The following is a 144,179-nucleotide window of genomic DNA, read 5'->3' as shown; positions in this document are numbered from 1 at the left end:
ATCAAAGTGTCAAAGTTACACTGTATCACTATAGTAAATCAAAGTTTTCAAAGTGATCACTATAGTGTCATAGTGATCACTATAGTAAATCAAGGTTTTCAAAGTGATCACTATAGTGTCATAGTGATCACTATAGTAAATCAAAGTTATCACTATAGTAATTCAAAGTTTTCACCATAGTAAATCAAAGTTTTCATAGTGATCACTATAGTAAATCAAAGTTTTCAAAGTTATCACTTTAGTGAATCAAAGTGTCAAAGTTATCACTATAGTAAATCAAAGTTTTCATAGTGTCAAAGTTATCACCATAGTTAACTATAGTAACCTATAGTTAACTATAGTATTTTTTCGTTAGGGTTAGTCTGAACCTTATCTTTATCTGATTTTAATTATAAATAATTCTACATTACAAGACCTGTCATCATAGCCCTTGTGTTAAATTACATTTCTGTTATACTAATAATTTTCTTAAAAATTATTTGACGTTATTCAACAACCTACCAATATGCAAGTAATTTGTCTTTATTTTTTTTTAGACAGGAGCAAAGAAAAACGATATAGAGTGGAACGCTTGTTTGAAGATAATCCTTACACACGTTAAAGACCTTTCGTATTTCTAAAACTACATTTGAAGCTATATTGGAAAATATTCATCATATTCCAGAACTACTACTAAGAGAACCAGCCGCTGGACGACCTCAAATTTTACATGAAAAAGATTTACTGATAATGCTGTGGTATATAGGATCACAAGAAACTATTCGGTCTATTGCAGATCGATTCAATGTTTCCGAGTCGACATTCCATTCCCACAACAGAAGGATGTTAGATGTTTTCCCAAAATACTTTCTTCAAAAATTTGTGATTTGGCCAAATGATGTGCAGACTGTAATTAATGAATTTGAGCTAAAAAAACAAAAACAAAAACAAAAAACAAACAAACAAACTTCCCTGGTGTGATTGGAGCAATCGACTCTTCACATATACGTAATAATTGGCGACTAATTTAGTCGCCTTGGCGCATAAAATTTTTGATTTGCGCCTAAAATTTCTCTAGTCGCCAAATTGGCGATCATTTTATATTGCCTTGACGATCGTCAAATTCCAGAATATAAACATTTCTAATATTTTTTTATCTAAAGAGGTGAAAAGAAGTTTAAAAGTTGGCACCTGTGTCTTGTGTTTTCTTTGTCACCTTGTTTATCAGCTTTTAAAGTTGGCGCCTGAGAAAAATTTGCATGGCGACTAAAAATTTGCATTGGCGACTAAATTTTTTTGATTAGGAGCCAGCTGACGCCTAAATTTTAGAGGCCTGACCGTATAAAACTCCCTAGTGGACACTCAAATGATTAATTTAATAGGAAAAAAAATCACTCGGTCATTCTTCTAGCAGTGTGCTTAGGAGATAAACGATTCACAGACCTTTACTGTGGAAGGCCTGGACAAATGCACGATGCTCGCGTTTTTCAAATTCTCCATTGAGGCAAAGATGCCCGAGTCTTTGTGGTCAGTGCCATTTGTAAGGTGATGGGGCATACGTGTGCAAGCGGTGGCTGATTACTCCATACAGAAATAGAGGAAACCTTGCTAGGGATCAATCAAATTTTATCAAGTACCAGAGTAATCATTGAAAATTCATTCGGCATATTGAAAGGCAGATTTCGGCGACTCCAATTTATAGAAATGAATGACATTTCTTATGTTGTCAAGACTGTCATAACAGCTTGCATCCTACATAACATTTGTATCCTGAACCAAGATAAACTTGATGAGCATTTTGACAATGACCCTCAGCAGGTTTCATTAATTAATCCATTATGTGAAAATGATGCAGAAGGTCAATTACAGAGACAATTACTAACATGGCAATTGGCTAATACTCAAAATCTGCATTTTCTTAAATGTGCTTTATAAAATACCATGTCAAAGAATTCAGTTTGACAATGAAAATTTGGGTATAGAAACCGAAGTTGTCATCTTCTTTTAAAATAAACAATGCATATCTAATTCTTACGGAAGCCGGTAGGTGCCAGGTAGAAAAATCTTCTATCTGGCGGCCGCCACACAAATAACTGTCGGCCGCCAGAAACTTATCTGGCGGCCGCCAAATAATTTTCTGATAAAAAATATAATATATCTATCTATCTATCTATTTATCTATATTAGATATAGATCTATATATATATATATATATATATATATATATATATATATATATATATATATATAAAAAATAAAAAAAATATTTTATCTGGCGGCCGCCAAATATTCATCTTGGGGCCGCCAGAAATTATAAAAAAAAAATTATACCTGGCACCAACCGTTTTCCGTAAATTCATGTTAAAAAAATTGTTTTATTATATGAAAAATATATAATAAATGAAAACAATTATCTTCTTGATGCTTATAATCATATATAAATATTAAAACGAAACTAGGAATCGAAATGATTTATCCCATTCTGTCCTCTGGAAGCTGAGTGATAGGTACTTCCTGTTTAGTTCACCCTTTCGACTCTCAGAGATCACGTGATAGTTTAGGGTATATGTAAGTAGCGATCAAAGGTCTTGGTCAGTTCCAGACTAAAATCGAAACTAGACAGTTGTTTCCAGTTAAGGTGAGAAACATAAACTTGCTTAACAGGTCTTATGTGCCTGAATAAGGCTTTCGAGATTGTTGTTTTTTTTCTGCAAGTTGGTAAACATTTTTGTTTGCTTAGCTTGGAAGTGCACCGCTCCAGGAGAGAATTGGACAATGTAAATATTGTTGATTAAAATCCTTGATTGAGAAGTTCTAATAATTATTCGATTTATTCCTTTAATTGCTCAGGCAGAGCAACCGCATCCCCGAACCCAGAAACGTTACATAAATTTGGTGGCAGCTGTGGGATTCGGTGAGGAATATTTTCTATAATCAATTTGTAAATCATATCTGAAATCATTATGGACGAGATGATAGACGAGGAAATTTCATTCCTGGGGAAGAGCTGCGAAGCAACTGCGCAAAGAAATAGAGGGGTACTCAACCCCTCTAGATAAACGTGCGCGATTCGGGGATTGCGACTATGGTTGGTTCAAGTGAAGACCAGGGTCATTCACAATCATCTACAACCGATGATACAGTAATACTACAGAGGAATGAGCGGTGCGGACGCGCCACTGATCGAGGAAAATACAAACACCGACCATGTTACAATGAGGTATGCGAAAGTGCAAAAGAAAATTGGCCGAAATGAAGCTGAACTTCCGGATGCGCTGTATAATTACTCTTTAGGTGATGAAGAACATAGCGTAATGGCATATGCACAACAGAATGCGCGCGCGCCGTCGATAGCGAATGCGCCGATGATAGCGATTGCATCGATTAGTTCAAATTCTTCGCTAACGAGTGGCGCCTACTACAAGACATGGGAATGTTCATAGTAAAGCGCAAGCACAAAGTCTGGAAACCGGAGTCAGAAACCCAAGGAATGTCAATCGGCAGACGGATGATACGGGGCAAAGCAGTAAAAGTGCAAGGTGTAATATCAGACCTGCAACTTTTAATGGTAGTCATTCTTGGCTGGACTACAAGTCCCATTTCGACGCATGCGCTACCATTAACAACTGGTCAGAGAAAGAAAAAGGTTTTTACCTAGCTGTATCGCTAAGAGGAACCGCACAGGGCGTAGTTGGAAATGTTTCAAAAGAAACAGGGCAACAGTATGATTTGTTGGTTAAGGCCCTTGAAGAACGCTTTGCGTCGCCAAATCAGACTGAACGCTACCGTGCACAGTTAAAAGGAAAGAAAACAAAGAGCGTCCGAGACACTTTCTAAACTGGGACAGGCTATCCGCAGATTGACTTGTCTAGCTTATCCTACAACGCCATCGAAAGTTAGAGAAACACTGGGGAAGGATGCATTTATTGATGTTTTAGTTAACTCAGATATGCGCTTAGCACCAAACAGAGTAGACCTGGAATAGAACGTGACAAAGTAAAACCCACACAACCATTAGAACTAATAAATCTGATGACTAGAATGCAAACCCAGTTGGATAGATTGGAAAAACAGGTCCAAGATCAAAACTGGAGGCAAAGAAGACAAAGATCACAGCTGACAGGCAGGAAAAGTAGTGAAGTGATTTGTTATTATTGTAAGGAAAAAGGGCATATTCGTCGGAATTGTCCTAAACTAAGGAATAAAGGGTCAAATAAAAACCCCAATACTCCATCAAAGAAATCAACTAGTGGGAATGCGAGGCGAATTCGTTGTAAGCGCCGGAGAAATCAACGTGCGATGCAAGGACACGTAGGTGGAAGCACTATGAGTAATGAGGCCGGTTTTTCATTGAGGCAGAGGTTAATGGTACACATACAAATCTGTTAATCGATACAGGGGCTTCCTTAACATTAGTCTGAAGAAGGGTGCATGATATGATAGTACAAGAAAGCGACCTGAATTAGAGGAGAGGTCTTAGTCAGTTCCAGACTTAAAGGTCTTACGCAAGGAAATAGCCAATCAAAATGAACTTAGTCAATTGTAGTTCTATATATACAGAGACAAATTCTTTTTCTTTTTTCATTTTCGGCAACTTTTTTAGGTCTATAGTTTTAATTTTGGACTCATGTATTAGGAATATCATATCTTTAGCAGAATTGTGCCACTGAATTAAAGGGAACTCTTTTTTTAGATGCGCATGATGCAACTTCCTGGATGGTGTGTAGGCTGTTTGTCAACATGTGAAACCCACGTGTATTTCAGGGTAGGTATGTTTACACTCAATTTTCTTTCTTAAAAGCCGCATAAGGCGTATTTTTTCTGATCTCAAATTTTTGTCTCAGCATTTATCTATATTTTCTCTTTCATGAATTATCTGCTGAGAGTCTAATTAATTAATTTAATTAAAGCTACATAGTAACATATAATGAAATTATTTCCTTGTGTGAGACCTAAAGTCGACACCAGACAGTTGTTTCCAGTTAAGGTGAGAAACGTAAACTTGCTTAACAGGTCTTATGTGCCTGAATAAGGCTTTCGAGACTGTTGTTTTTTCTGCAAATTGGTAAATATTTTTGTTTGCTTAGCTTGGAAGCGCACGCGCTCCAGGACAGAATTGGACATTGTAAATATTGTTGATTAAAATCCTTGATTGAGAAGTCTAATAATAATTCGATTTATTCCTTTAATTGCTCAGGCAGAGCAACCGAATCCTCGAACCCAGAAACGTTACATTATATTTAAAAAAAACAGTGAGATCAATATAATGGAAAAACAAATCACATATAGGCGTAATTAGCATTTAAAAAATAAAGAACATCACTTGAAACTCACATACATATAAATCAGAAGTGTCTATGACTTATAACCACATAAAGTAGCTCAACATCTCTTTCATAGAAGAAATAAAATGGTTTCCAAATAAGATTTTTGAAAAAAAAAATTGCGAAACCCTCAGAATTAAAAAAAAAAATTCCTGACTAGACTATTCACTGAATTTACAGCGACTGAAAAAACACTAAAGGGCATGTAAAATCACACTTCCATCTTATTTTAATTTAAGCTACAAATAATGAACATGTCAAGGCCATCATTGAGTACTTGCTCTGAAGCAAAAATTACTACCAATAAGGAGTCATCAATATCTCAAAATAAATCAATGAGCTGAATAATTTTCCCCAATCATTTAGGGCAACAAAGATTAAAACACTCTGTCATGTACAAGATATCGCCTGGGAACAAACTCAAGTATTTCATGTCCAAAACTGCACCTTAAAGCATGTTCATTCAGAACATTTGCCCATTTTTCATAATCTCCAGAAGGGTCACACTAATAGCCTTAATACACTTAAGATTTTTCATCAAAACTAGAAAAGTTTCTAGCCTGATTTCTACAGAGTTACGAATTTGTAGGTACTTCAGTGTCCCCCTATCTCCTTATATAATGACAGCAGACCATCCTCACTCAAGTTTGGTAATCTACAAATAAGGAGTTTCTCCATACATTTGCACTTTGATAAATTTTTAACTTTGTTTTCATTGCGTGTTTTCATTGCAAACGTTTTCATTTTTGGAAACCCTGACATCCAAATATTTCAAATTTTTTAAACTACCCAAAACTTCACAATCTTGCAGAAGTGTTGCATCAATGGAAAGATAAACACAATTTTCAAAAAGTTTCAAAAATTGTACAGTGAATATCTCTTTCATTCCCTCACAGAAAAAATTCAGGTAAGTTATTTAATTCCATACAAAGCCACTCTTAAAAAGACAATTCATGGATCTGCAAACTTTCGATACAGAATGGTACAATTTTGGAACTGGAATGTATATCAATATTTTGCATGTTATTTCTGGAGGCAAATGACATAAATACGCATATCCTGTAAAAGAAAATAGTAAACACATAAAATTCTTGCACCCAACACAGCAGTTCTATTACAGAAAATTTTCAAGTCTTCGAATGGAAAGTCACTTACTGGTAAATATCACTTAAAAATACAGCAAGTTTAGAAAATCAATATGAAATACCATTCGAAAACAGTATGAAGGAAAAGGACCATATAAAGTATAAACAAGTCAAAACATTACATAAGAATTCATTGGCCTACATGTCAATGCATAACAGAGATTTGAAGACATTTAATCTTTCATGCTCTTTAGAACTGAAAAGAAACGACTAAATATTTCCATTTATGCATTATCTCAATTTTTTTCATGATTTTTTTCATTTTTTATTTTCAACATTATCTAACAAAAAATGGATTACTTGAGAAGAATTAGATCTAAAAGTTTTTCTTTTTGGGCTGGGGATCAGTGATACCTGGCTCACTAGAGCCTGAATTTGTGCAGGGCTCATCTTGAGTGAAACTTCCACTATCCGAGCTCGAGTATAAAGATGCAACCGCAAACTTGGGATTGATGTCATGTCTGTCACTAAAGATATCCTGAAATTCTTGTTCGTAAGGAAAATCTTTTCTTTCATTCCAAGACTTAGCCTGATCAGCTTGAAGGCACTAAGTTGTGTTTTCCATCTTTCTTCAACTTGGGCAACAGAAAATCAGTTTTAAAACATTTGTTCACTTCTGCTGTAATTTCTAACCACGATGCTTTTTCTTGTGTGTAGGCGATAAAAACTTTGTTCATTAACGTTACATATATATAATAGGAATCATAATAAACATGTAATTTTTAAAAATGTGTTCACTTTAATTGTAAAAAATATTAAAAAATAAAACCTGATGAAGTAAAGTGCCCAAACAACTCTGGCGATACTTGTTAAGACACAAGTTTTCCGTTGCCCAAAGTAACGTTAATATTGGTGAATCTATAATTAAAAAAAAAAACATCAAATCAACTGAGCATGTATTAAACATAGCAATTAAAAAGAAATATCTTTTTAAACGACATATGCATTCGCTGTCCTTTTAACTCATGCCATAATTTGAAACCCTGTAACTGCTCCCTTACTTTATGAATTAATTATCTTTTTGACAATACAAATACATATTTCATACATATTGTTGATTTTAAAAAATCAAATATAAAAACTTTAAAAAGAATCTTTCAATAATTTTACTAACCCGCCATCTTCCGCCATTTTGTTTTCCAGTTTCTTCTGCCCGCTGGGTGGAAGAGGCAGAAGATCTACCAGAAGTAATTTTTGACATAACGAACACGTCTTAAAGCGGAAGACTCTTCTTCGGTATCTAGAAGAGCAAATCAAATTAAACCGGCCTGTTTAGTAAAGCTTTCGCGCTTTCATTTTCAATCTTCAGAAGCTTTACAATATGTACAACATAGCAACATGACGTAATAATAAGCGGAACACAAATTCTAGCGTCTATAATGACGTCATAGTTAAACAATGCGGGACTTCTCTCGTCACATGAATCTAAAGAGAGTCCTTCTTTTCCGCCTTGGAAATGTTCATAATGAATCTGTGAAATTACAGACAAGTAAGGTAAGTATGAATTTATTTTCTCATTGTAAAGGATCTCTTGTCAACCCATAGAAATACTCTGTTTCACGACCTGATCTTGTAATAAAAGTATTATGCACACGAATGTATTTAATTCTTTTAAAACTTAATACATAGAGTACATAAGGATTTAATTTTTTTTTTACATAGAAATCTGCCATTCATTCTCACATCCATTCATTAGGGCCCCGCTCTGCGGGCGCCCTATAGTGATCAGTCTGTCCTTCCGTCCGTCCGAGATCTCTTGTCCGGAGCATATCTTCTCTTTCCTTGGCCTAATCTGGCTCATACTTCACCCACAGAGTGTCTTTGAGTAAAGGGTGTGCAGTGACCTTGAACCATGTTTCTAGGTCCAAGGTTAAGGTCATAGCAGAATTATGAGAAAAATCCTTTTCCGGAGCATATCTTCGAATTCTCTCCTCTTGGTCCAGTGTGGCTCATAATTCACTCACAGAGTCCCACTGGTCAATGAATGTGCAGTGACCTTGAACGAAGTTTCTAGGTCAAGGTCAAAAGTAGCCTCTCTGTTTGAAATCTTTGTTCGGTGCATAATTTCTTTCCCTTAAGTCCAGTCAGCCTCAAACTGAACCAATTGACTTAGAGTACGGAACATTTATGATTTTCCTTCCATATTTTTCATGGAGGATATGCAACATTCGTGATTTTTGTGACTTTTTTTTTTGATAGAGGGTATGGAGCACTCGTGATTTTCGTGCCATTTTTTATTATAACAAGGATGACATAGAAGCCCTTTAGACTCAAACAACACATCCCTTAATAGTACACAAATGTTCCTCTTCAAAATAAACCCTTTTCAGCTACCTTACATTTTCATGTTCGTTGCTGAAAGCGGCGCCCCTTTGAGATGACCACCATCTCAATGATATCTAGTCATTCATGTTGTTGAAATATATATTAAATATTGTTTTACTTAAAGAGTTTAGCATCAATATAATAATCTTTATATCTTCTTTATTGACGTAGATATTTTGCAGAATCTGAGAGGTTTTTTGAGTTGATCAGTTACGACCGAAATCTATCCAGGCAAATATGAAATATATATATATATATATATATATATATATATATATATATATATATATATATATATATATATATATCAAGATTAAATTATTACGCTTCTTCATTCTATGTAGGAAAAATAGGTTTATTTAATTAATCTATTTCTTTATTAAGCATTCATAACTGGAAGAACCAACTAATAAGAACGGCAGAGTACAAGCCGGTCAATTTGGAGGAAAATGTGAATGGCTTTATTGATGATTTATGAAAAATTATGCGGAAAAATCAATACTTTTAACATCTGACGTGACTCTTCATCCTTACCAAGGGTAGATAACAAAGTATGTCTCAAGAAGGAAAATCAACAAATTTAGATTAATAACATCTCTAGATTATGATTAATTTTATTAATCGTGGGTTAAATTCATATTGACTTCTGAAATCTTTTCAAAGCAGTCACCATGCATGACAATCTTTTACCAAAGTATGGTTTCATTTTATTGTGATGTACAATCTTGATGTTTGATTTTCATTTGTCTGCACTCGGTATAATAAATCATTAACCTTCTGTAGCACCAAAGAAGGACCAAAGTATCTCGGCTGCAGTTTGTGACTGTCCAGGTCAGTATTCGGACTTTCTAATAAGATAGAAACTAGGTCACCAACTTTATATTGATTCAGGTTAGGTCCTCTGTCATATCTATCCTTTTGCACTCTTAAAGAGTTTTTTTTAAAGTTTTTCCTAACAATCTGGTTTGATTGACTCTCTCTGAGGTTATACAAATAATCTGCACATGAAGGAAAATTTTCTATCTCTTTAGAAGAACTACATATGATATCGAGAGGAAGCTTGACTTCTCTTCCCAACATGACCATGTTTGGAGTAAATTTGGTCGATTCTTTTGTGTATGTTTGTATGCAAGTGCATAGACAATCATACCAGTGAAATAATCTAGTTTTTGCAGTGGTCTTCCTTTGGCCCAGATGTCCAGAGATGATGGAATTATGCATCTGATGTATAACCTGGTCTCGTAAGGTATGAGGTAATATTAACTGTAAGTACTGTAAATCTCCATTGTTAGAGACAAATTTCTTGTACAAAATACCATCTTTCAGTTCGGTGGAGTCCCAAATATTGCAATAGTATCTACAAGAAGGATTGGCATTTTTAGTAAAATTATCATCTAGTCTTTGGCCCTTTTCTTTAAAGTCTTATATCAGTTTCAAGTCTGGGTCATCTTTTTGTAATTTTGCCATATTAACTGGAAGACAAAACATCTTGCCAAGATGTGACTTAGTTTGATTACGAGTGATTACTCGAATAGCACTCGTAGTTTTGTTTCTTGTATCTGGCCATCTATAACGTTCTTGGGTTTCTTCATTTCATTTTATACACTTTTTACAGGTACCACACTTCAACATTGAATTGGCTTCTTCCACACACTGGCAATTACATGGGTCAGGACATCTTGAAAGTGCATCTGCATTGCCATGTTTATGGCCAGGTCTGTATTCAATGGAAAATTCATACGAAGAAATTATTTCAATCCATCTGGCAATTCTACCTTCGGGTTCTTTGATTTTAAATAACCAGACCAAAGCTTGGTGATCAGTTCGGATTTTAAATCTTCTTCATAAGAGATACAATTTACAACGCATTCAAATAAAAACAAAACATTTGAAAATAATAATAACCGTTTTTTTAAAGCTTTTTTAAAACTATTATTAATTTAAAATTATGGTGTTGTGATTTTAGGTGAATCTAGACTACAGACGCTTCTTAGATCCCCACGTGGTAATCCCTTGATGCTTGGGTCATTGGACAGAGATGTTCAAAACTGGGTCCAAAAAGTCCGACTGAATGGGGGAGTTATCAACCTAAGAATAGTATGGCAGCTTCGGAAGCGATTGTTACTCAATTTGATAGGAAAAAGCTCGCTCGGTACGGAGGACACATCGAAATTACGAAACATTACGCCAGACCATTATTGCGCAGAATGGGCTTTGTAAAACAAAAGGGCACAAAAGCCGTTAAAAACTTGCCTAATGATTTTGATGAAATTAAAACCGAATTTGTAAACAGAGTTGAAAAAGTTAAGACTGATCATTCAGTCCCCGATTCTCTTATTAGTCCCCTACCGGTGAAACCGGAGGGGACTATAGGTTTCCTCTGAGTCTGTCCGTCCGTCTGTCCGTCCGTCTGTCTGTCTGTCTGTCCGTCTGTCTGTCTGTCCCTCTGTCTGTCTGTCAGTCTGTCCCACTTGGTTTTCCGCACTTTTTTCCTAAACGCTTGCAGATATTGAGCTGATTTTTGGTATGTGAGTGTATCTTGATGAGTTACAGAACAAGTTTGCATTTCGTTCCGCTTCATTGATTTTTGACGGAATTACGGCCTTTTCAATTTTTAAGGGTTTTCCGCAATTTTCTTCTAAACGCTTGTAGATATTGAGCTGATTTTTGGTATGTGGCTTTACCTTGATTCATTATAGATCAAGTTTGCATTTCGTCCCGCTTCATTAATTTTTGACGGAATTATGGCATTTTCAATTCTTAACGGGAACGGAACCAGATTACACTTGCCGGTAGGGGACTAGTATTGCTAATGCAATACTCTCAGAATGCTTGTTTTAAACTGGGATCAGACGGGATGCCAACTTGTGCCGGGTGGGGACTGGACTATGGAGACCATAGAAGGGAACCTCTTTTTGAAAAAATTGACATTTGTTTGGTTGATTCTATTTAAGACTTCTCGAACACTTGTCAAGTGCTTTTGAAATTTGACTCAAATACTATGATGTCGTCTAAGTAGATCAGACATGTTTGCTATTGTAAACCATTGAAGATCATCTGTAGGGTACGTTGAAATGTTTATCACTTCCCTTCATTCTCATAGGCATAGTTAAAAGCTCCCATAATCCATATTTTGTTATAAAAGCAGCTTTTGGTATATCTGACTCCTTGACAGGAACTTGGTGGTAACCAGAAGTTAAGTCAAATGTTGAAAATATCGTCACGCCAGAAACAGCACCTAGACAGTCTTGTATTCTGGGCAGAAGAAAGGCATCATTTACTGTCATCTCGTTCACCTTTCTGGCAGCATTTACTGTCACCTCGTTCACCTTTCTGTAGTCCACACACGGGCGATTTTTACCATTTTTTCTTTAAAACAAGGTTTAAAGGAGAAGCCCAGGGATAATTAGACATTCGAATAATTCCGTTTTTCCATATCTGTAATTGTCTTAAGCTCAGCTTTAGCATAAGCAATGGGAACTCTTGGTGGAAGTTTTACTGGTCTGGCATTACCTGCATCAATCACATGCTCATTAATATGAGTCAACCCTAGGTCTAAGTCATTCTTATTAAAAGTATCTTGAAAATGAAATGGTAATTTGAACAGATCTCTCTGTGACTTTTTATCAAGTTCATTAGACTTCAGGGAGTCTTCATATAATTGTTCTAGATGTTCAGGTGATTGTTATTAAATTGTTCCTCTTCTTTTGCAGGAGTATATCTGACAGTGTGTCCTGTTTCTATGTTATCTGCACTTCCTCCAGGATCTTCAAGCACATTTTCATATAGAAACTCTTCAGCATTTCCAAGTATCGCGTCTTGCCAAATCTGTTTTTCTTTTCAAGTTGGATTCAAAAGTCTGACAGGTACTGTAGTACTTTTCTCTACGTCAATCAAAGAACATGCCATTAACAATTCATACTTTTCTGAAAATTTCTCATTTGGTTCTGCTATAAACTCTGTAGGCTCTGTATCATCGTCCTTCCTCTCGACAAAAGCCTGAATAATCTTCTCACTGTAAGGGGGAATAACATAATTATCAGCATTATATATGCATTGCTGTAAATGAAGCGTCATTTTGTGAAACTGTCTTTGGTTGCTTTTCTTTATTTTCAAATCTCTCATTATTTCCTGTTTTTGTATTGTTTTCAATCACTGCTCGGATTGGACGTTTTTCAGCCTCTATGGAATTTCTTTTGTGAAGATCGCCGAAATTGATCACTTGGAATACAGCATCATCTATGTTATCTGGCTCCTTTATGTATTCAACTTGAAACTAGACTTTTTCATCATTGAGACCGTCAAAGAATTTACCTAGTAAATCCGCTCTGCGAATAGTCTCATCTCTGTTAGGATATTCTTTGGCATAGAGTGTCTAAGTCTACGATGTAAACTTCTACATGTTCATTTGGTTTCTGTTTACGATTACTGAACTTGGCTTCCAGTGAGTTCTTAGTTTTTTTTATGACTCGGTAACGGTTATCTAACTCCTTTATGAGTTTCTTATAGCTGGATCTGGTTCTTTTAGTGAGTTGCTCAAAAACATATTCTCCTGCACCACCTTGCATTCTAGGTAATGGTTCATATAGGCGTTCATTGTTTGTCCAATTTCCCCTGTCTGCTATCTTTTCAAATCTGCCCTTCCATACAACCCATTTCTCTTTGTCTTTACCAGTAAAAGGAGGTAACTTACGAGAAAATTTTATAGGGCGTCGCTTTTGAGTTACAGAAGATGAATGACTCATGGTATTTGTAGGATCTGACCTAGAAACTGGAGGACAGGAATATGGGCGTCCATTATTAGGATGAACTGACTCATGCAAATTATCTGCAGATGAATCATCTTGTCAAATCATGAATTGGTAGTGAGAATTGGCGAGGGTTATCTCCCATGTCTAGGATGAACATTGGTTCATTACACCTATCTGATGTTATATGTTTTTGTTCATTTGTAATAAATAATTGAGACACAATTTCTGTGTTTATAGGATTCATTTGTAATGAATTGGGCATTATACATTAGATGTAGAATTTGTGCATGATGTATGCATAGTGTCTTCTACAGTATTTTTACCGTGTTGAACACTTTCATGTCCCAAATGACTATCATTTCCAGTTTTTAAACTGTTTTCAGAATTTATTTTGTCTACACGATGCCTATCACTTTTCTGTCTCACACTCGCACCGTCTGACATATCATCTGTTTCTACAACAACCAGACCCTTTCTGTTTTTCTTTCCCATGTTAATTATTGAGCACTGCCTACAAAAACAAAAATATTATACATCACCTTTATTTTTACCAAAAACTAGCAAAAATACAAAAAAGGTTCGTATCACTGGATACCTATAAAAATGAAAGGTATCCCGCCGTGGATGCCAGAAATGTAACGCTAGCGGTTCTGCTAGAAATTGTTTTCATGGAAAAAAATAATTCAACTCCTTTTATGAATGTACCATTCGCAAAGAAGACATAAGATTATAAACATTGAACAATTAAATTTATTAAGTGTATTATCAACAAACAATTTATTTAAACGACGACTTTCACAACACATTCATACCAAGCTAATTATAATAAATAAGTTTAATTTAAATTAAATGAATTTAAAAAAAAATCATACAAAACAGACTGAAAAACCACTCAAAAAATCTTAATATCTATTCCCAGTTATTTAATATCTATGACAACAAGTCGTAGTTATTTAGAACTTTGACTTGTTAAACTTAGCACCAGGCTTTTAACAGGTTAGCTTGTTAAACTCCTAAAATACTTTATTAATGAAGGACACAAGCCGTTGTTATCTACAACTTTGACTTGTTAAACCTAACAAGCATCACGTAAACACTAAGGGCAAAGAAAGATAACTCTAATAATCTTAAGTAAGTTTGTCGTGAAGCAACATTTAAAAATTCCCAAGTACTTTAATAAAATTTCTATTAAAATAATTGAAGAAAAATTTACGTATCTAGAAAAATTAAATTACTGTATGAAATAAAATAAATAATTGACTTTCGTTGAATTAATCAACTTTAGTCATCATAAAAGAGAAAGATAGCAAATGTATAACTTTAGTTACGTAGCACTAAAATAAAAATGGAATAAAATGGAGTAAAATTGCAAAAATAAAATAATCCTAGGTAAAATAATTAATGAAGAGGACTACTCAGTCATAGACTGTTGAGTCCTTAAAACAACCAATAGCGGACAATAGTATTTGACTATTTAATGTCCTACACGGTTAAATCCTCGGTTTAAATTAAACGTCACGGTCTATCACGTGAACAAGTGTCACCAAATATTCTATACAAGTAGAGCTTTTTCAAAAAGCTTACCGTCTTTAGCAACAACCTTAAACAGTAAACTGACCTAAACCTATCAGGCAGTATAATTCTTGAAAATTTCTTGGCTTTGTATTTCTTCATAAGTTTTTTCTGTAAAGTTTTGAATAGAACTATTTTGTGAGGGATTATTTATTTTAATGATAATTGGGAAATGATCACTCCCGCGTAAATCGTCGTGTACTGACCAACTAAGATCCAAATTGGCAAAAGTTAAAAAGGATCTACTAAAATTATATCTTTTGAGGAATACGAACCATTGTCCGGATGGAGGTAATTACTAGAGCCGTCATTAATAAGATTACAAAGATTATGATGTGACAATGGATTTATTGTTAATTGCTATTGAAGTACCGCAAGATGCTCTCTCAGTCTGAGCATAATAGTTATACATACTAAGTTTTTAAAAATTTTTTAATCTTTTTATTTTAAATGAAATATGTGGAAATAACGAACAGTATTCGAGCTCAAAAGTCCATTAAACATTACATAATAAGAGCAGAGCAAACACGGACTTCTAAGACATCAGAGGTGGGATCAGGTGTCATGGAGGAGTGAGCATCCCCTGCCGACCGGTCACACCGGCCTTGTGCTCCTTGTCATAATCGGGAAATAACGGAAAAAATACGTCGACAATTCAGTGTGTAAATGATAGCCTAACAATTAGTATGAAAAACGTCAGTCAGCATTTGACTTAATGATAGATTGTATTTGCTGACAAGGACATTGTATCGACCATAGAACTTACGAAATGATGACTTTAAACGAGACTGCTGATATTCTTGTTTCATCAACTTGTTTGTCAATAACTTACCTCGTTTTAGAAATTGTTCATACGTAGAGCATGCTCTGGCGTATCGAATCAACTGAGAGATATAAACCCCGTATGCAGGTGATAAGGGTATATCGCTGCATAAGTAAGAGAAGTTGTCGATTGAAAAGTTAGTCATCACGTTTATCATAAAGCTTTGTTGTTAGATTACCATTAGCGTCTTATTCTAATAAAATATCCAAATATGAAACAGATGTGTCAGACTTTGTGGTATCTTTTATCTCAAGCTCACTGGGATATATCGTGTCGACATAAGAATGAAAATAGCCATTGTTAATTGACAGTACGTCGTCGATATATCTAAATGTCGAGTTGAAGGCCACAGAAAGTGTTTTCCTCTTTCACGTAAAAGATTTTTAACAAATTCTGCTTCATATGAATACAAAAATAGGTCTGCTAATAACGGGGCACAATTGATACCCATGGGAATTCCAATAGATTGTTGGAAGACCTGGTCTCCTAACACCACATAGATATTGTCAATCAAAAACTCGAGCATCTTTTTAATGTCAACTTCAGAGTTCTTGTGTGTACAATCAGATTGTTTTTTAACAAAATGATTTTGCAAATGACCAATGAAAAGGTAAGTAAATTTACGAGTTCCATTCTTATTGAAAAAGCAGCTGTCAACGATTTCAGAAAGTCTGGACTTTAATTTATCGTGCGGAATCGTTGTATATAAAGTTGAAAAGTCTAAGTTTTTTATGTTGTTGATTTTGGTAAAAGTTTGTGATTTCAAATGTTCCATAAGTTCCTTGGAATGTTTTAGTATCCACATCTGATTTACACCACTTGTCGAATTGTTGTACAGTACATATTGTTGCACGGTACTCTTGTAGTTTCTCCTTCACAACTGTTAATATCTTAGTGAGGAGTAAAAAAAAGAGGCTTGGTAGAACATTTACTGGAACCCGCTGTGTATCTTTGTTTGTAGCGATTTTTATGAAGTTTCGGAATCCAATAGAGATATGGTAATTCAATTCATTTTGGTTGTTGGGAATATTAAAAATATTCAAAACTGACATATGATTTTGAAGAATTTCCTCCTTAGAAAGGGAGCTATAAGTATAAGTTGGATTACCACTTGTAGAATTAAATCATAGTTCCTCTAAAATACAATTTATATAATGAGCCTTACAAACAAAGACAATGTTGTTACCTGCTTTGTCAGCAGGGACAATGTGTCTCTTGTGTTAAATGTGTTTCTTGTAAACATATGGCTACCGGGCAGTGGTATTGAATAAGTAAAGACAAATTGTCAAAATTGATTTTAAAACCTCGACAATTCCATTGTGTTAACGTAGGATGATTCATTTTTATGTATTAAGAGAAATGGAGGATATCCTCCTTTTATTTTTCCTTCGATATACTTCGACTTGCGCGGAAGAGTGACAGGGTGACGGGTGTAATGTCCATCTCCTCGAAGACTTCAAACTTATTTGTGAAGGGAGACGGCATCTCGTGCCCCTTTGGGTAGCCTATCACTCGACTGTTTTCGGGTGTTTTTTGAGGGGGATCTGTTTTGTCTTCCATTTGATGGATCCGTAGCTACAGTTTTGATGCAGCCGCAGCTGCAGGGCCTGCAGAAGCAGGTATTGAAGTAGATTTACTTTTGTCATTAGCTGACAAAGTTACTTTACATGAGGTCTGCTGTTACAAACGGCATAAGAATGTTTTCCTAGTGTAATTTTTACATTAAAAAGAAAAAAACAAGTCGGTCCTCTGAAACATGACAACACTAGTTCCCGAAGCTTTCGTAGAAATTCAGTGTCCGCTGTTCCGGAATCGAACCGTTCCTGTAAGCGGTAATTTGGCATAACCCTCACTGAAGTGGAGTGAGTTTTTCGTCTACTGATCATGCTATCATGGCAATTTCTCGACAAAACTCATTTGAAACAAGCATTCTGAGAGTATTGCATTAGCAATACTAGTCCCCTACCGGCAAGTGTAATCTGGTTCCCATTAAAAATTGAAAATGCCATAATTCCGTCAAAAATCAATGAAGCGGAACGAAATGCAAACTTGATCTATAACTCATCAAGGTAAAGTCAAATACCAAAAATCAGCTCAATATCTGCAAGCTTTTAGAAAACAAATGCGGAAAACCTTAAAAAATTGAAAAGGTCTAATTTCCGTAAAAAATAATTGAAGCGGAAAAAAATGCAAACTTGATCGTAACTCATCAAGATACACTCATATTCCAAAATATCTGCAAGCGTTTAGAAAAAAAATGCGGAAAACCAAGTGGGACAGACTGACAGGCAGAGGGACAGACAGACGGACGGACAGACTAAGAGGAAACCAATAGTCCCCTCCGGTTTCACCGGTAGGGGTCTAAAAACAAGAATAACATTGACAATTATTATTCTTCCTTTAAAAAAGTTGAAATCGCTAAAAATATATAATTGTTGTGATATATATATAAACTAATGCTGACATATGTTTTACGATTATTTCACATTTTATTAATGTATATCTATAATTCTACTAATTGTCAAAATGAACATTTTAAAGTTCAGCTTATGAAAATGTACAATTTTTTTAATCGTCTTCAATTCTTGGTTATCTACTTTTAACGATGAAAGATACTGGAGTGACGGGTGTTCGAAATGTTTTATCCTTATAGATAATTTTACTGGTTTCCTGGGGTAATGTCAGGCGGAAATTACGCAACAGCTAAAAAAGAAAATAAAAAGCATGTTTTACTGAGATAGAAATCTCGGAAATTTGTCCAAAATCAAAGGAATATATTTTTGTAATCACATACATTCTCTACTGGACTGGATACATTCTCCGGATGCTTTGAGGAATAGTCAGTTGCGTACATGTATGCACAAGAATGCAAGTCAGTTCACCCCCAAAGATAACGCCCTTGGGAACAATTCGTATTACTCGAATAAAAATCATAGGCAAAACTTTCTTGAAATGTGTACATTGTATTCATTAATTTATTAGCGTATCCAAGACAAGACCTGAATCTACTCTTATATATTCTTATCTGTAAATTAAAAAATCTTCTATATTTATGTATATGGATAGTCAAAATAATATTTACAGTTAAAAACAGTTTCTTTTGTACAACTGTACAAGCATTTTAAAAAGAAGAAAGAAATCAGATGACATTACAGCTTGAATTAGAGACTTAATTACATGTAATTCAACGATCAGGCTTTTAAAAGATAGGACAATCTCCTGGGCATCACTTTTGTGCATCAAGGCTCGTAGGAAGCAATTTCAGTTGGAGGGGGAGGGTTACCTTGAAGGAATCTCTTTACAAGGAATAAAATAGGGATTTATACTGGCAAATAATTATTGAGGGGACACAACTTTAAATTAACCTTTCCTATATTTAAGTTTATACTGGCAAAATTATAGGGAAGGTGAGGTTGCACCCCAGGCCCTACAAGCCTGGCATCATATGCAACCTTCAACAGAGATGTCTTCCCTGTCAAGGTGAATAATACTACCGGTATATTGTACTTAAAACTAGACATTATTTCAAAGTCTGCGCTTGAGCAAAACATTTCACATGTGATGCATGGATGACCCTATTTAAAGGTGAAGGCTATATACAATAAACAATGGATGGTTTTATCAAATATTGATATCATTATTACAGTTTTAATAATTAGACTAAAACGTTAAATTATCGTGCAAAAATTTCACGTTTCAAAATAAAAGACATCTTTTTTTATAACACATACATGTACTTGCATTACCTAAAAGATTTCTGTTAGAAACACAAGATTTTGGTCCACGTATTGCAGACCTTTTTAAGTACAGCAGCTTGTTTCCAAACCATTTTTTCTCCGATTTAATACGTGCAACTTGAAACAAGTCATTTACAATTTTATTTTACTCATTGGGTTGTCATTTTCCAGGAGACTACCGAAATTTACTTCGAACATATGCTCCGTCATAACATTACTGATGGCAAACAAAGGGAAATCAAGAATAACAATGGATTAATTCACTTCGGAAGTGCAGTCCACTTTAGAAACCCGTAGACTTTGAATTAACTTCACACAAGGGGTCGTTTCGAAGAAGAAGGTTTGGGATGTTCTATTGATCAAACCTAGTTAATAGGCCAAGGTATTTATGTATTTCAAAATTATAATTTTAAAGTTGATGAAGTTGGTTTCGTTGGACAGACTATTCTGTTATGAATTTTTTTCTCTCATATTTAACAATCCTCTTTTAATTACAAATAGGTATATTTTAAACGTTTTTTTTCTGCTTAGCTTAGGATACACAGCTTATTTAGCGTAAAGAGATAATTACCTTTGCAGTGCAGATATAAATCTCTGTCTCGGCAAAAGTTTGTCCAATACACTTCCGTGGTCCGTAACCAAATGGAATATGTGCAAATGAATGTGTTGGAGAATATTTGTCACTAACGCGTAACCATCTTTCGGGAATGAATGCTTCAGGCTTTTCAAAGTATTTACTATCCTGACAAGTGATTCCAGAGCAAAACACTATGTTAGTCTGAAAGAAAAGGGAATATGGTGTAAAATTTTATACTGCGTAAACATGGTAAATGAAAATAAGTAATTGTAATAGAGTCGCGGAGTAAGGAGTTGATCCTTACGTCGCGGGTTCGAATCCCACTGCGGGACGTGGAGACCGGTCCTTCGGATGAGACCGTATAAACCGAGGTCCCGTGTTGCAGTAGGTGCTGGCACGAAAAAGATCTCTCACTGCTCAATGGCCCTAAGTGCCAAGAATAGGTCAAAATTGGCAGCTCTCCATCGGCAAATGGTGGCGTATCCATATGAGTGAAAAATTCTCGAGAGGGACGTTAAACAACAAACAAATAAGAATACGACAAATTATGTCTATAAGTTGAATAGAATTTATACCCTTAACATCCTGTCAAACAAATGTCGATATGCTGCTTTATTAGATTAAAAAAGAAGTGAAAGTCAGGGAAAAGAAGGAAAAACGTACAAATGCAGGTATTCGGAAGCCTTTTATTGTAATGTCCTTATCCAAGCTTCTTGCAGTACCAACCGGAACAGGAAATACCAGTCTATAATGAGGTATTGTTATTTTTTAAACTTGAAATTGAACGTGAAATTGAATTAAATTATTAACAAAATTAATACTATTGTATAAGGAAATCGTTAATCGCCCCTAATTTTGCGAAAGCCCGGGACACTTAATCACAAGAACTTTGGCTTCAGCTTTGAAATTTAACCGATGCATTATCTGTAACAAGACTTTTCCGAATGCATGTACCGTCATTTGTGACAAGACTTTACATACAGTAATGTACTTTGTTTTTTGACCATGAAATTCGACCTACTTTTCAAAACTTTTGGACGTTTCTTTCCTTCTGAAGAAACAGGGCTTTCAAATAACCAGACCTTTCCGAATGAACTTCGATTTTTGACTTCATGACCTAGACCTCGAAGTTTGAATTCACAAAACTTAGATACGTATTTTAAAAATATGAAACTTTTTTTCAGTATGATAGACAGACAAGGCATTTTCAGTATGCCAATGTCATTGATCATTACACCGACAACAAATAAGATCCCGAAAGCGGGGGGCTACAATTCTCTAAATTTGCTTGTTGTGTTAATGGAATTCATTATACTACATGGGTTCTAAAACAGAAATAGAGTTCATTGTGTAGAAATTATTTAATATATAATGTTAATGACGAAAATTAAGCAAGAAGGATCGATATTTGAATAAATAGAAATAGAAATGTTGCAGAAATAACCGTGGTAAAAGACCACAACTTCCATCAATGCAGAAAAATACAAACGGATCAACCCAATCTTCAATTTTTATCCCTGAACATTCATTAATATTGTTATGTGTCAGTGACGTGTCCTTTATTCATTTCAAAGTGAGTAATTTCAAAAATGATCCCAATATTATATATCTCGAACTCAGAACTCGATCTAAACGAGTAACTATATTTGGTTGAAATTTATGATGTATAATTTAAACCATACATATCTGGGATACTACGCATCTTTGAAGTATGTTTACCGAAACGACTCTTTAAGACATGCTTTAAGGTAATTTAGGTGGCGAAAAACCGTTTCATCGATAGGACCGGATTTTGAGACATATGTCTCCAACTCTTCAAACAGTTTGTCTTGTTTCTCTGGGTTCTTCGCCAGATTGTAAAGCAACGTTGTCATGTTTGCTGCAGTCTGAAAATATATTTTGAGGAAAATTTTTGTCAGTCTAGCTGTAGTCGGCAAATTTGATGTAATATATTAATAAGATTACTAGATGTATTTTTTATTGTTGAAATTCCAAACAGCTAGCTATAGAGTTGGTCAAATTTTTGCAGTTGGTTATAATCACATAAAAGTTACTATTTAACATTTAAACGACTGCTTGCCGAATCAATACCACCAATAAAAACATCCATCAACGTTTTGGTGATATCTGCAGTCGTCATGTGTGGGTCAGATAGCATGTCGCCAAGAAGACTTGGATCAATTACTTCTGCATTATGAGACTGAATACGCTCTTTGTGTTTTGCAATATATTTCTGCGTCTGTCTAATCAGAAAAAGAATTAAATTCATAATGAAACCAGAATATCCATAAAAAATTTAGTGTCTGAAGTAGTGTAATCTCAGAATTAAATTCTTAATATCAGTACTTACTTTGTATTATAATCTCGTTTTACCTTCTAAGATAGTTTGCCGATTTTGCATACTTCCGATAAAATGGCGTTTGGAAAAGTTTGTACCATGGCATTATGTAAAACTGGTTCCCAAAACAGTCCAGAAATGTTTCTACATGCTGCATCGTTTCTGTTTTGATCGTTTGATCTGGAGATGAAATACATCCAAGACGTACCCCAAAACACATTTTACCAGCTCCTATAATAATTGCAAATCGGCTGAAAATTATACTTTAACAGAATCCAATAAAGAAAGTGTGTAATTAAAGCGACTCAAAATCCAAGACCTGCTTTCGTTGTTTTTTGAGGTTTTTATATTATTTGACGGATTTTTTTTTTATTTATTGAATTATTAGGTATTCCAAGTCACTTAGTTGACCTATTCCATTTTCGTCTGTAGTCAATCGTACATCGGTTATTAACATATGAACATTTTCAGCTTCCCTGAAATTACGACCAATTTCAGCCGATTACAGTGTTAAAAGGGAGTAAAAAATGTGATATTTATGATCTCTGTCTAGACATAATCGATATAAGAAAAAGGCATTTAAAAAAGTAAATTTTTAAAAGTAAAAGTTTACTTAGAATTTTAGTCATCTAGGGACAAGCTTCACAAATATGGTAGTTGACAAAGATTCCTTAGTTAATTATTAAATTCATGTCACAAGGGTCAAGAGATTCAGTTCAAGGTCACAAGGGTCAAGAGATTCAGTTCAAGGTGGCACTGAGTTAGTCATATCAAGAGAAAAACGTTGAAATCATGCAGAAAAAAAGTTGAATGTCAAGTCCAAAATTCTGTCGAATAAGTTTACCTTCTGTTGAGAATTCCATTAAATGCTGTATTACATCATCAATGCGATCTTTGCGACGGAATTTATTGACAAAATCATCGGCGATTGCACTAATAGCTGGCAGGTATTTATTGACCGACTTCCGTCGCAAAATAGCTCTTTGTGCTGTTTTCCTCAGAGCAAACCACTCTTCGTCATTTCTAAGAAACAGAATATTTTTTCAAAAACTATTAGTTCACTAAAAAACAAAAAAAAGAAGAAACAAAGAACAGAACATATACACACACTGACAAACTAGAAGAAAGTAAAACGAGAGTATCATTATGAAATAATTTACAGTAATAATCAGATTCTTGATGAAAATAGCAATACTATTTATCGAAATTAAAAAAATAAAGTATGAAGATATGAAAAATTATCACTTGTGTTCTATGCTTTATTCGATCAGAATTTAAGCAAACATTTTTGTATTTTAAGATTTGATAATAAATTAAGGGCACAGGAGTACTAACTGAGGTTAAGAACATGTAATGATTGGGATGAACATTTTATTTCTTACAATGCTGTTAGTCCAGGTTTTGTTCGAGTTCTTTTCGTGTACACCTTGGTTAATGGCAATATTCCACGATATGGGTACTGTCTATCATTTCGGAACACCTTTTCAACGTCCCGAGGATCAGCAAGAAAAACATACCAATCATTTCCTAGCTTCTGTTTACAAATTGGTCCATATGTTTTTGTCCAGCTTAAAACTCTTTGCTGCATGTTGTCTTTGGCGTAATTTGCTGAAAGAATACAGACATTTGAGATGTGCGACACCAGTCCTCTATACCAGTAAATAATATATACTATCGACAAAGAGAAAAAAAAATAAAAAAAATCTCTCGTGACTACACGTGAATGTCGATCTTTATGTCTTGCAGTTTAAATGAAGAAGGTGGGTTGGGGTTGGAAAACATTTGAAATAAATTCTTTGAACTGTATGGTGTAGACTAACTGATGAAGTAATGAAAATTAAAAGAGTGGGTTTTTTTTCTCTTGTATTAAAACAAATTTCACTTTACATAACACAAGTTGCGTATACTTAAAATACGTAATTCTAAATCATAATATAATTGGATAAAAAGGGTAGTAACTGTTCCTTCGCCAAGCCTTGGCACTCTGAAGTGAAAGTTGCAGGTCTTTTGGATGAGACCTCAAATACCGAGGCTCCGTATCACGATAGGCGTTGGCACGACAAAGACCACTCACTTCACAATGACCCTGAATTCCTAGTAAAGGTCTAAATATGAAGATTTTCTATGGTATATGGTGACGTCTCTATATGAGCGAAAATGCTCGAATGGAACGTCAATCATTCTAGATTTAAAAATTGTAAAACATAAGATTCATATGTCATGTTCTAAATTTTGAATTTACCGGGTGGGAGTAAATACAAAATTTAGAACATGGATATGATTTTTTATCCAACGAGGTGTGTGTTTTTTATCCCCGAGCCTTGGCGAGGGGATAAAAACACACAACGAGTTGGATAAAAGTCATATCCATGTTCTAAATTTTGTATTTACTCCCACCCGGTAAATTCAAAATTTAGAACATGACACATATGTAGCTATGATACGTAAACTTTGTAGCTGAATTGACCTGACAAGAAAACTTAACCTGTATGAATTCCGTGATATGATCCCGTTTAATAAATATGCGATTCTTCATATAAAGACGCGGGGAAAAAATAGAACTACTTGTCCCTATCTCCGTTTTCGAGCAATACACAATAAAGTCATTTATTCACTGTAAGACTTACTAAATGGTCTCATTTGCAAAATCAGTCCCAAATATGGCAGTTGGTATATACCAGATGGACCTGGGATTTCTTCGAATGGTCTTGAATTGGTTTCTGATAGTAACTCTTCATTTTGAAAACCCTGGATTTCAGCAACGGTTGAGGTGGATTGATTTTTTAAGTAAGTAGTCGTGGTAGTAATAAATGGGTGGTGCTCAGTCAGTCGGAGCATGCATCTGTACAAATTGAAATTTATAACTTAAAGGTACATGTTGTAGTAAATTCTGCAGAGAAAAAAAGGCTTGTTTGGGCACATGTTGTCGCCGGTCCCAATATGTTCTGAAGTCAATATGTGCACATATTGTCGCGAATGACATTATGTACATGGCGACAAAATGTACCGTCACAGGGAATAGTGCGGGGGGGGGGGGGGGGTTAATATGGGAGAAGCACTTTAAACTTGGTTTCATTTTACATGTCTACAAATGCCCGTGGAATTTACTTTAAACTGTGCTACATTTCTTAAAGATGTTTTACCTCATTAAGACATTCCAGTGATACAGGAACAAACAGTAGTAAGTAAATTAACATTATCATTGGTAATCAAACTTTAAGCGTATAATAACCTGCCAATCTGAGAAACAAACATTTGTAATTCTGAAATCGTCAGAAACACAATTTTTAAAAACAAAATGAGCAACAGGGACAATGTAAAAATATAATCCTCTTCTCTTTTGTTTGTTTGTTTGTTTGTTTGTTTTACAGAAAGAGGGAGCTAAGAATCAGTCCGAGAGTAAGGAACTAGTACGAAGACCATTCATTTACCAGTACTACTACTGTGTATATAAAGAATGTATATAAGGAGTGTTTTTATAGATCAGGAAAACGATAGAATGCTGCATATTAAACAACACATTGGATATAATACATTGAAAAGGACATCGATATAACTTACCTGCCTCTCAACTTCATTATTCCTTCAATACAAATATTTAATTTTCATTTGCGAATGCAATGGTATCTTGACCCGTAGGCTATTTATTGACATCCAGACTTATCTCACATCGGGCCTTTATAAATAATCAAGGCCTGTGTACACGATGTAGAATTGTTGATTAATTTATTTTCTTCTATACAATTGGAAAAAAGGAGAGATTTCAAATGAAACATTTGCGCAAGTATGGAATGTGCATGAAGCAAGACTTGTAAGACAGTAAAATATGGACTCTATTTCAAAGATTTTAATAAGTATACCTATTCATATCAAAAATAGATAAATAAATAACCAGTTTGTCAATTAAATAAGAAATTTTGCATTTTTTTCTACGATTATTATCGATATATATTTATATAATCAAGTTATCAGCATTTTCATATTAATCAAATTCATTTTGTTTTCTAAAAGATTTATGTCTATGAAAATGCTTCTGACATGCATAGACAAATAATTTTTATGATTCATTAAAAGTAAATAAGAGCAAAATTGAGACACACCAATTTCGAAACACTCCATACTTAATTGCTCAAATTGCAGGCAGTAGAAACGATTTTAAAAATGTGAAAAAAAAAGCTGAAACTTACTTGGAAGCATTCTAGGGTAGTGTAGATTCTAAATTGTTCAAATCATGACTCCCAGGGATAGGGTTGGGCCACAATGGGGAATCAAAGTTTTACACTGAAATATAAAGGGAAAATCTTTAAAAATCTTCTTCTCAAGAACCACTGAGCCAGAAAAGCTGAAACTTATATGAAAGCATTCTTGGGTAGTGAAGATTTTAAATTATTCAAATCATGACCCCCAGGGGTAAGGTTGGGCCACAATGGGGAATCAAAGTTTTACATTGAAATATATTGGAAAAATCTTTAAAAATCTTCTTCTCAAGAACCACTGGGCCAGAAAAGCTGAAACTTACGTGGAAACATTCTGGGGTAGTGTAAATTCTAAATTATTCAAATCATGACCCCCGGGCATAGGGTGGGACCACAATACGTATTACAAGGAGAAAAACTGGTAAACAACAGCAGGGCCAAAGTTACTCGGGTGAGCGTTGTGGCCCATGGGCCTCTTGTTTTACAGTTCAAATCCAATTACGAGTACAAATAAAGTTTCGTACAAAGTAAGACTACACCAAAGAACATAAATCGCTATATTGGTTTTTTATTTCAATGAACGGTATTGCCATGGTGACTATAAACAGAAATACATGTGTCTGTGAAATTCTTTCGAATCTTCTCTTCGGTCTGATTTCATTGAAACATATGGTACACAAGTACACTACACCAAAACATATTTTGGGGATATTTTTCGTGGACAATAAAAAAGACATGGTTTGTATAAATTCAACTGTGTTTTTCTCCGAAATTCACATGAATATATTAAACATTTATAGCATTAAGTTTAGGTCCCGTAAATATACTAAATGAATTAAATTTTAAGATAAATGAATTTAATGATATATTCATATCACATATCTATATATATGTTTCTTTGAACTACTCTTAAATCCGAATTTCAAAACATGGTCCTTTCCTATTAAAGGCATTTGAAAAGTTCTGATAACTGCTAGAAAAATGCTAATCGCTCAAAGAAAGTTCATATTTTGATATTGAAAGGTCAGGAAAATGTCTTCAATGAAATTACGTATGCTAATGTATGTCCTGTAATTTCAAAGAATCCATTTCCAGATCGGGGAGACACTACTAAGATTCTATATTGTGCTTAGAGTTATACAACAGGATTTTAGAGGTGAAATATTGGAGCTAAACATCGAAAAGCAGGATTGGTTTAATATTCTGGAAATGGATCCTCAGATAAGTTATATATATGGGAGAGGTCTTGTTTCCAAAATAGTTTCCTCTAATTTTAGACCGGTCGACCTTGGAAATTTATCATCGACTGATAAAAGTACAGGGATTCTCATTTTTACCTATCATCATTTAGATTTTAGTTACACTGATAACTTTATTTAAAATACCATAGAATAAGGAGTTTAGCTTTACTGATCAGAAATCAGAAGAGCTTATGCGATAGTAAGGTGTCCGTCTGTAAACAAGTTTTCAAAATGCTACGCCTCCCACAGTTTTGGTCTGATTTCAAACTCCTGACACACAAGTAGATTATGCTTATATTAAGATACATAATCTTGTATATCGGGTTTTGATTTCGATGAATGGTGTGTTGCTATGGTTACTAAAAAAAGAAATTCCTGTGAAATACTTTCAAAAAGCTACTCCTGCTACAGTTTTGGTCTGATTTCAATATATTTTGTCACACAAGTAGATCACACTAAGATATATAATTCTATATATCGGTTTTTGATTTCAAAGACCGACCGCGATGATGTCATGGTTACTGAAAATAGAATTTTCTATGAAATATTTTCAAAATGCTACTCCTCCTATAGTTTTGTATTGATTTCGTATTAATTGGAACATAAGTAGACTACACTAAGATACAAAATTTGTTTATTGTTTTTAAGATTTTGATGAAGGTGGTGCCATGGTTATTAAAAACAGAAAATTCCGTGAAATACTTTCAAAATGGTACTCCACCTAGAGTTTTGATCTGATTTCAATATAACTTGGCACACCAGTAGACTACACTAAGATACATAATTCTGTTTGTTGGTTTTTGATTTCCTTGAATGATACGTGGTGCCATGGTTATTAAAATAGAAATTTCAAAACCCTACTACTCCAACAATTTTGGTCTGATTCTAATATAACTTGGCACACAACTAGACTACACTGAGATACATAATATTATTGTCTATACTGTTTTTATTTATTTTGAACAATGTCGCCATGGTTACTAAAAATAAAAAAAAAATCTGTAACATTCTTTCAAAAGGCTTCTCCTCCTACAGTTTTAGTCTGATTGCAATAATCTTACCTCAAAAAAGACTAAACCAAAGATCATTATTTTATTTGTTGCTGTTGCAAAGTTTTAACTCCAAGTGCTACTTTTCTCTTCTTTTGTTATAAGACCGTGTCTGGTGTCCGTCTATCCATTTGTAGACTTTTAACATTTTCGACACGAAGTATCCTTGCAATTTGGAGAGTCAGATTGTTAAAATGAAGGACCACGTCCTCTTGCAAAAAGGGGAAGAGGTGTTAATTAAGAAATAGTAAAAGTTTTGTGGGGTCATTTAAAAATCTTCATAAGAACCAGTGTGTTAGAAAAAATTAAACATGTGCTGAAATAGTGTATATTCAATTGTCCCCTGGGGTAGGATGGGTCCACAAAAGCAAAATAATGCGAATCATGTCGCGTTGAGCAATTTTTGGTTTGCCAGAGATTTCTTTTCAGGGCCCTTCTGTGAAAAGGCACTCAGTAATCCCTTGAACTCCTTTGAAACTGCTTTGGGCACATCATGTTATTAAATAGGTACGTGTTACTGGATACTCCATGGAAGTTTTCTAGAAAGTTCTATTTTTTTTTTAAATATGTTAAAAATGTATTAATTTGAACTCTACAAAAAGGGGGTAAGAAATTGTGATTCACATTGTTAGCCTAGCAGGATCCTCATACCACTGACCTCTCTTGATCTTCGAATGATTATATTATGCACAAAAATATCAGATCTTTTTGTCTCAATACCAGACATTTATATATAAAAATTATTTTAAAGTCTACCTGACCATAAAACTTACAATAGAAGTATTTTTTAATATACATCTTTTATAATTTTTTATTCAAAATACCTATCTTTTTATCTAAATTATTTACGGCAATTAATTATCATATGTGAGTAATAAAGGGTAATGAGTTCTCTAATTCACTTGCTCACAATAACCAGACACTTCGTGTTTAATATATGATCAACTGAGCCCTGTCCTATCTCCATAATGGTTTTCCTCTAACCCTGGGGCCAAGAATTTTACAATTTGTAGGAAAAGATGTTTAATTAAAAATCATCTTTTAAAATTTTGTTAGAAAAATTAAGGAAATTCATTTAAAATCACAGTAAAATTTATCATGATATTTATGAAAAAAATTGTGATATACTGGAATACAAATTTTTGGTGATACCCATCCCTACCCCCATCATAAGCTTTGTTTTTTCAAAATTATCTCCCCTTGAAAATACGATTACATCCTCATTTGAATTCTATTTATAAGATAATGTGTCATATCAAATTGGTTGAAATTAGCCAGTAGGTTCTTAATATAGATGTAGAAAAAAAGTTTACAGATCCAAACATTTTACAACAGATGTGACTCAGACTGAATGCTGAACACTTCCTGATCAGATAAGTTTACAACTGTATATGAAACTTTACTTGGATCAAATGAGCTTTGTACAATGTAATGTAATGTGAGATGAAAAAGACATAAGCACTCTGACAAGGAAGTAAGTTGTTTTAACATTCTAATTTATTCATATCAACACTCAAAATAAGTATGTTTACATTGGTTCCTCTTTATCTGAAACAGATGTAAACAAGATAGAAGAGCTAACAATGACAATAAAACAAAACTTGATAGAGATATATGCAAAATGTAGACATTCTCAAGGAAAATCATAAAGAGTGATAAATTTAAATTACCAATTTCAAGTCTGCTTGGAAAAAATTAAAATAACATAAGTCTTGCATCCAGATAAAAAAAAATCTTTACTTCAAACAAGTTTTCCTTATTTCAAAGAAATGCATAAAGCATATTTTTTAAAAATATTTTTTTAAAATATCATTTTGAAGGTTCTCATATGAAAAGGAATTTATATATAAAGTTATACATTAACTTATAATGAACTCATAATTGAACTGACTTAATTTTTTTCCACTTTGGATGCAATGGCACTGCAATATTTTTAAAAGGTACCGGGTATTTATTTTCTGAGTCATTTCCATTCTTATTTCAGCAAGAACTGCTTTTTTTAGCAACAATAATCCTTTTTTTTATATAGATTCACATTTCAGCTATGGGTAACATGTTAACTCTGGCAAACTCTGTAACTGGTCAAACTGGAAAAAGGTTTAACAGTCCCCCCCCCCCCCCTTTTATGCAGACACAGAAAAGTTTTTAAGCAAAACATGACCTGACATTGCACAAATGCAATGCACCATGTAGTAAAACAAAACATACTATATAAGTTTCTTATTCATCACTCAAAAAAAAATTTGAAGCAAAACTGAAGTTAAAGTTGAACTCAACTCGTAAATAAGCATATGCCATATTAGATTTCCTATCTCCTATATCAGCACTGGGGAATATAAACCCTTTGCATTCATTACATCTGACTGCTTTAAGTTGGTCGCTGCGGTGTGTAGTAAGTGTATATCTCACATTGTCCTATTTGTGTAGCTTTTTTTTCATTGAAGGTGCATTTGTGTCTACTTCACGTTGCACTGCATTGACCTGTGCAGATGATATCTATTGTTGCACCCAAGTATATCACAATGATGATGATGGAGACGTTTGCTCAGGTAGAATCTGTGAAGCAAAATATATTGAACCCTGAACAAAGCTGAGGCTTATACATGTATAGTGGTTGGAAAACAACAGTCTTGAGAAAACTAATATGGTGGACAAGATAACTCTCCTGCTTTTAAGAGTCGTGTTCAGTTTTAAAAAAAATATCTGGAGTAAATCTGTGTAAAATGCTTTAAATGTAAACAAAATAGTAATATATATATTTCTGCAGCTGATATCAAAGCAAAGCAATACATCTAAAATGTACCGGACAACAACTTTTAAATTCTAGTATATTATTAATTTGGAATCAAATAAGTCCATTATTAATCATAATTCTAGAATCTTATGAAAATAAACAAACAACATATGAAACACGCTCTCACATCAACACATCAAAATAAGGTACACATATTTTCAAAGTATATAAATTGCAGCAGCTTTAATCATAATTTATATTTTTACTTCAGATCTGTTATTAATGAATACTATCCTCCGAATATTTAGTGGTACATGTACTTACAATTTCATTGTGGGTAAAAAAAGCAACAAAGGTTTCACTAAAGAACTTAATTTTATGATTGCAGTATCATACCTAAATTACTTGGAAGATATAGAAACTTGTGAAAATCATACACAAAGTTGATAAAAGAGAATTCGAAACAAGCAGTTCTCATGCTACATAGTATATTTTTTAAAAATTGCATATGAATATATTTATATCTTAACTGGCAACAGATGCATATTCATATACATGCATTTATAGCATTTTTCAGTTTTACTTGATGTAAAGGCTCAAAACATTTTTTTTAGTTTTACATTTTTAGTAGAAACATTATAGTTACTCCATGTTTAGCTTTTATAATAATATGATTAGCAAGCAACTTGGATTACTTTTGCAATAAAAAGGCAATTTATTACATGAATGTATCAAAGTTAACACATGATAATAATTAATAAAATTTTTGTTAGCAAAAACATGTACATGTATATACATGAGTGATTGCTGACCTCACAATAGTTTAGTTTAGGAATAAAGTTACAAAATGTTAGGCATTTTAAGTTTTGGCTATTAAATTTAAATTTATAATAAACACAAACGAAGCTGTCCTTGACATGCAAGACCAGATACTCAAAATTTCCTTTAACTCTAATCTTTGCCACTGTGTTTTCAAATTTAGGTCTGCCAAAATATGTCTGAAATATTGCTGGATCCGTCTTAAACAAAAACAATCAGTCAATCATATTTATGCATTGGTTTGTCGTGTTATCAAAAATATTTATTTTTACCATTTATACAACGCTGAAAGATATAGGAAGGTAGCCTTGCACACAAAATCTGAACTGTTACCTTTTTAAAAATAAGATAATACTAAAAGACCACATACATGTTTACATATCACCTGCTTTCAATTTCTCACACTGCAATTCAAGCATAAAATCTTTTGAAAAAAAAAAACTTCCATAGGAATAACAATTTCATTCCAAAATTTTGGAATGAATAAATTTATTTACAAATACTGAAACCTGTAAAATTAGTAATTAATGGTTTCACAGGCATGTATGCAATTTTTAACTCTGTTTATAACTGATATGCATTTCTTCCCAACTTTTTCACTTCATGAAATGCCTACAATTGAAAGCTGTTAGATACATATCTATTATATAAAACAACATGTAAAATGCCAGTCAATAACCTCACAGTAACAAGAAATGCGTAAAAATTATGCATCATATATTATTATAAATCGTATTACAATGTTATTGATTGTAATAAATAACTGATACAGACTTTTTGCAATATCTAATCAATTTTAACTCTAAAATCAGAAAGAAAACAAAATTTTTATCACCAAATTTCAAAAATTTTTCAAAATTTACATACATGTATTATGATCAATCAATCTTAAATTAACATCATACATGTATATAAGTGAATAGTTCTAACTGCATTAACTTGCAACAACCTTACCAATGCATGTATTTCTTGCACACTTAAAACCTGAAAAATTACAGTTTACAAAACAATTGATTAAAAATGTAAAAATTGATTTTATTAGAATGAGACTCTTTAATACATATTAATAGTGCATATCTATATAAAAAAAAAAAGACAACCATGTTATAAAATATAGGTGCATGTAATATTTTAATAACATTTTACTTATAATTTGATAGATCAAGCGCTAACTAAGGTTTGAAAATTTGATATGCATCAAACAGATTCAGAATTAGTGAAATCCCCCCAGGGATTTTCGGATCCAGTAGAATCCAATGAGCCTGCAGAATTATGTCTGCCTCTATCCACACTTCCCTGGTTTTGACCATTTTCTGGAATAAATAAAGCACATGTGGAATTGGATGGAGGGTTTTCTAGGGGAGTAAGAGCACTGCTTATGTCCCTTGGTTTATTTTTATCCTCCTCTTGAGGAGGTTCGACACTATCACAGGAAGCTATGGTGGTGTTATCTAGACTACTGATGTCAGGACCAGTAGTGGGACTGTTTATTGGAATACTTGATGAACTTTGACCTTCTTCTACCTCCTTTCCAGGAGAGCTCCTTCTATGGAATTGAGCTGATATCCCAGTGTCCTCTGAAAAATGAACTCTGACTGAGTCAGCAGTGGGTGATCCCAGTTCACTTTCTGAATCTGAAGAACTGTCACTAGTAATGAGAGCAGTTCTGGAGGAATGCCTTCCGATGTTAGAATGTGTACTGTTCACTGTTTGTTCTCCAGCTACAGTACTCACTGTGTCAGATATATTAGCACCACTTTCACCTATGTTCTCTTCATTTATGTTTTGTGTAGGATTAGTACTTGTTTCTGTGTTGAGATTAGGAGGATTACCTCTGCGTCCATTTCTCCTCCTCTGACGCCTTGACCTTCGATCAGATGACCTTGACCCTTGTTCTGACTGATTAATCCTTTCCATGTACTCTCTTCTAGCCTCCTCATAAGGTCATGAGGTCAACATGGCCTCATGGTATGGTGGAGGAGCCCTTCTCCTCATGAATTCTGCATACACTCGAGACAGAGGAGTTTCATGTCGAGGACCATGAAGTTGCTGCTGTCTTAAATTATACAACTTACAAGTGCAACCTAGTGCAACCACCAAAAGCAACCCACAGATAAGAGATCCAGAGACAGCTGCAATGATGATTAAATTGGTCGTCTCTGAAATCAAACAGTATATGTGTATTTATAGCTTTCCATTGATGTTTAAAATTGAACTATCAATGAGCCTTATATACCAAAGTAATATGACTGGAAAATGACTTAAGTATCTATAGAATCGTATCTTTTGTATTTACAGATGAATTTCTACTTACTGCCACAGTTGATTTCATCACTTTGATCTCCACAATCATCTGTTTTATCACAGATCCAAGCCTCATAAATACAGTTCTTGTTCTGACACAAGAATGTTCCATTATGTGAACCACACTGTTGTGGAGCTGTAGGTATGAGTAATTTAATTAAAAAACTATTGGGTTAATCTGGACATGATTAAATATAAATGCTATGGGTTTTATTAATTACTCTGTTAATTTACATATTTTACATAAAATGAACATCTGATAATAATAAGTAAATATCGCTACTATTTCAAAGTAAAAATAACTTTTCAAGTTTGATAAATACAGAAGTAGAAATTGGTGTCTCTGTATGAAGAATCCCATCAGACAACAGGACATACATGTAAACCTCTGATGCATGTAGTTATGTGCATAAATTGAACAGGTCTAAAAAAATAAAATTCTAAAATATCTACTTACAGCAATTCTTTTCATCCATTTTGTTGGTACAGAATCCCACTCCGTTACAGCGATGACTTTTTGGGTAACACTGAGAACTGCCGGAACCACAGCTATACAGCACATTACAGTTTCCTGTTTAGGGAGAGTTTCAAAATTGTATATATCATATTATACTTTTTAATGTGCAATACATGGCAACATAAACATTTCAGAAACAGTGCATCAAAGTATTAGTTTAAAAATAACAACCCTAACTCTGTTATTAACATTCCCAACTCAGTGAAAATAAGTAAATATATATTGCAGAATCCTAGTGATTCTTAACATAATGCCCTAGCCATAAGTTAATTACTAGGAGGGGTGGAAGAAGGGGTCTGAAAGGGATTCCCCTTAGCCATTTTTAAAAAATAAATGTACATCATTTTGATTCAGTCTTGTTCTGGAAGTCATTTTTACAAATATTTAAAAATAAAACAACCAATATCTACCAGCATTACTTTGAACAAATAAATAATGAATTTAATTTTTTTTTCAAAAAGTGGTATTTTTTCTTTTTTCTTTTAAAGGGAGAGCAATGCATCTTCCCTTCTGATGACCTTGTAAGTTTTACACAATACCATAAGACTTTAAAGCAAATTCAAAATGACTTGTAGTGGCTAAGTTTAATCATCTCCCCTTATAAGGGCACAAAGTCCATTATTTTAACAAGTCTATACTAAGTTACTTTGTGGTAAGTTTGGTTGGAAGGAACTGATCCAGTGATTCTGAATGAACAGACAGGTGAATGTCAAAAAAAAAATGATCAAAGGAGATCACCTTAGCCTTCAGCTCAGATGAGTAGCCCCCCCCCCCCCCTTACATTAGATTACATATAGCCAGATGGGCATACAGTAACTAAATTCTATTAGGCGATAAAATGATTGCATGAAAATTGTTAAATAACTAAAAATTATGCCTCACCACAATGAAGTTCATCTCCACCCTTCTCCTTGCAATCCCAAATGCCATTGCACTTCTCATTTGCATCAAAGCAGTCATCTTCACCATTGCTACATCGAATTTGATTTTTAAGGCAAAATCCTATTTAGAAAAGACAAAAATACATATTTGTTGTACAAAGGAAAAAAAAAATATTTGTGTTTATGGAACAAAAACATATTACTTCAACACACATATACTTTATTGAATTTTCAAATATATATGGAAGTAATGTATCTTTTCTCACCCTTTTTTTGATAAGAAAAATTAAAGCCTTTCTCAGAAAAGCTGTTATCTGAATGGAAAACAATAGTCATCCAGTTTGAGGTAGATTCTAATTTGGAAGGCGGAACTACATCCCCATAAAATGTGCCCAAAACTTGATCATTTGCTTCGTCCTTTCCATCATACACTGTGACGTAATCTGTATTGTCGTTAGGTTGAACAGCAAAATCAAGAAGCCTCAACTGAATCCGATCTGTGGGATTCTGCATGTGAATCGTCCATTTACAGTCCATGTGAGGAGGGTAGTCTCTAGGGTACAGGGGTGATGTGATATATCCAACCTCACTGTGAATGTGTTTATTACAGTTTATACCTGCAAAACAAGTAAAAATTGTTATCTTTCTATAATTATTTGATTAAATAATTGATTTTGAACGTCCCCCTGCATATAGCACTGTACTACATGTACATGTATTAACAATTAAGAGATAAGAATTATAAAATCACAACACCAACTGAGCACTTACATTTCTTTTTATTATACAGTTAGTATAAACAATGCTCTAAGGGAAACTTACTACAGTTCTTTTCATCTAGCCCTCCATAGCAATCTGGAGCACCATCACACTTCTTAGCTTTTGGTAGGCAAATTAAACCTTCACTCAAATTTGAATAACATGGAAAAAATTCTTCTCCACAATCAATTGAGGGGGGTGCTGTAGGCATTGCAGTGGCTGAAAATTAAAAAAAAAGAAAGAAACATTACCTCACAGCTGTTTTCATAAAATGCATTTCATTTTTCAACTTGAAATATTTTTATAAAAACTTTTCTTTTGGGCTTACACCTTCTGGGAGGAGAAAAATTCATATGTATAATACAATTATATAATTTTTTTTCAATTGTTCACTTTGGGACTTGCACATTAAAGAAACCACAACATTCATATTTATTTAAGCAGACAGAAGTTTATCTTCTCTTTCTTATCAGGAATACAATCCCCCCTCCAAGTTCTAGAATACAATCCCCATTCCAATTTAAGGAACACATCCTGCTTCCCAGCTTACCTGAGTGACATAATTCATCATATTCATCACTTCTGTCACCACATTCATCCAGGCCATTACACACCCAGTTATCTAGTATACATTTTCCATTCTTACAATGGAACTGATCTTGCTTACAGAATTTTGCTTGAGGGAGACCTGTAAAACAAAAGAACTTTTAAATAGCATATGCATAACACTTTCAATAAAATAGTAAATATCCATCAACTGGAAGTACAATATGAACAAGATATAAGATAGTTTATATAAGATAAGATATATGATTGTTTCAGAAAGTTGGTTGAGGAAAATTTTAACTATTGTAATTTTTTCCCCAGTTGTTTTAAATTCTATAGTATTCATCTAAGAAATGGCATTAAAAAAAAATTACATGTATTATTTTAAAACTTCTTCAAGAATTTCAATACAGGTTGGTCACATGATCAAATACATGTACCATAAAGCCCAACAGAATGGTTTATCCCTGTCCAACAGAAATTTAAAAGCGATACCTTTTTTTATACTTTAATGTGTTTACATTTGAAACTGTATCATAATAATATTTGTGTGGTTATAATCTCTAACCCATGAAATGAAGTTTTTCAAAAACCAATGGTATAACTTGAATCTGTTGAATGCACATTCGACTTCATGACGTCACTGAGAAATTACATTAACCATTTGTGACATATTACAATAAATTTGTGATGAACCTGTATTTATGAAGAGATTGATACACATGGATCAAATAGTGTGATGTAAGAGAAAACATTTGCAAATGCAAACATAGGTCTAAGACTTATATACAGGTATATGTTACATACCTCTTATATAGTTTATTTGAAATCCTTTTCCAGACATTATACTATCACTGTTAAACTTTAACCAAACATGAGACATGTTTGAAATGTACACTAATTTTCTGTTTTTTCCACAGTACTGTTGTAGTGGATCTGGTCCGATGGTTAAGGAGTCTCTGTTACATGTTGAATCGTCTCCCACCTCTATGTCTAAGTATATGCTGTAACAATTAAAAATCGAGAATGAATTTAGAATGGCTCAAACCTTTATATTCCTCTCTTGTAATAAATAATATTACTGTAATTTAAGTGATCATACTAGATACTGAAAAGATACATAAATCAACACACTCAAAAGAGCTAAGTTCACTTTATGCTTAAAATGGCCCTGTCCTTATATCAATTAATTGACTATCACCCTTTGTCCCACATCATATATCAAAATAAAGTAGAGACTTTGTTCTTTCATTTCCTATAACAAAATTTCCTTTTGAGGATCCAGGTATTGGATAACAGGCTTTGAGAAAATGCAATGTTCTTGAATTTTGCAGAAAACATGTGTATTTGACTATCTTCAGCAAAGAATTAAAATATGAGCACAGCCCACGATCCAAAAATTAAAACATGTTTTATGATCTTCAGAAACAGATCTTTCTTTATGTAATTGCATATTTTGGATCAGAGATTGTGCTCTATATGAAATATCGAAAAAATACTTCAATTTTGGGCCATTTTTAAAGGAATTTACAGGATATGGGGAAAATGACACATTTTATGACGTCATAATGCAATGACTAGAGAGAAAATTACGTCATGTTCAATAGATACATGGTCACCAAGGGTCCAAGTGATAAATACTGCATTTTCAACCAAAACTGAGCAGTTTTGATTTTTCAGAAATTCTCAGGGCCAAAAAAGGCCCTAAGTGGCTCTTGCTCTTTAGCACTATCTTCCTCAAAATTTATTAGCGTAATAAAAATTAGCCTATTCAGAACCAGCTTCTATATGCATTATTTAATATTTATATTAATCATATGTTAGTGTGTGTACTTAAATTAGAGGACAAGAAGCAGATGAGAGGTGCTCAAATATGAAAGAAGTATGTTTACAGTATGCAAAATCTTCATTTAAAAACTTTGTTCTTCAAAAGTCTACATATGCAATATGTTTACGTTTTCAGAACATTTTGAATATATATTTTATAATCATGCATAGCAATTAACCAGTATTTTAGAGACTCGGCCAGTAAATTCTTCCTCAAGAGTTGTATATAAGCTTATAATCATACAGTAAATCATGTAATTTTTATTCTCTAGAACTTTATTTTTTGTGTAATTTTGCAAGACAGTCTGCTTGCAAAAATTCATTCTCACGTATATTTTCATGAGTATTAAGTTAGATTAATGTGTAAAACGGTATCCAGAATTCATGAAAATTTTGTCTTCCTAATAAATACCAAACACCTGTCTTGCAAAAATAGCGTCACACAAATTTGGTGACCTACATTATTTCTAAGATGGTTTCCTTGTGCTACTCTGTTCTGTAATTTTTGGAGCTGATGCTTTTTTTCCGTAAAACTGAAAGTTGCACAAATCTGAATATAGAGCCATGCTGTCAGTATATACACTTATAAGTTTTTTCCATGCAGAGTGTCTTTGTCTTTGAGTCTCTGGAGGCTGAATCAACAACTTAATCCACTCAACTGCTCAATCTGACTATATAAACCTACCTTAAGGTAATTATCTCCCCTTTCCTAGCAGTGATGTACCATTGTGCACACCAGTTAGGAGGATAGCCAACAGGAAAATTTTGGGATGTAATTCTTTCTGTTTCTTCTTTGTATTCATCATGAAAACATTCTGTCAATGTATATATTGATCACAAATTAATCTTTTTAATAAATGAACAAAAATGAAAAAAATGTCACTGTGTGTCTCAAAATAATACCCCTTTGCAATACTCCTCTCCTTTTTTTTTGAAGATTATAAATATATGGTCATATTTGTTTTACAACTTCTATATCATGTATTATTCATTATCTATTGGTAATTTTTTCCTGTCTGAGAAGTATAAACAGGACACATTTTATTGAGAAAACTCATACTGTCCACATAAACTGTGCAGTATTTAACTCTGTCTTATTCTGTATTGTAGTTTGATTTTGCTAATCGTTGATAAAAGAAAATATGGTAGCACTTACTTCAACATGTTTAATGAATATATTTATTTATTTTATAGAGGTAATTTAAATATAATGGGGGTTCAAGTACTAAGTGATTAAGCATTTTTTTTTTAATCCTTAAACTTATTGTATTGACAAAGCAAAAATGTGATGAATAAGCATGTCGTTTGATAAATTAATGCATTCTTGTATTTCATACAATGGGTATCAAAAATGGGGCATACCTTTTAAAAACATTTTTAATGTTCAAATTATACATATATGTATGTCTATAAGGACAGACTTGTTATGTATACAAATGTCAATATACATTTTTAAATAAAAGAAATGTGCACTTCTCAAATACAAAGGAATATTCTTCCTTATTACACACAATAAACATTTAAAGGACATTTGTGATTACTCAAATTTGTTTCTTCCTTTTTTAAATCATTTGCATTCTGAGATTAAATTGTATACATCATTGAACATGAACATGTACCTCCTTGAAATGATAAGCCACTTAGCCATCCCATGAAAGCATTTGATACAAAATCAAAAATTGCATTTGCAATTGAATTCTACATACATGATAAAAGTACAGTCATATAGGTTGAATGAGAAACCCATATGCAACAATAGGCATATCAATAAAACGAATTTGAACCCATCTAAATACTTCGTGATTGTGAGTTCTAAGATCCGACAGAAAAATTTTTGAAGTGATGTAGAGTAATGTTACCGTTACTACTGCATGTTTGTGTATTAGTAGCATGGACATGATGGACAAGAAACATTTGAATGTACATAATTTTCAGAGGTTGTTTGTTTAACAAAATCATAAAACTTAATATCTTCTTTGATAAGCAATAAATAGATATTTCAGCGTTCTACTCTGTAACTCACCCTCTGCTTGGGATGATGTCAGGATGGAAAAAGACAACACACAAAATCCTGAAATGACAAAATACTTTTGTTACCTATTTCACAAAAATAAGCAGCAAACATTAAAAAAAGCCCATTTGACTTGGTTCTTTCAAATAGGGGTCATTTTATAAAGCTACAATTAGTTTTTACATCATCTAGTATTTTAGAAATTTCAACATTTGAATTTAATGATATTTTGTTTGTTCTTTGGAGAAAAAGAACAACTGAAATAGTTTAGTCAGCTTAAAGTTGAGCATCATCCATGTAAATCAAGAAACACCTCAATAAATACATGTATAAAAAATGTGTCCCTAAATCACAGATAAAGATAAATCTTCTTCAAAATATCAAATATCTATACCATATAATAATAATATAAATACAGGCTTTTAAATTTATCAGAGTTTTATCCTTTTAAAAATTTCAGTGGAAATATGAAACTACTTTCCCTTCCTTTCTTTCATTACCTATAAAATAAGTGGATCAAATTCTGCATATAAACACAAATATCAGATAATCATCTTTCTTTCTGAACTTTTATCTAATCTCACCAGCTGCTCACACAAGGACACATAGAAAATGTAGAAACTGTGCATGAAAATTCAAAACCATACTTAATAACTAACAATTATGAGTGAACTACTTAAACACAATCTGAGCAAGTACTGCCAAGAAAGTTGAAAGGGAAAGAATTCAACATTTTTTTTCCCAAATTCTAACACCCAAAACTCTTTTAGTGTCTGTATCTCTATAATGTGATGATAACAACTATAACAAGTGGCTAGCACATGTCTCACATGGGACATTCAATTTGTATAAAGTTTAAATTTATCATATTAGATGGATGTTAGTGTATAATGATGGGCTAGAGCCCTACATAGCCAACTGAACAGCTGACCTCAGCAGTCCCCCTCCATGACAGGGGACATCCATAACAAATTGACAGATTTGAGACAAACAATGAATAAATAGAGACAATATGATGTGTGTGTCAGTAAGATGGGTTCGACCACCAGTGGACAAATTAATAGCTCAGTTGGTAGAGCACTTGGAGATTCAGGGGGCCCTGATAGAATCTCAGTCTGGTCCATCTCAGTTTTCTCCTCCCCCATTACATTGGTGCCATGCCATGCTCTGGAAGTGACAGATGAAAGACCTGCCAGGGAAGAGCCTGGGATGGTGTCTTTGGGGGCAAAGACCTTTAAGGAGAGACGAATGTGGTGGTTAAACAGGTTCAATTGCCTGTGGCCAAATACTAGTATCTCAGTTGGTAGAGCACTTGACTGGAGATTAAGAGGACCTGGGTTCAAATTCTGGTCAGTTCCATTGCAGTTTTCTCCTCTCCCATTACATGTGCATATCTTTAACTTCATTACAATGAAAGATAAATTATTCATAGAAAGTGGGTAAAAGCAGGGACCTATATACTAACGGGATAGGCAACTCCTTCAGCGCCATGTTTATTTACCCAAAACAGCACATACAACACTGCAAGTTTCTCAAACTACTTTTTTCCCCCGTAAAAAGCTTGTTTTCTGATTAATGTAATCTGTTCTTTTTGTGTATCGGAATGGATATTTAATAAATTTTAAAGCACATATTATAAAATAATTGAGATATTAAGTAAACAACCACCAAAATCGGCGATTTCTCAGAAATACAGCCGATCAGGGGCACGCACTGATTTTTAAATAAACGTAATTACTTCTAAGATAAGGAGTAAAAACGGTGCTTATAACAAATCTTGAATAATTTTTTGATAGATAAATTAAGATTTTATTCTGAAATATTTGATAGCAAAAGAGATATATTTAATTAAAATTGACTTACGAAATCACGCAACTTATGAGGTATCGCGAGACTTGCCTATCCCGTATATAGGTCCCTGGTAAAAGTACATAAATTATTGTATTATTAGTCGGTAAGTTACATTGATGGAAGACACCACTTCTTAACACATGGCATTAAAAAAAATAATTCTGAATCATTTAATATTAATGGGTGATAATGGCAATACCTAGAATGTTGAAATACCAAAACAATCATCCACTGGATCTTTTGAAAATTTAGGAAAAATTCTGAGGTTAAGCTTAATAAGATGCGGACCTTTTGAAAATTTAGGAAAAATTCTGAGGTTAAGCTTATTAAGATATGTAATGTTCGGTCGTGTATTTTTTATATTTCATATGTCATAAGCTGCAAGTGTAATCAGCTGATCAATCACTCATATACTAATATCATACATTCTGACCTCAAACAACAAAGAAAAAAAAACAACTTAACACATTTCCTTACAAAAACAATTTACAAAATAAATGAAAATTACCAAACAGCTTTGACAATTCCATCCTGTACACCTCACATCCGTGTTTCTTCGGTGCACATTATATTTTTATATGGTAATTACTCTTAATAACCTTGTCCTTTAATGTCATTTTCCAGACAACCTTGTTGTGAATCTTTGTTGAAATACTAGTAGTTATATCCATTTAAACAAACAAACAAATATCTACATTGTTTTTGATTTGATTTCATACTAAATTGACATTATCGTCAACAAACAGTTCTCTCTCCCCTTCTCTCTTGTCAGCCATACTACTTCCGTGTATAATATTCTTCCGGTTTATTGTGACGTTAACAGAGGGACCATATCAAAATTGGTTCTCGATAGACATGTAAGGTGGGGGGGGGGGGTAAAAAATACACGGTGCCGATTCAATATCGTTTTTAACTAGATACCAATTTTAATTCCCATTTCATTGGACATCTAATTATTTCAAACATTCATATAATATTGAGTTTGGTATTAAGTTACTCTAAACATTCCAAAAATGATTTCTGAAGTAATTGCCAGTTATAAAACATATCAATATGTATAAGAAATGGATCACTTTTTGAATAGTTGTTATTAGAATTGACAAAAATGTTACAAATCCCAATTAATAAATGTTTTAAAAAATGAAAAGGTGCTGCGCTTCCATGTGCATATATGATAAGTCCCCCACCCCTACGTACCCCACCCCGTAGGTTCTCTAGATTGTCTTTTCCCCCTTCATAGCCAGGCTTCGAAAGTATGTATATATTTGAAATATATAAAATTTCATTACAAAAGTATATGTCAACAATATTAATGTCATATTCTGTTCCTCTGACTTAACTGCAAATAAAAATTGCCATGATTGTGGGAAAATTGAAACAGAAAAAAAGAAAGAAACACGTGTATGTATAGATACCTATCATAGAGAGTCGTGGTAACATGGGTGTAATATTGTTGCCATCCCTTTTCTCGAAATAGGATCTCAACAATTTTATACCTACCCACCCGCTTTTTTCCTATTAGCGAATATTTGCAAGTATCAAATCATTTTTTATCTTAATATTCCCGAAAAAAAAAAAAAAAAACATAGTGATGGGTTTAAAAATTTATTACTCGGTATAAATACAACAAAGGGGGCAAACATTCCACAGCTGTGTAGTGTCTTTGTAACATACATGTATGCATCATTTTTAGCACAGTATATTTACAATTTGAAACACGCGCAATTTGCAAGTCAGATAATATAAGTAAATATATATAAATGTGTCTAAATCAAATTTTTCAGTATGTTGTCGATTCAGATTGAGTATGTTATCAATATTTAGGGTAAATGTAGCAAGTTAAAATATTAAATTTAACAATAATTGACTTTCAAATGAAATTCTAAAATCCAGATTAACATGTTTTGTTCTCCTAGTTTCGGTTCATGAATTTTTGAATTTAAGTTCGAAAAACCTGACATGCTGGCAGATATGAAGATACTACATGTATCAAAAGGAATTACAAGCAAAGATATTCCATGTAAATTGTGTTTCAGAGGTGGTTGTTTTAACTTTTATAAAGCATATTTATAAAGATCATAAAATGCTCATTTTTTCCTACTGTTTAGTTTAAGAAAAAATATTTAAATAATTTATTATTTATTAGACAATTAAGTTTAAATGCTTTATGTATAATTTTCTTAATTAAAGACAAAAGCATTCTAATATATTATAAAAATGCACACAATATCAGTATACCTTGCTGGTCAATATTTGACAGAAACCTAATAACATTATGAAAAGAATATTAGACATTTATCCCAGAAATCTCCAATACCAGAGTATCGATGTTATTCGATCATTTGCCGTCTGTCTTTTATTATACCGCTTTTATAATATGTATGCAAAAATATCGCGACCATTTCAATTTCAAACAAATGTGTATTGTTCTATTTTTTAAATAGTATGAAATCATTGAGATGAAAAGGTGAGATGACCTAGCTAATTTGGAAATATAACTTGCGGTTTAACATCTGACTGAGGTAATACGTTAATGGGCACGTCCGAAAGGGAACTGACCTGGATTCAACATATACAAGTTCTTTGTATTTTAATTTTGCACTTGTCAAATATGTGACCATGTTGACTTATGCATATATGTATCTTGCCTGTCTTTCGGTATCGTTATTTGGGTCACCATCGATCCATTTGCTTGTTATGTTTTATCGGTCGTCGACCTATATTAACTTTTCTCGTTTTCTGCCTTAATCCTCAAAGAGAGTTCAGGGGCGGGTCTAGAGGAGAGGCTGTGGAGGTGGGTCGGGGGTCCGAGACCCCTTGGATCTTCCAGAGTTATTTAATTTCTATATTAAATTAACTAAAATGGCCTTGGACCCCCCCCCCCCCCCCAAGCAAACACGGAACCCTCTTAAGACGGTACATATGTAATTAACGAAAATAATGCTTTGTTTTGTTTTTTTAAATAAGAAAACTGACATAGGAAAGTATCATATCCTAACATCCCCACCTCCACCCTCCATCCACACACACATACACGTACACGAATTGACTAGGTTTTCCAGGATTGGGCGAATTGTTTACTTTTTTGTGCTTAAGTCAACAAATTTTCGAGTCTGTAGAGTGGACCCCCCCCCCTCCCTCTCCCGGGAAAAAATCCAAGAGTTAGCTATCATAATAACATGGCAATGTCTGCATATCTTTGTAACAATACATATTTTCATGATTGAAATATTCAAAGAAAAACAACAAATTAAACTGCTGTGGATAAGTTTTGAATTCGCAAAAGAAACGATGCCATATCATTTATTGGTGAACTTTATTTTTATTTTTAGGTCGTCATATGTCGACTTGCAGTGGTGGATTTTAGGTAGCAAATCACACCCCCTACCTGTGTAAATGAATTCCCTTTCTTCTTACATAATAAGAAAACGTTATTTCCACAACAAGAGAAAAATAAAAGTAGTTCATTTTGATCCAATTTCAGCTCAAATGTAGCTTTATTTCATCCAGACCATTCTGTATATGATTTAAACTTTTATTTCTTACAAAAATTAATTGACTTTGCCCCCCCCCCTCCTTCCCCAGGCCCTTTAAGAGAAACAATTAAGTATCCTGATATATAACAATAAATTAATGCCGTATGTCGATTGTCCGAATTTTTACTAATTATACATGTAGCATAAGAACCCCCCCACCCCCACCACCACCACCAACCCGCGGAAACACAATGAGCATGCTAAATTCATGGGAAAAAATGTGTTTGATAAATATATATGTCCCAAGACACTTTTTTCTGCCATTGATCTTGAACTTCCTTAAATGACCTTGAAACAATATCCTAACACTACCTCAGCTCAGAAGAAATCCTTTTGTCAAGATCAGCTTCCAAAGTTTCTCCATTTACAAGACATGCATGCTAGGACAGGAATAATTAAATACATTTTTCTAAAAGTTACCTTGAACAAAATGACCTTGGATTGTGGCACACCTTGTGGTTATAGCCTATAACTTATAGGTGATCTTTGTGTAACGTATCAATTTCCGGTATTTTATATACCGGGCAGGAATTATACATTATTCTGAAAGTAACCTTTATTTTGAACAAATGACTTCGGGAAAAGTTCACGACACACCCTCAGATCATAGGTACATTTGTGTCTTTGTGTAGCATGAAGCATTTTTCTGTTCGCGACCTTGAACCTTCCCAAATGACCTTGGGACAAGATCAGAACACAACTTCGATCAGGACACAAATAATTATTGTGTTAAAGGCAGAGACTTTAAGCACCGCCTTAAAAAAAATCCTGGTCTGTGCACCCCTGTCAATCAAGTGGGTAAGGTACATCATTGGGTGCTAGAACTTGATAAACATTTACTTACTAGTCTTTGTGTATACCCTGTACACCTTGGTTGGCACTCGTGGTGACCTTCAAATTAACTTTTGATCCTTTGATATTTAGACGTGGTATAAACAATAGAGAAACTGTATTACTATGGAATTTTTAGCTTGATAATATATATATATATATATATATATATATATATATATATATATATATATATATATATATATATATATATATATATACACCTTTAGTATTTGAAATAATTATGATATTCTTTATGATAATACCTATCAAAATTAAGTATTTTTTTTTCGAAGACATTTTATAATACATGTATTTCTGCATTAGACAGTTATAGTCTAAAATATTTCTGACAGTGACCTAAGTCACCTTAAACTTGCTTAAATGACCTTTGGAGAAGATCATGACTCACTAGTAATCTTTGTGACAAGTACTGTATGAGCTTTCAATAGTTCTCAATTGCAAGACATGGCCAGGAAAGGTATTTTTATATACATTTTTTTAAGTTACCTTGAGCTTCACCAAATAATCTAGGGCTAAGATCATCACAGACAATCAGGTCATAAATAATTTTTGTGTAAAAAATGAACTTAATTGTAATATTTCTTCATTAGTCAATTATGGACGGGATACAAATTCAACCTTTTTTCCCAATTGCCTTGAACTTGCCCTAAAACCTGGGTTAGTTCAAGACAATCTCAAATCATAAGTAATCAGTGATTATTTATGAGCGTACAATGTTTCTCAGTTTCATGTACAAAGTTATGGCCCGGAAACGATTGCAGAGTCGTTTTTTTTTTCTCTTCCAAATATTAATATAAAGAGAGAGAGAGAGAGGTTAATTAAAAATTCATTTTCTCGCTTCTGGTTTCGATGTTTTCTAAGTTGTTATACACTGTTATAAAAATAATAATTATGTTTGTGTTTCATTGCAGACGGTGCTGCATTGCAATATTCGTGGAGTGTTTTTTTTTTGTTTGTTAACTTTTTTTTGCTATTCTCCATTGGGGACGTCAGGTTTGAATACCGCATGTACCACAAAATATATTTTTAAACATCCGTAAAGGAGACTGCATTTCATTTGAATTTTAAACTAAACAAGTGGTGACATAGGTAGTCGATTTAATTTTAAAATTCAAACTCCGTGGGACAGGTAGTAATCAACACGTGCTGTTTCATACTCGTGTACTCGACTCTCTCCTAGAAACTAATTCAAATAATACATAAAACAAATTAGATTGAAAGACATTTCCTCAATCAGCTTTAACATATTCAGTTTGATAACACGTTTATTGACACAGCAATCCATTAAAATATATAGAAATTCATTTACCAATGACGGTGTGTTCCAGTTTTGCAGTTAACCTACAATTGTACATGTACATAGGCGTCTTTGCTTTTTAAACTAATTTTAGTCCCGACTACATCTGTAAACCTTTGCTAGCTACTAGGTTAGCAATAAGAAATGTGTTTGTAAAACACTGATGCCCCAGTATGGCAGCTCATGGCAAAGGTTAAAGTTTCTAAAATGCAAGTCTAACTCCAAGGTAAAGGTCAAGAGTTAAAAAATGTTGGTACCTAAAGAAATGTCTTGTCACAAGAAATACACACGTGAAATATGAAAGCCCTAACACCAACGTTAACATTTCAAAAGTTATGGTCAAGGTTAAAGTTTTTCAAAAGTAGGTCAAACTCCAAGGTCAAAGGGTCAAAATTGTTGGTACCCAAAGGAAGGTTTTGTCACAAAGAATACACCTGTGAAATATGAGCGCCCTAGCATACTTAGCCTTTTAAGAGTTAAAGTTTTCAACAGTAGGTCAAACTATAAGGTCAAAGCCAAATGGTCAAAATAGATGGTACCCAAGGGAAGGTTTTGTCATAAGAAATATAATTTAGTACACCTGTGACATATACAAGCTCTAGCACCAACCGTTGAAAAGTTACATATTAGGCAAGATTAAAACTTGGTAGAATTTTGCAAAAGTGGGTCAAACTGCAAGGCCAAACTCAAGATGTCAGATATGTTGATACTCAAAGAAAGATCTTGTCACAAGGAATTCACATATGAAATGTTAAAGCCATATCTCCAATTGCAATCAATGAAAAATTAAGGGCAAGGTTAATGATTTTGTGGACAAACAGACAAACCCACAGCTTGAAGGGGGGACAAAACAAAAACAATATGCCCGGATTCTTCGATTACGGCGGCATAAAAACAAACAAATAAAATTTAAACAAGATGTGTTTGTGAGACACTGATGTCTCCTTACACTAGTAGCATGCAGCTCAAGGCCCAGGATAAAGCTTTCAAATGTGGGTGAAACTCCAAGGTGAAAAGTTCAAATTAAAATGTTGATACTCAAAGAAGGTCTGGTCACAAGGAATACACATATGAAATATAACAGCCTTAGTGCCAACCATTCAGAAAATATGGCAGTGTTAAAGTTTTTGTTGGAAAAAAGGCTAGGTCATATTCCAAGGTCAATGTCATGAGGTCAAAAAGTAACAACTACTCTTAATTTTTAAGCAGTATACCCAACACATATATATTGGAATATGATTAATGTTGCCTTGAACATATGTGCAGAGAGATTTTGAAATTTTCACTTTCAGCCTGGGGGCCAAATGGGGATAAAAACAGCTTTGTTTGTTTACATAAAGAACCTGGTTCCTGAACTCTTACATTAATTTTTCATAGAAGCCCATTCATACAGTTTATTTTGAAATATGACTGAGAGTCCTGTAGATATGCAACAAGGTTTCGAAAGTTCGAGTTTCATCCTGGGGGGATTTGGGATAAAAAATGATGTTCTTCTACAAAAACCTGTTTCTCTGAACTCCTCTTACACTTTTTGCAGTACTTAGCCAACTCATTTGTTGAAATTTGATTGGGAGTGTCCTGTAAAATGCAGTAAGGTTTCAGAATTTTCATTTTCACCCTAGGGGCCAAGTGGAAGTCAAGAAACCTGGTTCCTTGAACTCCTCTCACATTTTTTCGCAGTATAGCCCATTCATATTTTGGAAATGATTGAGAGTGTCCTGTAGATACGTATGTACATTCACCCTGAGGGCAATTGTCAATTGGGGGTAAAAAGTGTCAATTTTCTACAAAACCTAGTTACTTGAACTCTTCTTACATTTTTCACAGCAGTCCATTCATATTTTGAAATATATAATTGGGAATGTCCTGTAGATGTGCAATAACGTTTCAGAATTTAGATACAAGTGAACTTGAAATAAAAGATACCACAAGCAAAGTCTGTCTCATCTGTTTCATATCGGGATATTTTACTAGAAAAAGATGTTAATGGTAACTTAACAACCAAGCTTTATGATAAACGTGATGACTTCATCGTTTCAATCGTCAACTTCCCTAGCTTAATAATTTATGTATAGCAATATAATACCCTTATCATCTGCAAATGGGGTTTATATCTCTCAGTTGATTCTGATACACAAGAGCATGCTCTACGTACGAACAATTTCTAAAATAAGGTAAGCTACTGACAAACAAGTCGCTGAAACAGGAATATCAACAGTCTCGATTAAAGTCAACATTTTGCAAGTTCTATGGGCGATACAATGACCTTGTCAGCAAATACAATGTATCATTAAGTCAAATGCTTACTGACGTTTTTTCATACAAATTGTTAGGCCATTATATGGACACTTAGTTGTCTGCGGGTTTTTTTCCCCGATCATGACAAGGAGCACACGGCGGGTGTGACCAGTCGACAGGGGATGCTACTTTCTCCATGGCATCTGATCCCATATACCTCTGATGTTTAGAGGTCCGTGTTTGGTCTGCTCCCGATTTGTATTGTTTAAATTGAATGGACTTTTGAACTTGAATATTGTTCTTTGTCTCCATATTTCATTTTTACCTTAGCTAGGGGATGATAAGGGGCTAGGTTCAATCGAAAAGACGTTTTTTTCTCTCTACAAAACCAGTAGCCAAATCATTTTTCGGATGATGATTGGTGGTGTCCTGTAGATGTGCAATTACAAAGGTTCAGAATATTTGATTTTTCACAGGGGGAAGGGGCGAATGGGGGACAAAAATGATTTTATTATTTAAAAAGAGTTCCCCGAACTCGTCTTATACATTCTTCACAGTAGCCCAGACATATTTTGGAACAGGTCTAGGAGTGTCCAGTAGCTGTGCATTTAGGTTTAGTTTTATGTGGAAAAGATTTTGGTGGTTAATTATATGAATTATTGTATTTTGTGTATTGTATCCAGTTTGTTTTATTTAATATAGATATTCAATGAAAAGCAGTATTGGAGGAATGAATTCACTAATTTATTATTACATGCATTAATTTCCTTGTCATATTGTGCAAGATAGAAAAAAAAGGAAAATTATGCTTAAATATACAGGGTCAAATCATTATAAGTACTGGCAAAGACGTTGCATTAATTATAAGACAAACAAATTTAAAGTGATTTTAAATATATTACATGCCATTTTCCTTGTATAATTTAAACAGTGCATTATTTATTCATTTTACATTTAATATTTCCCCAAATTATAGTAATAAAAAATGATTACATAAAGTGATTAAAAAACGATTATCTCGAAAGAATAAGCAATTCAGAATGGCAGTATCTGTCATGGCTTTATTCTTGTTTAACATTATAAGGTAATTACATAATAAAACAATGGTATCAAAACAATGGACAATAATCAAGTATTATAGCAAGTGTCAATGAGTAAGCGCCGATCCTCAATCTGGCATTTGGCGCATACAGTTTGCAGAAATGGGGAGCCATATGGTGCTGACAACCCTGGAGGGTAAACAGAAGTTGCCAGCGATGGCTTGTTGCAAAATTCTGCAGTGCGCAGGCATGGATTGCAGGCTGGAAGGGTCACTAAAGCCATGACGATGGTCGATGTGGCACTGGAATCATAAAATGATAACAGCAGAAACACAGAAAAAGAAATACTACTATATGTATGTACATGTATAAAACTTATCCGACTAATGTGATGCATATGTATCTAAATGTGTTAAATGATAGGTGGGGATCTATGTAATGTTGATGTAGCCTAATATAACAACTAAGATGGTGGGGGTGGGTGGGTGTTCAAAATTGATGAAGCGGAAAGGATGTGCGCGCAAGCGCATTTAATGACCTGGGGATATTTGGGAAATTTGGTTGAAGCCAGGAGAGTTATCGCGCTTAGGCTATTCTTCTTCGATAACTGGCACTTACTGCACATAGCAGTAAATGCAATTATCTCGAAAGAATAAGCAATTCAGAATGGCAGTATCTGTCATGGCTTTATTCTTGTTTAACATTATAAGGTAATTACATAATAAAACAATGGTATCAAAACAATGGACAATAATCAAGTATTATAGCAAGTGTCAATGAGTAAGCGCCGATCCTCAATCTGGCATTTGGCGCATACAGTTTGCAGAAATGGGGAGCCATATGGTGCTGACAACCCTGGAGGGTAAACAGAAGTTGCCAGCGATGGCTTGTTGCAAAATTCTGCCAAGTGGATTGCTGTACGCGAATTTCGAGACAGCAATCCATCCGCCAACAAGTGGCGGAAAATTTGGCAAACAAGACATCATGTCTAATGCAACACAATAATTAGCAAAACAATTCAATGCAATATACAGGGTAACAACAATGTGTAATTTGGCAAAACAATTCAATACAACATACCAATATATCATCAAGCATGAACTGAGGGGGAAAATGGGGAGGGGGGTTGTTGGGGAAAATGAGGAATGCAATGCACATGTGTCTACTATCAGAAATTGGGGGGGGGGGGGGGGGATGGTATAATGGGGCCATTTGCAAGCCATGAACAGATACTGCGTTAAGGGAGGATAGGGAAAACTTTTTGACTTGAAGTGAGAAACTTGGACAATGCCGTTTGAATTGTAGTTGTGAAAATAGAATTCCCAAGATCTGATAGATGTACGCAATCGAGGAATAATTTGGGCTGATCTATTTTAATATCAGGATGACGTATGAGCGCCCCATTTAACTTCTGAACAACAAAGCAGCCAATAGAATTATTTATTCTTTTTCTAGATTTCTCTGCAGCTTCGCTGGAAATCATGTAACGCCAGTATTTGCGAGGGAGTATATTTGACCATACTAGAAGTGTGTTTGGTAATTTTTTGTGAAGGGAGGCTAATAATGCCTTCATGGCTAGTTGTAGTTTTTTAAGGGGCTGAAGGCCAATACTGTTACCGCCACAGTGAACTATTAGCATTTGAGGCATGATATCATTATGACGATTTATCAATCTGGCAATGTGTTGATCAAGTTGCTCCCATTTTAGTCCCCCAGATCCAGACCAGGTAACATCTATCTTTAAGTGCTCCAGAGACAAGTTTTGGCCAATTGTTGAACGTATGCAGTAATCTTCGGCTCGTCTGATAATGGAAGATCCAACGATCCATACCTTGCAGCAAGTCCCTGCAAACTTAGCTTACAGTTAGTAAGACTATTTACAGGACTACAGTATTCGGGCGAACATAGGACTTGAAAGCATTGGATTTCCATCTACCCATTGTTTTAATTTCTTGCTCTGGAGTACCTTGCATATACAATGAGGTTGCCGCCCCTATGCGAAATGAATGTGATTTGAATGTTGATGTGTCAAGCTTGAGGAATGATAGAGCTTTCTTTAGTACTTGATTGAATTGATAGTATGTCATGGGCGAGCCATCCATGTGACATAAAAACTGCGATGTTTGAGTTTGTGATGGTCTATGGGTCATGTAAGCTTGTATGTTGTGAAATAGGACCTGATTTTGCTTTGTGCTGTTAATTTGCATTGTTGTGCCCTTGCCATGCTGATCTGTTTTGGTTTTCCCTAATGTGATCAGTATGGATGATTGTGATATGGATACGTTTTGTATTGACAATGGGGAACTGGGGGGGTTTGCCTTAGTGGAAGTTATCTCCCCGACTCTAAGTAAAGCGAAGAATGCAAGGCCATAAGCAGAGGAGAAGAGTAATTTCTCGTAATAATTTCGGCATACGTGTTGCAAAGAATCTATTATCTTAACTAATAGGGGAAATGTTATCGGGCTTCTTGAATCTTTTCTATGTTTGAGTTGTTTAAAGCCATGGAGCATTTTCTTGACTATGAAAAATTGACATGGGTCTGGGAAGTTACCTAGTTTTATGGTGAAGCTTAAGCCTGCTAGGTACGTTTTGGCTGTAGTGTATGTTGTCCCCTTTGATGATAGGTAAGCGATATAGTTTATTAATTGGTCTACGGGAGGGGGCCACAATTCCTTCAAGTTAAAAAGTTTTCTAAATTGTGAAAAAATGTCGAGACCTTTCTGGTATATTTCTTGAGTGTTATGGGAGACTGATGCTCTGAGTAGCTGTTCTACTTCCTGCTCAAATGGTTCCAGAATTCCGGAGGAACTTGGCAGGGATAGTAGTCTGTGTGGGGGGCCAGCTTCCTGAACTTTAGCCACTGAAAACGAGATATGGCATCAGCAATAGAATTGGAATGACCTGGTATGTGTTCGCAGCGCACTTGGATATTGTATTTTAATATTTTGTAAAGAAAGGGTCTGAGAAGGGACATAACTCTTGGTGACTTTGATGTTTTTTGGTTGATTATCTCTACAACTGCCATGTTATCGATATGCAAAATTATTTTTCTGCCTTGGAGTTTGTGGCCTCATATGTAAATTGCAAGAGCGACTGGGACTAACTCCAGATAGGTTAGATCTCTATAATCCTGATGTGACCATTCTGAGGGCCATTGAAGGTAGGACCATTGTGAACCAAATATGACCCCACATCCGAGTGAGCCGGAGCTGTCAGAGGATATGTGGATAGTGTCCTTATCTGACCAACGCATATCTGGGAATACAGTAGTGCCATTGAAGTCAGACAAAAACTCGAGCCATATAGCTACATCTTCACGAAGTGCCCTTGATATAGTGATATAATGATATTTTTTGTGTCCCTGTGATAGGCTATCATAGAATCGTCTACAAAAGGCTCTCCCGGCGGGTATTGCCTTGGAAATAAATGCCAGGGATCCGACTAATGATTGCATTTCTTTTAGTGTAATTTTGCGACGCGAGGCAACATTCTGAAGTTAGGCTTTAAGGGCGTCAAGTTTATCTTTAGGAGCAAAGATGGTTTGGTTGCTGGTATTGATCCCTAACCCTAGAAACGTTAAACATGTTGTAGGACCTTCGGTTTTTTCCTCTGACAAAGGAACGCCGAGAGTTTCGCAAATTATGTCAAACGTTTGCATGAGGTTTTTGCACACAAGGGTGTTTGCGGGGCCTGCAAAAAGGAAATCATCAAGGAAGTGGACTAATGTGTCAATTTTGGCTCGATCTTGTACGATCCAATGGAGGGCTGTTGCAAATTTTTCAAATGTGGCACAAGCTATAGAACATCCAAATGGGAGGCATTTATCGAAATAATAATTTTTAAAATGAAAGCCAAGCAGGGAAAAGTCTTCTGGGCGAATAGGAAGGAGTCTGAATGCACTAGAAATGTCTTTTTTGCCTAGTAGGGCACCCTGGCCCAGTTCTTTTATCATTCTTACTGTCGAGTCAAATGATGTATAATGAACAGTGCATAGATCTGGGTCAATAAAATCATTAACGCTATTTCCCCCAGGTGCAGATAAGTTACAAATCATACGCCAACCCCCCTGCTTTTTGGGAACAATACCTATTGGGCTGCACTTGACATTTGACATGGGAATATTTTTGAAGGGCCCAGCTATTCTGCCTAATTTTACCTCTTGATCGATTTTTTCTTGAAGCTGATGTGGATTTGTCTGCGCAGATTTCATGTTTTTAGATTTTTGAAATTCCCGAATACCCGAATAGTGAATGTTGAAACCAGCTTGAAAACCATTGATCAATTCATGAGCTATGTGTTGTAATGGGTAACTTTTAAGCATTGATTTTAAGATGTTAACGTTGACTGGTGTTGGAGCCAAGTCCCAGAGACCTTGGGTGGTTTGGAGGGAGCCCTCTACCCTGAAATCTGCTTGGGGGCTGGCGGGTTTGTTCTGCTTGGGACAGTCGAGAGCTCTCTGTGCGAAATGGCTGATTGTTGTGCCAGCGGCAGTTTATGAGTGGGTGACTATTGGAGCATTTTATGCATGCATGTTGATAAGTGCAGTATGGTTTGCCGCATGTACCTTTGTAATTGAAGTCAAAGCATTTGGGTGATTTAGATGTATGATTAGGTGCTTGCTGGAATAGGGTGGTTTGGCCATGGGTCACATACAAAAGCCACAATTCTGCATCGACAGACCCCCAGTCCAGTGTGTGGTTTCTAGATCGCTTTAACCTGAACTGTACGTCGTAATTGAGCCAGTTTAAGTTTGTTGATCGCTGCGCAGCAGTGCGTATGATGTTAATGTATTTAAGTATTGACTGAATGTGTTCTGGGAACTTAGTTAGGTATATGCTGGTAAATATTAGGAATGCGTTTGTCCATGTTTCTATTGATGTTATTTTGATTTCCTTATGTTTGGGTTTCAAGACTAGTTCACCATTAACAAATGCCAGCTGTTGCTGGGGCTCGTCATTTGGTTTGAGGGGGAGCAATTTGTGCAGGTGAATGAATGCATTATCAAAGATATTTTGCCTCAAGCTATCCGAGACATGCACGCCCAAAGCGTCTGAAACGCTGTTTAAAGCATTTGGTGTATTTGTATAAAAATTGATATTAGTACATGATGCTGATGTACCTGCAGAGAATACTGAGGGGTCAGATGCTGCCATTATTGATGTAGCTGGTGCTGTCATCTCCGGAGTTTGGGCTGATAGAGCTGGTGCTGTCAAAGCTGACGTTTGGGCCGATGGAGCTGGTGCTGTCAACACTGGAGTTTGGGTTGATGGAGCTGGTGCTGTCAACGCTGGAGTGTGGTTTTCCTGGATGTCATGCTGAGTTGACACAACTGGTACTGTGGGTGCGGGTGTGACCTGGATCCGTCTCGTCGTAGTATTAGATATTTTCGCCTTTTTGGCGGCAGCTTGGGCGCGTCCGGGTCTAGCGTATGGTGATTTGGAGACTCTTTTTGTACGGAGCATTTTTCTGCAAAACAAACGACTGTGTAATCTCGTGTTTACCATTGTACGTTTTTTTTTTTTAATTATTATTATTATTATTTTAAATTAGTTGCTTGAGTCTGTGACTGATTATGTGCCAATATTATCGTAAACTGAGCAGGAAAAAACAAAATAAGTTTAAACCGATTTCTTTGTTATAGTTGAAATGGCGCCATTAATAGATGGTGATCTTGAATTGAGCCAGCTAAATCCGCTGGCATCTGAAGATGCTGAGGCGAAGGAAACGCCCAATTCGCTTCCAATGCCTCACCGGGTGTTTAATACATACCGATGTCCTGAGGAGCGATACTTATACAATACAATAATCCTCTTGATTGAGATAGGGCTGGAAGCTGATTTCTTAGCGATGTTCTCTGTTCAAAATTGATGAAGCGGAAAGGATGTGCGCGCAAGCGCATTTAATGACCTGGGGATATTTGGGAAATTTGGTTGAAGCCAGGAGAGTTATCGCGCTTAGGCTATTCTTCTTCGATAACTGGCACTTACTGCACATAGCAGTAAATGCAATTAACTTTTAAAAATTCTGTTATTTTGTTCTATGTACAATTGTATACATTTTTGTGTGTTTTTTCCCCTTCAACGTCCCCACTATAATATTTTGTCATGTTAGTATATCCCCGTCCTTGACATCACGTTCGCCATTACGTAAGTAAACACGTGATCAACAGAAACACGTTTGGTGTCAACACGATTTTGTGTTTGGAGAATTTCCCTTTGAAATGGTAAATATTGCGCATTAAAAGATTATATGAAAGAAAACACTTTGCTGACATGCTGATCATTCAATGAATAAATTTGAAAATATTTTCTCTTCTTTTTTGCTTCAGTTGAAGATTAATATACCCGAGGCACTGCCAAATTTATCACCGGTTTAGTTTCGTATATCTCACTTCCGGCGGCCATAATATCAAAAATAGAAAGCGGTGGTGATCTTTATTTAATTTACCACGCTACAAAGATGGGTTCCAATCCCGTTCCAGCTTTTTTGACAAAGCTTTGGACACTTGTTGAAAACCCTACATGTGATGACCTTATTTGTTGGGACGAAGTAAGTTTTACCTAGTTTTGTTAACGCAGAAAGTTAAAGTTCAGTGCTGAAGTAGGTACTGAAATTGTCTTGAAGTTGAAGTCTTGTATTTAGTTTAAATAATTTCAGATGTTGTCATTGTCAGTCTTGATGAAATTCTTTTGACATTTAGTAACAGACAAGTTAGATAATGTAATAAGTGAATGAACCCAGGGTACTGGAAAAATGACATGAAGTATTTATCAAGACTGACATACAGCCATTACAGGATTCTGATATGTTATATTTATTTAACTCAATTTTTACTGAAGATAGATTAGAGAGGACTGTCAAATGACAAAAGACTAAGTGCAGAAAGACAAGGTACCTGTCAGGCCCTCATCAATATATATTCTAAATTCATGATATTGATATTAGAACAGTCTATGCGAAAGACATCGGACCGTTGGACCTGACTGATGTGCAGTGCCTCTGGTCTGATGCGTCTTTTTTTACACCGGACAAGAATGTCCAATGTGTCAGTGTCCAGTTTTGAGCATTGTTATTTTGATGCAGTATCATTTAAATGTTTGTTACAAGTAAAAATATATCGCAGAAATCAAAATATGTAAATGAATGTCAGATTAAAACCGCATGGTCCATCTACAGTATTATGCAGGAGTGATCCCTTGTTAAAGAAAAGCTGTTAAGCTAGTCTACTACTCTGTATTTTCACATGTTTCACCTTTTTTACATTAGTTTTTTTTGGTCTGACAAAATTTGGTTTGGTCCTGTGTGTTCATTGATTATACACAGGACCAAATGTCCTGTGTGGTCCAAAAAACTTTCGCATAGACTGTTAGAATAATTCATAGTATGCTTATCCGCTCTGTTCCCTATTACACATAAAGTAAACACACAAGGGAAGAACTGGAAGTCGCATACAATTTGTAAACGAAGTAGAAAAAAAAAAACTTACTTGAGAAAAGTTACTCAAATCCTAATATGCACTAGTGCAAATGATGTCCTAGAACTTATCCAGGCTAAAATATTCCAAATACCTGTATATCCAATGTAAATAGTTTTTATCCGTTATAAAATCCCAGCTTTCTTCAAAGTTTTGAACTCTTAGGCCCAGAAAAGATAACTTTGTGCATCCATGACAACTATTGTTTTTCGGAAACTTTCGGGACTCTTTGTATCAAGAGTGGTAATCTAATTCGGTAGTGAAATGTCTGAAAAAATATTTGTCTTATGGTAAGCATGAAGATAATATGATTTTAGAGTCATTTAATTATCAAAATTTATTGCACTCTTTTGATTTTAAAATTTGAACAATCAGTCCACATTTTCTCACCATTTGTTACTGACTTCAAGTTTATCTATGTTTTCTTATTTGTGTTTTCATTTGGAACGCTATATATTTACTAATCACAGTTTTTGCATAAATTACATGACAAATGCACCGGACAAAATCTATCATTAAACCCTGTATTTAGGACAAGGTCATTTTTATAAATTAGTTAAGGATAGACCTTTCTAGTCCTATATAGCTATGATGTAGCAAAGCAAGCAATTCAGGTCTGGCACAATTTAACAAGATATAAATGATATTGCACTGAGAGTCCCAGATTAATTTTACAAACCTCTAGATGTTCTACATCTTCGCTAGCCAAGGGTTTCTGATACGCTACGCTCCCCATAAACCCTAAGGGCTTGGCATACGGTGCTTACAAAAGATGAGATTGTTTTCGTCATGTGATCACGCTTCTTGCCAGGTACGCACAGATTGCGTCATCGACAGAAATAAAAAGCCTATTCAAAAATATAATGTTTTTGAAGAATAATTAACAAGAAGGTATTGAGTTATGTTAATTTGTTAAACATGTTCAAATGCAAATCTGCATCTTCAGTATAGATTCTTAATCACGTATTTTGTATGTAGCTTACACCATATAGCTATTCATAGAATGGCATGTTATCTTACGGATCATTGTTTACTTGCGTTTTTCATTCCTGATATTAAAGAGTCAAGATATATCCCGAACGCAAATATCGTCATTTACAAAAAAAACAATTGCTGATTGGTCAAATGATGTCGATCAACTCCAATCACAGCTTGAGAAAAAAAATCCCAACTTTTTTTAACACCATATGCCAAGGGCTTATGAGGAGAGTAGCGTATCAGAAACCTTTGGCTAGCGAAGATGGATGTTCTAGTGTCTTTTATCCAAGAATTAGTCCTACAAACATGATAAAGGAAACTAAATAGTTGTGTTAGAATAAGAAATCAAAACTACATGTTTATATCCAGATTGTAGATGTTTTGTAACCTATAATATTTTGTAGTCAAAACCAATGCTGGTGAAGATTTGGAAATTTAGTAGATTTTTTTTTGTTTTGTTCTGAATTCAATCATTTTGGATTCTATAATTGGTAGCAAAATAGGCAAAATGATTAAATTTTTATTTTAGTTTACCTTCAGCTAATATCAACATGATCAAGCGCTGCATTGACTGTATGGATGAGAAATTTTTGTAAGGATTGCTTTGAAGTAAACAAAACTACCAATTTCCAGATTATCTGAACATTTGTAGATTTGATTCTGATATTTTGGATTTAATTCAGAGTAAAAATAAAGTGAAAGCCTTTCTGTTTGAATGGTTAGATACTTTATGCTCTGTTAATAGAATATCATAAGTTCACCAGTTCAACGTTGTTCATCAGTGGGGCTGTATTGAACCAAAAAAATTTGATGATATGACACAATATGATATTTTATAAAGCAATATCTGATATATTGGAGTCATATATATAATGTATTTAATGATTGAAATTCCCAAGTTTTACACTGAAGTCAAAGACAGACTGTCTGCGTGACCAGACAAGTACATAAGTGGAAGTTTATGTTTAATACAGTACACCTTTGAGTATCAGTACATGTTCATATTGATACAGCCCTATTCCTCAGGAGGAGACTTGTACATATATGCATGTATCTATAGGCAACATACTATGCAACCTCCTGTCTGTTCTGTTTAATAATGAAAAAAAAAATTATATATTTTTTTTTAAAAATTAACATTGTTCAACATGCATGTTCAAGTAAAATAAGTTGAATTTGATACAGGTTGTGAAAATAATGTATTTATTCATGTATGTAATATTGAACTAAAATTTTTTGAGATTTTAAGTATTTCTGACAAGCTGTTCTCATGATATTTTGAATTCATGCTGCATCAATCAAGGCCCATTCCTGGTTCTTCATGTGAAGGGGGTGGGGGTAGGGTGGGGTCATTTCCATTCAGAAAGAATTCTATATGAAAACTTCAGGAATTTAGGAAGTTCTCCCTTTCAGCTGACTTATCATTTACGTTGTCAATTTAATAAAAGTGTAAATTCCTATTGGTAATATGCACATTGCTGTGTGTTTTGAGTTTTATAAAATGATAAATACGTCCAGAGTTTAAACCATCTAGAAATTTCTAATACATTTGTATACACAATTCGATCAAGTTCCAGGCTGAACCTTAGCTGGCAATTATAAGCAGATATCTTTATCAGAATGAAGATTATTCAATAAATATGCAATTACACAGAGAGCTATTTATAGCTCATGGGAGTAATGTTAACTGAGACTTTATTGTATTATTCAAGGTTATTAACTGATGTGTATGTCATCAAGACATATTATTTAGTTCTTTATTTCCATGATTATAATCTGTGATCTTTGCAATATCTGCCTATTACTTGTGAGAATAGAATCAGTTGACATTGAGAATGCCACAAACAGCTGTAATGTCTTTTCTAATCAATTTGTCAGGCAGCGGAATAAAAACCCTACCTGCTAACATAAACAAAAACACAGACTGAATGCATCAGCGATTTTTTCTCATGAATATGTATATATCAAAGTTATGAATGTATGCCATGAAAACATGTCTAATCAATGCACATTTCTGTATCATATTGCTTGATTTCATGAAATAATTTTGGAAGTAAATAAAGGGATCAATTAAATGAATTCCTTTACTTGTCCTTGGTTTAGGAATTCAGGAAGAAAGTGCATGATCGACTGTTTTTTTTTCAGTGTTAATTAAATGTCGTCCTGCTCTATAAGGTTGTGACTTATTTGTACTTGGAATAGGGAACGCTAAGTAAACAGTCGGAAGTGGTGGATCCAACATGTCTAAGGGGTTGACATGCTTTATAAGGAGGAATAGTACATATGTATCACCATCACTTGCTTTGTTGACCAAGACATCTTCATTTGTTGAAAAACACAAATCTTTATTTGCTTTAGTACCCTATGATAAAATGTTTGATTGTACACTCAATAATCACAGATCAAGGGTATTTATAGTTGTCAGAGTGTCTGATTGTCTTTGGGTACGCTGAAGGAGATTGGTAAAAGAGAGTGACATGGCCTCATTTTAGTCAGATCAGGTCATGCAAATGGTCAAGGACAGGTGTACAAAAGTTACATTACAGAAGTTTCACTGCATATTAGTACTGATACTGTGTTTCTCAAATTTATAAATCTGTTATTAATTGATTCTGATTAATAGAATTTAATCAGAGCACAATTTATTCTTACTCATTGCTCATCTAAGTATTTCATGTTTGTAATTTTGATTGTACATGCACCTGTTCTACATACTTCTTATCTTGCAGTCTGGAAAAAGCTTCCATGTGTTTGACCAGGGAAGATTTGCTAAGGAGATTTTGCCTCTTTACTTCAAGCACAGCAACATTGCCAGTTTTATTCGGCAATTGAATATGTGTAAGTATATCTCAACCCCCCCCCCCCCCCCCCCCCCCCCCCAAACCACCACCATCAACACACACACACACAGTAAAAAAAATACTCGTAAAAAGAAATGGTGAAGAAAAAATTTATAAAGCAAATTATATCAAATGATAGTTCACATCTAAAATAGTTTAGTTTGATAATGAATGTTTCTTTGCAATGGAGGCAGATAAATTATAATACATGTTCCTTACTTTTTTGGAGGCAATCAATGATAATAAGGTTGGACAACTAACTCATAAAATATTGATCATGTTGATAGCTAGGAAACCTCTGGAGGTTATATTTTTCCAACTGTGCACACACACACAATAAGAACTTAATTTTTGAGGTAAATTAAATAATCAGTCATACTGTCTCTTTGCAATATCTTCACCAAACTTAATAATCCTTTTGAAAGAAATGGAAATCAAAACTGAATCATATATTTCTTTTACTAGCACTCTCCACTCAGTATCCTGCAGACAGAGATAGATATCATTGAGTAATTATCACCTTTATAGTTAACGTACATCTTTATTGAAAAACAACTATTGCCATATTAATTTTGGCTTAGATTGAAAAATATCATGAGTTTGGAATGTGAATTAAAACTTAAAATCAAAACATTCTGTATAAATGGCATAACTCATATTCCTGATTGATGAAATTTAGAGATAACGAATAGTAATCAAGCTCAAAGTCCATCGAAACAGTACAAATCGAGAGCAGAGCAAACACAGACCTCTAAAACATCAGAGGTGGGATCAGGTGCCATGGAGGAGTAAGCATCGACCGGTCACACCGATTGATTTCTTTGACAAAATTTGCGTCCAAACTTTGAAGACTGGTTGTAATGCTCTTAACATTGTTTATTATTGTCGCCCGCGTGGCGCAGTGGTTAGAGCGTCTGCTCTAGAGTCACGAAGTAAAGAGTTGATTCTTACGTCGCGGGTTGGACGTGGAGATCGGTCCTTCAGATGAGACTGTATAAACCGAGGTCCCGTGTCGCAGTAGGTGCTGGCACGAAAAAGATCCCTCACTGCTCAATGGCCCTGAGTGCCGAGTATAGGACAAAAATTTGCAGCTCTCCACCAGCAAGTGGTGGCGTCTCCATATGAGTGAAAAATTCTCGAGATGGACGTTAAACAACATACAAACAAACAAACATATTAACATTGTTTATTTTATTCAACAGCAATTAGAAGTTTTCAATTTACTTAGTCAATCTATAAGTTCAGCATTAAATGGTTTAAATTTATGTATAATTTAGTTTTTTTCATCTGAAGACCTGTGAATTTTGTTTATCAAATTTTAATTGCAATTTTATACTTTGTCTTTTCTGGAGTTTTTGATATAATGTAGATAAATTTAAACTTAATTTATAGTCATGATTAATTTTGCAACAGATTATAAAGCAATTTTTATATTTCAAAAATATTAAAATTCATAGCTGTATTGTAGTGTGTTGTCTGATGCATAGCTTAAAAATCAAAACATTTTTTGCGTAAGGCCAAACAAAAAAATATGTGTGGTTCCGGTTACACTTCCAAAAAAATTAGGGTAGGTAGGTAGGGATTTTTTTTTTCTTTTTTTCTTTTTTTTTTTAAACAAAATGATTTTCTTAACTTTTTCTAAATAATACCTTTCACTGCTTTGAAAATGGCATTTAGATGTGGTGTGATAATATACTAGTCAATATTGGTAGGGGAACACCTACATGCTAGCTTGCTTTGGATTTAACACTATTAAACACTTGCACTATGTTTTGCAAGGAGGCCGTCATTGCTGAAACTAAAACTTAAACTGGAGCCATTGATGGAAATCGGGGGGAAATTCCGGAAAAAATATGAAAATTGCCAAAAAAAAGTTTAGGGTCGGGGGTATAAAATAGGGAAGGTCGGGTAACCGGAACCACACATATTTTTTTATTTGGCCTAATGTATATACACGAACCATCAACATGCAAGTAATCTATACATTTTAATTTGGTTGTTTTAATTCTTGATTTTGCATGCTTACAGAAAAGTGCAAATAATTTTTCAAAACATAAGCTTTAATGTAGTATGGTGAACTGCATGGCTTTTTGACTGAAGTATTTCTCAAATATGGATAAAATTGGTCAGTAAACATTTTTGAGATTTGCACCATCTGCCATAAAATTTTTGATTTAATGAATAGATTTTGATCCCAAATCTGCCAAAAGATTTTTTGTCTCTGCATCAATATCTGAAGCAATTTCTCCACAGCACATAAAGAATGCTGATTTTTTAAAACTGGTAATGACCTTGATATTTTTTTGACTGAATCAAAATTTTCATAGGATGGGTGAATTAGAAAAACCTCAGCTTTTATGCAAGTCCATTCAGAAATACAGCATGTGGTTCAATTGTATATTGATATATTTGTATCAATCAGTGCTGTGATGAACATCTTTTTGCAGTTTAATTATGTTAAGTACAGATTGTTAATGATTTAATTGATATAAAATCATAGAAAATCCTAGTTTGAAAGAAAAAGACCATACGGCACATGTACCGTAGTGTATTTTTCTGATTATGTATGAAAATGTGACACTATGGTACATGTGTAAGTATTGTAATATTAGGTGAACTTAAAAGAATATTCTTCTCTGTTTGTAGTTATTCCATTTCATATCAATTTTTTTTCCTCCAACACTGTTAAAGTTCATTTGAACTAAATGAACAATGTTGTAATGCTATATGCAGCTCCCATATTGACCACTAGCTGGCCTGGAGGCTTTGATTGCAAACAGTATTTATACATCCTTTCCCCTGTTTAGCTCACCTCAACGAAGTTGGGGAGCTTAGGTAATACTGTCGGTGTCGCTGTCAGCATCGTATGTTAAAGTTTTTGGTGCAGTTTTCTATGCAAGTACTTCTGTGCCGTATATTAATCAGAGATGCATGGAGGATGCTTCTAGTATATTTCATTGTACCAGTCAAGGTTTCAGATGCTGCAATTTCAGCTGAAGAATGACCAGGTTAATGTTTTTGGAGCAGGTTAAAGTTCTTAGAGCAGGTTAAAGTTTTTGGAGCAGGTCTCATTTTCAAATAACTATAAGCCCTATATTGACCAAACTTGCATGGCTGATACATTTAAGGATGATTTGCTTCTGATGCTGGATCTGACCTACATTTTCTGGATGAGTGACGAGGTTAAAGTTTTTAGAGCTGGTCTCATTTCCAAGTAACTTTAAGCCCTATATTGACCAAACCTGCATGGATGATACATCTAAATATGCACACTACCAAGCTTGCTTCGAATGTTGTACAGTATCTGACTGACATTTTCCAGATGAGTTACTAGGTTAAAGTAAACTATAATGGCTATCTGAACCAAACTTGCATGGATGATGCATCACAGCATGAACACTTGCAAACTTGCTTCAGATGCTGGATATGACTTACATTTTCTGGATGAGTGACTAGTTTAAAGTTTTAGGTAAGACCATTCCCAAGTAACTGCAAGCCCTATCAGACCAAAATTGCATAAATGTTACATCTAGGGATGCATACTAGATATTTAGTTTGGGACTTTGCCTTGCTTAAAGACAACAGTCGTTGAGGTGAGCTCTGTAATCTCTGATTACCTATGTTTTTACTTACAGATGGCTTCAGAAAAGTGACCAACATAGAGCAAGGCCTGAAATCAGAGAAGGACGACTTAGAATTTCATCATCCCTATTTTCAAAGAGGCCAGGAGCACTTGTTAGAACACATCAAGAGAAAAATCACACATGTAATATATTGTTAATGTTTTTTCTTATATATTTTATTGAAATTTTTTCTAGTGCATCCATGGTTAGAATCCATTTCCAGATGTTTCGTAGAGAATTTTATTTTGAAAGCTTGGAATCAGCTTGATGAAAATGTGAGCTTCATTATTGAGTGAAATATACCAAATGCTATGCAGATTCCTCAATTTCTGATTAATGCAATAATTAAGGGAAATGATGTCCTTTTTCCACACTTACTGTAAAATCACTTATTTTCATAGGGTCAAATTTTCATTGATTGACGAAAAAAATATTGGTTCAAGGGAATCTGTTTTCATAGGGAAATAGAAAATGGTTATATTGTATGAAAATCCAACATTTCATGGGGGACATGGATTCTGGGATATCTTCGTACCATGAACAAGGGAAATTAAACTCCTATAAAAATTGGCTATTTCTCAGTAATTTATAATTAATGGCATCAAAATAAGATAAGCTTAATGACTGTGCAAGTTTACCTGATGTGAAATATAGACATTTATTTCACATCACTCAACATGTTCAGTGCTTGTTCCATTGACGGGAGCCTGATGTAGCTGGCTTTAGAGTCAGAGAAATTAATCATGTATTGTCAGATAGACTGATTGTGTGGGGAACCTCAACATGTTGTAGGGACAGATTAATCACATGATAAAATAACACAGGATAATGATGGATGGTAGACTGCAGAGGCTTCTACTTGTTGTGGGAATTTCATCAGTCATGGATGAATAAACCACATTAAAAGATAATACAGTTTTTTTGTTTTTGTTTTTTTTTTTGATTAGTGTACAGATCTATTACCTCTGTATACTGTTAAATCATAGACTTGTAAATGATGGCGTATTGAGATATGTCTTTATGTGTTAAATTAATGGTGTTCCAGTCATCAATTATCATGATTATAATAAAAAATCAGTCCATTGCTTGCTTTATCCAAGCGCTCGATTACAAAATTTTTATTCCGATTAATCGCTTTATTTTTTTTTGGTTTTACTAGCGTAATAGTTTTTAAGCTGAATATTCCAGCCGTGACTTTTCTGTTAACTTATTTGTGTATCGTAATGGCTCAAATGAACAGACAGTTGTATCCATACCTGGGTAGAAGAAAAAAAAAGATATACACTCAAAAAACACTCAGATGATATAGCCATTTATTCTTTTTCAGCAAAAAAACTGTGAAACAAATACATATGCAGAAAGTAGTCATTTACCCATTCTTACCATTTAGTTTTAACTAAATTGATAGACTTTGTAAATGTTCGATTATAATTGATAATTAGTTAGTTACAGTAACCCGATCATCAATTATGAAATTCTTACCGATTCTCATCACTGTGTGTAATTGTATCACAGATAGATGTTTGAAGTCCATGATCACTGAAAAGGGGAGGGGTATTTAGTTCTCTTTGTGTGTCTGCCACTCTTTGTACAACAGTAACTCTATGTATGTTTACAGCAACTGAGTATGGCTCGACCACTGCACTTTGAAGCTAAGTCAAATCAGGTCAAGGTTATGCATTATACTAAGAGGTCAGAGGACAGATTGTATCCCTTGTAGACACATGTATGCAAACACACTCTGATTGATTATACTTAGTATTTCATGTCAGTAAAGGTGTAAAACCCGTAAAGTAACTACCTGTGAAATTTAAAAAATATCATTTGTAACTTATTTGACAGCATTTACCATCTCATCCACCAATCCGAGTGGATCCAGTGGTTTCGGTCGCTCATAATGTGCAGCCTGAAGATCTTGATAGAATGGTGGCAGAGGTCAATCAAGTCAAAGGCAAACAGGATCTAATGAACACCAAACTGGACACTATGAAGAGGTACTTAATCCATTTCAAAAGATGTAGAATTTTTTTTAGCCAACTTCAAAAATCAAAATCAAATTTTATTGCAAAATATTTAATCTCTGTGTGTATCTTTTTGTATTCATACTTGAGTTGATCGAGGGCTTCCTTGGGTTTTTCTGATTAAATTGCTTTACCATTAATGTATTTGTTGATCTTAATTTGTATTTTGTAAATATTGATCCTGTGGATTATTTTTTGAGATAATCATTAGTGTCTGATTGGTTGATATGTTTATGACTTTTGTAAATTGGCAGGATCCACAGTGACTCAACGATACTTTTTAGTTAATTATGATAAATTGTTTTTTTCTTATTTGCTAATATTTTTCGACATGGTACAAACATTCATGGCAAAAATGCTTTTGCTAGTAGTGATTATCATGTTTGAAAATCTATAATGGTCATTATGAAGAGTTACTTTATGTTAGGTGTTCAATGTTTGTATCAATTGAAAATGGATGCATGCCTAGTAAATAAACGTGGCACAAATTTTTATTTGTAGTGGATTTTAAAAAGTGACTTTTTTGAGCAATCTGTATTCCAATTTTTGTGAAAGGTGTTAATTAAAAAGGCCAAATAACAACACATGGCAGTGATTTTCCTATTAGTTCTCTTGAAAGCTTTGCATTGTTACCATTAAGAGACATTTTTTATACTGAGCCTTATTTGTATAACAATTATGACTGGCATCAAGTGCCAGTATTTACATTTTTTTTCACAAAATTAAAGTAAGATTTATAAGGTTTTAAATGGCGGCATTAACCAGGTGAATACTCTGACCCCCAAAGCCCATTTAATATTTGTAATTGTAGAGAGAACGAAGTGCTTTGGAGAGAAGTTGCCTCTTTGAGGCAAAAACATATGAAGCAAACACAGATCATAAACAAAGTAAGACTTTAGTTGTTCAGATAGTATTTGAAATACTGTAAACATACTTTTTTCCACAGTCATAATTCTGCAGAATAAAAATTTCATGTTCAATCCACAGATAGAAAATTATGCAGAATACTTGCATTGCCATGACATGTCCTAACATATATATTTTAAGTACACTGTGACAAATTTCCGTGAAAAATTTGTGACCGTGTACATAACATAAAATTAATCCCATGTGGAAAAAGAGTACACCTACAGTATCTTAAAAAATTGTATCGACACTACCTCTGAGTAAGCAAGTTTGTATCAGTTCTTTCTGATTGCAATTATGAGCTTTTTCTTTCAAATCCATCTAATTTAGATTTCGAATGAATGTTCCAATTTCTATAGCCAAATCTTTTTATGCATTTGAGAAAGTACTGTACATGTATATACTTAATTTGATATTAAGATCATGAGAAAAATTTTAAAGTAATTGAGTGAAGACAACTATAAAATATACAGTTATGTAATTAATTACTATTATTTCATAAATGTATCATTTGAATGACCATTGAATAACTTTTCCTGAACAGTTGATCCAGTTCCTGGTACATTTTGTCGGAGCTAATCGTGTGACGGGAGCCAACAAACGTAAGCTGCCTCTGATGATCAGTAACACAGAGAGTCCAAAGGTGCCGAAATACAGCAAAACCCTCCCCCTGTCCCCTGCCACCTACACAGTACAAACAGTAGGTTTATTTTAGTCTTTCATCTTCAGAAAAATTCCTTATTTATGATTCAGAGCTCGAATAATTGGTGGACCACTGGTCTGGGGCCAGTGAATTTTCAATCTGCTCTAGTACATTGTAGAGGGAATGTGCCTTTTGGGTCAGTGTTTTTTTATGCGTAACAAAATCCATTCATGGTTGGGCTTGTTAACATGACAGGGTTGTGCATCCAAGTTCTGTCATTATTTGTTTAGTTAAGTTTCAAAAATTTAAGGTGATAGCCCGAGTGACCAGTGAAAAAAATGATTATTAGTAGCCCGTGATTATCATGATTATTATGTCATATTTTATATTGACTGTAGTATTGTACATGTTTGATATAATCATTAAGTTGCAGAAATTATTGTAGGTGAAAAAAATTGTATTTTCCTGTGATATGGAGAAGAAACTGAAGGAAATTGAAACATTCGAGAGGAGACAGAAATTTAACTATTAATAATAATTATCCTCAACATGTTCAAAGGATAAATTCAAGAAATAAAAATACTGTCCTTGTCAGGAATTCATAGTACATACATATATGTACTTACTACTTTGGAAAGTCTTAAAAAGTTTTGTATTCATATTTCAATGCTTTGGTTTGCAGCCTGAATCTTACAATAACTTGAGCAACAGTAGAGGTCCTATCATACATGACATCACAGACCTACATGATATACCCACAGAACAGCCTGCAACAAACATAAAGAAGGAGCAACATCCATACATAGATATCTCCCATCTGGCACTTCCTTCTGACCTTGTATCTTCGGTTTGTATTAATTTTTTTTTCTAGCATCTTGTTTTGTAAAGAGAGATTTTTGAATGAAAAGGGGAGGGAAGAAATATCAAAAACAAATGTACTGACTGATTTTTGATAGTGGATGGAATCTTGCAATGGCTATGTTTTCGTTCATCTGTAATACTGACTGTGTTTAATTTCAAACATACAATGTAGATGACCTTATGTATCTGAACAGAATACACACTTTTCAAACCCCATGATTTACTGCTCAGCATTTAATTTGATAAAGCTATAAAAAAAATTGTGAATGAATTCCATTCATTCTCAAATAATGAATAATAAAGACACATTGGGAAGTTTGCATTGATAGCTTGGACAATGCTGACAAATATATACAGTGTAGATGATGAAAGCCCGTCTATCCCATTTTCACTTGTGTATGTTACTTTGTTAAATTCTCTTTGTTGAATACAGCCGACTGTACCAGAGCATACCAATGAGAAGGAGGATATGAATCTTTTTAATGGAGATTTGTTGTCTGAAGCTACATCGGAAATTATGCCCAAGGTGATGTCAATATCAGACCTGGGGAGGATGGATCACGCACATGTACCCACATCTTTGGAATCAAAAGGCTCGCCAGCTGGCTCTGTGTCTTCAGGAGGGTAAGTTTACTTTATCATGTTTATAGATTAACTATTTCCTGACTCTGGAATTAATGTTTGTGGACAGAAATATAATGAAGTGTTATTGAAAATACAATCAAACCTGATTATGGTAGAAAGTCAACTACAAAAGTGTTTTATTATTTTAAACCCCACATCAAGATGTGATTGCACTATAATATTTACATTTCTAACTGTTTTCTCTGTGATTGATTGATTGTATGTTGTTTTACGTCCCATTTGAGAATTTTTCACTCATATAAAGACATCACCATATTCAGGAGGGCTTCAAATTTAGACCTTGAAGGGGGGAGCACTTTGTAAAGATCAAGGTCACAGTACAAGATTAATGATAGCCATTAGAAAATTGGACAATTTGTAACAAACAGACTTAAGATGTAATATACATGTATAGTGTATAGGTGGGAAAAGTGAGAGAAAAATATCTCTAGATTAGGTCATTTGATCCAAGTCCAAATTATTGATATGCCCATTGACATGCAATAACTTGAACATGTTGTGACTTGTAGACCTCATATTCACTATATACAGTACCAACCAGACCCAACCTGACACAAAGCAGTCCCAGAGCAGTCCCGGGGACTGCTTTCTGGGACTGCTCTGGGACTGCTAAAGCAGTCCCAGAGCAGTCCCATAGCGGTCCCAGAGCAGTCCCACAGCAGTCCCAGAGCAGTCCCACAGCGGTCCCAGCAGTCCCAGCGGTCCCAGAAAGCAGTCCCAGCAGTCCCAGTGGGCGGGGTTAATTAATTTAATGGGCGGAGCTTACTCAGAAATGAGATTACCAATAAACAATGTAACTATAAAAGGCAGTTGAAATTGATGATCCATTTCTTTCTGAGCAGTATCAGTTCTCATGCGACAGTCATTTTTGAACTGTTAAGAAATTCACACTACGCGTATAGAAACAAATAATAAATACTGAACAAAGAAGACGGTCACACCTACTAATAACCTGAATATTTAAACACAGTTTTGTGGTATATTAATTTTTCACCAAAAAAAAATCAATTTCTTAATTTACTGTGATTGATATCGGTTTCCATATTTATTTATTTATTTTTTATAGAAAATTAAACTTGAATTGTTTATTTTCTATCAAAACTAGCTTTAGACATGTTAAATAGACCTTATAATTATAGAGCAAGGCCGATTTCCATACTATACTCTGAATGCAGTTTTCTTAAGTACTGGAGCTTTTGAAAAATTCTTTGAGTATTATATTTCAGTCATGATTATTTTCACTGACTTGCCAATTTAATTATCGTTAGATTATCTATGTAACAGAAAACAATAATACTTTTATTATATAAATGTTTGAGTGTACATCTGTAAATCACGCGGAGTGTACATCTGTAAATCACGCGAATGGAACCCTCAGATTATGTTCAAAATTAATCAATCCCGAAATAAACGAAGATTTTTTGCAGTACATAGATTGAAATTAGTGCCATTGTTGACCAGCATGTTCAGTGATGTGTAACACTGATACCCAAATAACATGCATTGACTTTCTGCTAATCATGCCCGAAGGCGATTGAAACCTCAGGTGTTGACACCATTTTATACATTTGTATTACTTTTTATTAATCGGCCAATCGGCCAGGAAAACACAAACAAAACAAATAAGAAATAAGTCACAATTCCCAATAATTTAAAAAAGTTTATAAATTTACTCTTTTAATAACTTGTTCATAAATCAAAAACAAATTCATAAATATATTCCCTAGTAATTGTTCACAAATATGATTGTTTAAATGACTGAAGAATGGTAGAATAATTCTATTTCATAGTCATTTAATAAATTATTAAGTTTTATTTGAGGGCGGTTAAAAAATAACATGGAATGCTCTTTTTTAGCATGGTTTTAGCTTTTTCAAGTTAAATAAAAAATCCAGTACATTTTGTCCCTCTGAATATCTTATTGTAATGACAAGTTTGTTTGTTTTTTTTAAAATAGTGCCAATGCAGACTTTGAGTATATACCGTAACTTGACAGCATTAATTAATTAAATAGGCCTAGATATTTTTTTCAGACACCTGTATTAAAGTTTTAATTAGCATTAATTAATTAAATAGGCCTTAGAGATATCTTTTTTTCAAACACCTGTATTAAAGTTTAATTCAAGGGATAAAAGTCATCTCCTGACTTCCCTTTTAACTAATTTCATTTTTTAAAATTAATTCTAGACTATAATTGTGTAAATTTACAGCCCCTGAAGACATTTAGTAATTACATGTATATCTATCTCTTTTTATTAAAATGTTGTAAGAAATCCTTGGTATTTTTATTCTTTATATTTAACACCTCTCTGCTGAAAGTAAACAAAACAACAACAGGGAGCCTGCAAATTCAGAATACACAAGGGGCGGAGCTATCATGTCACTCAGAACCTTTTTCATGCATGAGTGAACAAAGCAGTCCCAGAAAGCAGTCCCTGGGACTGCTGGGTCTGCTTTCTAGAGCAGTCCCAGAGCAGTCCCACAGCAGTCCCAGAGCAGTCCCATAGCGGTCCCAGAGCAGTCCCACAGCAGTCCCAGAGCGGTCCCAAAGCAGTCCCAGGGACTGTTTTCTGGGACTGCTAAGGTGTCAGGTTGGGTCTGGTTGGTACTGTACTGTTTACAGGGAAATTTTTGCCCTCATTTTATTTTCTTCCCTTTTGCCCTACTCACATGTGGGCAGTTTAAAACAGGTCGAATTCAAAAAACACAGTATAATTTCTTAAACAGAATTGTAACAGGTGAAAATTGTTTGCAAGTGTGAAAGGGTGAAAATAACACGGGGCAAAAATAACCCTGTATACTTAGTACATGTACATGTATTAGGTGAAGAATGTTAAGAAAAATTGGCGTTTGTCAGATCCTGTATTTTCTGGATGTTTAATCACTGAACTATAAATAAAGGTGAACATTTATTTGGTCTGAAATTAAGCCCCAGTTGTCTTATTATCTCTGTTGAAGGAAGTATGAAAATTTCTAAATCTTAAATTTTGCTCAAGATTAAATTATTATTTAATTATAGGAGTGCAGGCACATTGTCAAAGCACCTCACCCGACAGAAGTCAGTGTAAGTATCTTAGTTTTAGTTTATTTGCATATATTTACATTTTGCAAATGTTTTCTGTTATACAACATTATTTGAGCAAGGTGTATTTAAGTTTTTTTGTCACCTGACCATAAATTCATTGTTTAGTCATAAACGATCAATGTAATGTAATGCAACATGTGTAATTGATTGTCAAGGTTTGGAAAAATTTGATCATTTCATTGGTTTTAAAACTATATTACCCAAATATTTGTTAAAAGTCAGTCATAATTGTAAATATAAGTATTAAGGTATCATTTTAAAACTTTTATTGGGATGTCAATATGGATTGGTACATGATCAAATCTACCTTAAAGCCTCTTTGGCTTTATTGGATTTGATCACATGACAAACCCGTATTTACACCCCAATAAAAGTTCTAAAATGGTACCTTATTTCTTAAGGAAAGGAATTTTCAGTGGAATTAAGGAATGCATTTGAGGCAGCTGAGGCCAGGATTTGGATGCAGCATATTAATTTTATAGATATTAACACTGCATTAACTTTAGAACATAATGAAATTATATATTTTATAGGCATGAAGTGGTCCATCTAAAATCTGTAAAAATTGCCAGTTCATTGCATAAGTAATGTCTAAGGAGATACTGTGAAAGTATTTGACACAAAGAAAATTATGAACAGGATTAAAAGCATTAAATATTTGATTTTGTCATCCACTAATAAAAGCCTTTTTGTTGATCATAATGTAGAATGATTTAATTATGAACTGGATTTGAAGTATGAAACATTTGGCTGGTCAGTCTCTTGGGTCATTGTTGATTACACTAGAATAATTTTAATTTCATATTTATGATATTGTTGCTATTGAGATCTATTTCTCTGTATTCAAGATAAAACATTTACAGGTCTTTGAAATATTTCAAATCACCCTGTTTACAGATCATTTTTATAAAGATATATTTCAGCATGTATCTATAGCTCTTCATGGCATAAAATAATTTAAAAAAAAAAAACACCTTTATTTCATTGTATAGGTCTGAGATGTCTGACCATGTGGATTCTGTGAGTTCGGATCTGGAAGGACTGAAGGACTTCCTGACTGGATCCAACTATTTTGATCAAAATTTATTACAAGGGGTAGGCCTTTAAATCATCTGATTAATCCTTATTGCTGCATATTTTTCTTTCCCTTGCTTTTATACTTCCTGAAATGATTAAAAATTAAACAGAATTTTGAAGAATTATGGCTCGTCTGTTGCATGTTTATGATATTTTATTTGCCTCGTTCAAGCCTTTTGGTCATGTGAACTTTTCTGATCAGCGTATGTTCATCACTTGTCTTCAGGTGTTCCTGATTTGTTCAAACATCATGAACATAGGACAAGATTGTCTCGGTCAAGAAATAAGGATGTATGATCATTTTAAGCTCTTTTTCTGTATACAGCACTGAGAGACAAATCTTTTTATAGTGCAAGGTGTGGGGGAAAATCTCAAAATATACCCTCCTTTAAAAGCAAGATACAGTTTGTCATATTATCATTCAGACATCCTTTGAAATTCAGACTAGCTTTACCATGGTGGATCCAGGTCAATGGTGGTGCTACATTTATAATTGTTCAAATGTTCCCTCAGGTTAATACAATTTTTTTTAAAATTTTCAATGTAATTAAGTCTTGTAAGAAATGTACAGTTACAGGTTACAGTTATGAAATGGATTTGCTAAAATCTCATGTACATGTAGATTCAACTTACTTTTAATTATGGCCTTAAGCCAAGGTGGAGCCACAATAAAACAATTTTTTTTTCATGTAAGTGAATGTAAAAACAAATCTGCCTCTTAACCACATTTGACTTGATAGTCAAGAAATTATGTGAAGTATTGAATGTTTCACACAGTATTTAACCAAAAACTTTTGATATAAATATAAATTTTCTTTACACAAACCCGCTTAGGTATCAAACTAGTATGGGTACACATTCAACTTCAACCCTAGACACTAAAATGTAGTTTAAGTTTGTTCAAGTATTTTAAGAATCTAAAAATCAGGAAAGGCTATCACTCATCAAATTTATGCTCATCTTTGCTTTTTGTCAAGTTCAAGTTGGTTAACTGTAAACACTCTTCCAGAGCTGTTTACTATTAGCAAATTCAGTATTTCTTATGGATTTTAGGTTCAAAATATGTATTACAGATTTACCTCTGGAAATTATGCTTCAGAGTTGCACTTCTAATTTTTTAAAAGTTTTTTATGCCTTGAAAATGACTTCACAACAATATTAATGATGTATTCTCAGAGTGTCATTTTTGTATGATTCATGTTGACAAAACAGAAGATAATGTAACAATCAAAAATCATTTATATCTAAAGTTATCAAATGCATTTAAGAAAATTAGGTCAGGGTATTGCCAACATGAGATTACTGACAAAAAGCTCAAAATATGAATGGAAAACATTTATTTATGGAAAACTCTAGAGAGGATCAGGGATAAATGTCTCGGCTCTTTTTTGAGGCCACAAGGAGTCCAATTATCTAAGTGGAAGGCTAGTAGGGTGAGCATTGTTACCCAGTGGCATCTTGTTTGATGGGGGAATGAAGGGTATTTCAGTAAGAGAATTTATTCATAGTTCAGAAATCAGAATACATGTGTCATCTTAACGGACCTTTTTTTTTTATCATTATACATGTAGAAAACTAAGCCAGTTTTTATTACCCGGTAGTATGTCATGCAACTCAAATTGGCAGTATGAATTGGCAAAATTTTTGATGGTCCCAATTTCAGACCCAGGAGGGCTTTCAACAACATTTTTCTTTGTGACAAGATCTTTCCTTGGGTACCATCAATTTTGACTTTTGACGTTAGCCTTGGAATTTGACCTACTTTTGAAAAACTTTAACCTTGGCCATAACTTTTGAACAGTTGGTGCTGGGGCTTTCATCCTACAAATGCACATGTGTATTCCTTGTGAAAAGACCTTTCCTTGGGTATCATCAATTTTGACCCTTGACCTTGGAGTTTGACCTTCTTTTGAAAACGTTTAACCTTGGCTATAACTTGAGAGGTGGTGCTAGGGCTTTCATATTTCACAGGTGTATTTCTTGTGACAAGACATTTCTTTGGGTACCAATTAACATTTTTTATCTCCTGATCTTGGAGTTTGACTTGCATTTGAAGAACTTTAAACTTTGCCATGAGCTGCCATACAAGGGCATCAGTGTTTCATAAACACAAAGTAAACCATCTACCAAATTAAATAAGGAATTCCTGATTAAACAAACATGTCCTGACCAAGCTCTTTTCAAATTTCTTGGAAAAATCTTTTAAATGAATGATCACTGTGACTTCATATGATTACAAAAGCTGTTTTCATGAACTGAACCCACAGAATAGTAAATAAGTCATTTTAACTTTCCTATATATCACCAAAAAAAAAAATACTGACATCATATAATATGCAACATGCATGATAATTATTTTCCAAGTCTTTTTCAAATTTTTGTTAAATGGCTTTCATCATAGAAAGAGTGTATCAGAAATTTTGAAATATACCCATTTCATATCAACTTTTATGCTCTCATTTTGGTAATATGGACTCATTTTGTAAATAACACTTTCATTTTTCATCATAAATGTATATTATGTACATGTAATTCATTTTATGTCATTCCAAAATATATTAATTTTTATTTCATATCAAAATAAAATTTCATTTAAAAAAACTTCGTACAAGTTAAACAAATGTAATTTATTTCTTTTACTGTTATATTTTTTTTTTCAAATTCTCAGTTGAAGTTAGTACACAAATTAATTAAATTAATTTGTAATCATTTTCAGCTGTTTGATTCTGACCAGGATCACATTCATATGGGAAATTCAGTAAGTCCGAGATTGAGTCTTTAGTTGATTATTATAAATAAAAATTGTCTTCTTTTCCACTACCGAGGGTAATTACATAGGACTGATTAAAGCCATAATTAGGATGATCTCTGAACATTGAATGGTAAAAAGTCTTTTTCAAAGTTAAGTTCTTATTTTTTTCTTTTTCCCCCTAATTAAAATTTCAAATTTCTAGTGCAGTTAAAGAAATATTACTAAAGTCAATTAATGGTAGAAATTATTTCATTAAATTTCCTTGGTCACCAAGAAGAGGGCTTCGTTTTCAGCTATGCTTCTCTGACCAGTTAATTCCTCAAATTTCAATATATAAAAAAATATTTAATGGTACTTGAGGATGATTTATGAACTGAAACAGAATTAAGAAACTCGGAGGAAGTGAAATAGACAATCGTAGCATAGTGCTTGGTGCACAAGCTTCACATCAAAACAGCCAGGTTCTTCACGTGGGGTCAGGAAGGGTCAAATATGAGGATTTTTCTTCTGTAAGATTGGTGAGCAGAGGTATGCTCTGACTTACATAACATGTAAGTTGTTAAAGTGACACATGTATACTGAAAGTATTGGATTATAAAATAAAGGTAGACTTCCAATATTTCCAAAACTGAATATAATTAAGATATATAAAGCAAAATTCAAAATATGATTCCTTAAATTTCAGTGTTTGGTTATTTTTTGTTCTTTTTTTTAGCTGTTCAATGCTGATGGAAGCATTAATACAGCAGCCGGTGATTCAGTAAGTTACATAAGTGTAATTAGCAAGATTACAGTAGTGTAATAAACAGGGTTACATTAGTGTAAATAGCAAGGTTACATTAGTGTAATAAGCAGGGTTACATTAGTATAATTAATAGGGTTACATTAGTGTAAATAGCAAGGTTACATTAGTGTAATAAGCAGGGTTACATTAGTGTAATTAATAGGGTTACATTAGTGTAAATAGCAATTAGCAGGGTTACATTAGTGTAATTAATAGGGTTACATTAGTGTAAATAGCAGGGTTACATTAGTGTAATAAGCAGGGTAACATTAGTGTAATTAAGAGGGTTACATTAGTGTAAATAGCGGGGTCACATTAGTGTAATAAATAGGCTTACATTAATGTAATAAGTAGGGTCACATTAGTGTAATTAGCAGTGTTACATTAGTGTTATAAGCAGGATGACATTGATGTAGTTGGCAGGGTGACATTAGTGTAAAAATCAGGGTCACATTGGTGTAGTTGGCAGGGTTACATTAGTGTTATAAGCAGGGTCACATAAGTGTAATTAGCAGGGTCACATTAGTGTTATTAACAGGGCTACATTAGTGTAATAAGCAGGGTCACACAATGGCACATTGGTGTAGTTAGCAGGGTTACATTAGTGTAATAAGCAGGGTCACATTAGTGTAACTAGCAGGGTTACATTAGTGTAATAAGTAGTGATGTTCCAATCATCGGTTATAATCGAAAATCAGTCGATTGCGGGCATAATGCAAGCGCTCGATTACAAAATTTTTATTTCGATTAATCGGTTTATTTCTTATTTTAAATGCGTAATAGTTTTCAAGCCGAATAGTCCAGCCCGACTTATCTGTTACTTTATTTGAAATTGTGTATCGTAATGGTGCAGAATTGTATGCATACCTGCTAGCAAAGCACGTTCCCGGGTATGGATGTACTTTTGGTCCTACAAAATGAATGAAGGACCTGCTTGACCACCACAAAAAGTAGTCATTTATCCATTCTTAACATTTAATTAAATAAATTAAAGAAATTGGAAATGTCCGATTATAATCGATAATTAGTTAGTTACAGTAACCGGATCATCGATTATGAAATTCTTACCGATTCCCATCACTAGTAATAAGCAGGGTCACATTGGTGTAGTTAGCAGGGTTACTTAAGTGTAATAAGCAGGGTCATATTGGTGTAGTTAGCAGGGTTACGTTACATAAGTGTAATAAGCAAGGTTACATTGGTGTACTTAGCAGGCCTGGGTTACGTAAGTGTAATAAGCAGGGTCACATTGGGTCACATGTCACAGCTATTGCAGAAAAAATTACATAACCCGCTTATGTGGGTTAGGTATTTTTTCTGCAACAGCTGCAACATAAACAACCAAAGAAAGCATTTTATTGTTTAAGTAATAAGTAGGGTCAAATTAGTGTAACTAGCAGGGTTACATTAGTGTAATTAGCAGGGTCACATTAATGTAATTAACAGAGTTACATTAGTGTCAAAAGCAAGGTCACATTGGTGTTGTTAGCAGGGTTACATTAGTGTAATAAATAAGGATGACATCTATTACTCATAAAACCTTGTCATAAAAAAATTTAAAAAAAGAATTAAGGATTGTCAGAGGGAGGGGGAGAGGGGGGGGTGAAATATTTGCATGTTTAAAGTGTTGCTTACATTTTGAGTATGATTGACATAAAATTTAATTAAACACTAGCTTACTAGGTTTACATACAGCTAGGTAGTAGATACATACATGTACATTAAAACTGTAAATGATTGGAGTTTACATCTATCTATGACATATATTGCATCAGAGAAATCAAATGATCCAGATAGAACATTTGCTTTTCCAGATCTTGGCAGGATTGGACACAATGAGGCCAGATGAAGGATCAAATTCAGGTAGTTGATTTGGATTTCTCTACCAAAACACTTCTATTGCACTCAGTCTCCGTGTATATATGTGTTTCTTACTTTAATCGTGGCCTAAAATGTTGAATTACAAGAAACATGGATTTTGTAGTTTAAAGTTTATGTCAAGTTAAGGTCAATCTGTACTTTGAAGTCTGACGTTAAGTACATGTAGATTTTGTCTCCATATGGTAAATCACAGCTGGGTTTAAGAATGAAGTAAAATACACTGCTGTATGTTAAATTTTATGGTTTTGTTGACATATATTTTAAAAGTTAGATAGCTAAATTATATTCAGAAAAGTAACATTTCTTTTAAAAAAAAAACAACTTGCAACCAACATTTTTAAAACAATTTATATTGTTCATATTGATGTGAAAAAAGGCCTACGTTGCATGTATTCATTGTAGGGCCTCTAGTCCACTATAAGCCAGGAGATGAAGATATCCCTGACCTTTTTGACCTTGCTGAAATGTCAAAGGAGGATCATGAAGCAGAAACTTCAAAGGACTCCATGGATCACGTCAAATCAGAAGCCCTGGATACACCCCTCCCCATCCAGATATCTGCAGATGACCTGGATTAAGCACACAAGCACATACTCTATGTACATATTGTATATTTCTTTCATAGAGAGTATCTGATGTGCCATTTTATTTAGTGCATATGTTTCATTGTTTGTTAAGGGATGTGAGTTGTTTCTGTATTCTGTAAAATATTGTGGTTGTGTATTGTTAAATGTGTGAGAGATAGACAAAAAACATTTTTTTTTTTAATTATGTACAGGAGTTATGCCTCCTCGCATGCAAACATTTTTATACCCTCACCATTAAACATGGGGCATTATGGTTAAACACTGAGTGGTTTCTTAATTCTTAAAGTTTTTTCAAGATTTGTAGTTAATAGTCATCCAAGTGGCATGTGTAAAGATTATGAAAATTTGTATTTCCATTTAATTAGAGTAATTTAAAAACTCTCATGCAAAATACATCTTTATTTGCTATTTTGAGCCAAATAACTTGGTCACTCTATCTAGGTACTGCTCTTACATTCAGTTTGCATTTTTTTAAGAAGTAGAAAATTTTAGCTGTCAGATTTAAATGCCTTACAGAAATTGAAAACATATTCATACATGTACAGTGTATGACTTTGATTGTGCACATACTATAAATCTTGAAGGAATGTTGAGTTGTCATTTCAGTTATTATGTCATGAACACACACTGTTACATGCATTGGAAGTAGAACATTTTACATTTAAGTGCAAAGAAAATATCAGAAAGGACAGTTTTTGAACACTGCTATACTTATTCCTACTAAGAGGCTCTGCCTTTGGTACAATCATTCATAAATACCTCAGAAAGAAATGACTTCAATCTAATTCATTAACTGCAGACGATTTTTTTTTTGAAGATCATGGATTTCCCTTTTGTGATGCATGGCCCCAAGTTATTCTTTATTTGTTGGCAGAAATGTGTTTCCACATCACTGTTACTTTGTGAAATTCCATGTTTTACATGTTTTTTTTGTAGTTTTAGAATTCATTCACTGAATAATTCATGTGAATCTGTTTTCTACATGTATTAACATTATTATATATTTATTTCAATGTTCACAATTGTTAAAAAAAAAAGAAAAAGAAAGGAAAAAAAGAAGAAAAAAATCAAAGCAAACAATTACCCAGTGAATCAGATTTTTTCTTTCTTAATGAGGTCCATTGTAAATATAATCACTTCGTTTTGAATAGTACATATTTTATTTTTGGTATGTACGAGATATTCCTTTGTTTGAGTGAGACTTGTTCAATGTAAACCTGTTTTATAAGGTTTATTTTTTGTTTCCTTATTTTAGATAATTGTGTTTTCTTCATAGATAAAGAGTGATTAATTTTTAGTGTAAAAGTCATTATTATAGCATACATGTAACCGTACATTAAACACACACACACACACACACACACACAGAGACCCTTAGATTGCATTAATTTTAACATAAATGTAATATGATTAGAGACCCTGTTGAATTCTCTCTACTGCTTATATATACCTCAGATTGGCAACAGAACATTGTTTTCTCTACAAATTCATTCTGATCAGAAGAATTTGACACCAAATCAAAACAGTCCCGTTCTTATCGGGAAACAGATCAAGAGATTTGGGGCTTCTGTTAATATTTCATAAAGGATACCATAGGTTGTCTCTCTGTTTTTTTTCTCCTTGACAAAAAGTATACTATCATTTGATTTAATGAAGTGTTTCTTTTATGTAAATTAGGGGAAAAAAAAACAAAGAAAAAAGTTTTATGTTTCATGTGCGTGTTTGCTGGTATAATGTCACCTCTTCATGGGATGTATTCATAATTGCTTATTGTTAAGCATGCTAATTAAGATTTGAATTTAGTACACAATGTACACATTTCAATAAATCTAATTGGCCAATTGATGCATAATGTAGAGATTTTTCTTAATGCTGAAGAATGTTGTAAAATTGCTTAAATATATGTAAAATTATATAATATATAACACATATAAACTAGTTTGATTTTGGTTTAAGTTACATTTCATGTAAAGAGACTAAAATTGGAAATAAAATATTTAAACAAAAATATGGATTTGTTCAATAATTGTTTTATTAGTTACTACGCGGATATATTTTTACAATTTAAAAGCAAATCAATTCATCCAGAGATATGTTTTATAAATGAAAACGTGACATTATTACTGCCGAATCTTAGTGCAGAAGTGAAATTGATGCTACTTCATTCCATTTAAAATGCATATTTGTCATAATAGACCAAGTGCGTCCTAGATGTGTAAACATGAGAGGAGAAAACGCATTGTAGTAGTATTGTAATATGAGACATTTACATTAATTTCTCCAATTACATTTTATTTGAACAGTGACGTAAGGTATCATTTCCATTAGTAGGCTGTATTAGATATTTATATCACCTATCCCTGTGGATTAAGTGGATATATAATATTAACACAATAACGAGTGTGTTCGACAATTCAATGATCTGACGGCAAACAATGACGGAATTTAAGGACAGACGATACGTTCCTCAATAATATATAATTTTTTCTAAGATTTTGTCATTGAAGTATTGCTACTTTAACATGTTTACTTGCAAAAAATTGAGGTACCTTACCAGGCATTTGTGCAAGATACCAGAGGATGTTTTTCCTATAAAATCCTTTTGGAAAAAACTTAATTAGCCAATAACACATTTTTTGGTGTTTCATTGTTTTAAAGACAGTTAGAAACCAGTTTAGAAATCAGAAAGTAATTAAAATTTTGAATATTTTCCACATAATTCGAAGGTATACAAAACAGATATTTGAGGAACGTATCATCTGACCTTAAAATACAAATTAAAGTGATCAGTACTATGTATATTTTCTATCTAAAAAGTTTATAGAACATTTTTATAACAGGTTTATTCCACAGTAGATATAATTGAATTGGATTAAGATCTACTGTTATGGAAGTACCAATACCGAATAGATCAAACAGGTGTCACGTTGTGTGTTTGCATCACCGATACTTCGTGGAACGTCACAATGTACCGCCTACAGAAGTTAAAAGTAGAAATTATATTTATAACAAGAAAATGTAGACTTATTTTGAAAATGTGCTTACATTTTATTTGATAATGATTATACCAAAAACAAACACGCTTAAAAACACTTCCCTCAACTTTTTACATGTACCAGGCCTGTAGCAAGATACCCAAGATTTTTATTACTCCACTTTAGGCCCCTCAGAAGGAGCAAAACAGATTTACAAAATGAAAGAAAAGAAGGGGGAAGATCCAAATGATGGAACAAACCTGATCTTAAATATAATGAGCATTGCTTAATTAATTGTATAATCATTGATAAACATCTACAAGAGATATACTGAATATACATATTGTATATCTTGTAATAATATGTAGTAACAGTTTCGTGGGGGAGGCACCCCCCCCCCCCCCAAAAAAAAATCTGACAAGCAAAAAAAACAAACAAATAAATAAACAAACAAATCTAACCAAAAAGGGGGGGGACCAGCATCTAAATGTAAATTTACTATAGCAAAATAATATACTCAAAAAAAGTTTTCCCGTGTTCTACGGGTCTGTTTATAGAAATCAATAAGCTTTACCGAATTATTTTGATTTTGTGAAAGATGTAAGTGAATCGTTTATAACAGACATGGAAAAAAAATATAGCTATTTTAAAAAATGTCATACATGCAATCGTATGTTCCATTATGACGTCATAATTAATTCCCCGTACTTTACAGCTTTAATATTGAATTATGTATTAATTAAAGCATTTTCATTCAATTTCAAATTATCATCTGAAAAGTAATCCTGATATATATATAATCAATTTAATATCATTTCGAAGAAGAAGCCATGAACACCTTTTCTGAGGGTAATTTGGGGAAAATGTAGGCCCCTTTCACTCAGTATAGTTCTTTGCCATACACGTGTAATATTCAAATCTTCAAGACATCATTATGTTGTTTACTACATGTTTTTTTTTTCAATTTATTAGTGCATGATAATATCACATCCATTAATTTTTCTGAACACCAATCGGTGTGAGAATTTGATTAATAGTTTGTTTATAAAAAATAATACATGTACAAACATTTGTCGATGTATTTTAAAGGCCATTGATTATTATGTCGATATCATTACTTTAAGAAATTATATAGTAGGTTAGGTAATAAAACACTTATTTCATGACAACTCGGGAAACAGTCAAACTGTTGTCCCTCGATAATGGGGAAGACCTGGGAAACTGTTGCCCTCGGCCTTCGGCCTCGGGCAACAGTTTCCCAGGTCTTCCCCATTACCTCGGGGCAACAGTTTGACTGTTCCCCTCGTAGTCATGAAATAAGTGTATATTATTACCTAACCTACTATATAAATTGTAATTAGGCATTTTGAACTGTTTCCTGATTCATTTTAATGGTTTTTGCACATAATGAAACAGTCAACACTGTTTACCTGGTCACAGAATGAATTATTATACCTCTACTGTTATTACTCTATATAAAATTAATAACATAAAACTGTCTATTTCCTTGAGAAGATACTATTTCCCTCATCTGAGGACTATTCCCTGAAAAAATGGAACTACTCCCTGGGACTATTCCCTCATGAATATTTATTAATATTTATTAATCTTTATGTTCATTTTAATTGGTTAAAATTGTTTTTTATTTATTAATACAGCACATTAAAGCGCACTTTTAAACTAACATAACTGACCTAAGTGAAGAAATATTAATATAGAAAGCACAAAGAAATTAATATTTCTTCACTTAGGGCAGTTATGTTAGTTTAAGAGTTGTTGTAAAAATGTGCTTTATAAATAAATAAAAAATAATTCATTACAATGTGTATCGGTAACGATCCTCTAATAAAACTAAATTCCTAATGTCCAAATAACTGTATTTCACTTCCATTCTCAATGACCGTGTATCGTAGGACAGCGCCGCGAGAATTCCATCGGCATCGAAAGCAAGTCCTTTTTTGACTTGCCCAGATGGCCGAGCGGTCTAGCACGCTGTTCCTGTACTGCTAGGAGACCCCGGGTTGGGGCCGAAGTGGATATCCTTGTAAACGTAAATTTCTTTGTGCTTTCTATTTTATAGAAATTTGCATGCATCGCTTACTAAAAGGGTGTATTTGACTCATGAAACATGAGGGAAATAGGGAAGTTTATGCATCTAATTGTAGTACACCTATGCATTTTTAGCTCTCTTGATCAAAAACAGTGCAGAAATCAGAAAATATAAGTGGTATGCATTTTACAGAACAAGTCCTTAGGTTTCTTTTTGTGGTTATTTTAGGGTACATTTTCCATCTTTAAAAAGAGCTACTTTACCTGCTACTCAAATCATGCAATTCTGCATATGTGAAAAATGGGTGTTTTTAGAGTTATCTTCCACTAAAAAAAAGTCACATAAAAATTGATTCTCAAAAAAAAATTGTATACTTTTTTCATTTAATCTTAAGATAAGATTCTTAGACTACTTTGACATCTGTAACTATGTATGTATTTTTCTCCTATAAATCGCCCAATTGCTTTATCATATTTCGTATAAACTAATAAGTTTTTTAAATCAAGCAAAAGTAATAAAGCACGAACGAAGACTGTGTAATCTATAAAGTTGTCACATGACAGTTACTTAGTTTTAAAAAAAAAAAGGCAGCTCGTGTGTCAGCACGCTCCACAACAACACACGATAACACATACTTAGGGATAAAAAAAACTGCCTATGTAAAGGAAATATATTTTTATTACTAAAGCTGGCAACATATTGAGAGGAGAAATCTTAAAAAAAATTTAATAGGAATGCTATCAAGCTCTATTACTTGAACTTGTAAGCTGAACATAATACTTATTAAAGAAATCTAAATTTCATTTTTATTAAAGGAATCTAATTTCATTTTTTCATTTGAATTACGTACAAGTCTATATTTACTCTGAGACAAAAAAAAATTACACATATAGTCTTCTCAATAAGTAACAAAAAAGATGATATTACTTCAATTATGAAATGGAAAAGAGAGAGAGAGAACAATTTTGTAAAGCATCCTGGAAAAAAAATATCTGAGGTAATATTTTTTAAAAAAAGTCAAGACACTAAATTTCAATGGTTTTAATCTCAAATTTTACATAGAATAATTCATACTAAATGTTATCTTTACAAATGAAAATTAATTGAATCACCATTATGTTTCTTCCATGAGAATGATATTGAAACTATCGATCATCTTTTTGTTGAATACTTTTGTGCTAAAGGACTTTGCTTCAAGATTGAAGAATGGATCTTGAAGAAACTAAACTGTTCTGTTTATTTTGATAGGAAATCAGATCTTTCGGTAAATTTACAAATAGAGACATATACAAGTTCGAAAATCTTCTGATTCTGACGTACATTTTTCAAGTAAGTTCACAAAACCAAGAAAATTAAGTAATTGTATTGGGGCTTTAAAACATGTACATGTAATTAATGGCAGAATTAGAGTTGAAAGTTTTTACTGCATGTTAAAAATTTGTAAACTTGAGGAATTTACAAGACAATGGCAGAGAAAAAGACGAAAATCTGTAATCACTCTAAAATCATATTTTTAAAGTTTGAAAGTTTAGTGCCCCGTTCTCTTTCTTCCCCTTCTCTCCTTTCCCCCTTCTCTCTCTCCCTCTTCTTTATTTCCCCTTTCTCCCCCTTCTCTCTCTCTCTGTCTTTCTCAATCTCTACAAATCTCGACTTGTATATATCTGTGGTTGTTTGTATGTTTGTGAATTTAGAATAAAAATTAGAAAAAATAATCATAAGCAATACAATAAAGTTAAATTAATAAAGTAAATAAATCAATAAACAAAATTTATAGATAAAGCTTTTAAGATGAAGGCAAATTACACCGAACAGGTAATTGTAGGCCCGTAGGAACCGTAAGGGGATGGGGTTCAATGGGTGGAGGGCGTGTCCCTAATGATTTTGTAAATGTTGTATTTCATAATAGAATACAAAGCTAATTTACATTGTGCCCCCTCAATAATTTTGCCAGTATATACTATTCAATAGAAAAAAAAAAGATGCTAATTCACATCTGATGACTTATTTTGGTTGTCAAGAATTGGGTCTGTATTCAGTCTCATTCGTATGAATTTATCTCATATCTAAATCTACATTTGTTTATGTAATTTCAACAGTACTCCGTTATATCAAAATGACAGCGCAAAAATATCTCGCAGGTCAATACCACTTGTTCAAGGCTGGAAGTACAATGCACTTGTAAATAACTATATTATAATTATTTTTTAAAGATTTTTATCTCAAAGATTATAATCATTTCGTGAAGTGTTCTTTATGAAAAATTATTATCATGTCTGATAACTATTATCATGTCTGGTTGGGGGGGGGGGGGTTAAAAAGTTGTTTGGGTTAGGCCTGTTTTATGACCTTTCTGGAGAAAAACAGAAAGGTGTGAGTAAAAAATGACCAAATACCAATAATTTTTCACAGCATTTATATAAAATCGGATTGACAATATGTTTTTTGTCTTTACCATGAAATGAATTTACAAAAAATTGCACACAAGTCATTTTTTTGATATGTTCCTAACGAACAAAATAATTTTTAGTCAATGCGTATAACTCAGCTCTGGTGACAAACATACAACATGTACATACATGTACCACATGCGATATATCGTATCATTTGAGCATACTCAATACACATGACTGATGATGTAAAGTCATTTTTCAAATACAAAATAAATATAATCTAGCAGTAAATAAAAAATAACTCGTAATTTTGATACGTGAAGATATTTTCTTTTTTTTTAATGGGGTTGAGTTCGCACCCAAACGCACCTCCCCTTCTAACGGCTTTGTCGATAAATCAGACCCACAGAAAAGAGGTGGATATGGAAGATTCAATTTGAGCAGCAATGACTGTATCTTGGCAATAAATTTGAAACTCTTCACATTCATTTGGCATAATTTTTGCATTGAAATATATATATATATATATATATATATATATATATATATATATATATATATATATATAATATTGGGCGTGTAGAAATATTTGAAAAAAGTAAACACATATATTGATAACATTTTGAATCTCATTTTCATATCAATCAGTAATAGTTTTTAATATATCTGTCAAAAATTACTTTCATAGCAATCTACAATCTGAGAAAAATTATCAAAAGGGACGTTAAACAAACAATCTGAGAAGGATCTCGAAGACCTCCAATCACAAAGCTTGCTCCATAATCGGAAGGTCGTGGGTTCAAGCCCCGCGGCCGCAACTAACCTAAGTCGATAAAAAAAATATGTAACAACCTTCTCTTCGCCAAAAGAGCTCGGCAATTTGAAGTGAAAGTTGCAGGTCTTTCGGACGATACTACAAACCGAGGGCCCCTGTCACGGCAGGCGTTGGCACTACAAAGATTCCTCAGTGTTCAATGGCCCTGAGTGCCGAGTAGTGGTCTAAATTTGAAGCCTTTCACCGGTACATGTATATGGACGTCTCTATATGAGTGAACAATTATCGAAAGGGACGTAAAACAACATACAATCAATCAAGCAAAACATTTAATTTAAAAAAGAACACCCACGTTTCCTGTTTTTGATTATGCATTTATCGTATATATATAAAGTATATTTTTAGTTAAAAAAATGTGTCTTGTGTAACTCTGATGTTACAGGTAGATGGACGGGGAATACTAGTTTTTCAAAAGCAAATTTATTTATCTGTAACAATTAAACTGAAGAATTTCATTCTTTACCAGCCATTAAAACAAAATGTTATTGTATGATTTAATGCATATATTACTTTCAACGAAATCTTTTTTATCATTGACAGACAATGACCTCAGTCTATGGAGAACATAGAAATGACATTCCTTTATTCTTTTAAATTTAAAAAGGAGAATGAATTTTAATTTTATAATCTACGGCAGTTAAATTTTGAGTAATTATATATTGTGCATTGAGAGAGGTTGACTGTTTAACGTCATCAATGACCAATCTTTACGCATTAGAGTTTTCTCTCCAATCTAAAGAAGTTAATTTACCAATAGTTTCGTCATTACCCTATCCTCATAATTAGGGAAAAAGCACATTCGATTTATTTTCGCTGACGCAATTATTCTATATTTATAGCCGGTATGTCTAACAAATAATGATGTCTATAAATGTGCTATAAGATGTATATCTTGTTTTTAGATCATGTGCTACTTAATTTATCACATACAGTGTACACTTAATACATACACATTTCTTCTTTTAATTATAATTAATGATTTAAACGTTCGCAAATATCATATTGCAATACCTTTAATATTGTCAGTTTTGGAAGACTAAGAATTTGGCAGTAAAAACCTTTTCGACCCTCATATTTGATGATATTTACATGTATATGCACATGTATATATATATGATCCTGGGTGTAGATTGCTGGTCTTAGAACTATTACAAGGAATAATACGGAAGCCCATTTAGGACCTACCAAAAACATTTTCAAATTCGATCTAACGAATTGCAGAGTTTGTTATAACGAATTTAATTCGCTATAACAATTTCTTTGAATTCGTTATAACGAATTTAATCTGTTATATCAAAATTGTTGAATTCGTTATAACAAATTCAAAAAAATTGTTATAACGAATTAAATTCGTTTAAACGAATTCTAAAATTTGTTATTACAAATTAAATCATTATAACAAATTTAAAAAACTGTTATAACGAATTAAATTCGTTAAATCAAATTCAACAATCAGGGCCTATAGAAAAATATGTATGAATTCGATATAACGATTTGTCGAATTCATTTTAACGAATTTAATTCCTTATAACAAGTTTCAGAATTCGTTATAACGAATTTAATTTATTATAACAAGTTTTTGAATTCGTTATAACGAATTCGATAAATTTATTATAACAGATTAAATTCGTTATAATGAATTCAAAGAAACTGTTATATCTAATTAAATTTGTTATAACAAAGTCGACAATTCGTTATATCAAATTCAAATATATTTTTTGATAGGTCCTAAATGGGCTTCCGTAGTATTACTACAGTCGTTACAACAAATATTTTGAAACGAGGCATACTTATGAAATACTTTTACAAGATTTAAATATTTCGGGGACGGGATTGTGTGTGTGTGTGTGTGTGTGTGTGTGTGTTAATAAGGTCATGGGTGTACTTAGATAAACGTACGTTTCCCAACACCCTGAAATTGCAGACCTTGGATCAGGTGCCTAGGAGTAAGTATCCCCTGTCGACCGGTCATACCCGCCAAGAGCTAGTTTTAACGCGCGGTATTCAATTTGTCAGCACGGACCGGTGCTGTTTTAAGACCGACGACATCCAAAATAAGAATTCAATGCTTAAATAATCCCAGTATGATTTTGAATCGAATGTTTTGACAACTTTGTTACACAGCTGTTTAAAGTAATGTTAAAATATTTGAAAAGTAGGTGAAGGGGTTATAGTATATTTGGATAGGTCTTGTCGCAGGTAATGCACATGTTAAATATGAAAGCTCTATCTTTTCCCAATCAAAAGTTATTAAGTAAAGATAAGATTTTTTAAAGTAGACCAAAATTCAAGGTCCAGAGCAAAAAATATAATATATTTGAAAAGGTCTTGTCACAGGTAATGTGCATGTGAAATATGAAAGCCCTATCTCTTCTCATTCTAAAGTCATGACCAAGGTTAATGTTTTTGTGACAAACAGAGTGACAGACGAATGAGATTTAATGTCCTCTCGCTTTTGCGAAAGCGGGAGACAATTAGGAAAGTTAACAATGGAAAAGCTGAATGACTCGTTTGTCATACAGTTTAATATTAGCTGTTAGTTGGCCCTTATCGTCTATAGTCAGTAAACTGTGAAACAGATGTGGCAGACTCTGTGGTGTCTTTTATTTCGAGTTTGCTGGGATTTATTAAGTTGACATATGAATGGAAGTAACCATTGTTAATTGTCATAATTAATATATCTGAATGTCGAGTTGAAGGTAACACCAAGTGTTTTCTTCTTCTCATGTACAAGTTTTTGAATAAATTCTGCTTCATAGAAATAAAGATATATATACAAAAAGTTTGCTGTTTTTTATATGCTTAATTACATGTACAGTGTATATTAAATGTACATATATAAAACAGGTCGGCTTGTAAAGGAACACAGTTACTGCCCATCTGAATTCCATCAGATTGTTGGAGGGCCTGGCCCCAAGACCATAAACTGAGAACAGACTTAAGTCAATATTTCAATTTGGTATAACTTTTGAAATAAATTCCAAAATAAAACAAAATTTTCATGTTGTGTTTGTAGTAAAATATTTTACAGAATTGCAAGTTTTTAAGCATGTTGGTTAAATAAAAATTAAGATATTCAAAATCTAAATTTTGACTTAAGTACTTTAATTCTTAGTTTATGGTCTTTGGGCCTGGTCTCCAAACATAATATAGATGTTGTCAATGAGGAACTTCAAGGTTTATATCCTAAAAAACCCTCCTAATCTTTTATCAATTCTGTAGCTCTACTTGTATAATCTCCAGTTATAAGAAGATTTACAAGGGATACATGACTGTCACATTTTCGAACAAAGTTTATTTACCCTACATTTTATCGGATATTAGCAATTTGATACTTGCTTGAAAATAAGTATATATATTTAATTGCTGTGGTAAAATTTAAAAATTTATTTCAAAATTAAGGATTCTTCTAAATTTTCGGATTTCCAACGTTTCGACATGAGCATCACTGAAAAGACATGACGAAATGCGCATCTGGTGCATCAAAATTGGAACCGTATAAGATACATTGTTAATCGCTTCAAATTTTTCAATAAATTCCGTGGCTCTACTGGTATAATTTCACAGTATTGGAGATTTACAAGGGATAAATGACTATCACATTTTTGTCCCCTGCTTTCATTGAAAGTGGGGGATGTTAATTTGAGTCTGTCTATCCCTCCATCTAGCTGTATTTCTGTCTGTCTGTAACACTTTCGTTTCCGCGCGATATATCGAGAAGCCTTTGAGCTTTCGCAATGAAATTTTACAACTCCCTGTGACCTAAAGAGGAACCCTATTGATTTTGAGGTCAAAAGGTCTGTCTGTTTATCTGTTTGTCCGCAAAAACTTTAACATTGCCCATAACTTTTGATTGGTTGGAGCTATGGTTTTCATATTTCACAGGTGTATTCCTTGTGACAAGACTTTCTTTGGTTACAATCATATTTGACCTTGAACTTAGAGTTTGACAAAATTTTACCTAACTTTAACCTTGGCCATAACTTTGGCCACATACTTCAAATGTGTAATTCTTGTGACAAGACCTTCCTTTGGATACCAACAACTTTGACCAATTGACTTTGACCTATGAGTTTGACCTACTTTTGAAAAACTTTAACCTTGGCCATAACTTTTGAATGGTTGGTGCCAGGGCTTTCATACTTCACATATGTAATCTTTGTGATAAGAACTTACTTTGGATTTCAACAACTTTGACCTTTTGACCTTGAACTTGGAGTTTGAACTTCTTTTGATAAATTTTAACCTTGGTCATAACTTTTGAACGATAGGTGCTAGGGCTTTCATACTTCACATATGTAATCCCTGTGACAAAACCTTCCTTTGGATACCAACAATTGTAATCCATTGACCTTGACCTTGGAGTTTGACCTTCTTTTGAAATTTATGACTAAAAGATGTTCAAAATAATGTTCCGAACAATATGCTACCTTTCATTTTTTGTTTAACGTCCCCATTTAGGAGTTAATGTAACTTATTATGAATTATTTCATCATGATTGTAAATCTTTGTCAATTCTTAACATTTGTAACCTTGACCTTCTTGGAGAGGACTTATATAGGCCATGCCTGATGTCCAATCCAATTATGTAAACTGACTTTACATAATAAATTAATTAGGAGTTGAAGGGCCGGCCCCTAAATACTTCTTTTGCAATTATCTCGGAAACAAAAAAGAATTTCTGAATAGTTGTTGAACAAAAATTTTTCAAAATCATGAGAGCTTTAAAGTGGTATGAAGAAAAAGGGACTGGCTCCTCAAAATAGGGACCGAGAGGGGCCTAAAGTCTTTAATCAATAACTCTTTAACGATCAATATTTTGTAATACATTACTGAAGCAAAAATGGTTATCTCAAAATGTTACAACCATATATTATGATATTCTTATCATATGTTACATAATTAGGGACCATAAGGGGCCAGAATGTAAAATCTTTGACGCTTTATATCTCAAAAGTGGGAAATATTTTGATAAGCAATACTGAACAAAAGATGTTCAAAATAATGTTCTAAACAATATGACAATAATAATAATTAATCTTGGTCATAACTTTTGAATGATTGATGCTTCCTCTTTCATATTTCACCTGTGTATTTCTTGGGAGAAGGCCTTTCCTTGGGCACCATTAATTTGATCATTTGACCTTAACCTTGATGTTTGACATACTTTTGAAAAAACTTTAACCTTTTCCATATCTATTCAATGGTTGCTGCTAGGGCTTTCATATTTCACAGGTACATTGTATATTCCTCGAAACAAGACCTCACTTTTGGTACCAACATATTTGATTTGCATTTGAGAAAGTTTAACCGTTGCTATAAGTTGCCATACGGAGCATCAGTGTTTCAAAAACACATCTTGTTTTTCTGAAGGATTAATAACACCTATTTTATGTGATAATAATATAAGACTTTTTGCGAACTTCTATAATTAGGATACTTTCAGGAGAATTGAAATTGTTTGTCTAAGTCATAAGATATTTTATGAAAAGCTTCACCGGCAACTAGAATGGGGCTGCAATAAAGTCAAACCTTTACGTGGAAATACCTTTCTCAAGAAAAGCGAGGCTGAAGGCCACAGTTATCTAATTTTTATAACAAGTGGAGCCAAAATATGGAATCAGGGTTTTACATACTAAATAAGGGGAGGGCAACATCTTCTTAAGAATATCACAATTAGTTATTATTATATCAATAACCTAGCATTTCCATGTTGTGTGAGCTAGGATGGTTAGTCAGGTAACCCATGTTAAAAGTTTCCTTAAAGGGTTGCTACAAAAGTAGGATTTCTATTCAATGGTAGTGTAAAACAGCTAGAATTCCTATTTAACAAGCTGTCTGAGTGTTATTAAAACCCGCATCTCAAGAGAAATCCTCTAATAATGTATTTACGAAAGTGATGGAAACATTTCTCTAATATCTGTTCACTGTTTATTTTAAGGTGAAACTTACAATTTTCACTAATACTTCACTCCTACAGCATAATAACATACAAGACATTGATCAAGAACATAGTAATTACTTTAACAACTCAGACATTTTCTGAACATAAACATTGCATGATGTTTGAAATTGTCATTTCCACCCATTAAATTCATGGAAAAAATGTATGAAGATTAATGACACTTTAAAAGCATCAATGACAAAAATGCTACAAGAGACCCGTGGGCCATTACACTCATCTGAGATAGATTCCTATCGGTCAGGTACATACATAGCAAACTTCGATAACAACAGCCTATTCGGGTAAACATTATGGAAACATTACTTCAATTGAGGAATTCATATCACTTTATCACTTAGTTGCAGAGCTGTAGCGTTTTAGCTTTATATTTTAGTCTTTGATCATAACGCTACAGATCCCGTAATGCAAATATTGTGCAATTTACGGCGCAAGATTTTCTGCGCACTTTGGGGCCACTTTTCAGTATTGGTCAATCAACTACCTTTCATTCCTTAATTATAGATACTAGTATATTCTATAACCAACCTGTATATTTTCGGGTAAACACACATAATTTGTTGTCGGATAGCATAAAATTCACAACAAGAGAGTTTATTGGTCTGTAGAAACGACCAGAAGGGGTTAGGAGGTGGATAAAATATACAAGTTGGTTATAAAATATGTCTAGAATTAAGGAATGAAAGGTAGCTGATTCATCAATGCTGGAAAGTGGCGAAATACATCCCCAAAGTGCGCAGAAAATCTTGCACCGTAAATTGCACAATATTTGCATTACGGGATCTGTAGCGTTATGGTCAAAGGCTAAAATCTAAAACCATAACGCTACAGTTCTGCAGATATTTCGCCCTATTCACTCGCGGTCACACCTAATATATGTAATTATCAGCAATGATTGCTCTAAAGTCTATCCATTATAGATTATGACAAGTCAATCAAAATTTAGACCCCGCGTGTCTTGATATCAGCAACCTTGACTTTCAGTATATCAAAATAATTCATTTATAATAAACACTTGCTGCTCTTAAAGGCCCTGGGGTTTTTATCATGTATCTACATTTCTTTAAAATGAAACCCAGTAATATACTTGAAACATAAAACTATCGTTTTATTATTAAATAACTTTGAAAAGTCATGATTACTTGATAAAACGTTCGTAATATAAGGGCCCTTGAAGAAAAAATCTCCACTTATTAGATAAAGGTCACGTGGTACTGAAACGTCATGGGTGTCAATGGTCAATTAAGAACTCGAATAGCCAATCGTAAGCATATATATATATATATATATATATATATATATATATATATATATATATATATATATAGAAAGCACAAAGAAATTCACCTTTATAAGGATACCCACTTCCGCCCCAGCCTGGGGTTGAACTCTCGACCTACGGAATCTGTCTCCTAGCAGTACAGGAACAGCGCACTAGACCGTTCGGCTATCTAGGCAAGTCAAAAAACTTGCTTTCGATGCCGATGGAATTCTCGCGGCGATGCTCTACACTACACGGTCATTGAGAATGGAAGTGAGATACAGTTATGTGGACATTAGTTTTATTAGAGGATCGTTACCAATATACGTTGTAATGAAATTAATTTTTATTTATTAAGCACATTTTACAACAACTCTTAAACTAATATAACTGCCCTAAGTGAAGAAATATTAATATAGAAAGCACAAAGAAATTCACTTTTATAAGGATACCCACTTCCGCCCCAGCCCAAGGTTGAACTCTCGACCTACGGAATCTGTCTCCTAGCAGTACAGGAACAGCGCGCTAGTACACTCGTCTATCTATCTATCTATCTATCTATCGACATTAAAGCAATATAAGCTGCATTTTTGCAAGTTTTATTTTGCAGTCAAAATGTGTTTTTATGTTAAATCTCTAAGTAGCTTAAACCTTTATGGTCAATTAGATGAATTAAAATAAAGTATTACATTGTTTCAGAAGAAAGATTTCTGTACAATGTAATGTATAGTATTATATAAGAAATCGATATTTTACAGGATGACAATAATGTAACTTTGCTTCAATCAAAGCTTATAAATATATCTTCCATTGCAAATATGAACAAAAGAAAATAAATGTTCTTTTTTCTGTCATTTAGTTAACTACATTTTTTCAATAAAATTTCCCGACATGAAAGTTGCAGCTCATATTGCTTCAAATGAATAGACTACACTTCATTATAGTTGGGGGAAATTTTGACATCAACGATATATCTTTGATAATGGACGTTAAATGTTTTACCTATGAACTTCTGGCAAAGAGAAATAACCAAGAAGATTTGCCGACGACACCGAAGACGAAGCCGTTGGCAATTAGGGACTTCGGCTGAATAGAACGATTTAATACATTTTTACTTCGATCGTAATTATTTATAAATATTAAAATTAAAAATCTCTTTCATTCAGTATTCCAATAAATGATATATAATCTTTTATCTGTTCCAGTAGTGAATATATATATTTTTAAACATCTTTGTCTGTTCCAGAAGTGAAGTACTCAGTGAACGGCGCCGTACGCCATTACAAATTTCACTATATTCCTACTAGATTCTGTGCGATTTCTTTAAAATGCATGTTGTTTTTTTTCCTTAAAGTGTATCTTTTCATTTTAACATAAAATCAACATCATATAACGTATAAATTTGAATACTGAATCTAACTCTGAGTTTATGGGAAATAATTTGAAAATAAGCCTTGAATCTTCTAATGTTTACTTCTCGAGGATACTAGAAATTTTTTAAATCCCTTTCAATTGACAAATTATAACATTGTTGTTCTTTAGATTTTCCTTGATGTATATTTATATATACATGTACTGTGGAATCATTTAAATTCGTGGGGGTCAATGTTCGTGGGCAAGCAAGATTTTATTGGTTCATGGGGATGTAATTTCGTGGGCTGCCCGTTTATTTGGTAGATTCAATAAATCAATACATTGACAGAATGATTGTTCGAGGGGATGTAAATTCGTGGGTAAGGGTGACCCATGAAATCCACGAACATTGATCTCCCACGAACAATGATGATTCCACAGTAATTCTCAGAACCACTATTTGGCTCTATTTTGGTCATCTTGGAGCATTGTTTGTGAGAGGAAAAAAGAATATCGTCCGGAAAAAGTGTCAATGATTTGAAAAGTTCACATGGACAAACAGGTAAGCGAAGAATAAATTGACTTGTTTTTTTTTTGTTTTTTTTTTCTTTTTTTGCCCATGCATTAAATACCAAGGTGCTGGAATGGTGTTGATATTATTTCGTCTGTCCCACGGGATAAGCTTTTCGTACGATACACTTTCACTTGCAACTAAAAATTTATACGTCTGGCTTATTTACTACAACTTTCACAGTGACCCCTTAAGTATTGGTAAACTGTCATCGCCAAACGTTTCAGAGGGAGTTCGTTTAATGATCACTGGGAAGAGAATTTATATAATTGCTGCAAAGCTATGCTAAAAGATGGAAAGCAAAACTCTGCTAAAAGGATAGATAGATAGATAGATAGATAGATAGATATAGATATAGCTATAGATATATAGTAACTAAATAATAATTGTATCATTTTGTAAATTTTCCGTTGTTGCTGAAAAATTATTCAATTTAATAAACATTAAAGATATTTATTCTTATTTATTTACTCTCTCTCTCCCCCCCCCCCCCTCAAGTCGCTTTGAAATAAAGTTTCTTAACAAAGGGTATATATAATTTTACTTGTTATTTCCTAAAGAGAAAGTTTAGCTACGTTCTTTGGATTTATTACAGCTTTATTTAAAAAAAGGGAGAGACCACAGGACTGAACCTTCTTTCAAGTGACGGATAACATGCGTTAATATCAACTTATAACATTACGATTTTTTTTACACCTGCCTGATATACACTTCTTGACTCATACTTGTTCTAAAACTACACATGAGAAGAATTCGTTTAAAAATGCAATAAAAATGACCAATCAAAGTTAACATGCATACCAATGCAATAACTCCCAGTTCCCTGTCTTCAAAGTCGAAAAGGACATCGAACGCACGCGCTTCCACTCATTTCACCATGGGTGGGGCACCTTAAAGGTAATCATTACGTAACCACATATCTTGCTCTTCTTTGATTCACGACAATCAAAAATGACAGAAAGATAAAAGACGTCTCCCTCAAAGCCGACGTGACTACTGACAGATTCTGAAATTTGTTAAAAATGGATTTCTGGCGAGAGAGAGAGAGAGAAATTTACTTTTGTAAAATAATGCTATGTCTAGAGATGATCTAAGAATTAAAAGGTACTGTTCAATGTTTCCCGAATTTTAATTTCATTATAAGAAATAAATATCAAAGTTAAATCTTCATTTTTTTTTTAAATTTAAAACAGAAAGGGCGAGTTACCCCATTTTCGAAATATAATTATTTTTCTGCATTAGTGTCAGACACATTTTGTATATGTTTGTGAAAATCTACAGTAAAGAATCTAAATTTTTATTTTGAAATAATCCATATTATATACATTGTAATTAAAAAATCAAAATAAAATGAGGTACATGTGGGGAAAGCTATTCTTACAGTGTACCTCTCGCCTTCTTGTACCCCATTTGGATGCTGCTAACCAGCATCAATATTATTTTTATTCGGGCATTAATTCTGGTTCTGAATAAAAAAAACTATCTCGATTTTGAAATCTTGATTATAAAAGGTACATTATTGTTGGACTTTGCGGGTAATCAATGGTAAAATGAAGAAATATAATCTTGAAAATATTGGCACTAAATTTCCCCCTTTCTTAATTTGTAGATATACATTAGAGTGAATTTAGACAACATCCAATTTGTCACAAATAAAATACTGACGTAGAGCAAGTGACGAATGTTAACTTCGGCTACGCAGGTTGTAATTTTGAAACCGAAATAAATGACATTGGTCACCCAGGGTCCACGCCTGATGGCCCATGTGGCTAATCAACCCAATATTTAATCATATTACTTTGTCAGTTTGTTGAAAGGTTCCCCTATTTCTACAGTGCACGTCAGATAAAGTGCGCTCTCCAAATACTCATTTCAATCAAATGTCAGAGAGAACGAAAATGAAAAATTATACAAATTCACAGCATATCTAAGACATTTTTTTCGTTAGCATACCACCATTAAAATCAATGTTAAATGCAGTATGAATTTGTTATGACGTTTGAAATGAGTAATAAATGTCTTGTACTACATTTCTAAAAACACGTTGAATTTTTGCTCGGATGATTTCAAAAAATTATTTGAAGGGCAAAGAAACAATGTAATATTTTTGAGAATTTGATATTTTCAATATTACTGCGTCTTGCAATACGCATTTTAGTAGTATTTAGTCTTTAAATCTGTTAGTTAAATCGATAACAAGGCCATCCTTAAAAAAATGTTTGATTGGAATTGCCGCCTGGGAGTTTTCAGTTTTCAGGGAGGGAATTTTTTTAACAACTTAATTGAGAATTAAAAAATTGATAAATGATAAAAATCTCAATGAACGTTCAACAGTGGTTTAATTCATTACTTTTCCTCTTTCTTTTATTTAATTAATATTATTTTTGTTTAATTTTGAAATAAATTTATACACAAAGGTACTCAAATATCAATCTAATTAAAATTAATTGTTAGATCTGCTCATTTATGAATTTCAGCGCCAAACTTCCGAGTTTTTAAAAAACTTTTTAAAAAAGATAATTTTATGTCTATTTCATAGGATTTTATCTTTGGAATTTCTAGCCCTTTTTCAAGACAATCCATACAAACAGTAAAAAACCACACGAAATTTCTTTAGAAGATGTTTTATGGAAAAGGGGGAGGGGGTGCTTGATGTGATCTAGCGTGTTTGCCATGCTGAATCAATTTTAACATTACGTTTCAAAGACTTGTCCGACTGACGGATAACATTTTTCCTTTATTATCAATGTTGGGATAATATTTCTGATCCATGTAATTTGGATGATAACTGAACTGAACGATCATTTTTAATTTCAACATGACGGACTTCAATTTGCAATGTCCACTTCAATTTGCAATCTCTGTCGGTATCTCTTTCCAGGTATCATGTTTACTAAAACTGTACATCATTGAAGGTCATCTGTATAACCTTGGGGAAGTGGACGATGGAAGCTGGAGTTCCATTGTTTTTTTCAAATAATTGTTAATTTGTCATTTACATTTACAGTCAGTAAAACATCCAGATATGAAATATGTGACAGACTATGTGGTGATTTCTTTTTTATTTCGAGTTCTATGTCTGGTATATATGGAATCAATATATGAATGAAAATGAATATATTAATAAATAATAACAATTCGTCGAAATATATAAATATCAATTTGAAGGAATAACAGCAAGAAATTTCTTCTCGTGTAGATTTTTTTCGAATAAATTCTTCTTCATAATTATAATAAAGGAAATGAATGGCTTATAAGTAAGAACAATTTACACCAATCGGAATTCCAACATGCTGTTGGAAGATCGGGTCTCATATACTGTGTATGATTGATTGTATGTTGTTTAACGTCCCATTCCAGAATTTTTCACTCCAATAGAATCCACTGCGGGACGTGGAGACCGGTCCTCCGGATGAGACCGTATAAACCGAGGTCCCGTGTCGCAGTAAATGTTGGTAAGAAAAATATCCCTCACTGCTCAATGGCCCTAAGTGCCGAGTATACGTATAAATTTGCAGCTCTCCACCGGCAAGTGGTAGCGTCTCCATATGAGTGAAAAAATGTTGAGAGGGACGTTAAACAACAAACAAGCACTTCTATAGAGACGTCACCGTATGCCGGTTAAGGGCTTCAAATTTAAACCTATACTCGGCGCTCAGGGCCATTGAGCGGTGAGAGTTCTTTATCGTGCCAATGTCTACTGTGACACGGGACCTCGATTTTTAAGGTCTCGTCCGAAAGACCCGTGACTTTCATCTCTAATGCTGGGCGTTTGGCAAAGGAAAAGCCATACCTAATATGTTTATCTCTTAGGTTCAACACGGCGCCGCGAACGAGAATCGAACGCCCTACCACTAGGCTACCGTCATTCTATCAACGAAGAAATCCAATAACGTTTTTGATATCAACTTTGGAGAACTTTTATGAAGAATGAGATAGATTTCTAACAAATTCATTTTGTAAATCACAAGATATGAGAATTTCTGAGTTCCATCTTTTATTGAATCAATGTCTTTGAAGTAAAAAAAAGCCTGTTCTTTAATTTATCGCAAGGACTGGTGTGTAAAGTCTTGAAAAGTCTTATGTTTTGATACCACTATCTTGGAATAAAAGACTCTGAATTCAAATTTTCGTATATATTCTTTGGAGTTTTCGAAATACCTACTTGATTTGCACCACTTATTGTATGTGTAGCAATGTACAACTGAAGTTTCTTCTTCACAACAGTAATATTTTAGTGAGGGATTAGTAAAACATTTTTGGACTCTGCAATGTATGTTTATAAGGGTTTTTATGGAGTTTTTGAATCCAGTATAGTAAGGTAATTCAAATTCACTCAGGTTTACTGGGAGTTACACAATTGTTTTTTAACCGGGTTTTCCATAGATTGATTGATTAATTGAGTATTGTTTAACGCCGAGTCGGCAATCTTTCAGCCATATTTCGGCGGGGTTTTCCATAGAAAAAAATAGTGAAAATGCCGGGCGGGTGAACGGCCGGCTCAGGTTTTCGAGATACGAACTTTATTTTTGTTTTTGTTTTGCGGATAAATTGTACATATATCAGAGATGTGCATACCGCTTGGATTTTGATTTTTGATAATTTATGAGAAAAATACCAGCTGTTGAACTTTTTTTTTCGTTTTTTTTTTTGGTTGCATAATTTTGCATATAGGGTACCTCATTTGTCCGGATAACACCTCCTTTAGTTTTCAAGATAGGAACTTTTCATTTTGCAGATCAATTGGACATATATCACTTACTGCTTGGATTTCAAATTAATATAATTTTATGAAATATATCAGCTGTTGAACTTCGTCTTTTTTTGCAAAATATTGCATTTTGGGTACCCCATTTGTCCGGATAACCCCCCCCCCCCCTACAGTTTTCAATAAAGGGAGTTCTCGTTTTGTAGATCAATAATTGGATATATATCAGAAATGTGCATTCTGCTTGGATTTCTTAGCGAAAATTTCCAGCTGTTGATTTTGATGATGTCACTTCTTACAGTTTTCAGAATAGAAAGTTTTTTTATAATAGACGACGTTTACATTTACAAGTTATTTTCCTTCTGGGGTCATCTAAGGTAATCCAACATAAGGTGCTGTTTTCCCGCTATAACATTACAAACTTTATGGGGTAGGTTCTGATAAATAAAATCTATATATAAGTATGCTTATTGATTTCTTTGTTGCCCCATAATTTGTCACGTTTAAATATTTCAAAAAAGTAAAGGAAAGTTAAAAAGAGAAAAATGGGTATTTCATGACAAAAGGAAATAACTCTTGCAAATGGAAAATTTGTCTATTCATGTGAGAAATAACAGTTTTGTTCACACAAAGGAACCCCGGTTTGCTGCCACTTTGACAGCTTTCCACTGGTCTTCTTTTAAAATCGGAAACGTGATTTTGACAAAAATGTCTTTGAAAGTGATCTGTGTCATTGATTTTGACTGTGTCTGTATGTCTGCTTGCAGATCCCTTGGTTTTAGCTCTACTGGTCAGAGACCAGAAGAGCTTATGCGATAGTATGGTGTCCGTCGTCCATCCGTCCGTCCGTCTGTCTGTAAACAACTTTTCAAAATGCTACTCTAATTTCAATATAACTCACACGAGTAGACTACACTAGGAAACGCTTTTACGGTGTTGCCATGTTTACTAAAAATAGAAATTTCTGAAATACTTTCAAAACGCTACTCCTCCTACAGTTCTAGTCTGATATCAATATAACTTGGCACTCAAGTAGACTACACTAAGATACATAATTCTGTTTTATCGGTTTTTCATTTCGATGAACGGTGTTGCAATTGTTACTAAAAATAGAAATTTCTGTGAAATTCTCCTACAGTTTTGGTCTGATTTCAATACAAGTTGGCATACAAGTAGATTACACTGAGATACATAATTCTATATATCAGTTTTTGATGTTGGTGTAGTGTTGCCATGGTTACTGAAAATAGAAACTTTTGTGAAATATTTTCAAAAGGCTACTCTTCCTACAATTCTAGTCTGATTTTAATCTAACTTGGCATGCAAGTAGACTACACTGAGGTACATAATTGTCTTTCATTTTTTCGGTTTTTGATGAGTGATGTTGCCATATTTACTAAAATCGAAATTTCTGTAAAATTCTTTTATATGGCTACTCCTCCTACAGTTTTAGTAAATATATTTTTAACATAGAGGGGTTTTATTTTAACAACTGTTTAAATTAAAAAAAAAAAATAAATAAAGGGTGATTTCTACATGAAGGGTTGCAAAGAGTCACCATTTAGATGACAAGTTTATTTATACTTCATTTGAGATTTTCTAAAGAAACATATCGACTCTAATCACTGTCGTTAAATGAATAAACTTGTCAACATGGATTTTTTTTTAATCAGATTTTATGTTTTTATAATTAAGTTTAGATGGGTGTAGGAGGACAATAATTTTTCAAAGTACAACATTAATGTTAGCTACAACGAAATCGCTAATTTGTTGATGACTTTAATGTTCATAATTAGTTATTATTTATAACTTTTTGGAATGCTGGTGTTATGAAACATTCAGCCCAAGACAACTGACTCAGAATGATTTCAAAATAGAGCCAATAGATTTAAAAATTAGTAAACAGATAAACCATATATGTCAATTTTAAATGTCTTGACCAAATTTCTAAAATGAAAAAGGAGATAACGATGGATTATATTTGTTTCAAAAATGGCCAATGAATTCTTTAAGTTATGAATCACTCCAGAACCACAGACAAATGAATATCACCCAAAAGCATTTTCAAAGAAAAAAATCGACGAATAAAAAAAAGGATTCTGTAACTTTTTTGGCAAAATCGTATTTGAAATTATATATGTTTTTTTTTCCATTTAACAATACCGTATTTCAACTTTGATTTTTGCTACAGAGGAAATTAAGATACTTAAGGTGAAATGTCTCGAAATTCTCTGATTGTTTCAAAGATGATTTGAACATACTTATTGCCTATCAAGTTTTACATTTGAGATTGGGCAAAGATTTTAATAGATAAAAAATAATCAGTTGTTTAATCAAGATCACTTAAATGTTTTAATATAGCAAATGCGCAAGTTTTTTTTTTTTCTCATTTAGAATGCACTTTTATATTTAAGTTATTCATTGCATTAAGATGGCTAGAAAATGGACATGAAAGTGATCAATAGAGGTATAATACTTTCAACCAAAGATAACGTTAAAGATCAGGATTTTGTTGTATAATTATTTGAGTTCATTTTAAAATTACTACAAAACTAGTTATAATTGTAACGGGGACCGTTACAGATGTTCCCCAAACGCTCCCCAACACCCTTTTGGTGTCTTATTTCCTGTAAGCTTCATTAAATAAGACAATGAAGTATATTGATCGTTTTTTGCATTTCACGCGTGCGCACGTGCATGCATGTGCAGGATGACCATGTCATCTCATCTATACTATTAATGCATCTTTATATTCTCAGTATCAAAACATTTCATCAAAAAATAAATAAGTTCCGGCCATATCAAGTATATTGGTCATCTTAGCATTGCACCCATGCGCACCTGCATGCATGTTAATAATGACCATGCCATTTTGTCTACACTTATAATATGTCTGTTTATTCTTAGTATCAAAGCTTTTCATAAAAAAATATAAAAGTTAAGGCTATATTAAGTATATTGGTCATTTAACACATTGCACGCGCGCGCACGTGCATGCAATGCATGCATGCATGCATGTGCATGATGACCATGTCATCTTGTCTACACTTTTAATATATATAAATATTTTGAGTATCAAAGCATTTCATCAAAAAGTTACGAGTATATCAAGTATATTTGTCATTTTACGCTTTGCGTGTGCGCACACGTGCATGCATGTGCATGTTGACCATGTCATCTTGTTTACACTTTTAATATATCCTTATATTCTGAGTATCAAAGCATTTCATCAAAAAATATAAAAGTTACAGCTATATCAAGTATATTGGTCATTTTACGCATTGCACGCGCACGCACGTGCATGCACGTGCGCTCAAAATGACCTTGATTCCGCAAATCTACATAACATGCCTATTAACCCTAAAAAGGTTTCACCTCAATCGGATGAGTAGTTGACGAGATCACTCGCGGACAAAAAAGTACCCAGGAAGAAGAAGAAGAAGAAGAAAAATAATAATAACTAGATACTTATTGCCAAGGCAATAACAGGTCTTCCGTTTTCTTGACTTCTTTGAAAAAAAAAACAATCTTCTCAATAAGATTACTCTAAATAAACAAAAGTTATCACAAGGCTTCCAAAGATATGTAAATACAGATAAAAACAAACGGAATTACTTTTCTGTTTTCTTTATGTACTTCGTCATGAACGAAAGTGCTCCAAACGAATAAAATGTTCATTCTACACCTAAATTATTCACAACTGATCATCCCTAAAACTTTCCATGAACAACTACTCATGTTTGAGACAACTTCTTGTTTTTCGGTTGGCACTTCCGATGAAAATAATTTGCATGGTCATGATCTATCTAACATCTGCATTAGCCAAACATTTCTGTAAAAAGAAAAAAAACTTTAAAAATTCACTTTTTTGCATCGCTTCCTTCACGACCGGAAATGACGGCAACGTACGATTTTTACATGATGTAGATAAACTGGTGACTGACTATCAGTTCTGAAAGTTTTATACTTCAGTTACATGTATGTACTGTTTTTGAGCAATAAGGTGAACAAAATCTCAATTTGAGGACAGAAAAACACGTGACCGGAAGTGCATTTTGCTAAGATGGTTGACTTCACACTAGACAATTGCAGTCTCAATAACATATGTAAAAATCATTTCAAAAACTTTATCAATAAGTGATACTATTGGGAAAGTTAAAAATACCAATTACATAGTTTCTCTCTTATAACCGGAAGTTGTCGTTTTTTGTTTCCAGTGAGATCAACACATATAGAAACTGAGAAAGAGACTCAATTTTATGATGAAAGTTTTATTTCAAAAGAGAAAAGTTTAAATTTTTGATTTCTTTGATCACTTCCTGTAACAACCGAAAGTGACGGCTGACGCTATTAACCCAGAGGGTTTTGCCTACTCATTAAGTTCTATTACTCATATAGGTTTGATGTCTTAATCTCTTACCGTTTCTGAGATTTCACTTTGACAAGTTCTTATTCTGCGGACAGTAAAACACGCGACCGGAAGTGAATTTTATCAAGATATTTGACATAACTCTAGACATTTGCAGTCTAAATAACATATCTAAAAATCATTTCAAAAACTTCATCTATAAGCGATATTTATGGGAAAGTAAAATACTCAAATTATGTAGTTTTTCGCTAATAACCAGAAGTTGACGTTTCTGTTTCCGGTGGGACCAACATATTTCGAAACTGCGAAACAGATGCAATAATGTAATGCAAGATTTAATTAAAATAAGAAAAGTTGAAATTTTCGATTTTTTTGATCACTTCCTGTGACGACCGGAAGTGACGGCTGACAAATTTAAACATATTCTGCAAACGTACTTGTCATGATCTATAATCCCTGAAAGTTTAAGGTCTTAATCTTTTACCGTTTCTGAGATATCGTCCGGACATGATCTCTTTTAAAAAAACGGAAATCGGACATATCTAACGACCGGAAGTGAATTTTGCAAAATCCTTAAAAATGTTTTTAGTTTATTTTATTTCTCATAATCCCTGAAAGTTTCAAGAAAATCCATTTAGCCATCTCTGAGAAATCGCTTGGACAAAAAATGGGAAAAAAATAATAATAATAATAAACAGTAGAATCACTATAAGGTCTTCCGTCTGAAACGGAAGACCTTAATAATAAGAAACAGAGTAAAAACAATATGTTCCCCAACTTCGTTTGGGGAACATAATAATCACTGACAAAGAAGACTGATATTCTGTTACCCAATTGCGACCATGGCTTTTCGATTTTAGACAAATAACAAGTTTTGAAGTTATTTCTCGAAATTTCATATAATTTCAACAAGAGAGAGAGAGAAAAAAAATAATTTCCAACACTATCATCGTTGCTTGCGGGAGACCAATGTTCGGTATTTCGTGGGACACTTTGTCAAACCATTTTATATCCCAACGAACAACTTTGTCAATAATGAATATCGGTTCATTGAATCTGCTCTTTAAACGAGTTACTAAACTTAATATCGTTTCAACAATACAGGAAAAGTTTGTCCACGGACATTGGCCACCACGAATTGCAATAAGTCAACAGTATACATGTATGCACATCCAAGTCTTCACCGAAAAAGGATAACGTTCAATAGGGACCAATTTGGCACCTCAATCGACATCAAAGTTAAAATTATACTCAAGTTTATGATAATGTATAATTATAAACTGAAAACAAAGCCTGAATTAAAACCGTATTTATTCTGAATTCAAGCAAATACAGTTGACTCAAGAAGATGACACAACAGTTTCGAATATACTCAATATTTTGAATTTTGATGAATTTTCATGCTTTTACACAGGCATTTTACTTTGCAAATACATGTATTAAATGCAAGCAATCCTACCTTTGGTTTCATACAGGAAATGTAACTTACACCACTTTGTAAAGCATGGAAATTTGGTAGATGGGCTAGTTTGTGCTCTTGGTTTTTTTATCAATCGAAATTTTCTTCAAAATTAAAATTCTGAACTTTGAAAATTGATTAAATCCCTAAGCTTTATGTGACAATTGTGTAACTATCAATTAAAATCAACATGCATAATCAAAGGTATTTGACTTTAAACGATTGGATGGTTTGAAACCCATTTATACAAGTATGGCTCTTTCAGGCACATATAGAATGAAAACAGGAACAGTTACTGCTGTTTAGGATTTGAGTTCTCAAAATAATCACTTGAAAATTCCTTATGTAAACAGACATTTAAAATGGGCGTCCGAGTTTATATATATTTTTAAATGTAACTTGCCTTTATCAAATATACAATTTAAAATTAACGATCCTGCTTTAAGAATAAATGAATTTATATTCTAAAAAAGTCCTGCCAAACCAATTTGATAAGTTGTTCCAAAAATGTATAAAACCGCAATGTAAGTATAAAAACCATTTTAAAAATAAAATTTAGTAAAATGTCCTCTCACACACAAGCATTCATTTGCAACTCTTTCTTTACATGCCCTAATCAGTAAGATTTTGCTATTCATGCATGGCTTCTTTGTCGTGAAAAGAGCCATGTTTATCTATATAAAGTTAAGTATAACACAGAAGAACGTTATTATTTTTACATTTAGGAAGTGTGCGTACTATGACCTGTTCTTCTTTGCTCAGTGAGACACACGATACAGAATGTTTCTTCATGCTATACGCAACTCTTTAAATCCTCTTTGTAGTAATTAAAACAAATGACACCATTAATCCAGCGTCTTTCAAATCGACAGTCAGGTGAGCTTCCAGCTGTGTAGGAAAAGTACTGCTCGATATTGATCCCACTGTGTGACAAGTACCTCATTAACTAATGATTCATAAAATTTTCCATTCGCAACTCTTTTGAACAGGAGGCCCAAGGGCCTTAACGGTCACCAGCGTTAATACAATCCTGGGACCTGGGCAGAGAAGATTTTCAAAGAATTAAATAAATGAATTTCTATTAATAATCAAGAGTCCCGTAACACTACTGACCCAGGGGCCAGGAATTTCAGAATTTTGGAAGAAGCATCCTTAGTTATCAAAATTATTCACTTAGTTTATCTGCTTAATACCCAACAGCACAGAAGATGTTCAAAGAAATAATAATAATGTATGTTCACTATAAAATAAATAAAGACCCACTCTAAAACTACAGCCTCTGACCCAGGGATTTCAAAATTTTGGAAAAAACACTTGCTCATCATAACCAATCATTTGCAAAATATAAATGGGAGGATAAGATTTTTAAAGATTTTTTGCATTAATTGGGCCCCGCCCTAAAACCAGAAGCCACACTCAGGGGCCAGGGATACAGTGCATTCCAATTTTGGAAGAAACGCCCTTGCTTTTTATAACTATGCACTTTGTTTATTTGCTAAAAAAAAACCCAGGAGCAGAGATCTCCTATAAAATGAATAGAACCCTGCTGTCCTTACACAAAAACCCCTGACCTAGGGGCTATGAGTTTCACAATTTTGGAAGAAAGACCGTTGCTCATCATAACAATAAATTAGTTTCTTTGCTGAATACCCAGGGTCAGAGAAGAAGATTTTTAAATAATTTATTCATTTTTTCTATATCATCAATAGAGCCCCAACCCTAACATCAAAATTCCCAACCCAGGAACCAGGAATTTCACGATTTTGGAAGAAACACCCTTGCTTATCATAACCATGCACTTCACTATCGCACCATTCAGCATCGACTAAAGGGTCGATTGCGCGATAATACGATGAAGCGATGACACAACAGTGCGGTGACAATGGTACGACAGCACCATGGATCTATTATAGTAAACATCGCTTCTTCGTAAACGTATCATCGTCATCGCACCATCGTTTCATCGCTTTCGCACCAATGTCATCGCATTGTCGTGCCATCGCTTCATCGTCATTTCGCTAAACACTATCACTTCATCGTCATCACATCACCATCATCGGATTTTTGCGTCATCGCACTGTGGAACTTTTCCCTTTGTTTTTCTTATAGCAGTCCTAACTTCTGAAAAGGGTATGTGACTTTGGCTTCAAATAAAATATTTCTATAATTTTTTTACTGTAATTTATATAGTTCTTTTAAACTTTTGCTCGAAATATACGAACATTATTTAGATTTAATTGACGATGGAGGTCTGTAAATTAAAATGTCTTTCCGCATTTTTGCGGGCTTCATAGCCTCGTTGCATATTTTTCTGTTAACCATGTTTTTTTTTTTAATTTTTGTAGATTTTGTCGATGTTTTAGTTCTGCACTCATTTGCTGTACATAATTAAATTTCAGTAAATTTTTTAATACGAAGCAGAATGGCCGGTTTTCTATTTTCACAGGCGAAATATTTTGTAAACAGTACTCAAATAAAGCCAATCTGTCTTGCTTAATTTCCAGGTTTGAAGAAGGTATAATTCTTTTAGTAAGGATAGGGAAATGATCGCTCCCGCACAAATCTAAAAGTAAAGAAGGATCTGCTATACTGGGGCCCATTTTACAGAACTTACAACTAAGACTAAAAACTTAAGTTGATTGTAAAATCTTACAAAACTTTTTTCTGTTAAAAATTGTTTGCATAAAAATATCTTTCTAAATTCTTTTCAAAAAGAATAAAACCATTTTCAAAGTTTTGCAGAAAGGAAAGTTATTTGCATAATAACATTTTGATCTTTGTCGTAAGTTCTTTTGTAAATCGTAATAATCCCCCCCCCCGATATTTATTTCATTAAGAATATGAGCTATTGCCTGGATGCAGGTAAGTATTCCATCTTTCATTTACACAAAGATCTTCAAGTCTTAAGCCGTTATTTGTTTTGTCACTACAGTGGATTACAGTGTCCCACAGTGGATTATGGGCAATAAAGTCGCCCATGAAAAGAACAGGGGTAGGAAGTTTATGCACTAAATGTCAGTTCGGGAGACTGTAGTTGATAATATCGAGGGATATATGTACAAAACAATGAGCTATTCTTTTATCAAGAGAAAGGCGTATGGCTACTGCTTGGAGATCTGTTTGTTGTGGATTGCTATGGAAGAACAGCTAGAGTCTCTTTTAGTCGAAGCATAATAGTTCATGAAATTTTTGAAGCATTTGCTACAGATCTGACAAGAGAACAACTTGGAGAAACTGACCACCATTCTCCAATTTCTGAGAAAGACCTCCAGAAATTGTACAGTGGGGGATATCCCGGTATTTAATTGATATCAACACTTCCTATGGTTTATCGCGAAAAAAATTAGTTCAAAATAACTCTTTACCTATGCAGAAGAGGTAGAAAAAAATTGAGATCCATGACTTCAGACAGATGCAAGCTGCTAGAGATGATTTGGCAGAGTGTTGTTATCAGTTTGTCTATGAGCTGGATAAAAATCACCGAGCTGATGCTGATGGGAGTGTTGCGGTTGGTTGGATGAACGAGCTAATGGATAATTAAAATTATGTATTTAAACAATTTATAACGGATAATTAAATGTTAAAACAATTTATTACAATTAGGTCTCTTAGTATTATATTGCATTTTTTATGCCCTCGTATCGAAGATCCGGGGGTATTACATGTATTAGTTATCCAGGTTCAATCAACGGTGTACGGGGATTTATCCCGGGTTGTAATCCATACACCCCGAGGCTGAAGGGTGTATGGAATACACCCGGGGTAAATCCCCGTACACCCTTGATTGGACCAGGATAACGAATTTATTTCCTATTTTTGAAACAATTAAAACGGGGAGTACCTGTGTGTAAAACATATACAGCGTTCCGTGCAAGCTGTTTCTTGTAAACCATGAAGCTCGTGAAAGTCATACAGCCAGCAGCAGATGATGTTTGTTAGAGTCGAATGCTTAACAGAAAAAAAAAGTTTTTAACAATAGAAGTTTGGAATTGTGATAATTATTTTATTTATGTACTCTATTTATTTCAGTTTTTTACCGCCGATATATGGCTGAAATATTGCCGACTCGGCGTTAAACAATATCAATCAATCAATATTTCAGTTTTTTATCGTCCCTCCCTTTTGCTAGCGTGCAGAGAGAGAGATAGAGAGAATGCATTGTGGAGTCACTTTTTTCACCTGGATGAAGTCGGGTGTACGGAAATTTACACCCGGCTTGCTAACCAATCAAAACTCGTGTTACAAGTTAGATAGGAAATAGTTTTTGCCCTGTCCGTCTGTCTGTTTATCTGTTTGTCCGCAAAAACTTTTAACATTGCTCATGACTTTTGATTGGTTGAAGCTATAGCTTTCTTATTTCACGTGTATTCCTTGTGACAAGGCCTTTCTTTGGGTACCATCATATTTGACCTTTATCTTGGAGTTTGACCCAATTTTACAAAATTTTACCCAAATTTAACCATGGCCATAACTTTTGAACAGTTGGGGCTTGGGCTTTCATACTTCACATTTGTAATCCTTGTGACAAGACCTTTCTTTGGATACCAACAACTTTGACCCTTAGACCTTGACCTATAGTGTGACCTTCTTTTGAAAAACTTTAACCTTGGCCATAACTTTTGAATGGTTGATGCTAGGGCTTTCATACTTCACATTTGTAATCCTTGTGACAAGACATACCTTGGGATACCAACAACTTTGACCCTTTGACCTTTACCTAGGAGTTTGATCTACTTTGAAAAACTTTAACCTTGGTCATAACTTTTGAATGGTTGGTGCTAGAGCTTTCATATTTCACATCTGACCTTGGATTTTGACCTACTTTTGAAAACTTAAACCTTTTCCATATCTTTTCAATGGTTGTACCGTTCACGGTAGCTCAGTCGGTAGAGCGCTCGCTCCGTGATCGGGAGGTCGTGAGTCCGAATCTCGGCCGCGACAGACCTAAGTCGATAAAAAATAGGTAGAAACTGTTCCTTCGCCATGCGCTCGGCACTTTGAAGTGAAAGTTGCGGGTCCTTCGGATGAGACCTTAAAAACCGAGGCCCCGTGTCACGGCAGGCGTTGGCACGATAAAGATCCCTCACTGCTCAATGGCCCTGAGTGCCGAGTAAAGGTCAAAATTTGAAGCCCTTCACCGGTATATGGTGACGTCTCTATATGAGTGAAAAATTCTCGAATGGGACGTAAAACAATAAACAATCAATTCAATGGTTGCTGCCAGGACTTTCATATTTCACAGGTATATTAAACGGGACAAGACTTTATTTGTGTACCAACATATTTGATTTGCATTTGAAAAAATTAACCTTCGCTATAAGTTGCAATACGGGGGGATCAGTGTTTCACAAACACATCTTGTATTCAATAGTTATTTCCAGAAAACAAGAACTGTTCCCTGTGATCGTAATCAAAACACACTTAATTTCTCCAAATCAGATAAATGTATCCAGGGGCGGAACTGGATTGATTGATTGTATATTGTTTAACGTCCCATTCGAGAATTTTTCACTCATATAGAGACGTCACCGTATACCGGTGAAGGGCTTCGAATTAAGACCTACATGTATACTACTCACAGGGACACTGAGCAGTGAGGGTTCTTTATCGTGCCAACGCCTGCCGTGACACGGGACCTCTGTTTTCAAGGTGTCAACCGAAAGACTTTCACTTCTAGTGCCGGGCGCTTGGCTAAGGAACAGTCACTATACCTGTGTTTACGTCTTGGATTTGACGCGTCGGGGCAAAAGAGAATCGAACCCGGGCCTCCCGATCACCCCCTACCACTAGGCTACCGTGACCGCAGCGGAACTGGATATTTGAACTTCAGGCCAAATTTCTCTGGAAATTGTTGGATTCAAATTAATATTAATTATAAAATGTAATGAACTTCTTCAATGAAGTCTTTCTGATTTAACATGACTTGTTGAATTTCATTGTTTCATTAATTGTTGTAAGATTAAATATTGTTAATTTTCCAGTTTTTATGACCGTTTCACTTGTTAAAATGTTTCCTCTTTATATGTGATACAAAGAAGTTGGATCTCATTCAAATTGTGTTCTTCCCCTCAATTTCGTCCATTTTTTTTAAATTCCTTTTTTCACAGAGAATATGAAATGTAAATATGTATCATATGGATTTTTTTCAATACATGCCAATGTTTTTTGTTTGGTAATTGACTAATTTTTTAAATATGACAATTTTTATTCATTTTAATATAATTTCATGCATTTCTTTTGATTCGGTATAATTAACAATTTACTGCATGGATGTTCTGGAAATATGAAGATTTCTTCACCTACGATAAATTATATACCACTCGGGCGTTGCCCTTGGGGAATATGATTTTTCATGGATGAAAAAATCTTCATATTTACTTTACTATGATACAATAAATATATATTGTTTAATTGGACTTTTCTTCACAGTTCAACCAATATCAGACCGTCACGGTAGCTCAGTCGGTAGAGCGCTCGCTCCGTGATCGGAAGGTCGAATCACGGCCGCGACTGACCTAAGTCGATAAAAAATAGGTAGCAACTGTTCCTTCGCCAAGCGCTCGGCAATTTGAAGCGAAAGTTGCGGGTCCTTCGGATGAGACCTTAAAATCCGAGGCCCCGTGTCGCGGTATGCGTTGGCACGATAAAGAACCCTCACTGTTTAATGGCCCTAAGTGCAGGGTAAAGGTCTAAATTTGAAGCCCTTCACCGGTATATGGTGACGTCTATATATGAGTGAAAATTCTCGAACGGGATGTAAAACAACAATTAATCAGTCAATCAATCATCCAATATCAAAACAGAGACAAAAGTGTTGATGACGATTAAAGCACTTCTTTTAAAATTAAATGCAAACTTAAACTAGAGGTACAAGTGTACTGTGACGCGAACTTACAAAATTATACCCTCCAATGCCTTATTTTAGAGGTTCAATATGTAACGTTCTAAAGGTGACCTTGAACATGCTACATTGACCTTGGATCAGATCATGACACTCCCTTAAGTCATAAGCAATCTTTGTGTCAAATATCAACTTCCAATTAGACTGGACTCCATTTGAGTGATATAAACCAGACTTGAATTGCAAATCATTTTTTTTAATGACTCAAACCTGCAGGAATGACCCTGGGTCAAGTTAAATACAAATCCTCGGGTCACCTGCAACACGTCTGTAAATATAAGCTATTAGTGTTCTCCAAGATTTAGTCAGACGGGGATTATACAAAAAAGACCTTGAACCTGCACCTTTCAGACAACTGAATGGTCACTGAATTGCCTGGAAAGGTGACTGAATGAGAAAGCTTTGCCATTCAGTCACCTTTTAGCAAACTTTCAGTCACCTTCAGTTAATTGAATGACAGGGTTTTATTCTTTGAAATGACCTTGGGTCATAAGCATCTTTATGTGAGGTATGAACTTCTAATGTTTCTAGATTTGGAAGGATAAGTATGAGGCTCTACTGCAAGATATGGTCAGGAGAGGAATTACATTTTTCTAAGTGACCTTGATTAAATGACATTGATCATGATGACACACCTTCAGGTCATAAGCAAACCATCTTGCAATGTCTTTTAATTAGAAAGTTATGGACCAGCTGAAAAGAATTTTAAGTTTCATTTTAAATTCTGCCAGTGACTTTAAACGTGCTGAATACGACCTTAGATCAAGGTCTTCACGTCATAATATGTCCTCAAAAATTTTGAAAATAAATAATCTGTCCCCGACCAGCAACAAAATTATCTGTCCTTGATTAATGCCACTACCCTCCCCCCAAATATTTGCGTTTGGGCGCCTCCCCCTCCCCCCATTTGTTTGCTTGTGAGACGTTTTTCAGAAAAAAAGGAAAACAATTTGTACTTGACTGGCATGATTAAAGTCCCATTCGAGAATATTTTAATCAGATATGTACATAAATATAAGGAATTGGATACATCTGTTTCATAATTCGATATTTTACTAGAAAAAGACGTTAATGGTTCTTTAACAACTATTAACTAACAACAAAACTTTATGACTAACGTGATGACTTCAACTTTTCAATCGTCAACCTCCCTTACTAATGCACCAATAAACCTTCGTCACCTGCATACGGGGTTTATATCTCTCAGTTCATTCGATACGCAAGAGCATGCTCTACGTATGAACAATTTCTAAAACGAGGTAAGTTATTGACAAACAAGTTGATGAAACAAGAATATCAGCAGTCTCGTTTAAAGTCGTCATTTGTAAGTTCTATGGTCGATACAATGACCTTACCAGCAAACACAATTTATCATTGAGTCAAATGCTGACTGACGTTTTTCATACTAATTGTTAGGCCGTTACTTACACACTGAATTGTCGACGGATTTTTCCGTTATAACCCGATCATGACAAGGAGCACACGGCGGGTGTGTGACCGGTCGGCAGGGGATGCTCACTACTCCATGGCACCTGATCCCACCTCTGATGTTTTAGAGGTCCGTGTTTGCTCTGCTCAAACATTTGTATTGTTGAATGGACTTTTGAGCTTGAATACTGTTCGTTACCTCCATACATTTCATGTGTATTTATATTATTCATATAAAGGTGAAAGTACTCTGGAAAAAAAAGAACTCAGCTCTCGCTTTATGTATACTGATAATTTATTGAAATATAAAAAAGTCTCTGATGGTTTGTACTAAAAACAAAGGAATAGAAAAGTAGCACTAAATGGTCTTGAAACTATCCAACAGCAATAAATGGGAGTAATGCTTCTTGGTTTAGTTTCTGTTTGAGGCAGTATTTATTGCAATCAGACTAAAACTGTAGAAGGAGTAGCATTTTGTCAGTATTTCAAAGAAATTTCTATTATTAGTAACCAAGGCAACACCGCTCATCTTATTCAAAAACCGATACACAAATTATGAATTTTAGTGTAATCTACTTGTGTGCCAAAAGTAATATTGAAATCAGACAAAACTGTAGGAGGAGTAGCGATTTGAAAGTAAGTATTTCACAGAAATTACCATTTTAGTAACTAAGATAACACCGTTCATCTAAATCAAAAACAGATATATAAGTAATTATGTATCTTAGTGTAGTCTACTTGTGTGCCAAGTTTATATTGAAATCAGACCAAAACTGTAGAAGGAGTAGCAATTTTAATGTATTTCACAGAAATGTCTATTTACCATGGCAAAACCGTTTATCGAAATTAAAAACCGATAAAAAGAATTATGTATCTTAATATAGTCTACATGTATGACAAGTTAAATTGAAATCAGACCAAAACTGTAGGAGGAGTAGAATTTTGAAAATTGTTTACAGACAGACAAACGGACGGACGACAGATACCTAACTATCGCATAAGGTCTTCTGGTCTTGGACCAGTAGAGCTAAAACTCAAAATTTTGGAAAATTCAGAATGCCTCCGTGATCTTTCAGGCGTTTTGTTTTTTGGGTCGAATTTGTATATTTTCATTTCAACATACATGTATCTCTCCTTTTGCAGTTCTTACCTGATTAGAGTAATAATTGAATTAGAAACTAAAAATATTAAAAGACTTTTAATATACTTGAGAGTTTTGGATTTTACACTCGTTTCTGCGAGAAAAAACACGGGAGGAAAGTTTCCAAACAAAAGAAAAAAAGAAACAAATAAATAAATACACGCATGCACTCATATTCTGTGTGAAGATGACTTATGCTTTGTAACTGACTACTGGTTTTTGCGTGTGATACTGGTTTTGATTTTGATCTACACAAGTCTAATTCGTTAATTTCAATACAATATTTAAGAGAGAGAGAGAATTATTTCAACTGATCTAAAATCAGCCTGTGAGAGCGAAAGCATCCATCTAATGATATACAACACAATGAAAGGGGTTTTCTATTGCACGTAGTCTAGCTGTCACTGTTTTCTGAATATTCATATCAAGTCGTTAGTCCTGTAAGGGAGTGACATCACTGTTTTCTTCAAGGTCATATTACTAGAAGGAAAAATTTAGTTCCACGCTATTTATTAAAAAACCGTGAAGAGGAAGAAAAAGTTACCTATTTTACTGAAGCTTAAGATTAGCTTCGGTGATCATAAATTACCTGTTTTACTATTGTAAGTTCTGGGATAAGTTTCAGTTAAAAATTCTTTTCGTGTATTGCACCAGTGTAGGAATACTATGTACAACAAAAGGATAAACCGATTTGTCTCTCTTAAGCTTGTAGTACATTTAGCGATTTACTGAGCATTAACGAAGGAGTGCGAATCCTGGTATAGATAAACGTAAATTTCAAGTTTTTTTTTTTTTAGAAATGCAACCCCATCCTTATACTTCAAGGTTAAAATTTAATCAAAAGTCGGTTATGAGGTCATTTTCGTCATGAAAATTCTTCCTTAGTAGGAAATCCTTTCGATTCCGGGAATGCCGGATTCCCGTGTGCCTGAAAAAAAAGGAGTATCGAGGGAAATTTGAGAAGTTTATTGAACTTTTGTTCAACAATGAATGTTTTCTGATCAGTGATTTAATGTTTTCGAATTTCAGGTGAGCTATTGCTACATGTATCTGCACAATAAATTCATACATTTCCGAAACGAAATTAGAAGAAATTCGGACACGGTATCCTACATGTAGCTAGTGGTAGGGATCTCGCTTTGTGATTGGGAGGTACCGGATCAAAAAAGCTTAAGATAAATAGTGACTATTCCCTTGCCAAGCACTCGGTATTAGAAGAGAAAGTCATGAGTCTTTCGGATGAGACCTTAAAAACCGAAGTCTCGGTAGGCGTTGGCACGATAGAGAGCCCTCGCTGTTCAATGCCAAGTAAAGGTCTAAATTTGATGCGCTTCACCGGTATATGGTGACATCTCATATGAGTTGAATAATTCAGTAATTTGTTGTATAATGGACAAGACAGAACACAAACAAAACAGTTACAATATGCCAAATATAATGGCATCCCAACCACTACTAAGAGATAAAAGGCAGCAACTCTTTATTTTTTCTTTTTTTAATTTTGGTGTGATGATAACCATATTTGAATCATGTGATTATTCAAATACTAATGAAGAATATTCGAAATATTTTTGAAAAAGGGAACATTTACTTAAATGCAAGTTTAAGTTCACTTGTGGAATATATTGCTTTAGTTTTATAAGTTGACAAGCTTGAAAATCAGTTGTATTTACTAGAAAGTTTTCTGAATTAATAGCTAAGTGCATAAAAAAGTATTAATCATGCTTTTTTTATTTAAAAAAAAGCGCTGAAATTCTATTGTAAATCATGTTGTTTGTTCCAAACTGATCTATTATTCATTTTCCATTTGGAACTTATGCACCGTACAGAAGAGAGAAATTTAGTTGAACTTGAGCTTTTTGATAAGGATACATCAAAGACTAACATGCAAATAGAGTATTGTTTTGAGGTGACATGTAGTAAATAAAAAAGGAAATCGGAGACAAACGACTCTTGCACCAAATTGTTGTCTAAATTTATAACTTTAAATGCTTTTGTACTAAGTTCATGCTTGTAAAACGGAAAGTACCAGAAAATTTCCCTCACGTTTTTATTAGCTTGTCTTCACAGCAATGATACTCATTCCTTGAATACGCTGTTTTTAAGACATGCTACTAATATTTTTTTTAACTGTTTTCAAAATATATTTTTGAAAATGAATTGCTTTTATTGTGTTCTGACAACATTTGCATTAAAAGAATGAAACCCTTTGGATAAAAAATAAATTGACTACTGCTTAAAAATCTTTCACAAAAACATGCCGTTAACTCATCTTCTTTTAAAAATTATTTTTCCCAACAGATAACAATTTCTCGGTCAACGGTCAATCAATAATCTTTTATGTTACAGAGCCACGCAAATTTCTGGGAACATTTTGCATAAAAATAATGTTGTAGGTGGAGATCCATTTGGGACATAAATTAGGGAGGAATCTTGGAAATGCATGCAAATGTAAACAGGTTATCTACTTTCTTGAGCTTTTTTACATTAAAAGCGGCAATGTGATGAAGAAATGCTTCAATGTTCCGATCGTTAATTGTGATTGCATAGTACAGCACATTCTTGTGATGGTTTTCTAAGGTTGTGTTTCTGTAATAAATTTTATAAATATATTTTTTATATGTGGCCATTAATTTGTTAGATTCTTGGAACGTTTTCATTAATTTGGTTTGTATGTTATAGATAACTGGAATCATTAGAATAATATTACGTTAGATGGCTGACCTTTAACCTTAAAACACTAATTATAACTGCCTACCATTTTGCTTCACCGAAAACAGTAATCATTGTATTTTGTAGTTTACACAAACTAGGAAATTCATTACAGCACTTATTTATATGCGCATGAGTGAAATCCTGTTTCAGGAATGAAATATTTTCACTCCGCACTCCGAGAAAATTATGTGCAGCAATCATCGCGGTCTTTTCAATTTAAGCTATTGACTACAGCAATTGTTTACAGTCCATTTCATATGACTCTGTACGACTTCAAAGTTCAAATGCCTGACCAAATTTCCTCTGAAGTGAATTGATTTTAGGTAGATGTGACACTATTATATAAAAGAGACAGAAGGTTAAAGAAAGAAAGCCATTCCTTTAAAATATCACAATCGATAAAAAAGAAGGGACAATTAATCTTTCACTTTAATTTGAAGCTCTTTGTTTCTCCATAAATGAAAATGAATATCTTAGTAACCCTAATGTTAGTAATAATGTCTCGACCCTCATTAATTTTTAAAATATGGAACATTTGATTAGCAGTTGAGGGTTGTGAGGAAAGTTCGAGAATTTATTTCATTTCTATTTTGTTCGCGCAGTAGACTTGTTGAGTGTGATTGATTTTCATCGTGATGATATGAAAAAAAAAATTGTTTATGCGGATGAGTAACTAACTACTCTTAGTTTGAGGTATATACGAAGATAAGGGCATCAACACCGTACAATTCCCTAACAAAAATATACTATAGTTAACTTTAGTTTACTATAGTTAACTATAGTGAAAACCTTGATACTTTGATTTACTATGAAACTTTACTCTGGAATTTTTTTTTGAGATTTCAAAGCTTAAAATCTCTAAAATTCGATAACAGAAATGTAAAATTTGGAAATATTGTGTGAATATACCAATAATACAATAATATTTCAATTTAATATAAAAAATGTGCACGTATGAATTGAAGAACAAAACATATAACGATCTGAAATCCCTAGTAAAAACACTTTGATTTCCTATAGTGAAAAAACTTTGATACTATAGTTAACTATAGTAAACTATAGTTAACTATAGTAATTTTTTGTTAGGGATGTATAAAATGAACAGCAACAACAAACAAGCAAACAAATAAGGATGACCAAGGCCAAAAGCAGTTTACCCATTTTTTGTAAGAGGGCTAAGATCAAACACGGCTAAAGAATTATTTGTCACGGTAAAACATCACATTGTCAGTAACATGTAATTCACAATTGTAAAGCAAGAGAACAGTTGTTTACAATTGCTTCAAGAATATTACACTCGTATTGGACGGCACCAATTGCCGGTGGTAGTCTGCAATTTAGACCTATACTCGGTACTTTAGGTATTGAGCAGAGAAGCATCTTCGCCCTTTTCTTTAAGTAGAGTCTGCGTTGTACAACTGACAAATTTTACCCGTATGCGACTTAAAATTGTAAATTCAAATGTTCAAACTTTTGCCCCCAGGCCAATAGCCAGGGGATCAAAGTTTTATATGAAAATAAATGGGTGTCAGCTGTATACTGAATACTAGTATTTATATAATATAACGAATGTAGTGTCGTATTCCCAGTCATACATTCGATGATAGATTCGATTTGATTATTATTTTTATACATTAATTGATTACCTGTACGCTGTCTTAAATAGTATAAATTCAAATGCTCAAGCTATGACCCCTGGGTCATTATGGGATCAAAGTTTTGTATGAAAATAAATTTGGCAAAATGCATTTAAAATCTTCTTCCCGCAGAGTTAGATATTGGACCTGTCGATGAGATAATGGACCTTACACTGGGGCGGGATCAGCTACATGTATATCATATTTGCATTCGTTGGTGTTCGACAGTTACGGAATTGACCGAGTTTAAACAAAATTTACATCATGGAAGCCAACACAAGATATGTTAAAATCTTAAACGTACGACATAACATATTTATCGACTGGGTTCTCAGGCAAAATGCGTTTTCCCGACCCCTCGAACCAACTGTTCGCCTAACGGCCTCAGGCAAAAAGTTTGGTTCTTGGGTCCGACAAATGCATGTTGTCTCCGAATCCAGTCAAAGAATGTATACAATTAATTTCTTAGACATTAATAAAACCTGATGTTGCCATCAATTGTCGCCAGACTGTAATAAGTAAAACTGTTTTGGTCTTATACAGACATATAATTATGTAAATATTAATGATTTAATTTATGGAAGGGAATTACCGCCAAAAGTCTATTTATCTTGCTTTTATTCTTATTCTGCCTACTTCTTTATTCTTTGTTATTATTGTAACTATATGTCACTTTATTGTTTTCATATTCGTCTTTATTACATTTCACTTTGAACTTTTTTCATTCTTCATTTTGTCCTTACATCTATGTTGCTTTATTCTTGTAAATACGTTCTTCAAATTGATACAGTTTCTTTAATAAATAATTATGATTATCTCTATTACAAATGTAAATTCAGTCATGCAAACCATGAAGCACATTCAACGAAGACGAATACAAGTAGTGTGAATTTAATGCTGCATTATAACGCTAGCTGGCAGGGTGTTCGCGGCGAGTGTTGGTAAAATTAGGTACGCAAACCCGGGCCGGAGTTATTCGAGATTTTTCAATTTTCTGCCTTAATACTTTATCAATCGAACCCAAATTTTCAAATGGTGTATGTTATAGGTTCAGGCATGTACCCGGTGTCGTTCCCCCTGACGGCTGGCTAGATGGTAAGACTTCCCCCGGAGGACTAGCTATATAGTGAGACTTCTCCAGGGGAAGTCTCACTATATAGTCAGTCTTCATCCTTCATAGCGAAACTTTCCCCTTTAATTTAGAATATTTTTTTTATTGTAAAACAATGTTTATATAATAACGTTTTCAGTGTTTGGATGAAAGTTCTCCGTCCTATATGAATGAATAAATAAATAAATATATGAATAAATGATTAAAACATTTTAATAGTGATTTTTATAATTAAAACATTAATTTAACCATGCAGGTAAACATAGGTAAACTGCACGTTTCTACGGGCAATGACCTCTTTACTGTTAAATTAATTGTGTCTAAAGGATGACTGCACTTAAGGACATGCGAAATTTGCGACAAAATAAACTTTCAAAACAAGCATTTTTCTTTTCATTGCAAGAATGGTCAAAATCCAATCTACAACTTTATGTAATTACGTTTAATAAAAGTGTGTATTTACGAAGTTTGAATCTGTTTTCAAAGGCAGGGGTCATCACAATTTCTTGAATCTCCGTTCGATAATGAGGACGCCCACTTTTTTACTGACTTTATACATAGTCAGCGCATGTTTGTCTATTGTTCTACGTTTAACAGTAGTTGTATATTTGCATAAATAACAATGTGCCAAAAGGAGATTAATAGACAAATATGCGCTCATGGTTAAAAAGAGAAAAAACTGCTTCTTCTTACATTCGTTTTCTGTGTTGTAACCCAGGATTGTGACTTGTTGAATATTATAATTCACCACGTGATTTCTTACCTCAGGTAACTTTGTGAATACTAGATTCCGTCACGTGACTTGTAAGGTAGCATGTTATGTGCTAACTATGACATTGTGTTCGAACACGTTAAGTCATCTGGCATTGATATAAAATCTGCTTTAATCACATTAACGTGCTCATATTGTTAATTTCGTTTTGAAACCTTTGTCAGAAGTGTATTTGTGCCACACAGAATGGAGAGGGAGATTGGAAAGAGTGATCACGTTCTTTTTTCCAAACATGTCATTGTTATTTATCAAGTCTAATTTTAGACCCATTCTTACAATGTTAGCCCCACCTCTCTTGCATATCTAATGTTCAATCAAGGGCAGGTAAGTGTAAATTCACTATATTTGAAAAGCAGCAAGGACAAAAAACATTGAATCATTTTATTGTATCACAGTCTAAAATCATTTTAAGATTTAAATTTGGTTCCAAATTGACAGGATTCTTTCTTAAACATACAAAAGTGATATAAGATTTAGATATAAAAGCAACAGAAGCAATCGAAAAGGACCCAAAAACAGGCGTTAAGTGCAGTCATCCTTTTCTTTTGATAAGAATCGTCTCGGAACAATACAATAATCTGCTGTGCACGATAAATTTTTAATGCGCACTTTTATATTGATTCATTTGAAACTATACATTTATATATATATAAGATCATTACCTAAATATGCAATATATACATCGTCGATGTAAATAAAATCCAAACCAAACACGGAAGGGGAAGTCTCACTATGGTCGTTTAGGGCGGAAGGCTCACTACATAGTCATTGCCCCCCCCCCCCTCCCCGAGGGGAAGTCTCACTATATAGCCAGGCTTCCGGGGGAAGACTCACTATGGAGGAAGTCTCACTATATGACACCGGTGGGGGGGGGGGGGGGGCTGGCCACCAAACATTTTTCTAGTCATAACTTTTTACTACTGAAATTGTTCATTGAAAGTCTGGTTGCCCCCCCCCCCACTTTTTGTCGCAGTATAGTCAAATAAGGGTCATGTACGTAGTGATGTATGAGTAAAATTTGGTACTGAAAGAAGTTGGACCCCCTTCCCCCCAAATAGGATTTTCGAGTTTGAAGAATTTTCCTCTTTTTTTCCTTGTTTGTTTGTTTTTTGTATGTTTGTTGTTTGTCTTTTTTTTGTTTGTTTGTTTTGTTTTGTTTTTGTTTTTGTTTTTTGTTTTTGTTTGCTTGTCAAGTTTTAGGTAAGACTTTTTTTCCTCTGGGTGCCCCTTTCAAAAACAATGCTACGTTTCTAAGTTTTATCTGTTTTCGCTGTAAAAATTGCCAATATTTATATTCATGTATTTATATTTTGAAAATCTCAATATTTTAGATTATTTTTTGCGATTTTTGATTTCCAATTTGCTTAGATGGGTCGGCAATATCAAGCCGACATTTTACGTATTTTTTCCAAACGAGACATTGACAAAATAATTTTTTGAGTTATTCTGATGTCAAACACTGTGTGCTTACTAGAGATATTTATTTCTTTATTGAAAAGTGCTATTTCTATACCAAAAATTAAAACATATGTTCATAAAAACCGGGGGAAGTTTCTAGTACATGTATGCGCCGGTCTAGCCTGATTTCGGCCACGCCTACCCATGACGTTCCGCACTACTTTGCAGAGCATTATGGGTTGGCCGAAGCAAGATTAGCCCCGGCCCCCAGAATCACGCGACTGCGCATGAACAGTTATTATCCTGAAATAAAGAAATGTCAGTTCAGTGGAAGAATATATACAATAGGGGCCTGAAAAACAACTCAATTTATAAGGGCATACTAGTAATTATCAAAATATTTAATGTTTTTTTTATAGGCCTATCAATAAAACTGAAATTCAATCATCCGACAAGAAAGTTGAATAGAGTTATAGTTTTCAGATGACTGAAAATACACAATTAGTTTGGAGTTTTCATAATTGATCCGGTTTTAATGACCCATATTTTCTTAAAACGTGTTATTTAAAGCAACAAAAGCACATTTGAAAGAAGAAATGCTTATAAATAGTTAAAATGTAATGTTTAACATCAGAATAATTTATAAATGTATTAGCTTTTTGTCAAAAACACGAAAAATGTCAGTTTGATACTGCCTTCCCATTTTACCAACTTGGAAATCAAATATCTTCGAGAAAATCTATTAAAAAAAAAATGAGCATTTCGGGGCAATTTTACCGCGTATACAAATAAACCTATAACTAGCATAACTTGAAAATTTGGGTTCGATTGATAAAGTATTAAGACAGAAAATTGAAAAATCTCGAATAACCTCGGCCCGGGTCTGCGTACCTAATTTTACCAACACTCGCCGTGAACACTCTGCCACCTAGTGTTATAATGCAGCATTAAATTCACACTACTTGTATTTGTCTTCGATGAATGCGCTTCATGGTTTGCGTGACTGAATTTACATTTGTAATAGAGATAATCATAATTATTTATTAAAGAAACTGTATCAATTTAAAAGAAAGAAGAACGAATTTACAAGACTAAAGCAACATAGAAATAAGGACAAATTGAAGAATGAAAAAAAGTTCAAAGTGAAATGTAATAAAGACGAATATGAAAACAATAAAGTGACATATAGTTACAATAATAACAAAGAATAAAGAAGTAGACAGAATAAGAATAAAAGGAAGATAAATAGACTTTTGGCGGTAATTCCCTTCCATATTAGTTAAACAATAAAATGCTTTTTTAGGTTGTTAGAATGGGAATTAATGTCGCAGCTGTTGCAGAAAAAATACATATTCCGTGTAAATGGGTTATGTGAATTTCCTGCAACAGCTGCGACGTTAATTCTCGTACTAACAAAGAAAGAAAGACATTTTGTTGTTTATATTTATATCTTTATAAAGAAAACATTCAAAGTAAATTAAATATGTTAAATATTGTATTATAGATGTGTATGTTAATGTATGCATAAATGATGGAACAGAATTTGCTTAAGAAATCTATGCAGGTGGCTTGCTTAGTGTTGTTTACTGACTGATTAACGGCAATGGTTTTATAAGAAATAAAGGAAAAAATATTCAGTGGATGTAAATATGGCAGGTTGATTTCATCACTGCAAATCATTGTGCGACTTCATCGAGATGATCGTCCCTGACGTCGGAGATTTACGGAGACAGCCGAGTCTGGTCAAACATTTATAAAATAGAGTCTTTTCTGTGAACAAAAACATGAAACTGTTCTTTGCCGTTATCATTTCCTTAATTGCACGAAAAAATGTACATGTACCAGGTGGATGAGGATCATATAGGTACATTGCTGTATCACAAACTATTAAGGATGGCCGTCCGTCAGCAAGGAACAATAACTATCATTTATTTGAGTGTCTCAAAATGAAGCTTAAAACGGAAATCTTTTCATGAAACAATTTTCATTTTATGCTTCCTAATATTAATAACAAAAGTACTTTGACAAGGACTTTAAACCATTTCATATGAGTACTCTATCAAAGAAAAACAAATCAGAAGTATCTGAAGGGACTGTAGCTCTACTGGTTTTGTACTTATAACAAAGGAAGAGGGAAGTAGCAATTGAACTTCGCAACAGCAATGTGTTATATAATGATCCTTGGTTTTATTGCAATCGAACTAAAACTGAAGGAGGAATAGCCCTTTGAAAGAAAATTCACAGAAATTTCTATTTGTAGTAACCACGGCAGCACCGGATCATGAATGAAAATCAAATTTCAATCAACGAAATCTTGCATCTCTGTGTAGTCTATTCGTATACCAAGGTTGAATGAAATCAGATAAAAACTTTAGAAAAGGAGCAATTTGAAAGAATTTCACCTAAAAATTCTGTTTTTAGTAACCATTGAATCACTATTAAAATCTTAACATGAAAAAAGAGAAATATCATTATGTAATGTATCTTAGTATATATTGAAACTAGACAAAGCTGTAAGTGGATTAGCGTATTCAAAGAATATCACAGAAATTTCGATTTATAGTAACCATGACAACACAGTTCAGAAAGAAATAATTATATATACCTTTATGTATAATGTGAACCGAGTTTGCTTGAAATCGGACAAAAACTAGTAGAATTTTGAAAGAATTTCATAGAAAATTTTGTTTCTAGTAACCATGGCACTACCGCTTGTCAAAGAGCTAGGTTCACTTTATGCATAAAATGGCCCTGTAACTATACCAACTTATTGACTAACACTTTATGTTCCATTTTAAACATCAAGATAAAGTAAAGACTTAGTGCTTTCATTTCCTATTAAAAATTTTCTTCTTAAAGCCAGGGTCTTGGAAAACAGGCTTCATGGAATTGCAATGTTCTTGAATTTTAAGGAAAACAAGTATATTTGAGTACTTTCACAAAAGAGAAATAATATGAGCGCACCCTCTGATCTAAATAATAAAACACGTTTTGTTATCATTTAATGGTTGCAAATTTTAGATCAGAGGTTGCGCTCTATATTAAATATCGAAAAATAGCTTTCAAAATTAACTGTTTTTGTAGAATTTTTCAGGATATGAGGAAAATGATGCATTTCATGACGTCATAATGCATTGACTAACCAGAAAATTACGTCATTTTTGATAGATACGCAGTGACCAAAGGTCTAAATGATATTTAATGCATTGTCAACTAAAACCAAGCAGTTTCAGTTTTTCTGAAATTCACAGGGCCAAAAATGGCCCTAAGTGAACCTTGTTCTTTAAAAAAAAAATGTCACATTGAATTATTTATCTTAGTGTTGTATACTTTTGAAAAAGTTTTACTGTAATCAGACCAAAACTGTAGAAGTAAGCCCCTTGAAAGAATTTCACTTAAAATTTGTTTGAAGTAACAATGGCAGCACCTTTCAGCAAGAACAAAAATCGATACAGAGAAGTAGCCTACGAGTGTAGCAAATTTATTTAAAATCAGACTAAAAGTGTTGGAGGAGGAGTAGCATATTGTTTACAGACAGATATACAAGCAAAATGACATACGTACGGACATCTTCCTATCGCATAAGCTTTTCTTGTCTCTGGCCAAAAGAGCTAAAAATGACATTTTCAGCGAAATTCTCAAACTCGCCTTTTTAGCGTGAACTGCAAATCTAAATGGTTTGTGGTATCTTGCAATAATATAACATGCTATTTACACAACGTATTGTATAAGAATATATGGAGTTAAAAGAATTATAATACCACATAAATATCAAAATACTGCGATATTTTCCCCAAATGCCTTAATACCTATTGTTTTACCATAAATGTATTTATCAATTTTCATGTAGAAAATGTATAGCAGAGGTTTTTATTTATATTTCCTTGAAACATATTTGAACTTTTGTAATTTTCCTTATGTACAATTATTAACATGAATGAAGAACTGAAGAAAACTGCATATGGGCAAATTGATACACATAACTGTATTAATTCGGTCACATTTTTATGGACATTTTCAGTTACTTAACTGCCGATTTACAGATATGAATTAAACGTCTAGATATTTAAGATCATCGGCAGCTACATATCGAATTGAAAAGCAGAAAGCAACTATACTTGAGATGGGCGAACTTTTTTATAATCTAAAAATAGAATTTATATCAAATAATGTTTTGTGAGTTTGTTAACTTTGGACTACACAAAAATGAATCGTATCAATTCAGCACGCTCTCTTGTATAGTATCGACTTTCGCAATGGAAAATAGCAACCGTACTAAATGCAATATTAAATAGTTTCACTAAGGGATATTGAATTCGTGAACATTATTTTTTCAACCCTTTACGACAGAAAATGCATCATCGTTTGGGATCCTGGTTAATTCATTGTTTTTTCTATGCATCAGACATTCCGGATATCAGAGAACTTGGTAAATGGTAGTATCATAATCACGCCAAACAGAAACTAAAGCTCATCCCAGCTGACGTTTATGTCAATTTTTAATTTTTTTTGTGTGTGTGTGTGTGACAGTTGGAGAAAACAAATAGAATTTATTGTATAGTAAGTGATACTTTTCAATTATTTTCTCCCTATTTACCATATCCTTCCGGTGCGATTAGGTTTCGTCGCATTATTTATACTCTGTAATTGTATATTTGAATGTTAACGAGCCCTTCCTTCATTGTCAGATATGCATCCTGTGTTCAGGAGACTCTCAAAATATTTAACCAAATTTGAAAAGGAATGATGATTTAAAATTTTGGCGGGTGTTAATGTCGAGCGTTGGCATGGGTGTATCTATTCTTTTAACGCTGATAATTACATGCACGCATTACAACGAAACATTATGCTTTAATGTGTCCCTCACATATTTTTATGCCCCATAGGTTTTTAGTGTACACTGTAGTCCTTCTGTCTGTGAAAACAGAATAGAGTTTTAACTTTAAGGATAATCACTCTCTGCTCTAAATTGCATAAAATAAACCAATTCCCAATTTTATCAACAAGTATAGTATTAGATTCAGAAGGAAAATAGTTTGAATGTAAATCTTATACGATACAAGTTTTGATGCTTGCTTTTTTTAAATGAACTTTATTTCTGAAAGCCCAAGCACAAAGCATTCAAAAGTTATGGCCATGGTTATTTTTTTCTACAAGTGGGTCAAACTCAAGGTCAAGGGGTCAAAATTAATGGTATGCAGGTGAAGACATTGTCATAAGAAACCCACATGCAAAATGTCCTAGCACCAACTGTTCAAAAGTTATGGCGAAGGTTATCGTTTTTCAAAAGTAGGTCAAACTCCAAGGTTAAAATTTTTTGATATCCCAAGGAAGGTCTTGTCACAAAGATTACACCTGAAATTTGAATGTCTTAGTACTAACTGTTCAAAAGTTAAGACTAAGGTTAAACTTTTTTAAATGTGGGTCAAACTCTAAGGTCAAGGTAAAAAACATTTAGATCTTGTCACAATGAATACACATGTAAAATATCAGAGCCCTAGCACCAATTGCTCAAAAGTTATGACCAAAGTTAAAGTTGGGTAAATTTTTGCAAAAGTGGGTTGAACTCCTAGGTCAAGGTCAAGAGGTCAATATATGTTGATACCCAAAGAAAGACCTTGTCACAAGGAATACACATTTGAAATATGAAAACCATAGCTCCAACCAATCAAAAGTTATGGGCAATGTTAAAGTGTTTGCGGACAGACAGACAGAGGGGCAGACGGAGCAAAAACTAGATACTAGTACCCCCGAATTTTCGATTTCGGGGGCATAAAAAAACTGCATTCCATAGGAATAGACAAAATTTGCTCCCTGTATGAGGTATATTTGAGATAAGTCTATCATTTATACTGACAGATTTACAAAAAATGATCATTAAGCAATAAATCTACACTATGCACAATTTTGATTCATGTAAATGAGTAAATAATAATATGTTTATTTATTTATGTATTTAATTTGATTTCTTTTCTTCCTCCCTCGTAGGTTTTTAAGTTTATAGGTGACGTTAAATGTAGAATTTCAGCCACCTTGTAATATACATATAACTCTCTAAGTGTTGGTGTTTGCTAATTTCAGCCAGTTTGTAATCTACATATAACTCTCTAAGTGTTGGTGTATGCTATTTTGACGGAAGACGTATATGTACATTACTGAGAGTTCAAGTACATTTGTATAAAAAATGTACAAGTATACAACAGAATATTTTTAAAATTATCGTCATTTATATAAGAAAGCGACATACACATGTTTTTACTTTCGTCATGCTAGCACATGTACATGTAGGTAAAATATAAAGAGGATATTAAATGTTTTAGTTAGATCTGGGAATTATATCACGCGTGGGACAGGATTTTTTTTCACGGGTGCGAAGCAGTGAAAATATCAAAATACCTGCCCACAATAGATTTATAACTTTGAATCACTTGCGAAAATATCGCTTTTATCCAAGGGATGAATTTCAGTATTTCATTGTTGAAAATGTAATAAATACATTTAATGTTTATTATCTAATATGCAAGTTCGTTTATGATATGCAAGCGCACGTTCAAAATGACAGTTCCTAATTTTTCAGAACATTAAATTAAACAAGAAAAAGGTAGACCTTATACCTGTATTTCCTATTCAAAAGCTAAAGATGGGTTGTTGTTTTTTTTAAATATTTATGAATATCTGATTCTCATTTTTTTTTTTTCTTTAAAAAAAAACCCTGCCGATTCTATTGTTTTATATACTTACCTATACATTTTTTGTCATATTTTGATGTGTATGTCTACTCTTTATAAAAACTATTTCTAGGAATTGATATTTTGGAGATGTCGAAGATATGTTTTACCGGGCGCATGGTTGTTTCCGTAAATATCCGACGTCGAGGATGAGCATCTGAATGAAATTAAATATAAGCATATATTAGCAGCGACGACATTGATCTGCCTTAAAACATTTACATATATGCCATCAAAGACTAAAACAGTTTTTTTTTTCATCATGTTTCCCGGGCGACAATTAATGGCAACAACAAGTTTTCCTAGTAATGTGTATGCAGCATTTGATATAAAACTACGTCGTATCAAGATTTCCTGAATTCTGGAAAGCCTGACAATCAGAATACAGGCGCGGATCCAGGAAATTTTTCCAAGGGGGGGGGGGCACCCCAGACAAAAAAATTTCCAACCCAAAATTTTTTTGATAAGCAAAAAAAAAAAAAAAAAAAAAAAGAAAGGAAAAAAAAAAGAAAAAGAAAGAAAAAAAACCGTAAATGCCCTTCCTTGCCCAGAAAATTACTTGTCATGCAAAAAAAAGAGGAAATTGCATTTCCAAAACATGAAAAACACCTATTTCGTGGTACGTGGTAATGGTTGGTACACGTTTTCTGGGGGGGGGTCCAAAGTCATTTTTTATTTGCTTATTGTATATACTTTTAATACCTACGCAAATTCCAGGGGGGGGGGATCCGGAGCCCCCTGACCCCCCCCCCCCCAAGATCCGCGCATGGAATACAGCGATGATACAACTCCATATGTGTATGTCAAAAATCTATTGTGATATTTTTATATTTTTCATGCTAATGTTATAACTGAATTTGAGTTCTCTTTAGTCATTATTGTAAATATTAAAATCACCTTCTTCCGAATAAGGCTGTGAAACTTTATAGTGTAAGTACATGTAGTTCATAAGGTGGCCCTTGTCCACTGAAATCTAATAATATATAATCATATAAATAGTATGTCTGGGAACAGTAACTCGGCCACATTTTGTGACAATTTGTGTTTCACAAACACATTATCATTTTCTTTTCTTTTTTTTTTTCCTCATTGCAAAGTTAACCATGTTAAGTTTTGAAAAGTACATGCATTCATGATTAAATAATTTTAGTACAAACAATATATTTTTGTACTAATATATGTTATAAAATGAATAAAACTTATAATTTGAAAACATTGACTTTTGTACACGTGGTATTTGGACGGGAATAGGATAACAGAGGTGTTTTCCCCTCTCTAGAATTTTTCGTAAAATAGTTTCCGTCCGTAATTTGAGCTTTTTGTCAGTAATCTCATGTTGGCAATATCCTGACATAATTTTCTTGAATGAATTTGATAACTTTTACAAATAAATGGTTTTTAAATGTTACATTATCTCCTGTAAAATCATTTATCATATTCACCAAAAATTGGAAATGCAACTTGGGAGCGTAATTTCCAGAGGTTAATCCGTACTTTGAACCTAACATCCGCAAGAAATACGAAATTTTCCTTCGTAGTAATCAGCTCTGGGAAACAAAAATATAAATGGGGTTTAGGTTTGAGAAGGCGATTTTACGTATTCTTTACTAGTTCTAAACGTTAGCTCTAGATTACAGACTTTCCTGACAATGAATCTCTTCAGTTAAAGTGAGGAAATCAATGACCATGGTGACTTAGAATATCCAAGTGTTCGTTTAGGCATTGACAGTACAGACTTTAAATATACGATGTACATAGTTTTCAATCGCAAGATAAAATATTTTATTTCACCTGAGCCGAAGGCTCTAGTGAACTTTAGTGATCGAATCTTTTCCGTTTTTCACCAGATTCACTGTAAACAAATACAGCATCGTATTATAAATTCATCATAATAACATCTCTGAAAACATTTTAAAGTTACACGTGGGCACCTAAAAGGAAAACTGTTTTTTTTTTTGCAAATTTAAGAACCTTTTTACCAAAACTTGGAAATTGATGCCCCTTGTTCCGAAGTTTCAAGTTTCAGTATGATGTAAAGTTGACAATTTATTGGAAAAATTTTGAACATTTTGTTTACTGTTAGATACATAGCAGACAGATTGTATAAGTGTTTTCATTACAGGCACTTGATGTTATATTTTATTTTCAAAGAAGATAACCCCTTTTTCACAAGATACACATCTCCACCATCTAGAACTTTGAAAAAAAAATACATCAATAGCTTTTTCGCCTGAAACTCGATTATTATAATTTTCTGCCACCGTATTCATTATGTTGCAAGTGTTTAGGGGTCTTTACCTAGAATGCAATTAATATTCCCTTTTTTCAACTTTATGACTGATTCAAAATTTAATAAAATGGGTTTGGTTAAGTCATTATCCCTTGCGACTAGGGTAGTATCAATATGGGGTTTACAGGTTTACAAATAGGATCACTTAATCCGACTTACGGAAAAAATTGGGTGTAAAAAAGATAAATGTATGAAACTCTTTACATAGGGTGCCCACTTTCGCAGATGAAATACTTTAAATCAATGATCTAAAATTTTACTTTCTATTCACATCTCTTAACATAATATTAACAATCTACGTTACTACCAAAGTTCATTCCGAAATTCTGTGTACTTCCCGAGATATACTGAAATCAATTCCAAATCTGTATTCGAAACTAGCTTGGACACTGGCGCCAGTATCACGAAACAGACTTAGACTTAAGTCATATTTTCAAATCTCCTGAAAAATATTTATTGATTATCAAATTAATCTCTAAATTTGCAAATGACACTTTTGTGAAGCAATATTGAAACATATTTTAATTTTGGTCTGCTTGACTTCTACAACATTTTAGTATAAAATATAAGATTTTGACTTAAGCTTAAAATGTTTCATATTCCGATGCCATTCACATGTATATATATAGACATTGTTCGAACTGCAGCAAACAGTTGCATAGCATTTGTATTAGGACTTGATTTGATTATTTTGTCACTCTTCAGTGCACTGGACAAAAGAATTTTTCATGCAACAATTTCTTCAACAACAGGCATACTGGTCTGCTTCTTCACCTTTTTGTAACCTGATCCACTTGCTCCTTGATCATCATCTGACAGTTCATTTTCTGCATAGGTCCATAACAGCAAACATCTAATGGTTGTAATACATGTATGTGACTGGTATAAGCAGGAAGCATAAACAATATAATATTCCTGTCTCTTGTCCACTGCACAAGCCCTATAGAAGTATGAGATTTATGTCCATCCATCAATGAAAGATCCTTCGGACATTCCTTGATAGGGACAAACTTCAGAAAATGATTTTCTAAGAACTCACTTAACATCTGTGAATTGGACCATCCAGTTTCTGACACTCTGCCTAACGCACCTCGTGTTGCACCTTCCATTAGCACTGGCATCATTTTCTTTCCAGCAAATATGAAAAAAGGGACGAATTGCTGCACCGCTCGCACTTCCACAATTTATCACTGTGGTGGTACTAGATTTACCCTCGGTGACAGCTTGCGGTGGAAACTGCTTTCCACAAACAATAAAAGAAGGGGTATGGTTTGGGTGAATCCTTTTTCATCCTCATTGTAAATTAAGTAAAGGTCTTTGTCAAAACCATTGTCTGTGATGACTTTTTCCAGTTCTTTCAGATATTTATCAACCATAGGAAGTGATGCACACTTTACCCTGACAATTTCTGGACTTCGCGGCTTGAGGACCTTAAGTTCAGGCCACCTGCTAACAAATCCCCGAAACCACTTGAGAGAATATGTGCTGCCTATCCCTAAAACCATTTAACGAAACTACATGTAAACTGCTCTTAGTTGATTTATGGTCAGTGAAATGATTGTTACAGTAGTACATGTAGATGTCAGCTTCGCTATCCAGAAACAAGCTATCGATCACGATAGCCTAGTGGTAGGGCCTTCGCTTCGTGATCGAGAGGCCCGGGTTCGATTCTAGTTCGCCGCGCCGCGTCAAACCTAAGACGTTAACATAGGTTAGTGACTTCTCCTTCGACAAGAGCCCAGCACCAGAAGTGAAAGTCACGGGTCTTTCGGATGAGACCTGAAATACCGAGATCACGGTAGGCGTTGGCACGAGAAAGAGCCCTGACTGCTCAATGGCCCTGAGTGCCGAATATAGGTGTAAATTTGAAGCCCTTAACCGGTATATGGTGACGTTTCTATTTGTATGAAAAATTCTCGAACGGGACATACAACATACAGTCACTCAATCAGTAAGAAACAAGCTTTCTTTACAGCTCAACGATATTTTATAAAGATTTTCAAGAGACTCTGAAAGGGAGGATTTAGTACATGACATGGAACATTGGAATAATATTCATTCATGCTTGTTTTGGTTATAAGTAACATGGGGCAAATCCGCGCCTGGTTGGGGATAAATTATGAAGTCATGGGTAGATAATTTGACGAAAAAAAACTTAGGCCTTATATGATAGAGAGTATTTATGAGGAAAATTTCATTTCTGACAAAAATCTAAATCTATTGTGTTTTTTGTTCCAAAATTTAAGTATCATATCTAAAATAGATGGATGGGGAGTATAGGTAAGTTCCTATTCACTGTATATGACATCATTTGTATGAAAGAGGTTTTTAAAAAGTTGAAATACACTTACAAATTTAATAATTCTGATATAAGTTAAAGGTAATACATGTAAATATTAATTAAAACAACGCATTTGTAACATTTGTATTATAACTCTGTCACATGAATTGAATGAAGGACATATTTTCTAACAGCTTATGTAGTATTTTCATAATATTCTTATTTTAATTCATATTCTGTTTTAAGCATGCTTCCTGATTAAAAAATTGTTGAAAAAAAATTAACTACTTGTTGTAATTATAAGTCTCCGTTTTTTTTCTTCAAATTTCACTCTCCGACATTTTTATTATAACGTCGCCCTGAAAGAATAAGGGCGTACAAGGAGAGGACAACTCCCGCTCTGAGACAAAATATTTCTCAGTTTTCAGGGAGCATTAAAAAATACATTTTTTTAAAAAAATTATGCTGTCAATAATGTCATCTTTAACACAGTTGATTCATTAATTTTATGGAATAATTTATAGATTGGTATTTTGTTTATTGATGTTGACAGTTAAGCATATTTTACGGAAAATGAGTTTATTGGAGCCATAAAAATGATTTTTGAATGTGAATGGGTCAAGTCTCCATTCTAAATTTAACGCTTGAATTGCCGGAAAATGAATGTAAAATCCATTTTAGGCTTTAAAAGATTGAGTCAGAATCCATTCTATATGAAAATTGAACATTTCTGGAAAAATGATATGCTTCAACGAACTCGTTAATTTAAACGATACTGACACCTTTCAGTGATAAAAAAGAGTTCTTAGTGTATTGGTTACATGTAACGCGTTTTAACGTCAGCTTTGGAGTTCGAATATATATGTGAGGCTCTTTTATTTCTTTTTCACATACCTTAAAACAACTGAGAAGAAAAAATACTCAATAAGCAATTCAATAAAATAAAAGAATCATATGTGTAAAACATAATGATAACACAATTTTTGAAAAATATAACTTTTCCACGAAGTTTTAGAATTGAAAAATATTTTGTCCCAGAGCCGGGGGGGGATCTCTTCGCCTTGTGTGCCTCCATTGTTCGTAAAGATAACGTATTCAACAAATTATTAATGAAAACAAATCCCGCCAGCTACATTTTCATATATATAAAGCATGTATTTAAAGCCGTACACCGTATGAATTTTTTTTTTTCAGCTCTCATTACAACTTTGAATTTCTCTAATTTCACCTGAAAAGCTTTTGTTTTTTGTAACTATACAAGCTGATTATCAGGACTATGTTATTGACAAAAATCAAACACTTTGAATCAACAAAAAAAGTTGTGGTTAAAACATGATCTGAGAAGCTTTATTTTAATTTGGGAATCCTTTATGATCGCCTTTGCTTTCCATTTTTAGTAGGAATTACTTTCAAAATATTAATCTGTCTTATCAAATTCGCAGTTAAGAAAGATAGAGAAAAAAAATCCAATACATTTTATTCAACAATATGTTGGTGGAGGAGTGTTTCCATTAGTTATCCTTGTTTTCAAAATATTAATCTTGAATTTATCGGGTTTCTTACAGAAACATGGATATTCCATTCACAGATAATCATCAAATAAATATTTTCTCACCTCCTTCACTAAACACGTGTACAGATGCATGAGACCAGTACTATTAACTTGTCAATTCCTGCAATCGATTAAAACAACACGTATGTCATGGAATTCTTATAAGATATTATCATATTTTTATCAGATATTTCGGGCGTAGGACTTGAGGAACAGAGTGTAGAGACCATCTCAATAAAATTTCCACAACAAATAATGATCTCTAAAAATGCTCAATAGCCTTTGAATTTCGACCAAATATTTCGCTTTACATTCAATTTAAACACTTGTCCTTGATGTTATAATTTTGCTTCTATGGCCATGCCTTTGTATCACCTCTGCATCCCTCAATTTATTTAAGTTTAATGCATATGCCCTTCTTATTTCAACTCCCACCCGCAACTCTCCTCCCACCCTTTTAATCGCAGCCAGTCGCTCATCTCAATTACATGTAAAATGTACTTGCTTCTTCTACTTAGCCCTTCGTCTTTTAATTTCAGTTCTTCATAATCAAATTATTAGTTAATGCTTCTAAAAGAATAATTCGACACCTGCTACACAAACTCATCGTACTGAATTATTTTCTGCTTTAAGACCACCAACTAAGTGCAGAACGACCAGAAACAAATGCAGTCAACAAACTCATTGTATTTTAAATGATGTTTGAAAGCCTTATTTCTATATTCACATTTCATGGCCGTAGGAACAGGGTGGGGTGAGGGAGCGCCCCCTCCCTCCAATAGTTTTTCCGATATATAGAATAATATAGACAAAAACATAGCTAATATATGCTTGTGATCCCTCAATAATAATGTCTGATGACCTTTTATTTTGTTTGTCAAGGAATTTTTGGTAGTTGATAGTGCCCCCTAACTGAAAATGTATGGTTTTGCCCCCCACCCCACACCCCCAACTGAAATTGCTTCCTACGGGCCTGCATTTTGATATGGTATAATAATCTCTACCTTACCAAATCATCAAAGTGTGTCAGATAGGACAATTTCTTTGTAATTGCATGTTATAAAAGATTATAATTATTGTTTTTCAGTTCTTTCTACCATTCAACGAGAATAAAATCAATGCATATGTCTCCTTACGAGCAGCGAAACGATTTCGATTAATCTTTACAATTTTATTCAGGAAGCTCTACACTAATTAGCCAATCTCAAGGTGAGCGAAAGTTGATTGGTTGTCAGGAATACAAACATTATACATGCTGATGTTTGCCCAAAAAGGGCAATTAGTCGTTAAAGAGATTAACTACCGTTGTCTCCCCCTTACCGTGGTGCAGCGTATCTGTAGGAAAAAAAAGATTACCTCAAAGTGGACTTTAAAAGACAGAATAGTATCAGCTAGAAAATAATTAACCCCCCCTTTTTCTAGTTCGACTATTGCGTCATCGATCTGCTCATTGTATGTTTACACAGTCTCAATAAACTGTTGTTGTTGTTTTTTAAATAATGATGTCGAAAGACTGTACATCACGACTTAATAAAATTAGACATGGTTCGAAAAAAAAGTATAGAATCTGACGAGTATTTCATAGAGATATATCTAAGAACTGCTCTTATAGGTGCAAACAAGTTTGTCTATAAAGACTGTATGAGCAGTAAAATCCTAACCTGAATCAAGTTACCAATTTCACAATTACATGTAATTTCAGAGTCAAACACTTAATTCATCCGATATTTATTATTTAATTAACATATTTGGCTGACAGACCAAAGTATTTGATCTTACTACGGCGTCTGCATTTTTTCTTAAATCACATTTAGAAGGGTGCACGGTTTTGTTATTGTGCCATGTACGTATTTTAAACTAGTGTTCATTTAAGAAACAATGTATATGAATTCAAAACATTTTTTTTTACACATGTATCATAATGGTTAAGTATTTGGCACCTGCATTGCATTTTTCACCCTTGTAAGTACATAAGAATGATTGTATCTCATAATTTACGTCAACGTGATAATACGAATTGTTAACAAAACTTAAGACTAGAAAAATGTTATTCCAAATGAGTAATTTTCAATATAAACATTGACAAATGTCACAAAAGAATTACATCTATTAAATGGAACTATATTTCATCATCTTTACATACAGATATGTTGGCAATGGCCAATGATACGTTGTCAGATAATTTCTAAATGAGTAGGTTTAGAGGTAAACATTGCATAAGGTAAAAAAAAGTTTTTGTATACTTCCTTCTTTATAGATTAATTATAATGGACAAGTTGCATCATCTTTTGAACAGTCCGTTGTCTTCGCCCATTGTGACTTTATGTGTGTTACCTCTGTCACGACTTTTGAGTCCTGGTGAAAATTAGATGACGACACAGTATGCAGACACTATTGTACTGCAGGGGATTTAATCACGAGTGTATTTATGAGGAAAAGAAAGCCAATATGTTACACTTCGTGACAAAAAATTTAAAAGTGTAAAATCTGCCCGATCATTACATCAAATAATGAAATATAATGCATATCATATGAAAGGTTTCAAGATCTTGTTTTGCCGCTAAACCAATTATTTCTTTCATAAAAGTTGCATTTAGTTGATTATTATTACTGAAAACTACCGGTTTTCTACCCCCCCCCCCCCCAAACAAATAAAAACCAGGTATATTGTGATTCAAGTGCGAAAGGTTATTTTTAAAGAATTCTTCAAATTTTGGCAATTTGCATTGGAGTGTATTGCATCATTCTTTTGGCTTCAACACTGACTTTGATGCCTTTTGTGAAAAGTGCCAAAAGCTTTCAAAAGGTTTATAAGAAATATGGTCTGCAGTCAGATTACCCATTCATATTTCACTTGCTTGGGTAACTTGTTGACCTTAAGAACTAACAATAACTCTTAGATACGGTTTCTGAAGAGATTTAATGGACGGGAAAAAAATCCCAGACACCATTGTTCAAACGCTCAAAGACGATCAACGTGTGAAAAAAATATAACGTACGACAGGATCATTCGACTTAACATATTCATGACAGGGCATATAAGATTGTGTAAATATGAAATTGCTAACCAAAATAGTAACCAGAATGCTTATGTTTAGTAATCCTTTATGCAAAACATACAGTTGTGTTGTTATAATGTATTTCACTTAATGACTTCTATGTCATGAATGGGGAAGCAGTTTAAAAAGAAAAAAAATCTACAACTGTATACTTGACAAATTTTAAACTGACAACAAAATTTCCCACATCTAAGTCAACTAAAATTACGCAATAACGGTCGTTCTATAAAAAATCCTACTTGTCGATTTGGCTAAAATGGGATGTAAATTGAAACGGAAACACCTTTACGGTTGAAACTTCCGTGCATATGGATTATCGACATGCAAATGCACACATGCAGATAACCTAAACTCTCGAAAGGAGCGATCTTGTATTATACTTATCATTTTTCTTCGGTATCGTCACAACTGATCACAGTCACTCTGTCACGTAACTTCTTTGAATTTTTTGGTTGTTGGGGTTGTTCCCAGTTCTAAAGCTGGTAATTTCCTCTTTCAAATATCAACCCACTTCTTGACATACGATCTATAGGATAAAAAGAGAAGCGATGGAATTAAGTATTCGATAAACTATAACATTTAGAAAATTAGTATTATTTCTGAAAATCTGTCACAACTACCTGCGCTCTCTGCATCACACGTCAATGTTCGTATTCTTCAGATAAAAGTTTAAACTTCTTGAAATAATGTTTTTAATTACGCTAAATAAAGAAATGAAAAGAATGTATCAAACAGAACAGACTGATTAGCTTGGGTGAGCTTAGAAAGATTATTAAGTTCAGAATGACTTCAAATATACTTCCC

General features: G+C 33.6%; 3 protein-coding genes and 2 pseudogenes across 4 annotated transcripts; 2 read left to right on the top strand and 3 right to left on the bottom strand.

Moving 5' to 3' along the window:
• Nucleotides 1–1,937, top strand: part of LOC133171983 (uncharacterized) — a 7,183-nt pseudogene extending 5,246 nt beyond the window's left edge.
• Nucleotides 1,938–5,673: 3,736 nt separating this feature from the next.
• On the bottom strand, nt 5,674–7,649 carry LOC133204690 (uncharacterized; annotated as a pseudogene).
• A 10,856-nt stretch (nt 7,650–18,505) lies between these two features.
• LOC133204689 (probable cytochrome P450 49a1) lies at nt 18,506–26,149 on the bottom strand. The gene is made up of 10 exons (XM_061340432.1): nt 26,133–26,149; nt 25,199–25,413; nt 23,954–24,179; nt 23,416–23,594; nt 22,607–22,802; nt 22,314–22,476; nt 21,953–22,119; nt 20,897–20,978; nt 20,228–20,434; nt 18,506–18,622 (listed from the first exon to the last, which is right to left on the bottom strand). The coding sequence occupies exons 1-10, from the start codon at nt 26,147–26,149 to the stop codon at nt 18,509–18,511; spliced, it is 1,566 nt and encodes a 521-aa protein (XP_061196416.1). The 3' UTR covers nt 18,506–18,508.
• A 4,383-nt stretch (nt 26,150–30,532) lies between these two features.
• On the bottom strand, nt 30,533–44,086 carry LOC133172533 (low-density lipoprotein receptor-related protein 12-like). Its single transcript, XM_061307442.1, has 11 exons — nt 43,815–44,086; nt 41,468–41,515; nt 40,130–40,259; nt 38,425–38,621; nt 37,622–37,759; nt 37,135–37,290; nt 36,579–36,929; nt 36,314–36,433; nt 35,372–35,485; nt 34,925–35,050; nt 30,533–34,769 (listed from the first exon to the last, which is right to left on the bottom strand). The coding sequence occupies exons 1-11, from the start codon at nt 43,834–43,836 to the stop codon at nt 34,555–34,557; spliced, it is 1,617 nt and encodes a 538-aa protein (XP_061163426.1). The 5' UTR covers nt 43,837–44,086; the 3' UTR covers nt 30,533–34,554.
• A 14,557-nt stretch (nt 44,087–58,643) lies between these two features.
• Nucleotides 58,644–84,392, top strand: LOC133172358 (heat shock factor protein-like). 2 transcript variants are annotated; one of them, XM_061307229.1, is made up of 14 exons: nt 58,644–58,821; nt 63,454–63,562; nt 67,200–67,330; nt 69,030–69,181; nt 70,020–70,095; nt 70,659–70,814; nt 71,440–71,604; nt 72,052–72,242; nt 75,283–75,327; nt 76,341–76,443; nt 79,142–79,183; nt 79,893–79,937; nt 81,776–81,824; nt 82,245–84,392. In XM_061307229.1, exons 1-14 carry the CDS (start codon nt 58,732–58,734, stop codon nt 82,418–82,420), a joined length of 1,530 nt encoding a protein of 509 aa, XP_061163213.1. In that variant the 5' UTR covers nt 58,644–58,731; the 3' UTR covers nt 82,421–84,392. The 2 variants fall into 2 exon arrangements, with proteins under 2 accessions (XP_061163213.1, XP_061163214.1); XM_061307230.1 differs by lacking the exon at nt 79,142–79,183 and having other exon boundaries at nt 82,245–84,391.
• Nucleotides 84,393–144,179: the final 59,787 nt, after the last annotated feature.

The sequence above is a fragment of the Saccostrea echinata genome, unplaced genomic scaffold (genome assembly GCF_033153115.1).
Source record: "Saccostrea echinata isolate AGI-Se365-2 ecotype Australia unplaced genomic scaffold, CSIRO_AGI_Sech_v1 ptg000054l, whole genome shotgun sequence".
NCBI classification, from domain to species: domain Eukaryota; kingdom Metazoa; phylum Mollusca; class Bivalvia; order Ostreida; family Ostreidae; genus Saccostrea; species Saccostrea echinata.
Note: the sequence above shows the minus strand (reverse complement) of the source record. Positions and strands in the feature narration are given on the sequence as shown.

What these genes read in the sequence shown, in the direction of transcription:
- LOC133204689 (XM_061340432.1), bottom strand. An exon ending in TGTCTTAAAGAGTCGTTTCG is followed by an intron (nt 20,979 to 21,952) that starts GTAAACATACTT and finishes ACCTCATTATAG; the next exon opens with ACTGGTATTTCCTGTTCCGG. An exon ending in TTTATATCTGCACTGCAAAG is followed by an intron (nt 18,623 to 20,227) that starts GTAATTATCTCT and finishes TTTCTTTTTTAG; the next exon opens with CTGTTGCGTAATTTCCGCCT.
- LOC133172533 (XM_061307442.1), bottom strand. Translation starts at nt 43,836, where the DNA reads ATGGAATTGTCAAAGCTGTTTG. An exon ending in GGAATTGTCAAAGCTGTTTG is followed by an intron (nt 41,516 to 43,814) that starts GTAATTTTCATT and finishes TTGTCATTTCAG; the next exon opens with GATTTTGTGTGTTGTCTTTT. An exon ending in GCTAGATGAAAAGAACTGTA is followed by an intron (nt 36,930 to 37,134) that starts GTAAGTTTCCCT and finishes CTTGTTTTGCAG; the next exon opens with GTATAAACTGTAATAAACAC.
- LOC133172358 (XM_061307229.1), top strand. Translation starts at nt 58,732, where the DNA reads ATGGGTTCCAATCCCGTTCCAGCTTTTTTGACAAAGCTTTGGACACTT. An exon ending in ACCTTATTTGTTGGGACGAA is followed by an intron (nt 58,822 to 63,453) that starts GTAAGTTTTACC and finishes CTTATCTTGCAG; the next exon opens with TCTGGAAAAAGCTTCCATGT. An exon ending in AAACTGGACACTATGAAGAG is followed by an intron (nt 69,182 to 70,019) that starts GTACTTAATCCA and finishes TTGTAATTGTAG; the next exon opens with AGAGAACGAAGTGCTTTGGA.